This window comes from Caretta caretta, chromosome 2 (genome assembly GCF_965140235.1).
Source record: "Caretta caretta isolate rCarCar2 chromosome 2, rCarCar1.hap1, whole genome shotgun sequence".
Lineage (NCBI taxonomy): Eukaryota > Metazoa > Chordata > Testudines > Cheloniidae > Caretta > Caretta caretta.
Genome location: NC_134207.1, coordinates 54,967,433 through 55,111,611, shown reverse-complemented (window position 1 = coordinate 55,111,611; position 144,179 = coordinate 54,967,433). Strand labels below are relative to the sequence as shown.

General features: G+C 41.2%; 2 protein-coding genes and 2 long non-coding RNA genes across 4 annotated transcripts; 3 read left to right on the top strand and 1 right to left on the bottom strand.

The window, feature by feature from the left end:
• Positions 1-26,924: 26,924 nt before the first annotated feature.
• Positions 26,925-46,654, bottom strand: PEX2 (peroxisomal biogenesis factor 2). The gene is made up of 2 exons (XM_048841012.2): positions 46,434-46,654; positions 26,925-27,943 (listed from the first exon to the last, which is right to left on the bottom strand). The coding sequence occupies exon 2, from the start codon at positions 27,924-27,926 to the stop codon at positions 27,009-27,011; it is 918 nt and encodes a 305-aa protein (XP_048696969.1). The 5' UTR covers positions 27,927-27,943; positions 46,434-46,654; the 3' UTR covers positions 26,925-27,008.
• On the top strand, positions 38,158-39,632 carry LOC142070707 (uncharacterized). Its single transcript, XM_075124652.1, has 2 exons — positions 38,158-38,710; positions 39,093-39,632. The coding sequence occupies exons 1-2, from the start codon at positions 38,158-38,160 to the stop codon at positions 39,629-39,631; spliced, it is 1,092 nt and encodes a 363-aa protein (XP_074980753.1). The 3' UTR covers position 39,632.
• A 12-nt stretch (positions 46,655-46,666) lies between the features above and the next one.
• LOC125632576 (uncharacterized) lies at positions 46,667-119,994 on the top strand. The gene is made up of 3 exons (XR_007355359.2): positions 46,667-46,861; positions 77,586-77,752; positions 119,046-119,994. It is a non-coding gene; the product is annotated as an uncharacterized LOC125632576 (long non-coding RNA).
• Positions 46,900-51,544, top strand: LOC142070992 (uncharacterized). The gene is made up of 2 exons (XR_012666948.1): positions 46,900-47,579; positions 48,298-51,544. It is a non-coding gene; the product is annotated as an uncharacterized LOC142070992 (long non-coding RNA).
• Positions 119,995-144,179: the final 24,185 nt, after the last annotated feature.

The window sequence follows — 144,179 nt, the reverse complement described above, 5'->3', positions numbered from 1 at the left end:
TATGCATATGACACCTCCACAGTGGATTAATGTAATTCACTGTATTTTGAACTGAAGATGTAAGCAATGCAGATGCTTCATCTTCAGCAGCATGTGAGGTCTACTGTCTAAAGAGAATAGTCTATTGTGAGCACATCAGCCCTATGCTTTTCATCCTCCACAAGTTCTCAATCTGCTTCTGTTGCTAACTCAAGGATCTGGTTCTAATATTCAAAACCATCAGAAGGTCAGGACTCATCTACATCAGTGATTGCATATCCAACCATGGTCTCCATACAGTTGCACTCTGCTAGGACAATGAAAGTCACAATACCTAAGATGACATGAGTGAAGACCAGAGACAAAGTGTTTTCTCTGGAAAGGGCTCTGCTATCAGGTGAGCTATCAGAGGAGATTAAACTAGCTCAAAATCTGATTACTTTCAGAACATACTGCAAAACCTATCTTTCTGATAAAGTTCTTTTATCATAACTGGAAGATGAAGAAAAATGGCAAAAAATGCAGCACAAAGAGTAAAGGAGTACTTGTGGCACCTGAGAGACTAGCCAATTTATTTAGTCTCTAAGGTGCCACAAGTACTCCTTTTCTTTTTGCGAATACAGACTAACACGGCTCCTACTCTGAGCACAAAAAGTGTTCTCCAGGAAAACCTTTTTAGAACATTGTGAGGAAAAGAAAAAGATACTCTTTGAAGTCCACTATGGGCCTTCCATTGCTGATCTAAATTACCCATGCAATGCTTACTCACTTGTTATAATATACTTATGACTTGTTATAATGTCCATATTTAATAATGAATACTTTCACAGGATTTCCTTTAACATAAAATTGTTGTACAAAAAAACTTAGGGCATGTCTACACTGGCAGAGTTACAGTGCCAGGAGTTACAACGCCACTCAGAGAGTGTTGAAGGGAAACTGCTGTTGTGTGTTCACACTGTCAGCTGCCTGCACAATAGTGTGTTCACACTTGCGGCACTTTTAGTGGTATTCGGAGTGGTGCATTCTGTACAGCTATCCCACAGAGCACCTCTTTCTCTTCTGCTGCTAAGAGTTGTGGGACGGCATTGGGTCCTGTCCCAACGCTCCGTGATGCATTGCTTCACATCTCAGCAATCCCTGTGCTTCCATCCACATTTGGCGCCATCTTTCAACCGTTTGTGTACTGCACACCCTGCCTCTTCAGGCTGCAGGAATGGATCCCGAACTGTTGATCAGTATGCTGCTCACTCTGACCAACACATCACGAGTGGCAGTGGAGTTATTCTTTAAACTACAAAGGCAAGAGGAGTGCGACATTGATCTTGCCACGCATAGTACTTACGACACGAGATTGCTTGTGGCATTCACTGAGGTCCTGACCACAGTGGAATGCTGCTTTTGGGCTTGGGAAACAAGCACTGAGTGCTGGGATCACATTGTGATGCACGTCTGGGATGACGAGCACTGGCTGCAGAACTTTCGCATGAGGAAAGCCAGATTCACAGGACTGTGTGATGAGCTTGTCCCAGCCCCACGGTGCAAGGACACGAGAATGAGAGCTGCCTTGTCTCTGGAGAAGCGCGTGGCAATTGCACTGTGGAAGCTGGCCCTTCCAGACTGCTCCCGATCGGGCGCTAACCAGTTCGGAGTGGGAAAGTCTACTGTTGGACTCATGTTGACGGAAGTCTGCAGGGCCATTAATCGCATCCTGCTCCAAAAGACCATGACTCTGGGAAACATGTATGACATTGTAGATGGCTTTGCACAAATGGGCTTCCCTAACTGCAGAGGGGCGATAAATGGCACGCATATTCCAATTCTGGCACCAGACCACCTAGCCCCCAAGTACATTAATTGCAAGGGGTATTTCTCTATGGTTTTCCAGGCACTTGTGGATCACTGTGAGCATTTCACAGACATGAACGCAGGCTGGTCTGGAAAGGTGCATGACACATGCATCTTTTGGAACACTGGCCTGTTCAGGAGGCTGCAAGCAGGCACTTTCTTCCTGGACCAGAAGATCACCGTAGGGGAAGTTGAAATGCCCATTGTGATCCTGGGAGACCCCACCTACCCCTTAATGCCATGGCTTATGAAGCCATACACAGGGCAACTTGACAGCGGCAAGGGGTGATTCAACAACAGGCTGAACAAGTGCAGAATGACTGTGGAGTGTGCTTTTGGCCGTTTAAAAGCCCGCTGGCACTGCCTCTATGGGAAGCTGTCCCTGGCCAACAACAATATTCCTATACTTATAGCCGCGTGCTGCACGCTCCATAATATTTGTGAAGGGAAGGGTGAAAGCTTCACTCAGGGCTGCACCGCAGAGGCTCAGTGCCTGGAGGATGAGTTTGAACAGCCGGAGACCAGGGCTATTAGAGGGGTGCAGCGCTGGGCCATAAGGATCAGGGATGCCTTGAGGCAGCAATTTGAAGGTGAAAGCCACTAATATTTGTTGCTATGTTTGGGAGTGCAGTGCTTGTAATGCTAGGAGGTGATTGTGATTGATGCAGACAATGGGTTTAACATAATTGTATGTTGCATTGCAGGGCTCTTTTTGCTTTCAATTTATAGAATAAAGATTGCTTTCAAACCAACACAATTTTTTTATTAAAAAACAACAACCGGAGGAGAGAGTCAAACCAAAAAAAAATAAAACCATCAGCAGGGAGGGAGATGGGAGAAGGGAAGGTCCCAGGAGGAGGAGGGGTCCTGGGACGGCTAAAGATTTGTGTATGTCCAGAGATCATATCCAACCTTCTCTTTTGGAGTACAATGCAGTGGGTACTGTACTTCAGCAGGGCCAAACTGCAGCGGGAGGGTACTGAATGCAGTGGGTGAGGGAATCCACAGTGCTGGACCGTGAGGGGGGAGGAGTGGAATGCCGCAGGTATAGACTGGAGGCAGAAAGTTGATAAGAGTGTGTTGGCAGTGTCTGGGGGGAGCTTGCGAAAGAGTTTTGCGACAGCGGCTGTAGGGGAGGGCGGGCGCAGAACTGCTCGGTTTGAAGAGCTAGTATCTCCTGGAGCATGTTTGCTTGGAGCTTTAAGAGCCGCTCTGTGGCTTCATTCTGGCATGCCGCATTCTCCTTTTGGTTCCTCTTCTCGCTGTCCCACCACTCCTTCAATTCCTGTTTCTCGGCGGCAGAGTGCATCATAACATCACACAGAAAGTCCTCCTTAGTTCTTGGCCACTTTCTAGTTCTGCGCAGCCATTCAGCTGCCGATAACAAAGAGGGAGGCTGGGCTCCCAAGGTCATCTCTGTGACATTTAAACACCACATTTTACAGAAGCAGTATTGTTTGCAACACAGAGAACACTGATTCACTGATTTAAAACACAGCCAGTACTCACACACCTGTCACTAACTGGCTGACCGCAGCCAAGCACACTTGAGCCACAAAACCCCCAAAATGGTGAGGAGCCGCAGGGGCAGGGTAAATCACTCTTCCCAGACCCTGCTGTACACTGGGCATGTGGATCTTGGGGAGAGCCAGCACTGTAGGGGAAGCCTGATAATTATTCCTGTCCCCACACTTTCCCCAGGATGTGATCATTATGGAAGATATCTCTCTGCTGAGGGTGAGCAGGGAATCAAGGGAGGCTTCCACCCTGGCCCCTATGTGGCTCACCTGTGTGCAGCAATCAGGGCCGGTGCAACCACTAGGTGAACTAGCCAGTCACCTAGGGTGCCAAGTGGTCGGGGGCGGCGGTGGAGCGGAGGTAAGCTGGGGCAGGAGGGCACAGGGAGGGCCGCCTGCAGCAAGTAACGGGGGGGAGGGTGGCACACAGGGGAACTGCTCCCCGCCCCAGCTCACCTCTGCTCTGCCTCCTCCCCTGAGCACCGCCCCACTCTGCTTCTCTCCCTCCCAGACTTACACGCCAAACAGCTGATTGGTGCCACAAGCCTGGGAGGCAGGAGAAGCGGTGGCGTGCTCGGGGAGGAGGCGGAGCAGAGGTGAGCTGGGGCAGGGAGCTGCTGCACACAGCTCCTGGGCTGAGGGGAGGGAAGAAGGGAGGGGGGGGAGGTGGGGAGCTGTCGCAGGGGGGGCTCCCCGGGCCGAGGGGGGGCGGCAGCAGGGAGCTGCTGCGGGGGGGGGGGGGGGGGGCTCAGGACGGGGAGTTGCCACGGGGGCGGGGGGCGGCGCAAGGTGGAAGTTTCGCCGAGGGCGTGAAACCTCCTTGCACCAGCCCTGGCAGCAATGGTCCGCTCCAGGCCCTCTCCCTCCTCCCCCTCCATGACGGCACAGTGGCGTGGGAAAGTTACCCTTAATGGGGCAAGAAACAAAGCAGCTCTGCTGAAGAACTCCACGAGAGTATCTCCACGAGAGTTTCCTGGAGTTCTCTGAGGGAGATTCCCGTGAAGTGAGGGAGTCAATCAACAGCCTGTTCTGCCACTCAGACTACACATGCAGTGGGAGACAAGCTTGCTTTCTGCAACCCTCCTGCCCACAACAACTCTCTTCAGCAAATTCCCCAAATCAAATCCACTTACCAGGGGCCTCCTCTCCTGTTTGCGCTTCGCCAACATCTGACAGCTGTGACTAGCTAGCCTCCTCCGGGGTAGAAAAGAGCTCCTGGCTGCATGCATCTCTGACCTCCGAGTCATCCTCTGCCTTTGGGTCCCCCTCCACATCCTCATCCAAGATTTCCTCCTCCTGGCTCGGTCCCCTTTTGGCTGGCACACGAGCCACCAAAGTATCCACAGTGGTTTTTGCAGTGGAGGTGGGGTTGCCGCCGAGTATCGCGTCCAGCTCTTTGTAGAACCAGCAGCTCGTGAGCGCAGCACCGGTGGTAGGCATTCCACAGCTCCTTCACTTTGACCCTACATTGCAGTGTGTCCCGGTCATGGCTCCTTTCTGTCATGCATCATGAAATCTGTCTGTAGGTATCATAATTCCTGTGGTTGGAGAGCAGCTGGGACTGGACAGCCTCCTCTCTTCAAATGCGGATGAGGTCCAGCAGCTCGGCATTGCTCCAAGCAGGGGATCGCCTGGTGCGTGAAGCAGGCATGACCACCTGGAAAGATGCGCTGAGACCGCTGCATGCATCACCGAGCAAACAGAAAGGGGGCTTTCAAAATTCCAAAGGAATTTACGGGGTGGGGGTGACTGTTAGTCACCTGAGGGCAGGGCAGTAGAGTTCAAACCAGTGACCAGAGAGGCGAGAACAGGCATTGTGGGACACCTCCCGGAGGCCAATTGCAGCTCTGTAATCAACCAAGGTGTCTACACTGGCACCGCAGCGCTGTAGCCCTGGTGGAGAAAGCTCTAGGCCTCTCGTTGGGATGGGTATTTTTAAGTGCTACAACTGCGTAGTTTCTGAGCACTAAGTGTCTTGGCAGTGTATACACCTCAGGAGTTACAGTGCAGAAAGCTGCTTTACTGCACAGAAACTTGCCAGTGTAGACAGGGCCTTAGTTTCAAACAATGTAAATTTTCAAGTCAGTAGCTTAGCAGGGTTTACTAGATCCAAAAAAGCTCCTTAAACATCAATCTAATTTAGTTTCTCTTAGTCCTTGCTTTTGTTTTTTCTCCCTTTTTGCAGGTTTTTAAAAAGGGAAATAATTACCTAAATAACAGATCACGTGTCTCTAAAGGGCAACGAGAAAAATTGCAAGTAATAAATTAAGTGTATGGAAATCAGAAAACAAGATTTACAATATATGTGTGAGAAGTTATAGTTGATGTTTGTTAATTGCAATCTGAAAAGTTTTGATGCAAATTCTGGAAATAATACAAATCATAGCATATACGGTGTCATGAGGAGAAAAGGTTGAAAATTGAGATAGTATTTAAAAAGGTTTCAGAAACTTCTTAGCACTATCATAGTTATTTCTATAAAATTACTTCAAATATTTCTTCAAGGAGGAAACAATTTAGAGTTCAAATTGAACAGCAAAATAATAACTGAAAATGGATATCAGTGCTGTTCTTCCCATCACTAAACTGTAGATTAGGGTCTTTGTCAGTGTTGCCATTATAAATCCCTATTCCCAGGGGTTTGTAACAATCATAAAGATTTGCTTAGGGCAAAGCTTTGAGGTATGTTCTCCAAGTGATGCATAGGGGATTGGTTTACAACTCCCACTTGTGTTAATAGGAGAGATCTGGGTAAATCTCTTATGTACTGATAGGAGAATAAACCCCAGAGCATAAACGTCTCAGTCTGAGGCTGTTTTTTTTTTGTATTTAATATACATTTTCACAAAAAATATTTTTTTAAAAATAGAACATAGAAGAGAAACCTGGAAGCTAATGATCTCAGATATTTGTTGAATTAGCTAATGTTCAGAAGGCTTTATTGAAATTCCAGTGACCAAGTTCACAATATAAATGACTGTCTAAGCATTTATACTGCAGTATTTTCAAGTCATTAAATATTTCTAATTCACTATGTGGAAAATTCTCTAAAGTATCTGATACAGGCAACTGTCAAATTCAGAATACTGGTGTAAATGGACTACTGGTCTGACATTTTCTCTATTCCTGGGGGGGTAGAGACATTGGCAGCGTTTGTGGATCTGCAAGTAGGTGGCTCCACTGGTGCACTCCCCACTCTCCCCCGCCCACATACAGGTGTGCAGCATGCAGCAGTTGAGTAGTGGTGGCAAACCAGTTTACCTGCTCTTCATCATCCAGGGAGAATTTCATTCCCCTGACTCCAACATCTCAAATTTCATTTACTCATTCAGTGGATCAGCTTGAGAATTTTAACCTTAGTGCATGTGCTGAATTACCACCTTGACAAACTAGACAATAAAGAATCCAGCTCATTTACACAAGTATGTCATGGCAATCAGGACCACCAACTTGACTCCTGCCTTCCCTGGGTGGAAAGACAATAAAGCATGGCTGAGACCACCACTGCAAAGCAAGTGCTCCTCTGATGATAGGAAACTACCACCCAATCTTTACTATACAACAGTCTGATCTGTTCTAAAGAAACCATTGCTCAGTGGTATCAAGCTCACAAAAAAGCATTTTACTTCTATTTCCTAAACAAACTAATCCAAAAGCTGGGTATGTACTCCACAGGGAGCTTGGCTGAAGATACCTGAGGAAGGCCTGAACTGAGACGGATATTGCAGGAAGTAGCCATGTGGAGCAGGGTATTCTTGGGTTGGTTGCAGATCACTTCCTCATGATCTATGACCCCAGGCTTCCCATAGTAGAGCCAGGTAACAACCTCCTCCTCTCCTCACTTGACACTTTCTGGAGAGATACCTCTGCACTAAGGGATAAAGGACTGTAAGTCCAGGGAGGATAAAGGACAAGTGAGCATTACAATTGGGACTGCAGGAAAAGAGGAACCCATGTGTCAAGGTCTGAAGAAACTGTTTGAGGAAATAAAGCCACAAACTCTGAACAAAACAACCCATACTGGTTTAGCAATGTAGATTACTGTGAATACATCACCTCAGTACTCCATTCTCTACATATTTAAGGCTTCTACAGAACTTTCTTACAAGTTAGATTGTGGAACTGACTCCCACAAGACACAAGAAAGACCACAGACCTCACAAAACTTACTTATTTAACTTAACTCTTGTTCAGTAAGTTCTTCTTATACAACACACACACAAGCAAACAAAAACCCTATCTATTTCTCAATCAAGCTATTGCTCCTGCTGGCTGGATAAGAAGATAGAGATTTATTTCTAGTTTTAAATACCTGGGAGACACTCAGATAGTCTAATCATGGAGGCTTTAATACTTTTAACTTTATAAAATTTACAAAAAAATTAGTAGCTTTAAAAATTAACACTTACACATTTTAAATATTTACACAGCCTAATTGAACCGTATAAACAAAATAAAGTGCAGTAGATAATATCTGGGAAAATTACAATGCCTAGCAATTAAATTGTTAAAGATATGACACAAATCAATAACGTTCAGAATGGAATTTGACAGTGCACGTAAGTTCAATGAGCCTGTTCATGTGCAAAATGTCTGCAGGACTGAGGCCTAGGTGTGTTAAAAAAGTTAGAAATAGAACGTAAGTTTTAACTTTGCATTACCTTGCTTTGCTGGTTTTTACAATGAGTTTTAGGTTTGGGGGTTTTTTACAAATGATACTAAATTTCGATGAGAAAAAGAGTTCTGATATTACATGAAATTAAGACAAAGTTTAAGATTAAATGTTAGTAGTAGTCAGGGGGAAAACTTTTCAATAATCAGGAGAAAATTATAATGTTGCTAGCCTCTGGTTTGCAGTGGATAGCATTTAACAAAATAAATAAATAAAGGAATTGTGAACATTTGTCGGACATATGCTTTGAATATAGTCTATCAAATTTTAATGAGACCATGGATTAAAACTACAATTTAAAAGCTTAAAACTGGAGGGGCTTATTTTTAACCCTAGGACAGCCCACCATTTAAACACGACCAACTGCAAGAGAGAATGAACATGAACGCTTAATTTTATTAATCTCCTGATATTGCTGCCCATTGTTCTGAGTCACCAAAATATGCAGTTTTTGAAGAGCCTGACACTCTGCTTTTCTTTCTCTGCTATATTTTAAGAAATACATATCATGTATTGCTTGCTAATGCTTTCTGTGGGTGGAGATGAGTAATTAAAGGCTTGTGAAATCAGAGCAGCATACATTTTAATAACTGATAACATAAATCAGTGGATTACTGCAGTTCAGCAAAGGAATTTGCTTGTGCTATTTTGTAAATAAGCACAAGAAACACCCTTAAAATTAAATTGTCAAGGTTTTCAAAAATTATTAGTGATTTTGGACGCCCAGGTTTGAAGGGTTCAGATTTTCACAGCACAGGTGCTTGGCACTTTCTGAAAATCAGGTCCTTGAAAGTGTCACAACTAGGGCATCCAAAAATCACTAATCACTTTTGAAAATCTTGGCCAGTTGTTTTGAATTTGATATATTATATCTTGGAAAGGGAGGGACTTAACTTCTATGTTTTTTAAAAAAGTGGGCTGTAATATTTATTGAAGTAACTTAGTAGTTTTCTTTTTAGTGTTAAAGTGTGTATCTGTAATAGCGTGTACATTTGAAGCTAAAGATGAGAGCCCTCCTTTTTTGTTACTACTCAGTTCCAGCTTCGCTTTGAGCATGTGTTTAAGTATGATTGACTTTCCCAAATGCTTGTGGGACATGAGACAATGACTACTCAGGCTGTAGTTTGGGCTCTGGGAACCTGTGAGGTGGGAGAGCCCCAGGTTCATCTACACTGCAATTAAACAGCTCATTACCTGAGCCACAAGAGCCTGAGTGAGCTGACATGGGCAGCTTACATGGGAACGGGTGTTAAATTGCAGTGTAGACATTCCCTTACTGAAACTTAGTAGGTTTTTAGTTGGAGCTGTGAAGGCAGAACCCAGGAAAGCAGCAGCTCAGAGCAGGGGAGCTGGAGCTGCATGACCAGAGGCAAGCTACAGTGCAGAGCTGCATGACCAGATCTGGGATAGCAGAAAGTCGGCCCAGCGGCAAGTAAACTGGAGTTGTGGGCAGCTGGGGAGAACGAGGTGAGGATCCTGGGCAGAGAGGGTGAAGCAGAGAAAGACATCACCCGACAAGAGGGCCTTGAAGGCTGGTTTTGGAAGGGGGACACAAACCCGATGGGAGGCCCGATTCCAGGGAGAAAGATCTCACCACCAGAACCTGGGGATGTGTAGACCCCACCAGAGCAGGTGCCTTACCTGCGATATAACCTAGGCTGTGAATGTTCTTGCATTCCAGAGACTATTGTTTATGGTGTTCCCTGTCCTCATAGTGTGGTATTCCTTGTTCCTTTAACCTTTTCAATTTTTCCCTTATTCTTTTTACAGTTGCTGTTTAATAAATTGTATGTGGCTTAAACTCAATGTACTGATCACTGGGGAAGTGAGCACCCTGGAGTGGGGACACTCTAGCTCCTGTGTGACCCATGACGACTGGGGATTAAGTCCCCCCACCCAGGATCCGGGGCCCAGCCTTATCATGGGTAGGTACGAGGACTCTGCCACATAGGAGAGAGGAAGAGGAGACCTCAAGGTCAGGCAGGCATCCAGGTAAAGGGAGTTGGTGCTGAATCAGATCCTTTTGCCATCCAGTTCCACTGGGGTAGTATAGAAGGCAGGAAAATTCCCCATGGTAGCGGGACCATTCCCCTGCTTCCATGTGGAATACTACTACTACTACTAACACTACTCCTTTCCATTTATTGAGAGAGCAAGAACGATCCAATCTGTGCGTATCGTCTAATCTGAAAGATTCATTCACACTTTTAAATTTTTGGTTTAGTTGAAATCATTTTGCTGCATAATGAGTTTGAGGCAGACATCTCTAAAGAATGTCTGTGAGCCTGTGGATATATTTTGCTAGGTATTTTTTGAAGTAAAGACCCAAGGCACTTTTCCCTTTTTCCAAATTCTGAAGTGCCATTTTTGTTTTTTATGTTTTTTGTTTAACACTATAAAAAGATGTAGGTTTTTTTATTCGTTTCAAAGATAGAAAAATTTTATAATTGGCAATACCTATGTAGATACCTAGTAAATACCTTGATAAAACTGTAGGAGGCTGTGAAAAGATCAAGCAAATAGAGTTGAAGTAGAACCCATGCCTCCTCCTCTTGAAGTTAATTGGATTTTTGCCAATGACTTCAGTTGAGAGCAGAAGCAAGCCCTTAAGTAACTTTTGTGCAGTATTCAGAAACATGTAATAAAATGATGTTTGACTGAAGTTACATGTTTTCAGGGTTAAGTATGATGTTACTGGAAAAATGAAGGCACGGTTAAATCATGAAAATGAATGGGAAATTTTAAACATCACAATTTTAAACCAAGAGTGCTAACAGCAAATCAAATAGGAGATTAGTTGAGACTAAGCCAAATGCTGCTCTTTTTGATCCCTGCTTCACTTCATTGAAAATACCCATCTGAGAGGATTTGGACCACTGAGTGCAAAAACTTTAACAAATATTTTAGCTGACATCAGAAACAGTATGGATAGTCCATTCACTGTTGTGAAGCTGCAGGGAAGTTAGAGGGAGCAGACAAAGACATTTTTATAGATAAGACAAATCGGTAAGATGTCCATAACTTTGATTATATTGAGATCTTGAATTACTTAGATGTTACTTATAGGTCACCGGTTCAAATCTTGTCCCAGGAGACTGGTAGTGGGAAGTTATTAGCAATTGACAGCTGTTCATTTGCCAGTATGAAACCAGTTGAGGCCTGATCTAGCAATCCTTGCTAGATTCCTTAGTTTTTGCACTCCAGTCAGTGCTTAGGAGTCCACATTACAAAGACCATCACCAAAATTTACAGTATTTAAGCATCAGAGAGGCAAAGAATTAAATGGGCATGAAGACTCAACCACCTCTTTCTGCTTTAGTGGCAGTCTCTCGAGAACAGAGGTGTGGTGTGGTGTGCTGAGGAAACTTACAAGGGCTACTGCTTCTGCAATTCCTTTTCTGTGGAGGAAAGAACAAAAAGGACCTCAGACTTCAGGATTATTGCTTATGCACCTTCCAAGAGGACTAATAACTCACTTATGGTGAAATTCATCCATGGTATAGAGAATCAGTCCTCAGGCTCCATCCCAGTTAAACACCATCTGGGGGTGGAGTGGGAAGAGGAGCATGGCAGTTGAAGTAGCCACACACCAGTGCTCCCAGATCCATATTTACTTAGATTCACTAGCCTCACTGCTCATGGGAAATGAAAGAGCTGCAACTACTATTCCAGCCATAAGATTAATAGTAGCCAAGTGGGGAGAAGGGGTTGCACAACAATGGATCGAGGCCTCACCAGCTCCTTCACACCGCAGCCACATAGAAGTGTATATGTTGGTATATAGTATATGTCAACATTAAACAGATTGTAAGCTCTTCAAGCCGGGACCATCTTTTTGTTATGTGTTTGTACAGTGCCTAGCACAGTGGGTCCCTGATACTGGATTGGAATAGAAATGATTAAAAAGCATTTGTTATTTTTAATCATTTCAACAAGTTACTAAAATGTTGGTTGTGATAGTTACGCAAACTATGTTTCTAAAGGGTAGCCTAGGACTGTTTTCTTCCACAGGTTGTTTGTCTACATAGTCAAATTAATTTCTGGGCCTGAGTCCAGAATACAGTCAAGTATTGTATGATAAGGTTGAAATTGAAGAGTATTTTGGCATTTAGTGTCCTTAACTCTGAAATGCATATGAACATATGTAGTAAAGGAAGTGAAACAACAGCTTTTATTTAACAAAGTGTCTAATGGAATTTTACTGTGAATGAGAAATCCATGAGAGGAAGAAAAAAATTAAGAACAGTTGGAGACACTACAATTAAAATTCAAGTTAGGACCAGGTTGGTAAAAAGACAGAGGTCGATATCCTGATACCATGATGTATTGAATGCCCTTAACTCCTATAGCTGAGAGCCATCAGTATCATTGATTTAAATGGGAGGTGAGGGTCCTTAGCACCTCAAGTGCAGGACCCAATATAGGGATATAAGTAACTCTTGACAGAAATGAAAAGAAAATACAGTAAAATTGACAAAATATTTCTGTTTGTGTTCAGTTTTCAATAAATTGAAGATAAATGAGAAGTTTGGTCCACTAAAAAGGAAAGTGAGGAACCTGACACAGGAGATAAAGAAATGGGGAACTTGTTAAAAAGACAGGTACACTGCAAAAGTTTACTCACATGAATATTCTTATTGATGTGTAAGCAGTGAGTATATATCAATAAACATCTCTTCTGATGGAGGATTCGCATGATCATATTTAACTATTTATTTTTAGATGAGAGCGATTCAGTGCAAGAACCATATTTCCTGGTATGGTAGAGAAATTAAACATATATACTCAACATTAAAAGCTAGAAATGAGTCCTATGCAGGTAACAATGAGACCAGTGAAATCAAGGTTTATTCTTTTTGAAAAATAGATGAAGTACCATGCACATTTCATATATATCACAGATTTCCTTTATGGAAAAGTCTTATAAAATCTAATAGGCATAAGCATCCAGCACCAGCTACAGTTGAGGGTGCAGGGTACTCCCTGGTATACCCAGGGCATTCCTGCACTGGGCCCAGATCTACCTGTTTTTGGAAATAAGCCCAGTACATCTCCTACACATGAAGAACACCAGTAGCAGCTGGAACCTTTCATCATCTCTTGACATCATTCAACTAACTCTGAAAGTAGTTTGTTTGCACTAAGGTGTTAGCAGGATTGGGGACTTGGACTCTGGATTTTAACCTTGTTTTGCCATTCACTATTGATCCTTCCTCAACTACAACACCCCACTCTCCTTGCCTGTTCTTCTCACAATTCCCCTCTCCTCTTTCACACCGTTTCCCTCTCCTCTTTCTCATTTAAACAATTGTTAACTCTTACTGTCTCCAGCTCTGAATGCCTGCTCTCCAAACCACTCCTCCCGCAATGTAATTAAAACAAATATCTAAAGAAAGAAGAGAGAATGATGGAACTCAGATGCATGCCTGCCATCACCCTGATCACTTTGCTGGCATATTTGATCCTGTTTCCCACCCTTCACGTTTGTTTTTGTAAATCAGCATTTAAATACCAATAGATCTTTAAAAATTGTCTTGTTCTCTAATGTATTTAGGTGTCTAACTCCCATGAATCAATGGGAATTAGGCATCTAAATACTTTCTGAGAATCTGGGCCAGTGTGTGTTACATGGTGTGTATCATAATGTTTTCCCAGCAACTATGACTGTCAGTCAATGAGACTATTCATAGAATAAGTTAGTATACATTTAAAGGGGGCAGAATGAGGCCCAATTCATGCATAATATTTTTTTCTATTAGGTGTGGTGAGACTAGTAGGGTACATAAAATGTACCTCACATGTTTTATACTGCAGCATATTTATTTAGGCACAAAGAAAGGGGAAGAAGAAATGGGGAGCAGACATAGATTTTGCTTTGAATACTTTGTGTCTTTGCAGGCATGCATTGTGCAAGACGGCGCAACTCATCGAGAAGGGCCAAAAATTATCCAAAAGTGGGGTATGGCCAGAGGTGGATTAGGGGCCCTGGGCCACAACAAGTGGAGGGCCCCTCCCCACCCCTTCTTAGTGGCCAGTCATTGCATGAGTATCTCATTTCCTGTCTTGTCCAGGTGTCTTTCAGCTTATAAGTAGCAACTTGCTAGAGGCACTAAGCTTCTTGTATTCAATTTTGATGGACAGTCTGTTCACTGGTCCTCTTTTCAAAATGCTGATGTGGACCAATGAGACAATTCCTACTTCACACATAGAGCTGAGATGGTCACCAGGATCTGAGTTGTATTTTATGCATCATCTCTTCATAGCACATGAGAAAATAGGGCAAATGTCTTGTAGTTTCATATTTAGAACTGCACAAAATTTCTGTGTGTTTACGTCCCAAAACTCAAGATCCATAGACTTTCAAATGCAAATCATCTCACTTGTGCTTTCAGGGCTATATCTTCAATTTGGGTTAATTGTTGTAGCTCAGCTGAAGTCAATAGAGCTATAACAATTTATGCCAGGAGAGCACCTCAAAAATTCTGTAATTTAAGAAACCAGATGACACCTATCTGTAACATTCTATTCTCTTCAGTCTTTGCAAAGCTTCTCTTCAGGGTCATGTGACTGTGTGTGACTACTAAACTGGGAGGAGTGGTAGATACGCTGGAGGGGAGGAATAGGATACAGAAGGACCTAGACAAATTGGAGGATTGGGCCAAAAGAAATCTGATGAGGTTCAATAAAGATAAGTGCAGGGTCCTGCACTTAGGACGGAAGAATCCAATGCACCGCTACAGACTAGGGGCCGAATGGCTAGGCAGCAGTTCTGCGGAAAAGGACCTAGGGGTGACAGTGGACGAGAAGCTGAATATGAGTCAGCAGTGTGCCCTTGTTGCCAAGAAGGCCAATGGCATTTTGGGATGTATAAGTAGGGGCATAGCGAGCAGATCGAGGGACGTGATCGTTCCCCTCTATTCGACATTGGTGAGGCCTCATCTGGAGTACTGTGTCCAGTTTTGGGCCCCACACAACAAGAAGGATGTGGATAAACTGGAGAGAGTCCAGCGAAGGGCAACAAAAATGAGTAGGGGTCTAGAACACATGACTTATGAGGAGAGGCTGAGGGAGCTGGGACTGTTTAGTCTGCAGAAGAGAAGAATGAGGGGGGATTTGATAGCTGCTTTCAACTACCTGAAAGGGGGTTCCAAAGAGGATGGCTCTAGACTGTTCTCAATGGTAGCAGATGACAGAATGAGGAGTAATGGTCTCAAGTTGCAGTGGGGGAGGTTTAGATTGGATATTAGGAAAAACTTTTTCACTAAGAGGGTGGTGAAACACTGGAATGCGTTACCTAGGGAGGTGGTAGAATCTCCTTCCTTAGAGGTTTTTAAGGTCAGGCTTGACAAAGCCCTGGCTGGGATGATTTAACTGGGAATTGGTCCTGCTTCGAGCAGGGGGTTGGACTAGATGACCTTCTGGGGTCCCTTCCAACCCTGATATTCTATGATTCTATGTTGCCTATCTTTGCAGTTTTGAGTTTCTTCTCAGATTCTAGTTTCTCTCTCTATTATTTTACAAAAATGCCTTTCTTGCAATGAGCTGGGGTTTAAGAATTGCTCTTGATTACTTCATGCTTTTTAATCACTCCACTGCAAAACAATAACAAAGTTACTTGATCCATCTGTTCATCAACAGTCATAGCTTAGTTAAGAATGAAGAACAAAATATCTGAATGAGTCTTCGGTATCTGAATCACTACTTTTTTATTCTTTCTTTTTAGTCTTATTTGACCTATGTTCTAGAATTACTTCATTTCTTCGTCTCATCTGTGTGTCTGTGAACTTCTACTCACACAGTTAACAAATATGTTTAGAGCTTTACCTTGGTTGGCTTTACCTTGAAGATTTTCAATTTGCATTGGCTTTTCAACATATGAATTATATTTTTCACATAGACTTCGATAGAACATAGATGCTTTAGATACCTTTATTCATTAATCAACATTTCCTATTTAAAATAAAAATGCATTATTCTGTCATTTGTGATTATGCTCTCCTAGCAACTTTCTTGAACTGGAACTTGTCATTTCAATGGGTCTATGTCCAGAAAGCTTTAGATAGCTAAAACTGGATAGATGATTCTCTGAATAGTTTAATCCTTTCCTCTGTATGGTATAACTTAAATTTCTTACTTAAGGGATTGATGTCTTTCATTTCAATACCCTAATGATAGAATATAACGTTAAGCGTTCATTTCATATGTAAACATAAACTACATCACAAAAAGTAAAAAGGGAAGTTCTTTTCCCACAAATTCAGGAACTTGTAATTAACAGTCTGGTTGTTTTTCAGTCCGAAAACTCTGGTGAGGCATAGAAAATGCTTTTGTTTGCTGTATCAGGGCTCAGACCTATAATCCACTGACATGTATAACATTGTTTTTATTAATTTTAAAATCCATATTTTGTGGGTGTTGTCATCAGTGTCAGCTACGCATTTTCTACATCTGGGCCTCATTCTCCTTCCACGTTCAATGGTGTGAATCAGAGTAACTTCAGTGAAGTAAATTGAGTAACACCAGTGTAAAACAAATGGACAAAGAGAATCCGACCTACAAATTGTATAAAGTTCAATATTGACCCTGGTCATATATTTTATTGCCTGTATTATTTCTGGGATTGCGTTAGGGGCAGGAAGTATGTCATGGTAATCCTCAGTGAGCATATTGAGGTTTATAAGTTTGCAATACGGCTAAATTTCCTTTCCATTTTTTTCCAGCTCAAAGGAAGGTAATGTTTGATAAAAACTGGAGAATTCATCTCCAGTTCCTTTTAACTTTCCCCTTATGTCTCTGAACACGCATCGTTACGATTCTCTTATTCCTTTGCTGCTTTAATTTTATGTTATTATACTAGCTTTGTTATACTACTAATATTAACATTGCTTAGCATAATATATATGTTTTTTCTGTTTGTCCATTAGTCAAAATTTACAGGGTTAGACATTCTCTGAAAGATCTGACCATATATTTCATTAAACAGACATTATCCATTTGTGTTTCTGCACTAGTTTCTTTGATTTCTTCTCTAGATTTTTTCCTGGCTTGAATCCTGAGTTTCCTTTTCACGATTTATATTCAGTTCCTCAGGCTCATCTTCAAGGCATTCAATAAAATTCATTTTCAGCCCACGGAATTTTCATGTACGTAAATTATTCTAACTTACTTTCTAAGTGTAAATTAAATGCATGATATTTTATTACTTGAGTATTAATGAGACTTCACGCCTTCTATCATGCTAACCTCCCTTATCCCATCATGCTATACCTGGAAGATTCTCCCTGTCCTCATTTGCCATGTGCCCTTTTTTTCTTCAAATCCCTCCTTAAAACTTCTCTCTTCAATTATTCCCTCCTTCCTTTCATTCCTCTTTAATAATCCACAGAATCTCCTTCTCCTGGACCATAATCTTGTATTTTGTCTTGTATATATTTGGCTCATTTTATCAAAATTATGTAAGTTCTTTTGGTCCAGCAGTATTGTTTATGGCTCGTGTGGTATTGGGAACTATATCTTTAAGTGGGTTATGTTCCAAGACAGGGCGTCTAGATGAGGGGTGCTGAAGAAGCCCCAGTTCTGTTATGCAGAGGCAGTTGAATCTGCATCACTGAACAAAGAGGATCCTTTCAAGCAGCTTGTGCCCAGAGTGATTACTCAACACTACTGCTCTGATCCTGCAATCTGGTGCACATTGACAGAGTATGACACCTGCGCAAAGCCATGTTGATTATAGCTGAGCAACATCCATGTTTATGGTGCTATACCAATGTATTTAAAAATAATAATTCATAACCTTCTCTATGTATATTGTTAGAGAGTAATGAAATCTCCAGCATAATTGGTCCATCATCCAATAGATGTATACAACCCCTTTGCTTCACTTGTATGTTTAATGATTTAGGCTTAGATCCGCAAAGGTACTTGTGTGCCTAGGTCCCAATTTTAGGCACTATTGTGAGCCATAAAACCCCTGTTCAGCATTTACCTAACCCTGTAGGTGCCTAAACTCACTTGGCACCTAAATTTGGCCCTAGTCACCTAAGTTTCTGCATGTTGGCATGCATACTGTTGCCTCACTCTAGATACTTGTCTCCTATCTAAGCCCCAGTGCAATCCATGAACTGAGGTGCTCCTCCACCTATTTTCCCAATCTCACCCACAGGGCCCGATCTGATAGGCATGCTCAGAGGCTGCCTATCAGATCGGGTCCCATTCAAAATAATAGTGATGCCAGTATCTATGTTATAACTTTAAGCCTGGTGGGGAGAGCACTCATTTGGGACGTGGGAAACCCAAATGCAGTTTCCTCCTCTACCTCCTCGGAGGCCTGTCTTGGTTGATGTAGAAGAAAAGGCCACCCGCATTAGACATGCACAGCATTGTCCCCCCTCTCTGCAATCCGGTGGAAGCCCCTTTGCCTAAGCTCCATAAAGCTTTGGAATGTAACCATGACAGGAGGGGCCAGCTGTTCTCTGCAGATTTATACCTGCTGAAAATGTAGATTTTTGTGTGAAAATCTGATCAAGAGTCAGTACTGCTTGAAGCAGTATTAACTTCCACTGAACTTTCTCTTTTGCTGCTGCTAATGACTACAGGGGGAATCTATCCAGGAAAGAGAGGAGTCAGAGAAGCAGCAATGAAAGCATGCAGTTCTCTTCATACAGAATCTAAAGATGATGGAGATGGGGCTTCACCTATGGGCTAACTACTTCTACTGAAGAGAAGATCTGACAGAAATATTAGATCAATTGAAGTCAATGGCAAACTCCCATTGACTGCAGTAGAGCTGGGATTTAACACCTCATGGCGTTTCCTAGGCCTATTGTTACCTTCTGCAGGTATTTCCATGGTGGGGTACAACGTAGCCCTTAGAAATTATGGAGTGATCAACACAGGAATGAGTATGGTGAGATTTTAGAAATAACAAAAAAAGGAGTCCCATAGATGCAAGTATTGTTACATGTCATCTAATTTGCTACGCCACCCTGTTGAATCAAACCATTTTACACTCTGTTTAGTTACTCTGTCCATTTCTATTTATTGTTGAGACCACAATTGCATTGAAAATCCTGTGGTTATAAATACAATATATGGGAAGATCGGTACCATATTAAATATATCAAAACTGAGGACATAGAAATGAGGACATATATGTTAATAAAATGGATCTGAGATGAGATCTTGGCCCTACTGAAGATCACAAAACTCCTGTTCACTTCAGTGGGGTCAGGTTTTCCCCCATTACCTGTGTTGTAATAGTTACGGATCTCCTTCAGAATCTGTATCTGTATTTTCATGAACAAATTGTATATAACTTTTATATTAAATGTTGTTTTACATATGCACCTAACTTTAGCATTATTAAATGAACTCTTCCTTAGATGCAAGGTGAATCTTGCGTAGAAATTTTATTCCATAATTTTTCCCCTCCCCCCAGATACTATACATCTTGCCTTTCAGTGGGGGAATTGAGAATTTGTATATTCCAGGATACTGTTTGCAGAACTTGGGGCCACTGTGATGATGTATGTGAGTTAAGAATACTCAAGATGCAGGACTGGATCCTAGATTTTGTTCCACTACTTTGTGCAAGTTTAGGGAGTTGTTCTTCCATGACAATGTATTCAGAGTGGCAGCCATAGTGAAGGCAGAGAGAAAAATAATCAAACAGCTATATATACTTACTTAATTTTGCAGCTTTTTTTTTCAAATTCTTGGAAGTGAGAATTGGACTTACCGGCAGAACCCAATAATAAGGGTTGATCATTTACAATACGTCTATGCTACCCGCCGCATTGGCGGGTAGTGATCAATCTATCGGGGATTGATTTATTGCGTCTAGTGTAGAGGCGATAAATTGATCCCCGATCGCTCTGCCGTCGACTCCTGTACTCCACCGCGGCAAGAGGTGGAAGCGGAGTCGACGGGGGAGCAGTGGCAGTCGACCCCGCACTGTGAGGATGTGAGGTAAGTCGACCTAAGATATGTCAACTTCAGCTATGCTATTCTCATAGCTGAAGTTGCGTATCTTAGGTCGATCCCACCCCCTAGTGTAAACCAGGCCTAAGTTGAACCTAGTAGACATAATGGATGATGAAACAATGACTTGTATTCTTTTCTTTTGCAAGCCTCTGAAAAAGTCCTGATTTATACAGAACAGAAGAGTATGAATCTATGTAAATCATCCTATGTAAAAAGAAAAGGAGTACTTGTGGCACCTTAGAGACTAACCAATTTATTTGAGCATAAGCTTTCGTGAGCTACAGCTCACTTCATCGGATTCACGAAAGCTTATGCTCAAATAAATTTGTTAGTCTCTAAGGTGCCACAAGTACTCCTTTTTGCAGACACAGACTAACACGGCTGCTACTCTGAAGCCCATCCTATGTAAGTTGTTGGGCATTCTGTAACACTCCATAATAGTATCCCTATATCTTAAGCTCATAAGGCACAATATGATTACACATGGCTTGTGACTGAGGCTATATTTAGGCCTGCCATTGCCGTGTTCACTTTGTCAAATAACTTTGAATTTAGACCTGGTATAGCTTTCAAAATTGAATGCGCTAGCTATCTAGTTCCATCTGTCCTCTGAAATCCCTGAGATTCTTAAACATTGGTGTCTAAACTTGTTCTCTAGGCCTTCACATATGTTGCAACCTTAACATTTTTAATATAGCATTTTGTATAGAACTTCAAAAATATTGAACAATTTAGTTAAAGAACAAGAAGGTAGGAGCTGAAACAAATGACTCCACTTTCATTACTGGATCCAGTTATTATTATTTATTATTGTAGCACCTAGGAGTTCTAGTCAAGTCATGAACTAGAACCTCATTGTGCGAGATGCTGGATAGCCACAGAATAAGAAGACAGTCCCTACCCCAAAGAGCAAACCAGTTAAAAATTACCTACTTGTCTCTCACAATAATAAATAAATAAATAAAATAAAAACAACCTCTGTAGAATTTCTTTTGCTGACTTTATCCATGTATTCCACTACTATTAGCTTCTTCTCTGAGGGAAAAATTTAGCTCTGATGTTTGCAGACCCAAGCCTTGGAGTCATGCCTCCTGCCATCTTGAACAGTTTTCTCATATCTGCCCCAACTCCCCACACCAATCGCACCTGAAATTATCCTTTCCCTTGCCTATCGCCATTAATTTTTCTCTTTGTGTGCTATCAGACTTAACTATGTGACTGCATCACTTGATATAGTGAAGTAGTTTTACGATACATTCTATATAAAAGATACTCCACAAAATACAGTTATGTTGTATAGCTTTTGGGCACTTGACTTTGTCTTTTAGTTCTTTCTTTCGCACTGGGTGAATGTGAAATTTTGTCAGTAGTATTTGTTGTTTAGTATTTGTTTATTAAAATTAATTAGAGAATATCAATCTCTTAAAGAATGACAATGAGTAGGTGATAATTGGAAATTTCTTTATTTTGATACCTTTGTAATACTTTACTAGTGGCATTACAAACTCCCTAACTGTAGGACTGAAGAAGAACTATACAAACATGTTACTTTTTGGGTAACCAGTGGATAATAGAGGACTTTTTCTTTCCAACTAGTTATTCACTTGCATACTTGCAAGTAAGTTGATAGCCTGCATAAGAAAGTAAAGAATGGCAGACTGATTACTTTATGGTTATTTTGCAAAACTGATGAGACAGCAAATGATATGCAATCCTATTACAAAGACTAAGCACAGCTTCCCCACCGCCTTAAAAAAAATCCTTACATTCCTTGCATTGGGATTGGGTGATATGATTCTATAGTTCAGGGAGACTGGAAATTACAGAACATCTGCAATGAAATTGGTTTTTTGTGGAAAACTGATGAATCACTTACTGCCAATGACTGGAAGGAAAAGTACTTGTTTATGCCCTTATGTAATGAATTTTTATGAGGTGAAGTTTGCTGTTTATAAAAAATACACTTTAAGCTGCCGCTGATGTACAATAATAGAATTCAGAATAATGCATCACTGCAAATACAGTCACTAGTAGAATAATGTCTGCTTACAAAACACCAAAACAGTGCTATTACTTCTGCAATGGAATTAAAAATTTTCATCCAGCCTCTCATATTCTTATAAGAGAAAAAGTATTAATAGGGACATAGTCCACATTTGTCAGAACCACTTACATACCTTCAAATATGACAAATTCTTTCATATTGTCTTTTGAACCCCAAAATGTTTTCTTCTGCTCCAAGAAGTAGGGCTGATATATACTGGCGGAGAAAAATTACTCCTAAGCAGTTATTCAAAAACAAACTAAAGGCAATGGCTCCCTGTAATCTCAGGCATCTAAGTACAAGTAACTATTTATATACCACTCACCACTACATATCAGTTGGCTATGTTTGTGTGTAACGTGTATTGAAATTTAAAAGACTCTTGCTTTCTTAGATTAATGTAGCTACATAAAAATTGTTCTATGGATGGTTAAAGAAAATAATTTCATTTCTTTTGAAGGCTATACAATTTCTTTGAATGAGAGCTGACATCAGTTAATGTTTTTGCTTAGTTTAGGGGGCAACGGAAAGAGACATTCCATTAAGTGATCAAATTAACCTTCTAAAACTAACAGTTGGGACTAATTAGTAACCTCAAATATGCTCAAAAGCAGCATTCTTTGCCTTACAAGGTAGGTTGTGAACGTTTTAATATGAACCCTCATTTGGTAACAGTCAGTAGTAGCTGTATTGTGAAAACTCCTACGGGTAATTTTTGGGGGGAATTAAGATTGTGAGAATGTTTTGCTAATTTTGAGAAGCTAGGTGAAAATTTTTTTTCACAGAATAATTTTTGAGTTTTGGTTATGGTTGATACCAATTTTAAAAATGTTTTGTAGTAGAACAGCACGCAGCTGGAATGCTTCAATAAAAGATTGCATCTTTTGGAATTACAAATTGCATTTGCCCACAGGACCCCACCAAATATTTCCTGGAGAACTTATAGGCAGTAATCAGGAAAAACACTAAGGGTGAGATCCACAAAGGGGGACTTAGGTGCTGTGATAGCATTGAAATGTCTAACTTTTAAGTGCCTAGAAAATCCTGGGAAATTCGTGATCCACAATGCCAAGTTAGGCACCAAGGCTACTTATATAATGAATGGGGAGAGATAAGTACCTTAGAATCTGATCAATAAAATCAGCACACTAGGCACAAAGCCATCTAAGCTAGACTCTGGGAGATACCAATGAGAGAGGTATGCACTAAGCCTTGCCCCTATCGTGGAGATAGCCCCCTAAACCCAGGCTGCAGGGAGGCACCTACTTCTCCTTGTGATCCACAAATGGGAACCTGGTGCCTGGACTGAGGCAGCTTATGCATGTAAACCACTTCTTGCAGGAATTGCTTATGCCCCTGTCTCTTAAACCAAAACAGCCAGAGGAGGAGCTGTTGCTGCCACGACTGCCCTTATAACTTTTAGCTCCATGGTTAGAGAACTTGCCTGGAATGTGAGAGACCCAGTTTCAACTCCTGCCACTTTCTGCCAGAGGGGGAGCAAGGATTTGAAATGGGGTCACCTACTTCTCAGGACAGTGCTCTAACTGCTGAGCTATGGCATATTCTGACTGGGGGGAGCCCTCAATCTTTCCTGTTGAAGCTGTTCTGCTGTGCTCTACCCACTATCCTACAGGATCGTTCTCTTTCTTTCTCTCGCTGGTCTAATAACTGTTTAAATATTCATTCCCAGTGGAACAGTAGGAGGTAGGTAAGGGGAGATAGACCCTGGATTTGCGCCCTGCCCCTGCTCCAATCACTCTTTCACTATTTATCTACAATGGAACAACTTCAACAGGAGAGACTGAGGGACCCTCACATCAGAATAAGGCATAGTTCAGTGGCTCCTCGCTTGAGAGACAGAAGATGGGAGATTCCTGTTCAAATCTTTTTCTACTCCTCTGGGAGAAAAGAGGAATTTGAAACAGTGTCTCCTACATACCAGACAAGTGCTCTAACCACTGCTTCCTCTTCCAGCTGGATTTTAGATGGAACCCAATCTGGTAGACATGCTCGGTAGACATCTACTGGATCAGGCCCTGCATGCAACATAGGTGACCGAATAGCTATCTTGCCCTGGTTCAAGAGTTGTTTTAGGGATTGAAGCAGGAAATAGGCATCTGGACACCTAGACTGGGGAGTAGTGTGCTTGCCGCAGGGTCTAAAACCTAGCTGTCTAGACAGCAGAATGTTATTTGCTGAGTGAGTTTAGGTGCCTACAGGGTTAGGTGGTAGCCAAGCAGGAGTTTCATGGATGACAGTGGTATGATGCAAAGGGACTTAGGTGCCTAACTCCAGAGTTTAGCTGCCTAAATTTCATCATGCATCATACCTTAACAACTAATACATTTTGCATTTTTTAAAAAGGAAGCCCTGCAACAACTTACTTATACTCCAAACATTGCTGCCTAGGTTGAAACCTTCAAGTACTGTGTTCTTTATAGCTCTTCCCTCTCTGGCCTGGCATCTCTACTAGTTTGACATTTATTGCTAGTATGTCAGAGTTTCTTAAAAAGGTATTTATAAATAGTTCTATGAATATGTCATAATGCTGTCAAAATATGTGGCTTAAAACTTGAATTATGATTAAGGTTTGTAGGGTGGTTTAACAGTTAGCATGGCAGTTCCACAAGGAATCAAAATTCTTTTTTCCCCAGGTTAGCAGGGAACAGGAGATGAAGTTATTTCAAAGGAGCAAGGTAAACTGACTGCAAAGGCAGCAGTATCCAGCCCTGTTGTGAGAAAAGAGTGATGCACAAGTGGTTGGGTGGGTGAAGAGACATGGGTGTCACAGAATCTCAGTCTCTCTCAGAAGTATGGGTAGGAAGAAAGCACCACATATACAGTGTTCTGTAATTGTGGAATGTTTGTTTCTCTGTACGTTGGATAGTAATTGCTAGAGAGAATCTTTAGCAATCTGAATATGGGAATTTACAATAACCCAGCAAGCTAAAGGGAAGGTCAGCAGAAGTTAGTGCTACTTGAACGCTTGAGATAAATGTTAAGTTACAATTTCAGATTATTGGCTTGATAGTGTTCCTTTAAAGGAAAACATCCTTTTGGCTTTGTGATGGGGTGTATCTACCTGCACTGGCCCCACAAGGGTTAACTGTGTATTGCAGGCTGAGGAAACCACACCCCTCCATCTCTGCTGGGCATTCTCAGTCTGGAGAAAGGGTATAAAGGGAAGCAGCCGACCTGAGGACAGATGCATATTGTGAGCTCCCTCCACAGACCTGCTGGAGCCTCAGTTCACAGAGGACAGTCATGCCAAATCCCAGGTGGATACCAGCCAGCCAGTGTGACCTGGGAAGGGAGTCGCTGCAGACTTAACAACCAGACTACCCCCGAGGACCCATGGACTGCTGTACTAGGAGACCAGGTAGGAAGTATCCCAGAGGAAAAAATATACCAGTCTGGTCATAGGACCGGGAGACTCGTCAGCAGGTTTTGGTACATTCAGGCATGCTGACGTGCGATAAGGAGTAGAAACTAGCTAAATGGTATATAGTAATAAAGGCTGATCTCTTCTGAGTTTTGATAGAAGTTTTCTGGTACAGGGTACTTGTAACTGGTATAAGTTCTAGGCATTGGTTCACTCCACAGCTGCACTGGTTACTCTGGCACTATAACTGTTCTAACTGCAGATGAACAACAGAACTCTACCCAAAGGTTTAGTTTAAAAAAGTTGACTGAAAAAAAATAAAAGTTAAAAATAAGGGATTCAGACTATGTTGTAATACAAAATATCAGCAGACCTTTTGTTTTAATTATATACACCTTTTAGATGGCAGTTTAATTAGTGATATTTTATCCATACAGTAAGTGAACAAACATAACAAAAGGTAGTTATTCTTTGGATAGATCACAAATTAGCTGAATTTTTCTTCTGATATCTTTAGGCAAGACATACATTTTAGGAATTTTCTTTTGTCACCTAATACAGCAACAGTTAAGATCCTATTTGAAAACATAACATATATGAAATTTAAGTGTTAAAGGGAAGCTGCCAAATACTGAAGTTTTAGCTCCAGAATTTCCTCCCTTAAAAATATTAACCCAGTGGCAACTGTCTTCTCAACAGGGGGAGGATGTGGAAATCTTGGCTCCTCAATGGTTGTTTTGATTTCACCTAACTACAAAGTAAAAAAATAAAATAAAAATAAAATCTAGTATTGCTAAGGAAAAAAACCCACACAAAACATGTTATTTATGAGACCTTCAGAGTTTGGTGCTCTGCTATTGCAGAGCTGCACTGATAATATCCAGTGAAATTGTGGTACAACAATTGAAATAACGAAACAAAGAGACCCATGTTCATCACTGTGGTATATGAAGGCTATACTAAAATGTTCATAAAGGCAACAAAAGTACCCTATGATTTATATAATAGATTAGGGTGGTATCCACTTAGTATCCTGAAAGAATAGATGCATTTGGCTGGGACAATCAGGAAACAGATTCACTGCAATGAATTTAAACTGACAATGCTGGATTAATGGTGCACAGTGGCAAAAACTGTTTAAAAAAAAAAGTTACTTTTAAGCCTATTCTCAGTAATGAGTGAACATGAATTGTTTTTTGCTGATATATCCTGCTGTGCAGCTCTCCATTTTCTTTAGGTGGTCTCACCACTTTATTATAGATGCTAATGAGTTACTTACCTCAAAAGTAGTTCACAGGGAATGTCTTCTATGGTGATTACATAAAGCAGTTGATGAAATATGCGGATAGCTACCAACAATATAATCGCATGAATCTTTGATTATAATTGGAATAATTGCTAAATTACAATTTTATATTAGTATATGGAAACTAATGTCAATACGGACTTTATTATATCACAGACATAAGACCGAGAAAGATCAAACTGCTGTAAACAAAATGACAATATGATCAATTTAATAGTGGTTCTGAATATTATACAGTTTACTCTAAAGTATGTGCTTCAAGTGCACCACAAAAAACTCTAGAGTGTGTGAACTTCTGTCATTTCAATCTTGTATTTCAATGGCTGAAGATTGTATACCTCTGTACCACACTTGGGACAGGTAAAATACATGTCAAATAAGCAGTTGCTTTTAATACAATAGTAGCAGAAAACATGTGAGCAGCCTATGGTATGAGGCATAGTTGGCCACTCCCCACATACAGAACATTCCTTGCAATGTGCTGCTAAAGTGTTTTCGCTACTGGAAAAAACTGCAATAGGCAAAGACCAAGATGAAATTTTGAGTTTGAGCTTTTGCATGTTAATGAGTGGTAGAAGATAGATTAGAAATTCAGCAAAGCCATGCCATAAAAGTTCCCTGTTCATGTATTCAAATCCTATTTGACGAACATTCTGAGGCCTACAAAAGACAGATCTAATTCCTAAAATACGTTCGGTAAGTGTTGCAAATTTTCCCTTCTGAAGGAAAATCAGAAAGTTCAGTAGTCCACAAAGTTTTAAAAGTCCAGCTACAAAATTAATGAAATGCTTGATTCTGCAGAATGACTCTAGTTGGCGACTGCTGAATAAATCATAGCATCTTTCTTCCAACCACCTTCCACCAACAGTGCAGATAAGATACCATAACTTCTGGTGTTTGCTCAATGGCTGATATTTCTGTGTTTGAGATAAGTCATTCTTGTATTGAATATTCAGAATAGTCTGTCCCACAGTTGCATTCTTAGAATAGATGGTGAATCTCCACAAGAAAAGACATAAAAATGCTTTTACTTCTGGTTCAATGTGAGCCAACAGCCCCGGTTTAAATCCATGAAAACAGCTGGAAAACTGGGACCAAACTAGCTGCTCCAAGGCTTTGTTTAGTTCAAGAGCATCCATCTGACTTATTCTGAGCACAGGGTTCACTCTTTCTGAATTATTGCCATTGGAAGCCATGTCTTCACCACAGCTTTCTAGGAATAAACACAGATAAGCTTATAGTATAAATTTAACATTTTGTATTGTTTATACTTGTCTTTCAATACAGTTCATATAAAATTGTGAACAAAATTGAACAAGCAACAAAGCCATCGCTTTAGGAATTATTAACAATATTACACACTGCAACCAGCACCATTCAAGAAGTGTCATATTAATAACATAACTTTAGTCTTAAAATTACTTAAACTGCACTATTATTCCACACAGTAACACAGCTGTATCCTCTGAGCTATTCACAATACTAATCACACATTTAGTGCTTCACTGTAAGATTTAATGCATTGCCTGATGCTAGCAGAGTGATCAAATACTAAAATGAAGCAACAGTAATTGTAAAACAGTACAGTGGTTTATGGAATTTAATGTGGCAAATAGGTATAGTAAGTAAACTCTTGGGGGAAAGTAGTGAAGACAAACCTTGCCATATCAACACATCATAAGCTGCTGATAAACTATATAATATAGAAGATATTAGGAGATCTGAGAAATATGCATAGAAGAAATATGAAATTTAAACAAGTTGGGGATGATAAAGCCTTGAAAACAAAGACAGTGATATTTAAAAAATGCTAAAAGGATCAAATAAATATTCAGCACTCACACAGAAATTATCTTACAATATATCTGTGATGCCTGCATGTATTTTCTAATCTCTTTTGACAGGTGCAGGGTTTTGCTACCAGTTGTATAACAATTTTTCTGGCAAGATGATTAATGTATGCTGGTAACATCAACTAATGTGTACTCTTTTCCTGCCTGAGTATTAGAATGAAAAATAAAGTTATCCAAAAAAAATAGCTTGGTGCATATGTGATCATATTAACAATTCTGTACAATGGGAAAACAGTAGTATACAGTGCAAAGGCAAAGTAATCTTGTATAAAAGTCATGGCATAACGTGTCTCAGATATGCAGGATTTCGCTGTGGGGTGCCTGATGTAGTGGTCCTTTACACTGAGCTACAACAAATAAAAATGAGTTGCTAGGAGGCCTAGTGATCTAATAAGTGCACAGGTTGCTCCCACAGATTTGGGGTTTTAAACTGGGTTCCTCGCAAAGCAGACCAATAGGACTTATTGCACTGTGGAGGTAGCATGTTCAGTTGCTTTAGAAAAGTGGGATAGGAACAGAATGAGTCTCTCCAGAGAGCAAAAGCCTGAAATGGAATTTACCAATTTCAGAAGGAGCTGCTTCCAGTCCTTATTTGTTAGACAGAAAGTTGCCATAAGAAGTTTTTTTTTTTTTTTTTTAAGAGGTGAATGAATTCTCCTTGAGCTCAAACACCCCCCCCCCCCCCACCCCCGGGGGGGGGGGGGCAGGGGAGAGGAGGAGGAATGGGCGCAGGTAGGGAGAAAAATACTGGCAAAACCGTAACAACTTCAAAAGTTTTTTAAAAAAAAAGTGATCTGCAATTCAAAGCCCAAATTACAAAAACTTTAGAGCAGTATTCCTTTCTGTACCTATTGGGAGACTTAGTAATATCGCAAGTAACACACTGTTGAAACAAATCTTGCAGTAGATGTGATTAGTTTTTCCATGTGTGCGCGATTAAAATAAAGGAGGAGATGGGGGGGAGGGACAAACAACAACAAAAAAAACCCACATCAAGATGTTGGCATGCAAAGCTTTTCTTGTTGCCTATGGGTATATCTAATCCTCAAGCTTGGGGTGTAATTCCTAGCTCAAGGAGACATACTTTGTATTAGCTCTGATGAAACTAGCACACTAAAAATAGAGTAGTTGTGGTGGCATGAGCAACAGGAGAGGCTAGTCAGCCTGAGTATGTACTTGTCTGAGATGATGGGCACATATTTGAGGAGACTAGCCATTCCCGCTGCTTGCGCTGCCATGAAGTGTAGTCAGACTCTATGGCAGTAGCTAAGAATTCTTCCGTTAAGTCCTGGAAAAAATATATATATGGTACTTCTAGATAATGTAAGCCATGACAGACCACATCTATTAACATGGGCTCTTATCCAGCAAACCACTTAAGCACATGCATAACTTTGACTTTAATGGGACTATTCACATGCTTAAAGTTATGCACACACTTAAGTGCTTTGTTGGATTGGGGCCATATCTCGCACTCATTACCATCCATCACTACAACTGTGTTGAAGAAGCCTGCACTTAACCAGGGTTATTTGGACATTTAGAATGTATATAAAAGGCAAGATTCTGAAGTTGCTGCCATTGATTTCAATGTTATCTATACGTGAACATCAAAAGGGTAGAATTTGAAATGCCTACTCCCATGTGAATGCTAAATATATATGAGAATCACAATGGTCTTGTGGCTAACTTTTGTTGAAATAATAAGCCTCCACTCCGCATATTTCCTGTTTTGCAGGAATGGTGGTTTCTTATTTTACTGTTTTTATCCACTTATTTTTAAACAGTGCTAACATAAAAGGTCTCCTTTGATTACTTTCCCTTGCCCAACAACGAAGTTATTTCAATGCTTTGTTACACTTGTACTTCATATTGTTTTCACAGATACTGGCCTTACCACTGGAACAAATATGCAGCCTGGTGTCTGTACCAATCAATCAGTAAATAAATAAATAAAATTACACAGCCCACAGGTACCATCTTTCAGCTTGTATTTTTTTTCCCCATTGCAATTCTTCACTTCATATTCTTCTGTTTTATACAGATCTCACCAAGAAACTTGTTTTCCTCCATGCCACCTAATTAACTTCCATTTCTCCTTGTCCCTACTGCTTGTTATTCTCTTCTCATCATCTTGCTTTAGAACATTTTAAACTAGTGAAGGGACCAGAATTGTATGCCCAATAATAATAAATAAAGACAAACACCAGTGTTTCATTTAAGTATATCACTAGGCTAGGAGTATGTGAAGGGAACACTTAAGGCAATAAAAAAATAAAAAAAAAAATAAAAATCAAGAACAGTATAGTGCATTCTACTAAAATCAGTGTGATTAAGTTGTTACATAAATATGTTTAAGGCAAAAGGATTTAAAACTAAATATTAAGGTCTCCTGCTGACATTTTATCACCACAGCCAATTGCGTTTGTTTCACAGAAAAAAAACCACCCTTGAAAAATCAGTTTTCCAATAATATAAAGTCTTTTCTTTCCTTAAATAAGCCCATGCTTTGCTTTCTTTAGTTTATATATATATATATATATAAATGAATCTCTTGTACAGTGCATTCCAAATACAAATTGTATATCACAAAGAAAATAGGAATTTCTCCAAGTAGATTTTAATGCTGTTATTGAGTATTGTACAAATTATGAATGAATATATTTTATTTAGAAACATGTTATTGACAGAAATCTATCAATAGTAATGTGAGTATTGTCAAGGGCCTGTCAATATTAATGTAATTATGATTAAGGGGATAACATGGATTTTAGCTATAATACCAAGTAACATCTCCTACATTGCTGCTATCAATATAAGCATTATTATTGACCTGTTCTGAGACACTCAGTACTAGATGTATTACCATTAGGCATATTTGTCAATGCATGCTGCCTACAAAAATTCTACGTTAAATTTACAGGCCTATAAAAACTTTGTCAGCAGAAACTCACGAATCCAAGTCATCTCTAGGGCGTCATTCCCCCTCCCGGCTATTCCATTGTAATAAACTAATTTCCACTGTTCCAATGTCACTGCCATCTTGCTCCTACTTTTCTAGTATAATTAACAGAAATATTGCATTTACATATTATTTCTATGCAAAAGCTTCAAGATTTTAAGATATTTAACAGTTTTTAAAAATGTTCAAATGAAAACATTTTTGAAATGGTTCTGTTCACAACTATTAAACTAGTTCACAACTATTAAAAACCTCATTTAGAATGTGATCTGGCATGCTTTAAATTAGTAGGATCATTCCTGTTGACATATATGGGTTCAGGATTGAGCAGTTTAAAGTGATCTCTCTTCTGCAGCAAATAGAGTTACAGTCTTCATATCATAAAAAAAATTAGAGGAGACAAAACAATGGCATCCTGATGGAATTGAGGAGGATACCTGTTCCAGAAAAAAATTGCAAATACTGGCACTGGAAAACAAGTTCATAAAACTTTCTGTACTCATTAGCACAACCCTTCATTAGTATACACTGGTATACAGGAGTTCAAGATAAGAAAATATAAAAAGTAGCCAGTGTCCAAACATTTACATTTTAATATCTTAATCATTAAATCGCAAAGGAATGCAGTCCACACCATGGTCTGTCAACTAGAACTATCAGCCCCAGATAGTACCCAATAAAACCAAAAGTGAATCACACCCCTTGCATGGAAGAAGGACCTCAAACTCACTTCAAACACTACCCATCCTGAGATTGGTGCTGGTGGGGAGGGTTGGCAGGGCTAGCAGACTCACGACTGGGCTCCAAGCAGCTTCCAGAAAGCAGCTGGTATGTCCCTGCTGCTCCAAGGCCCACAGCATTTGTGCAGGCAGTGGGCCAGATTCTGCTATAAATCCAAAATATGTTCACTGTTCATCTTCAGGTCTAGCCAATGAAGCACATTGCTTTTAAAAGTACAGTACTTTCTTTTAATGTAAGTAATGCATGTCTGTCCATTTCATCTTTTTTTGTTATTGAATGTATCATTTATTTGGATAAGATATCAAAACTGCATGTGTGCCTAATTTGTGCCTGGCATCACTAGTCAGACTTAGCTGGCTACTTGTTGATATACGGAATTTGCTCATCTCACTCAATGCACACACTTTTTTTTTTTTTAAAAAGTTTAGTCTGTTGTAGTCATTGCCAAGAGATCCTGAAATGGTCTCTGATTGAATAGTCATAAGATGATATACTTATTTTGACCCAAAACTGTCTACTGGTGATCTTTTGTTTCATGTTAATTTCAAGTGGAAGCTTAAATTATCATCAATTTTTTTCTCTTAAGAGGCAGAAAGAAGGTAGAATTTAATAAAGGTAAGATCTATTTCCTCCCCTATTTTGAATATATTTTGTTGCAATACAGCATGGGTGAAAATGAGGTCCAGGCCTTGTATTTTTTCCTTGGTAAACTCATTTTAAAATAGGTAGGTACTTTGTTCATGTTTCCTTAGGTTTCTTGGCATTGATGGAGTATAGTACATAACCTTCTTGAACTTCTTCTTCCCCCCAGAATTCTCTTTCAAGATGCCAGTGGCAAAAAACAGTAGCATTTGCTAAATTTTCTGAACCCCTATTTTAATCTTATAGACACACTTGACCTTCTCCTGTCTTTAAAAGGCCATCTCTTGACTTGCCACTGCCATAGTTAGTGTTACTGTACAGAAGGAGGTCCAGGGATTAAAAATGGTAGTATCAACATCAGAATGCAGGAAAGTACGTCTCCCATCCTATGCTAAGAAGTCTCTGGAGGAGGCAGAATGGTGTATAGTATAAGTTTTAATTTAGGTTATCCATAGGTCCACATTTGTTTCATATGAATCTTGAATTGCAATAAATGTCATTGACCCAGTTCTCTGCATGTGACTCACTGACTCCTTTATGAAATAAAGTTACATCTGAAAAGATTATGTCCAAAGAACATTAACAGTCTCAAGAACATTCTGATTCAAGGTGAAAGCTTCCTCTTTAAACACCTTGTTGATTTTAAGCTGCATTATCAAACTGATTGTTGACCTTATAACACTTAGCTTTTGTTCACATTAAATTCCGCCTCTTCCCTTGTCAAATAGTTTTTTCTAAATGCACCAGAAGAGAGGTTTATTTTACTTTTAGGGTGTGACCATACAGAATTTAGAGAGTCTATTAAACAGTCAGTTCTGAATTAGAATTATCTGTACATGAAAGTGAAAATATCTGTATTTAACCCTAAATTTTAAGCCCTTTGTTTTTGTGGGTTAATCATGCATAATATTAAAAGTATTTTTTCTAGTTTATATCTAAAAAGTGTCACCTGAAAAATAACTCTTAAGGAATGAATATGATAATTTTATGATAAAAAAGTACCAAATTAATTTAAGTTTTTGAACTCCAAAATCATGTAGGGCAGACCCATTTCTAATGCTCAATGATCCGCCACTGTGAACCGTTCTGTGACATCACATCTACCAGAAACCCCATTAATCCTTGCATAGTTTTAAAATGCATCCCAAGGTCCAGTACTTGAGAAGTGAAGCATAGCCTCTATGATCTTTAGTTTGAGCAATCTGGACATACTTTGCCATATCAAAAAAGAGTATAAAGCTTCTCAAAGTGATCTTTATTAACTACATTGTGTTGTTCAGCTGTCTGATGCCATTTTACCATCATTAATGTAGGTGTTTGCATCCCCTGAAAAGAATAAAGGCAGCAAGTCTAAGTCCTGATTCATCCAGATGCTTACGCATATGCTTGACTTTAAGCAGGTGTGTACTCACACCAACTTTAATTTTCCTGGATAGTCATGGTGTCCACCTTATATTGGAGAATACATATTTTTTATTTGTAGTTGCTGCTCTTACACATGATCATGTGGAATTTTTTTTTTTTTTTAAAACACTACCAGTGACAGTTTTGGGTCTTTTAAATGCCTATTTTTTTTTCCAAATCCCGACTAACTGGTGGACTTTATGTAGAATAAGGATTTCAATGAACAAACCACATGCCAGAATCAGGAACTTAGGAGCTCATGCAACTCTCATGAATCTGTGAAGTGACTCATATTGACTTTAATGCAAGTTAGACTGGAAAATTTAAACAAAGTAAGGGCTGAGAGACAAAATACATATTAAACTGATAATAGATATCGAATAGTGCTGTCGATTAAGTGCAGTTAACTCACGCCATTAATTTTTTTGAGTTAATCACAGTTTTAATTGCATTGTTAAACAGAATACCAATTGAAATTAGAATATTTTATAATATAATTTCAATTACAACACAGAATACAAAGTGTGCACTGTACACTTTGTATTATTATAACCATATTTGCACTGTAAAAATTAACAGAATAGTATCTCTCAATTCACCTCATAAAAGTACTATAATGCAATCTCTATTGTAAAAGTGCAACTTACAAATGTAGATTTTTGTTACATAACTGCACTCCAAAAAAAAGTAAAATTTTAGTGCCGACAAGTCCACTCAGTCCTACTTCTTTTTCAGCCAATTGCTTAAGAAAAATAAGTTTGTTTATATTTACGGGAGATATGCTGCCTGCTTCTTATTTACAATGACCTGAAAGTGAGAACAGGTATTCGCATGGCGCTTCTGTAGCCAGCATTGCAAGGTATTTACATGCCAGATATACTAAACGTTTGCTTGCCCGTTTTTGCTTTGGCCACCACTTCAGAGGACATGGTTCCATGTTGATGACACTCATAAAAAACACATTAAATAATTTGTGACTGAACTCCTTGTGGGATAATTGTATGTCTCCTTCTCTGTTTTACCTGCATTCTGCCATATATTTCATGTTATAGAAGTCTTGGATGATGACCCAGCACATGTTCTTAAAATGAAGAACATTTTCCCTGCAGATTTCACAAAATGCAAAGAAGGTACCAATTTGAGATTTCTAAAGACAGCTATAGTACTCAACCCAAGGTTTAAGAATCTGAAGTGCCTTCCAAATTCTGAGAGACACAAGGGGTAGAACATGCTTTCAGAAGTCTTAAAAAGCAATACTCCGATGCGGCAGCTACAGAATCCAAACCACCGAAAAAGAAAAATCAGCTTTCTGCTGGTGGCATCTGACTCAGATGATGAAAATGAACATGTGGCAGGCTGCACTGCTTTGGATCATTATCAAGCAGAACTCGTCATGAGCATGGACACATGTCCTCTGGAAAGGTGGCTGAATCATGAAGGGACATATGAATCTTTAGTGCATCTGACACGTAAATACCTTGGCTACAAAAGTACCACGCAAACACATGTTCTCACTTTCAGGTGACACTGTAAACAAGAAGTGAGCAGCATTCTCCTGAAAATGTAAACAAACTTGTTTGTCTTAGCAATTGGCTGAAAAAGAAGCAGAACTAAGTGGACTTGTAGGCTCTAAAGTTTTACACTGTTTCATTTTTGAATGCAGTTATTTTTTGTACATAATTCTACATTTGTAATTCAACTTTCATTATATAGTACTTTTCAATTCATCTCTTTTTTTTTAGTGTAATCAAAAATAAATCTGAAGTGAGCACAGTATACTTCGTATTCTGTGTTGTAATTGACATCAATATATTTGGACATGTAGAAAACATCCAAAAACATTTAAATAATGTTATTCCATTGTTTAACAGCACGATTAATTGTGATTAATTTTTTTAAATTGCTTGACAGCCCTAATATAGAACCATCACACCTTTTAAACTTTTATTAGTATTCCTCTCCTCTTTGATTAGTCAAAAAGTTCTCCATTAATATTTGTTCCATTTACCTTATAGCTGTTTAACAGTCACATGGACAATAAATCATCATCTATTGGAATCATAAGCTAGACAAGCAATATAATGGCTGCTTCAGCAGATCTAAGTTGTGCACACAAATATAGTTAGCAAGAGCCAAACAGCGTGCACTGAGTGACATAAGCAGAATTGTTTCTAGCCAGTGCTGTTAACATTTCTGTTACCATTTTCTACACTAGCTTGAGGCAACAGAATTGTGTGGGTAAAAGAGTCTCAGTGTGCAGGATCAGAAACTATTCTAAAATTTTCCTCTTAACTGTAAAGGCCTTCCTTCCAAGTATTTTACCAATGCTTTTGGCACTACATCTTTTTACACGAGTAGTTCCAATTTAGTTTCATTTTAGTAATATTCAATTGATCGTTTTTACCGTTTCTTTTGTGGGGTACATAGAATGGCAGAAACGTCAGAATACTGCCTAAATTGGTAGGCAAAATGGAGGAAATAAATAAGATGTTTGCAAAATACACACATTTATACAGGCAGTCCTCGACTTTATGACGTTTGACTTATGATGAATGGCACTTACGTTTCTGAATTGACCCCCTGATTTGACTTCGACGATTAGTTTAGACTTTGACGCTCGGTCCCACAATGGAGTGTACTGCGGTTCCGAGTTACGACTTACGACGCAATGTTCAGGAACCAACTGTGTCGTAAGTCCAAGCACTGCCTGTATAGCTAAGAAAACACTTTAAGGGAGGTGCCATGGGCTTAGTAGAGGAAGAACATTCCTGTACACCTAGCCCTAACTCATTTTCTTATAAAAATTCCACTTGGATTAAGATGGAATATTGTGCGCTGGACAACACGCTTCAAATAGGTTCGTTCAAACTGATGTACATGAAAGGAAATGTCACTACATTTAAGTGGTCTGAAAACAAGGCTATTGTGGAGAAACTAAATGAATTCTTTGCTTTGGTCTTCATGGTTGAGGATGTGAGGGAGATTCCCAAACTTGAACCATTCTTTTTAGGTAACAAATCCGAGGAACTGTCCCAGATTGTGTTGTCAATAGAGGAGGTTTTGGAACAAAGTGATGTATTTAATAGTAATAAATCACCAGGAGGTCAAATATGAAACTGAAGAAAAATTAACTGTGGTACATAACTTATTGCTTAAAATCAGCTTCTGTACTAGATAACTGCAGGATAGCTGTTGTAACAAAATTTTTTTTTTAAAAGGCTGCAGAGGCTATCCTGGCAATTATAGAGCAGAAAACCTAACTTGAATACCAGGAAAATTGCTTGAAACTATAGAAAAGAGTTCGCAAAAAGAAAAGGAGTACTAGTGGCACCTTAGAGACTAACCAATTTATTTGAGCATAAGCTTTCGTGAGCTACAGCTCACTTCGAAGTGAGCTGTAGCTCACGAAAGCTTATGCTCAAATAAATTGGTTAGTCTCTAAGCCCTGGTCTACACTAGGACTTTAGGTCGAATTTAGCAGCGTTAAATCGATTTAAACCTGCACCCGTCCACACAATGAAGCCCTTTATTTCGACTTAAAGGGCTCTTAAAATCGATTTCCTTACTCCACCCCTGACAAGTGGATTAGCGCTTAAATCGACGTTGCCGGCTCGAATTTGGGGTACTGTGGACACAATTCGATGGTATTGGCCTCCGGGAGCTATCCCAGAGTGCTCCATTCTGACCGCTCTGGACAGCGCTCTCAACTCAGATGCACTGGCCAGGTAGACAGGAAAAGAACCGCGAACTTTTGAATCTCATTTCCTGTTTGGCCAGCGTGGCAAGCTGCAGGTGACCATGCAGAGCTCATCAGCAGAGGTGACCATGATGGAGTCCCAGAATCGCAAAAGAGCTCCAGCATGGACTGAACGGGAGGTACGGGATCTGATCGCTGTTTGGGGAGAGGAATCCGTGCTATCAGAACTCCGTTCCAGTTTTCGAAATGCCAAAACCTTTCTGAAAATCTCCCAGGGCATGAAGGACAGAGGCCATAACAGGGACCCGAAGCAGTGCCGCGTGAAACTGAAGGAGCTGAGGCAAGCCTACCAGAAAACCAGAGAGGCGAACAGCCGCTCTGGGTCAGAGCCCCAAACATGCCGCTTCTATGATGAGCTGCATGCCATTTTAGGGGGTTCAGCCACCACTACCCCAGCCGTGTTGTTTGACTCCTTCAATGGAGATGGAGGCAATACAGAAGTAGGTTTTGGGGACGAAGAAGATGATGAGGAGGAGGTTGTAGATAGCTCACAGCAAGCAAGCGGAGAAACCGGTTTTCCCGACAGCCAGGAACTGTTTCTCACCCTAGACCTGGAGCCAGTACCCCCCGAACCCACCCAAGGCTGCCTCCTGGACTCAGCAGGCGGAGAAGGGACCTCTGGTGAGTGTACCTTTTAAAATGCTATACATGGTTTAAAAGCAAGCATGTGAAAGGATTACTTTGCCCTGGCATTTGCGGTTCTGCCTTTGCAAAAGGTTTCTGGGGAGGGCAGCCTTATTTCGTCCTTCATGGTAGGACACTTTACCACTCCAGGCCAGCAACACGTACTGGGGAATCACTGTAGAACAAAGCATTGCAGTGTATGTTTGCTGGCATTCAACCAAAATCACGCGGTGGGAGGAGGCAAAATGCGACCTTGTAACGAAAGCACATGTGCTATGTATGTAATGTTAACAGCAAGGTTTACCCTGAAAGAGTGTAGCCACTGTTTTATAAAATGTGTCTTTTTAAATACCGCTGTCCCTTTTTTTTTCTCCACCAGCTGCATGTGTTTCAATGATCACAGGATCTTCTCCTTCCCAGAGGCTAGTGAAGCTTAGAAAGAAAAAAAAACACACTCGCGATGAAATGTTCTCCGAGCTCATGCTGTCCTCCCACACTGACAGAGCACAGACGAATGCGTGGAGGCAAATAATGTCAGAGTGCAGGAAAGCACAAAATGACCGGGAGGAGAGGTGGAGGGCTGAAGAGAGTAAGTGGCGGGCTGAAGAGAGGGCTGAAGCTCAAAGGTGGCGGCAGCGTGATGAGAGGAGGCAGGATTCAATGCTGAGGCTGCTGCAGGACCAAACCAGTATGCTCCAGTGTATGGTTGAGCTGCAGCAAAGGCAGCTGGAGCACAGACTGCCACTGCAGCCCCTCTGTAACCAACCGCCCTCCTCCCCAAGTTCCATAGCCTCCACACCCAGACGCCCAAGAACGCGGTGGGGAGGCCTCCGGCCAACCAGCCACTCCCCCACAGAGGATTGCCCCAAAAAAAAAGAAGGCTGTCATTCAATAAATTTTAAAGTTGTAAACTTTTAAAGTGCTGTGCTTAAAGTGCTGTGTGGCATTTTCCTTCCCTCCTCCACCACCCCTCCTGGGATACCTTGGTAGTCATCCCCCTATTTGTGTGATGAATGAATAACGAATGCATGACTGTGAAGCAGCAATGACTTTATTGGCTCTGCAAGCAATGATTAAAGGGAGGAGGGGAGGGTGGTTAGCTTACAGGGAAGTAGAGTGAACCAAGGGGTGGGGGGGGTTCATCAAGGAGAAACAAACAGAACTTTCACACCGTAGCCTGGCCAGTCATGAAACTGTTTTTCAAAGCTTCTCTGATGCGTACCGCGCCCTCCTGTGCTCTTCTAACCGCCCTGGTGTCTGGCTGCGCGTAACCAGCAGCCAGGTGATTTGCCTCAACCTCCCACCCCGCCATAAACGTCTCCCCCTTACTCTCACAGATATTGTGGAGCACACAGCAAGCAGTAATAACAGTGGGAATATTGGTTTCGCTGAGGTCTAAGCGAGTCAATAAACTGCGCCAGCGCGCCTTTAAACGTCCAAATGCACATTCTACCACCATTCTGCACTTGCTCAGCCTGTAGTTGAACAGCTCCTGACCACTGTCCAGGCTGCCTGTGTACGGCTTCATGAGCCATGGCATTAAGGGGTAGGCTGGGTCCCCAAGGATACATATAGGCATTTCAACATCCCCAACAGTTATTTTCTGGTCTGGGAATAAAGTCCCTTCCTGCAGCTTTTGAAACAGACCAGAGTTCCTGAAGATGCGAGCATCATGCACCTTTCCCGGCCATCCCACGTTGATGTTGGTGAAACGTCCCTTGTGATCCACCAGAGCTTGCAGCACTATCGAAAAGTACCCCTTGCGGTTTATGTACTCGGCGGCTTGGTGCTCCGGTGCCAAGATAGGGATATGGGTTCCATCTATAGCCCCACCACAGTTAGGGAATCCCATTGCAGCAAAGCCATCCACTATGACCTGCACATTTCCCAGGGTCACTACCCTTGATATCAGCAGATCTTTGATTGCGTGGGCTACTTGCATCACAGCAGCCCCCACAGTAGATTTGCCCACTCCAAATTGATTCCCAACTGACCGGTAGCTGTCTGGCGTTGCAAGCTTCCACAGGGCTATCGCCACTCGCTTCTCAACTGTGAGGGCTGCTCTCATCTTGGTATTCATGCGCTTCAGGACAGGGGAAAGCAAGTCACAAAGTTCCATGAAAGTGCCCTTACGCATGCGAAAGTTTCGTAGCCACTGGGAATCGTCCCAGACCTGCAACACTATGCGGTCCCACCAGTCTGTGCTTGTTTCCCGAGCCCAGAATCGGCGTTCCACAGCATGAACCTGCCCCATTAGCACCATGATGTATGCATTGTCAGGGCCCATGCTTTCAGAGAAATCTGTGTCCATGTCCTGATCACTCACGGGACCGCGCTGACGTCGCCTCCTCGCCCGGTATCGCGTTGCCATGTTCTGGTGCTGCATATACTGCTGAATAATGCGTGTGGTGGTTAATGTGCTCCTAATTGCCAAAGTGAGCTGAGCGGGCTCCATGCTTGCCGTGGTATGGCGTCCGCACAGAAAAAAGGCGCGGAACGATTGTCTGCCGTTGCTCTGACGGAGGGAGGGGCGACTGACGACACGGCTTACAGGGTTGGCTTCAGGGAGCTAAAATCAACAAAGGGGGTGCCTGTACATCAAGGAGTATTTCAGGCAGGACTGCACGGAGGGTTCCAATAAGAAATGGTGCACCTAAGTTATCGTTGTTATTGGAACAAGGTTAGCCTGGCCTCTGATTGATACATGGCTAGATTTACCTCGCTGCACCTTCTCTGTGAGTGACTGCAGTGTGACCTAGAGGAATGAGTCCCCTAGACAGGGGAGGAGGCAAATGAGTACAAAACAAATCTGGTCTATTTCTTGTTTTGACCCACTCCATCTATCTTTTACATCTTTGGCTGGCAGCAGACGGTGCAGAAGGACTGCATGCCATCCACATCTCATGGCTGCTCGGCAGAAGATGGTACAGTACGCCTGCTAGCCATCCCCATCTCTTGCCTGCCTGGCAGAAGATGGTGCAATACGACTGCTAGCAATCCTCATCTCTTGCCTGCCTGGCAGAAGATGGTACAGTACGACTGCTAGCAGTCCGTATCGCCTGCCTGCTCACCATAAGACGGTTCAATAGGACTGACTGCAGGACTAAAGAGAATGACCTGGTCAAGTCACTCCAAATGTAGTCCCTGCGCCCATGTCTGCCCAGGCGCTCCCAGCCGACGTGGCCAGGAGCACCTCGGACACGATGAGGACGACTACCAGTCGTATTGCACCGTCTGCTGCCAGAAGGCAAGGGGTTGCTGCTACTGTGCAGCAAAGCCGTACCGCGTCTGCCAGCACCCAGGAGACATAGGGTGACGGTTACCTGAGCGGGCTCCATGCTTGCTGTGGTATGGCGTCTGCACAGGTAACTCAGGAAAAAAGGCGCGAAATGATTGTCTGCCCTTGCTTTCACGGAGGGAGGGAGGGAACGGGGGCCTGACGACACGTACCCAGAACCACCCGCGACAATGTTTTAGCCCCATCAGAGCGCTCCATTGTGACTGCTCTGGACAGCACTCTCAGATGCCCGATTGTTTGCCATTGCTCTGACGCTGGGAGGGGCGCTTACAGGGTTGGCTTCAGGGAGCTAAAATCAACAAAGGGGGTGGCTTTACATCAAGGAGTATTTCAGGCAGGACTTCACGGAGGGTTCCAATAAGAAATGGTGCACCTAAGTTATTGTCCTTATTGGAGCAAGAAGGTTAGCCTGGCCTCTGATTGATACATGGCTAGATTTACCTCGCTGCACCTTCTCTGTAAGTGACTGCAGTGTGATCTAGAAGAATGAGTCCCCTAAGACAGGGGAGGGGGGGAAGCAAATGAGTACAAAACAAATCTGGTCTATTTCTTGTTTTGACCCACTCCATCTATCTTTTACATCTTTGGCTGGCAGCAGACGGTGCAGAAGGACTGCATGCCATCCACATCTCATGACTGCTCGGCAGAAGATGGTACAGTACGACTGCTAGCAGTCCGTATCGCCTGCCCGCTCACCATAAGACGGTTCAATAGGACTGACTGCAGGACTAAAGAGAATGACCTGGTCAAGTCACTCCAAATTTAGTCCCTGTGCCCATGTCTGCCCAGGCGCTCCTGATCGACCTCACAGAGGCGACCAGGAGCACCTCAGACATGACGATGACGGCTACCAGTCGTACTGTACCGTCTGCTGCCACAAGGCAAGGGGTTGCTGCTACTGTGTAGCAATGCCGTACCGCGTCTGCCAGCACCCAGGAGACATAGGGTGACGGTTACCTGAGCGGGCTCCATGCTTGCCATGGTATGGCGTCTGCACAGGTAACTCAGGAAAAAAGGCGCGAAATGATTGTCTGCCCTTGCTTTCACGGGGGGAGGGAGGGAACGGGAGGCTGACGATATGTACCCAGAACCACCCGCGACAATGTTTTAGCCCCATCAGGCATTGGGATCTCAACCCAGAATTCCAATGGGCAGCGGAGACTGCGGGAACTGTGGGATAGCTACCCACAGTGCAACGCTCCGGAAGTCGACGCTTGCCTCGGTACTGTGGAAGCGCTCCGCCGAGTTAATGCACCGAATGCACTTAGAGCATTTTCTGTGGGGACACACACACTCGAATTTATAAAACCGATTTCTAAAAAACCGACTTCTATAAATTCGACCTTATTCCGTAGTGTAGACATACCCTAAGGTGCCACTAGTACGCCTTTTCTTTTTGCGAACACAGACTAACAAAACTGCTACTCTGAAACCTGTCATAGAAAAGAGTTATTAGACACACAGATGAACACAATATGTTGGGGAACACTTAACACTGCTTTTGTAAAGGGAGATTGGTGAGGCATAATCTATTGGAATTCTTTAAGGGAGTCAATAAGCATGTGAACAAGGATGATCCAATAGAAATAGAGTGTTTGGACTTTCAGAAAGCCTTTGTCAAGGTCCTTCACCAAAGCTCTTAAGTAAAGTTGGCAGTCATGGAATATAAGTGGGAAGGTCCTCATGGATCAGTAACTGGTTAAAAGATAGGAAACAAAGGGTAGGAATAAATGGTCAGTTTTCACAGCAGAGAGAAGTAAACAGCAGGGCCCCCAAAGGACCTGTTCAAGGGCCAGTGCTGTTCAACATATTCATAAATGATGTGGAAAAAAAGATAAACAGTGAGGTGGCAAAGATTGCAGACAATACAAAATTACTCAAAGCTAAGTCCAAAACTGATTGTGAAGAGTAACAAAGGGATCTCACAAAATCGGGTTACTGGGCAACAAAATGGCAGATGAAATTCAGTGATGATAAAGGCTTATTGAAAAACAATCCCAACCCCATATACAAAGTGATGGGGTCTAAATTAGCTCTTATGGCTCAAGAAGGTCATCTTGGAGTTATTGTGGATAGCTCTCTGAAAACATCCACTCAACATGCAGTGGTGGTCAAAAAAAACTAATAATGTTAGGAACCATTATGAAATGGATAGATAAGACGACAGAAATTTCATAATGCCACTATATAAATCCATGGTTCACCCACATCTTGAATATTGCATGCAGTTCTGGTCACCCCATCTCAAAAAAACAAAACAAAAACAAAAAAAAACCTGGAAAAAGTACAGAGAAGGATAACAAAAATGATTAGGAGTATGGAACAGCTTCAGTAGGAGAAGAGATTAAATGACTGGGATTATTTCAGCTTGGACAATAGACAACTAAGTGGGGATATGATAGAGGTCTATAAAATCATGAACGGCGCAGAAAAAGTGAATATGGAAGGGTTATTTACTCCTTCATGTAACACAAGAACCAGGGGTCACCCAATCACATTAACAGGCAGCAGGTTTAAAACAAACAAAAGGAAGTACTTCTTCATACAATGCACAGTCAATCTGTGAAACTCATTGCCAGGGAATTTTGTTAAGGCCAAAAGTATAACAAGGCTCAAAAAATAATTAGACAAGTTCACAGAGGGTAGGTCCATCAATGGCTGTTCACGAAGATGATCAGGGATACAACCCCATTCTCTGGGTGTCCCTCAGCCTCCGACTGCCAGTAGGTGGATGAAAGGGGATGATCCTTCGATAAATTTCCCTGTTCTGTTCATTCCCTCTGAAACATCAGCACCAACCACTGTCGGAAGACAGCATACTGTGCTAGATGGACTATTGGTCTGATCCAATATGGCTATTCTCATGTTCTTATTCTTTCTGAAGAAATAAGAGAAATTTAATTTTTTTGTTCCAAGATGATGCCTTTAAGATGCATATTAATAACTGTAGCGGATATTCCAATACGGATACTATTGCCTATTTCCATAAGGAGTGCTGGTGGTGGAGTTAAGTCATAGGTGTCGAACACTTGGTCTGCATATTGGATCTAGTGCTCCTGAAGGATCTATGTGGCCTGCATGATCTATTTAGAGTCTCCTGAAACATAATTAAAAAAAAAAAATTCTAGACATCATAGTTATAAAGTTAACCCTCTAACTGCAAAGAGAGAGTCTGTGGACAGCCTGAAACAATAGACTTCATGTATGAATTCCTTCACCCCAATTAATCTAATTGGAATATTAATTCCAGAGACCGATGTGACACTTAAATATAAATATTTAACAATTTTATTGATGATCACTTAATCAGATGAGCTGGTGAGGATGAATACTCGAATGGAAATTGGGAGCTACTGCACAGGAAGGAAAATAGAAGGTAGGAAGAGGGATATAAATAGAGAAAATAGGATGGGGAAAGAAGAAAAAAATATAGAAATTGACCTTATAAAGGGTAGAAATAATGGTGGTCCTAAATGTGAACATTTACCTACTGTGAGATGTGAGTTAATAACTAAAAGTTTAATTTACTACAGTCAGGCCATTTTCCCTGCACAAACAGTGCACCTCAATCTTTGTGCAAGTTTACCACTGATATAAAGGGCAGAAGTGGATGGAAAGAGCAATAGGATGGCGATTGCTACGGATTGAAGGGAATGTACAGTCCTAAATTTTTTAACCCTAGACTATAAATTTAAAACAGAATTCAGCTGACTCCAAAAATAAGTTTAACACTAGCAGGTTAAGGGATACCCAATGAATATGGTTTTAACACTCATACCCTACTCAACTGGTCATCAAGAGCCCAAGTGCTGTCTCAAGCATCAAGTGAAACCAGAAGGCAGCCATCCTCAGCAGAGAACAGCCCCAAAGTGTAAGGAGCATAGCAAAGACTACAACCCCAGCATGTAACAACACCCCACCTTAATCCTAAAGGCCTAGTGGTCAAAGACTACAGGACCTGGCTTGCAGGGTTCCCAGAGCTGCCACTTTGGACATGGCACATTCCTGGCTGGGCCCTGTAGTATCTCCATAGGCCTCCATCAAAGAGCAGTGGGCAGGAGACCAAAGGCTGCAGGGAAGAGCTAGACTAAGCTCTCCTGTCACCACTAGATTGTGACCTTTGCTGCCAGCCAGTCCCCAACTGGCATAGTGGGAAGCCTATAAAAACTGATGCCAGGCCCAAGTCTTTGACTAGGCCAGGGGCAGTTCTGGGGCCATTGGGGTGAACTTTTAGGGAAGTGGGGTTTCCTTCCTAGGTCTGAGAAAGAGAAACTTAAAATTCACTAATCAGCCCCCCCGCAAGACACTCCCGCTCCGGTCGCCCCTTGTCCCGCCACAGCTTCCCCTCCCCCACTGCCCCGCCGCGTCCTCCGTCTCCCCCGAACTCCTCAAACGGCTGCCCCCGCTGTGCCCCAGACTGACCTCCGCTGCCGTCCTGCCGGCTGCTGCCTGGCGCTGGGGAGAGGAGAACCTGAGCGTCCCTCTCGCCGCCTGCTGCTCCCACTCACCCGGCCGTGAGGTGCCAGGGCTGGGGCACGGGGGCCCGCCTCGCGACCAGGCCAGGCGCAGCTATTAACAGCAAGTTGCGACCCGGATCATGGAGCCCGCGCCCACTGCCTAGAACGGCCGTCACACAACGCAACAGGTACCATAGATGTAGCGTCAGCCGCCTAGAGTGCCGCCCACTAAACGGGAAATGCCGTCGAGTTAGAGCAAAGCTTCTCCTCGCCTAACTTAAGGGACCCGGGATAGAAGCCGGGCTCGCGCTTCCGGGGTTGACAACGCTCGCGGCTATATAACTGACAAGCCATTCAACCAATCAGAGGAAGGGGAGCGACTGGCCAATGGGGGTGAGTCTGATAGTCAGTGACTCGAGGAGGGGGTGTGTGTGTGTGTGTGTTGCTTTAACGTGGGGTCTGTGTTACGTTCCTTCTCCTGCCGTCTTTTTAAAACTTTGTGTTTTGTAGCAACGGCCCGCCGCCCCCCATCACCCCCAACCCGCCCCCGCCAAATCTCCCCCGGCATCAACCCCCCCTTCCACCCCCTCGCCCCGTCCCAACTCTGTCTCCGCCCCGGCAAAGTCCCCCTCTGGCCTGGCCCGGCCCCTTCCAACCCAAACCACCATCCTCCCATTTGGGGTCTCTTACCCCTCGCTCCCCCGGTCCATCCCACATCCTGTTACTGGCAGGATAAGCAAACACGTGCGTTTCGTTGCAGAAACTCTCTGTGAAGCCTAATCTGCCCCCGCCCTACCTGAGGTTAACCTGCAGCAAGAGCTGCTCTCCCACCATAAAACTCACCCCTGTCTCTGGATTGTATAGGTGGAAAAACCTTGGTGCGTGTGTGTGAAATGGCTAATCAAGGTGATGAGAATCTGTGTGGACTAAATGATCTGGGAGGGGATGGAGATAAAGTAACTTGGGGAAGATATAGCACAGCAGGGGATGCAGCAGCAGATTCTTGTCCAGGACTCATCACGTGAGCCGTTTACTGAAAAAGTGCATGCAGACTAGAAGCTGAGCAGACTAGAGAGGAGACGTGGCAACAACCACTAAAGAGGTGCTGAAGGCAAGTATTTCAACACCAGCACCACCCCACCTACCTAAACTGTTGATAGGTTTGTTAATGGTATTACTTTACTGTACCATTCCATGACGCAAGGCACTTGATGTGCCACTGGAATGCAGCCATTATTGGGGTGAATTTTTAGTTATGGCATACAATGAATCTTATTATTATTTATATATGGTAGCACCTTTGAATTGCACTAGAATTTTGCTAGGCACTGTACAGACATGTTGCAAAGAAGGCAGTTGCCATATAAGATACTTACAAAGAGCCCACTTCTTCCTCATCAACAAACAAAACCCAAACCAGCTGTTGTGTGACAAATCAGATTTAGAATCATAGAACTGGAAGGGACCTCAAGAGGTCAACTAGTCCAGTCCCCTGCATTCATGGCAGAACTAAGTATTATCTAGACCATTCCTGACAGGTGTTTGTCTAAACTGCTCTTAAAAATTTCCAGTGATGGAGATTCTACAACCTCCCTAGTGCTTAACCACCCTAACAGTTACTAAATTTTTCCTAATCTCCAACCTAAACCTCCCTTGCTGCAATTTAAGCCCATTGCTTCTTGTTCTATCCTCAGAGGTTAAGAAAAACAATTTTTCTTCCTCCTCCTTATAACCGTCTTTTAATATTTGAAAACATGTTATCATGTCCCTTCTGTCTTCTCTTTTTTCCAGACTAAACAAACCCAATTTTTTTCAATCTTCCCTCATAGGTCATGTTTTCAAGACCTAGAATCCTCTTTGTTACTCTTCTCTGGAATCTCTACAATTTGTACACATCCTTCCTGAAATGTGGCGCCCAGAATTGGACACAATACTCCAGCTGAGGCCTAATCAGTGGAAGAATTACTTCTTGCTGACAACACTCCTGCTAATACATCCCAGAAGGATGTTTGCTTTTTTTGCAACAGTGTTACACTGTTGACTCCTATTTAGCTTGTGGGCCAGATTCCTTTCTGCAGTAATCCTTCCTAGGAAGTCATTTCCCATTTTGTATGTGTGCAACTGATTGTTCCTTCCTAAATGGAGAACTTTGCATTTGTCCTTATTGAATTTTATAGCATATTTCCGAGATCAGTAGTGCAGTAGTAACTTTGCTGTTAATACTCTACAAAGAAGCACAACTAAGGAACTGGAATTTGAGGGGGGATGGAGGAAAAAATTAAAGTAAGATGCATACCTTTCATGCATGCCTAGTATTCCTTGTCACATTTCCCCTTCCCACCCCCTAACGCTTGAAGGACATAATAGAAAAATGCCCCCACTCCCCATAAAAAACACCCTACAATTTTTCTACTGCTTTGAGTGCTTGGTGTTGGTTTAAAAAGCAAAGATTTTCTATAGATTTAATAGCCTGTAGATCTGTCCCAATGCTGAAGAGGCCTCTGTGCTTGCCTAGGAAGTACTCTTCATAAACACTTGTAGAATATTTGACCTTAAGCATGACCTGAAGATTAATAGGTATATATTGTATTACTTTAAGTGGGCCCATTTCCCCCCTCAGTGCACATGTGACTTCCATTAAGGCTAATGGGAGTAAGGTGTGCCTAGAGGTTAGCAGAAACTTCAAAAGGTGCTGTTAGGCTCTGTTTTATTAATGATCTCATAATTGCTGAGGTGCTGCTTCTTCATATGGAAGCAAACTAATTAAATCATCCTTTTGTATTTTGGGATAGCAACATACCTGGAATATATTATGTGTCTGTTTTTTTTGAGTTCTTTAATACTTAGATGCAGTGGGCCAAATTAAAGGTGGAGTTTGAGCCCTCACTCTGAACTTCCTTGCTTTTAAGTGTCTTTTGCAACTTTAAAGTTATGTTAAGTTTTACTTTTTCAGTGTTTATCAATTGCCTCTAGTCAAGGGGTTAGAGTTTGTTCTTTTAAAATATAAAATATATATATTGTAAAGAACATGAGATGTAAAATAAATCAAATTCAGTTTACACAAAATCAAGAGGACTTAGTGGATTTGAGCCCCAAGGAAGAGCAGTTGTTGTTGTTTGTACATTTATACAAAACTTGAGAGAAGAAGCAGTAAATTGCATGCAGTGAACGTGATTTCTCCTTTCTTTTTAATGAGTTTATATAGAATACAAACTGAATACCGGTAGTAAACACATTTGGCCCTCTCAGTAGGACATTTGAGCCTTATGCGTGGCATATGACAAAACTCATGTACTTTGAAAAAAAGCAATGACATGACCCTTGGGGTAAATTTTTTGTTTGTAGTGTGTGTGTTTGTGTTTGTGGAGTGCTTGCTGCTTGACCGAAATATATCGTGTGGTCTGTTTGGGGGACTGTGTGCTGAGCCTAGTGGCCTGCTAGGCAAGCCTGAGAGCTTCTTAATGAGGCTTTGATCCCTAAGCCCTTTAGCACCCATCAACCCTTAACCGGGGGCAGGGCTACTGAGGAAGACCAGGGCTTTTGGAAGGGAGTTTAGTGGGAGAGTGGGGACTAGATACACTTAACATTCTTTAACTTAAGGCCAAATACACTCCCTAATAAAAACAAAACAACAACAACAATGGAAGGATCTGCAGGAGTAAAAAGAGAATGCAGGCAGAAGTCCAGCAACAGAGTGGGGGCTATCCAGTTTATTGTACTCAATGAAGCATGTATGATTACTTGTTGTATGGGCAGGTTGCGTATGTGTGCATTAGGAGCAAGAAGCTCCTGGCTCTCAGAGACCATGTACGGGCTTTGGAGATCAGAGTGTCTGAACTGGAGAAGCTAAAGGAGACAGGTACATACATGAGACTTTCTGGGACATAGTAGAATGGTCCCAGCCCCGATCTGACAGGCTAGGTGCTGTTGAGGAGGATGAAAGTCTCGGGGAAGGAGAACATCCAACTGGAGTAGAAGGAAACGATCCCATAATTGGGATCCTCCTTCTAGATGATGATGTGGTATCCTCTCACACTGGGGATACCTCTCCAGGGGAGGGAACTCCAGTTATTGGGAAGAGACAGGTAATAGTTATGAGGGATTTGATCATTAGAAACAGATAACTGGGTTTGGGATGACCGGGAGAATTGCATGGTGAGTTGCCTGCCTGGTACGAAGGTTGCGGATCTCTCGAGATATCTAGGTAGACTTATGTGTAGTGCTGGGGAGGAGCCGGTGGTCGTGGAACACGGAGGTATCAATTGTGAGCCTACACCCCATGTTCTTCATAGAGATATGCTTCTGATATGACATAACTAAGATATGTGTTATGCAAGATGGGTCACGTAAGGTACAATTGGAAAGGTTCTGATTTACTGAATATGATTATCCTATTTGTATGCATGTATCATTTCTGTATCCAAAGTTAAGAATATCGACTATGTAACAATTACAACTGTGTTTACATTTCGGGTACACCCCCCAGACAGTATGCAATCAGCCTGGATGGGCTATTTGGGAGAACAATAGGACTCTGAAGATGCTAATCTCCCACCTTCCTGAGAAGTTTCCTGGGATGCTGTGATCATGTCACCTGGTACTAGATTACATCTTGGATTTCTGGTATTTTTCCACTGTGTGTGTGTGTGAGGGAACCACACTGAGAGACAAAAGATTCCCACCATATGTAAATTCTGTTTAAGGCGGGGAAGTGAGGTAATCCGGGTTCTTCTCCACTGCCCTCCCACCCAAGAAGGAAGACTGCTGAAAACACATGAAGAAACAAAGGAACTAAGCTTGAAGAGGAGGCAGGGGCTGAGCCCAGGTGAGAAAAATTTAGCCTGTGAAAGGAATATCTGGAGATCTAAGCTGCAACCAGTTACCTTCAAGAAACTCTACAACCTGTATGAACACTTAGGGTGAGAATTTGCTATTAACCAGTTACTTTAGTATATTACATTTAGTTTGCGTGTTTTGTTTTATTTACTCAGTAATGTGCTTTGATCTGTTTGCTGTCCCTTATAATCACTTACAATTTATCCTTTGTAGTTAATAAACTTGTTTTGTTTTCTAAAACCCAGTTTGTGCAACTTTTAACAGGGGTGTGGGGTAGGGGGAAAGCTGTGCATATCTTCCTTCACATTGAGGGAGGGAGCAAATTTCATGAGCTTACGCTATTCAGTTTTCTGTGCAGTGCAAGACAATACAACTTTGGCTTTACGCTCCAGAGCGGATGTGCACTTGAGTGCTGGTGAATTTGAGTGCTAGCAGTGGTGATTGTAGTGTCTGTATGATTATACAGCTGGGTGTGTTCCTGCCTGTGTGTGTACTGGAGGAGGCCGGAGAGCCTAGTTCAGCAAAACAGTGTAAGGGATCCCAGGCTGGTGGAAGAGGTGGGTTCTGAAACACCAGTACATCAGGTGGCATCCTGGAAGGGGGGGGGGGTCCAACCCATCACACCAGTGACATAGGGAAGGGTAGGAGAGAGGTCTTGGAAGCCAGATTTATGCTTTTAGGCAAGATATTGAAGTCCCGGACCTCCATGGTAGCTTTCTCTGAAATGGTTTCAGTTCCACCTGCAGGGCCAGTTAGACAAGCAGAACTGCAGGGTCTCAATGCATGGATGAGATGATGGTGTAGGGAGGAGGGATTTAGATTTATTAGGAACTGGGGAAACTTTTGGGAAAGGGGGAGCCTATACAGGAAAGATGGCTCTACCTAAACCAAAATGGAACCAGATTACTGGCACTTAAAAGTTTAAAAACTGCTCTATAAAGTTTTTAATAAGGGCTGGGGGAAAGTTGACAGGTGCGAAGGAGCATATGATTCAGAGAGACATCCCTTAGGGGAGGATCTACTAATGGAGATTCCCTCCTATTTAGGAAGAGAGGATATAAGATAATAAAATATGGGTAGGATCTGATGAGAAAGTCAAATGAAAAAAAGTCCCATTCAATTACATCGTGCAATGGCAGACAGGTAAAAAGTGACAAGTTCTTAATGTGCTTATATACAATGCTAGATGCCTAAATAATAAGGTGGGTGAACTAAAGTGCCTGGTATTAAATGAGGATATTGATATAATAGGTATCACAGAAGCTTGGTGGAATGAGGATAATCAAAGGGACACAGTAATACCAGGGTAAAAAATTATATCAGTAGGCCAGAACAGGTCATGCTGGTGCGGGAGTGGCAGTATATGTGAAAGAAAGCATAGAATCAAATGAAGTAAAAAAATCTTCAATGAACCAAACTGTGACAGAGAATCTCTATGGATAGTGTTTCCATGCTCGAATAATAAGAATACAGCAATCTGTATACAGCAATACTGACCATCTGTCAAGGATGGTGATAGTGACTGTGAAATGCTTGGGGAGATTAGAGAGGCTATACAAATAAAAAGCTCAATAATAATGAGGGATTTCAACTGTCCACATATTGACTGGGTACATGACACCTCAGGATGGGATGCAAAGATAAAATTTCTTGACACCTTAACTGACTACTTCTTGGAGCAGCTAGTCCTGGAATCCACAAGAATAGAGGTAATTCTTGATTTAGTCCTAAATGGAGCACAGGATCTGTTCCAAGAGGTGAATATACCTGGAGTGCTTGGTAATAGTGACCATAATATACTTAAATGTAACATCACTGTGGCGGGGAAAACACCACAGCAGCCCAACACGGTACCATTTAATTTCAGAAAGGGGAACTACACAAAAATGAGGAAGTTAGTTAAACAGAAATTAAAAGGTACAGTGACAAAAGTAAAATCTCTGCAAGCGGCATGGAAACTTTTAAAAGACCCCATAATAGAGGCTCAACTTAAATGTGTACTCCAAATTAAAAAAAACAGAACCCCAAAAGTGTTATTGTGGCTAAACAACAAAGTAAAAGAAGTAGTGAGGCAAAAAGGCATCCTTTAAAAAGTGGAAGTTAAATCCTACTGAGGAAAATAGAAAGGAGCATAAACTCTGGCAAGCAAAGTATAAAAATATAATTAGGGAGGCCAAAAAAGAATTTGAAGAACAGTTAGCCAAAGACTCAACAAGTAATAGATTTTTTTAAAATACATCAGAAGTAGGAAGCCTGCTAAACAACCAGTGGGGCCGTTGGATGATCAAGATGCTAATGGAGCACGCAAGGACGATAAGGCCATTGTGGAGAAATTAAATGAATTATTTGCTTTGATCTTCATGGCTGAGGGTGTGAGAGAGATTCCCAAACTTGAGCCATTCTTTTTAGGTGACAAATCTGAGGAACTGTCCCAGATTGAGGTGTCATTATCAATTTGTTCCAAAACCTCCTCTAAACAGCAATAAGTCACCAAGACCAGATGGTATTCACCCAAGAGTGCTGAAGGAACTCAAATGTGAAATTGTAGAACTATTAACTGTGGTTTGTAACCTATCATTTAAATCAGGTTCTGTACCAAATGGCATCACATTAGCTATCCTCGAATCAATTTTTAAAAAGGGTTCCCAGTGGTGATCCTGGCAAGTACAGGCCAATAAGCCTGACTTCAGTACCAGGGAAATTGATTGAAACTATAGTAAAGGACAGAATTGTCAGACACCTAGTTGAACATAATTTGTTGGGGAAGAGTCAACATGGTTTTTGTAAAGGAAAATCATGCCTCACCAGTCTACTAGAATTCGTTGGGGGAGTTAACAAGCATATGAACCAGAGTGATCCAGTTGATACAGTGTATTTTCAGAAAGCCTTTGACAAGGTCCCTCACTACAGGCTCTTAAGCAAAGTAAGGTGTCTTGGGACAAGAAGAAAAGTCCTCTTATGGATTGACAACTGGTTAAAAGATAGGAAACAAAGGGTAGGTATAAATGGTCAGTTTTCAGAATGGAGAGATGTAAATAGTGGTGTCCCCCAGGGGTCTGTAATGGGACCAGGAGTATTCAACATATTCATAAATGATCTGGAAAAGGGGGTAAACAGTGAGGTGGCAAAATTTGCAGATGATACAAAACTACTCAAGATAGTTAAGTCCAAAGCACACTGTGAGATACAAAGGTTTGTCACAAAACTGGATGACTGGACAACAAAATGGCTGATGAAATTCAATATTGATAAATGCAAAGTAATGCACATTGGAAAACATAATCCCAACTATACATATAAAAATGATGGGTTCTAAATTAGCTGTTACCACTCAAGAGAGAGATTCTGGCATCCTTGTGGATAGTTGTCTGAAAACATCCACTCAATGTGCAGTGGCAGTCAAAAAAGCTAGCAGAATGTTGGGAATCATTAAGAAAGGGATAGTTAATAAGAGAGAAAATATCATATTGCCTCTATATAAATCCATGGTATGCCCACATCTTGAATACTGCATGCAGATGTGGTCGTCCCATCTCAAAAAAGATTCAGAAAAGGGCAACAAAAATGATTATGGGTATGGATAGCTTCCATATGAGGAGAGATTAATAAGATTGGGATTTTTCATCTTGGAAAAGAGATGATTAAAGGAGGATATGATAGAATTTTATAAAATCATGACTGGTGTAGAAAAAGTAAATAAGGAAGTCACTTTTCTTATTTACACAAAAACTAGGGGTCATCAAATGAGACTACTAGGCAGCAGGTTTAAAACAAACAAAAAAGTATTTCTTCACACCACACACAGTCAACTGGTGGATTCCTTTGCCAGAGGATGTTGTGAAGGCCAAGACTGTAACAGGGTTCAAAAAAAGAACTAGATAAATTAATGGATGACAGGTCCATCAATGGCTATTAGCTAGGATGGGCAGGGGTGTTGTCCCTAGCCTCTGTTTGCCAGAAGCTGGGAATGGGTGACAGGGGATGGATAACCTGATGATTACCTGTTCTGTTCATCCACTCTGGGGCACCTGCCATTGGTCACTGTCGGAAGACAGGCTATTGGGATTGATGGACCTTTGTTCTGACCCAGTATGGCCGTTCTTATGTTATCTTCTTATGTTGTCCAAAATGAAAAGCTTACATTCTTGTGATACGCTCACAAAACTGCAACAACTGAATCCCTATGCTGTTAAAAACTGTGTCATTTGTAGCTGACCTAAGATACCAATATGTTTTTTAACAACTCACTTGCTTTTTATCATTTAGCCTATCACAACATTTTGACTAGACCAAACCAAGCCAGTCTGAAAGTACTAAACACACTTGACTGATGATGAGTTGTCTGGACAGACGTTTAGATCTTCTAAGAATGACAACAGTCTGAACAATATTTTGGATAAAAATTTCAAAAGCTCCTAAGTGACTTAACCTAAAAGCTTTTCTTCACTGACCAAAAAAAAAAAGTGTTTTTTTTTTTTACTGTGGGATAATTGATGTGCTGTAAAAACATAGTGGAGACAAGGCTCTCTAGTTTTACTGGGAGGTCAACTAAGTGAAGTCAATCCTAGGTGGTGGCATAGTGCTGACCTTATCTAGCCACTTCTGGTAAATACTACAAGTGCCCTGGTTCCACTTAGTTATCTCACTGTAAAATCCTCTCACATGTTTGCTATCTTGCTATAGAAGAGCACCTTTTTAAAACATGAAGAGAAATCCACAGTTCATTTTTAAAAATGATTTAGGTAGCTAGGAGCCTTCATTTCATTGACTTTTAGTGTGACCTAGGTAGCTCCTAAGTCTCTTAGGCACATTCTGAAAATTTTACTGCATAGTTTTACTTCCACAGTTTTCCACCATTTGGAAATAAACTCAGATGTAACCTTCTTCACAGAAATAGATTTGGAGTAGAAATCAAATTCTTAAAATTTAAATTCTAGAAGTAAAGGAATAAATTCAGGACTAGATTGTGTTCCCCATATTTCAAATTTTCTTCCTGCCTGGTTTCAGCCTCAGTATTTAGGATAAGCCATATTGACTAAGTAATGGAAAGAATCCATAGTATCTCCAAATTGTCTTTTTTATTTTGTCTTCGTGTGGTTCTAGTTCTTTGTTAACTAGATCAAACCAGATTTCCATTGAGACTGTAACAATAGTGTCATCAGCCTATAATCTGTCAAATCCCTAGGAAATCTCCTTCAATTGTTTATGTAAATGTATTCAGGGTTGGCAGTTTCCCAGGAAAAACTACATTAGGACAGGATGTTGGTAAATACTGATTTGAACTGTGCAAGTTGGAAAATATTTTTTTATTAAAATATACTAATGAAAATCACTGACAAATATTTAGCAATTTGATAATAATTTTGCAGTAAGATGGTCTGTTAATTTTAATGAAAGGAAATAAAATCAAACACTCCCCGCCCCCCAACCCCTGTATGCTGTTGCCTTGGCTATCTCAAACAGAAAGGGAAACTTCTGAATCCAGGAACTCCCCTTTCCCAGATGGGGAATTCCCGGATTCAGAAGTTTCAGTTTCTGTTTGAGGTAAACTGCCAAACTAACTGTCCAGTCCAGTAGTCTGTCTCTTCATCTGGCTGGCTGCAGTGCAACTGCTGTGATTGAACTCAGTGAGTACAGTGATTCAAGACAAAATATTTCATCATTAGCTAAGATGGAAGACCACTTGACCCAATTCATGGCTATTTTGACAAGTTTCAAGAAGATGGCAGAGAGCCTTAGATGCAGAAATTGTAAAGAAAAAGTAAGTGGGAAGGCAGATTGTATGAGCGAATATTTTGCAAAGTACAGTGGAAAAAACAGAGAGACTCTGGAACGGCTGACTTTGGCTAAACATACATGAGTATTAGAATCAGACTCTGAGGATGAAGGTACTGATAATACTGCATTGTCATTGCCAAGTACATCAAAAGGAAGCCATATACAGCTCAGCCAAAGACAAGGAGGAGGAAGTATCACAGTTTTTCAACCACAAATGGCTATGTTTACAACAAAAACATCTCCAGTATTGAAACAAAATGTAGACTTGAAAATTGCAGATTTTTTATGAGTGTAATATTCCCTCTTCTGTTATTTAGCATCCAATTTTTCAATCAATTATCAGCTGCCTAAGGCCAAGCTACGAAGCTCCCTGTCAAAAGAAGGTACTAGATGAACTGTTACATACAGTTACTAATGGCTTAAAGGTGGAAGCACACACATTACGTGGAAAAGCAGTTACATTAATACAAGATGGCTGGAGAAATGTGCACAATGACTCAGTGATAGCTAACTTTGGCTTCTGTGTTGGTGGTTGATACTGGAAGCAATAAGAAGACTGGAAAGTACTCTGCTACATTGGCAAGAGAAGCCAAGGCATTAGCAAATGAACTGTACCATTGTGTAAAGAGCTACCTGAGAGACGATGAGAAAAAGATGTAAAATATGAGAAGTGATTTGGAACAAGAGGATGACACGTTGGTTATGTATGGATTCACATCACATTGGCTAAATCTACTTGGACAAGACCTTTGATGAAACATGTTGTAGATTTACAAAAGCATTTTCGTAATTGTCATCAGCCTGAAGTCTGGTTAAAAGAATGCCAAGTTCTGTAAAACCCCAAATCCCTGGTGTTACACAATGGAACAGTCAAATAACATGCCTGGAAACATATGTTTAAAAATTGGCCTCATTATCTCAGGATTCTGACTAACCATGAGGCAGAACTGAAGATAGAGTTATCAGTATAATTAATAATTAGGGCCATGCCAAATTCCTCCTCCATTTTGGTCAATTTCATGGTCATAGGATTTTAAAAATAGTAAGTTTCATGATTTCAGATATTTTAATATGAAATTTCACAGTGTTGTGACTGTAGGGGTCCTGACCCAAACAGAGGCTTGGGGGGAGGGGGAGGGATCACAAGACTATTGTAGGGGGATTGTGGGATTGTCTCTTGCACTCCTGTGCTACTGCTGGTGGCAGCACTGCCTTCAGAGATGGGCAGCTGGAGAGCGGCAGCTGCTGGCCCTGAGCCCAGCACTGAAGGCAGAGCCACCGCCAGCAGCAGCGCAGAAGTAAAGATGGCCTGGTGTGGTATTGCCACCCTCACTTCTGTGCTGCCGCCTTCAGAGCTGGGCGCCCAGTGAGAAGCTGCTTCTCTCCAGAGACCCAGCTCTGAAGGCAGCACAGAAGTAAGGATAGCAATACCACGACCCCACCTACAATAACCTTGCGAACCCCCCACTGCCTCTTTTTGAGTCAGGACCCCAGTTTGAGAAATGCTGGTCTCCCCCGTGAAATCTGTGTAGTATAGGGTAAAAGTACACAAAAGACCAGATTTCGCAGGGGGGGATCAGATTTCAGTCTGTGATGCATTTTTCACAGCCATGGATTTGGTTGGGCCCTATTAATAATCAAGGGATTTCCCAAGAAGCAAATAACTTGATCAGACAATTAAAATTAGTTGCTGTGAAATGGCATGCACACCAAAGGGACACATTAACAATTGTTGTAGAATGAAAACAATGGTTGCATTTGCTGATAAATAAAGATCTTGCACCACACAAAGGAAAAGTACACAAGAGATTTTATGAGGCAATTACTCCTGTACAAATGTTGGCCAACCTTCTTCATCCAAAATACCCAGGAAAGAAATTTGTCATCTGAACAAAAAGAAATTGCAAGACCGTGGTTGCTGAGTAAAATCCTGACTTTCTCTCATATTTAGCTTGATTTAAAGTAGAAGAATTGCTGTATCCAAAATCATTGTTTTCATCTGCTATCAAGGAAAAATTTCCCCTTTAACATGGTGGAAACATTTGTAGAATGATGATATTCTGTCTGACTTGAGGTACAATTGCATCAGTGTCCAGCAAGTTCAGCAAGCACAGAACTAATCTTTTCAAACTTTGGATAATCCACCCAGAACTGATGAATAGGCTTGGTCTATCCATTACATCAAAGTTGATCTTCTGTTACACAATTTTGAATGGCCAAGTGGACCTAGACTGGTAGTGTGCAATTCTGCATGCTTCTGATTGCTTACTGCTTCAAGCCTCAAAGTCTGGATTGTTGTTGTTTACATATAACCAAATGTTTTGACTCTTATTTGTAAAATATTGAAAACTGAAATAAGTCCTGACATATATAACTTCCTTGAAAAAATACTGAACCAAAATGTATACAGATATTTAGACAGTCAGTATTATTATAACATATATCATTGTTATGCTCACTGCAGTTTTACTTTTTATTTGTAAATTAATCTCCTAGTGCTTTATGTAATCACAATTTAAATATGTAACTAAAACTATGTGTAATGTGGTAGCAATATAGTGCATCAATGACACAATTTTTAAAATAGAAAATGTCTTAAACTGGGACTAACTAGTTTTTCCTGAGTTAGTGAAAACCATGATCTAACCTGCTAAAAAACATCTCTGGTAAATACCTTGCTGTCCCTGCGTTTAGTGCCTCTCTGTACAATCCCTTGTGTAAAATGTGTGCTATGTTTTGATCAAAGTTTTCCTTGTATAAATCTTACCCATTAATTTGATTTAATTTCTGCTGTTTCCATTTTAGCAATCTAGGTCTGTCCCCTCTCAATTTAAGGAAAAAAAGTTATTCCTATTCTGTATTATGCCATAGTGGTAAGTAATTCTATTATAACCCCCTTTTTTTCTTTTTAAAATGAAAAGTGAAGGTAGCCTACTTGAGTCTAGTTAATTCCCTAATTTTATAGTTTATTTCAGTGACACTTGCTTACGTAGTCTTTTGTATAGATAATGTGTCACCATATTCATAACAGCCTTCCAAAATGGTCATGAAAGTTGGACATAATCAGGCACAAAATTTGCTTTTTGTGGGAAATGGTCTTATGGTCAAAGTACTGGACTTGGACTCAGAAGATCTGAGTTCAAATTTCACTTTTGCCACAGATTTCCAGTGTAATCTTGGGCAGCTTACTTTATCTGTCTGTGGTTTAGTTCGCCCTCTATAAAATGGGAATAACAGTATTTCCTTTGTCTTGTTGATAGATATTATAAACTGTTTGGGGCAGGGACTATCTCTTACTATGTGTTTATACAGGGCCAGGTGCTACTGTAATACAAGTAATAACAATCCCACACCCTTAAAATGATAAATGAAAAGGCTATATTTTAATGCCTGTCTTAAAAACAAAACAAAGAATTCCAACAAATAAAATCTGTTAACCCAAGGTGATTGGGTAAGTAGAATTTTAATGAGCTAAATTACAGAATATATATACAGTGTTCTAAATCTCAAATTAGAGTGCTTTTTTGGAAATAGAAAAATAATATATTAATACTTGTACATAAGCCTCTGTGCATAACCTATTTGTATTTTAGCCTCACATGACAGATTACTTTGCTAAATTCCATAAGATTAAAGTTGTTCAATATCATATATATTTCATCATTATGAATTGGATCCTAAATGCTCATAGCTTTTTAACATGTAGTTAATAATGCCTGATAAGGGTTCTGTGGAGTACAGCAGGTCCATTTTACAGAGGGCTTAACTGAGTCAGAGAAGGCATAACCTAAAGGGAAATTGGTGGAGCAGGGAGTAAATCCCAGACATTGTGACTCCCATGTCTCTAATTAATAGCCTGATTTTGCAACCCTTATTTTAGTAGTGCTCTGCATGAGTTAAGGTTATAGAATCATGCGCTTAACTCAGAGATCGTCAAACTACGGCCCACAGGCCACATCCAGCCAGTCAGACCATTTAATCTGGTCCTCAGCTCCCGCCATAGAGCGGGGTTGGGGGGTTGCCCCACTCCGGCGCTCCAGCCGGGGAGTGGGGTCAGGGGCTTACCTCACTCCACATGGCTCCCAGGGAGCAGCTGGCATGACCCTTCTCTGGCTCCTATGTAGTACACGGAGGCATGGACAGGCAGCTCTGCACACTGCCCTGTCCCCAGGCACTCAGCCAATAGGAGCTGCAGGGGTGGCGCCTGAAGACAGGGCAGCGCGTAGAGCCACCTGGCTGTGCCTCGGAGCTGGAGGGCGGACATGCTTCCGGGAGCTGCTTGCAGTAAGCACCGCCTGAGCCCCCCCACACACACACACCGTGCCCCAACCCCCTGCCACAGCCCTGATCCCCCCCCCCCGCCCTCCAAACCCCTCGATCCCAGCCCAGAGCCCCCTCTTATACTCCAAGCCCCTCATCCCCAGCCCCACCCCAGAGTCTGCACTCTCCCAATTCCCCAACAGCTTGCCCCATCCCTGATCCTTCTCATGCCCTCTGAACCCATTGGTTTGAGCCCAGAGCATCCTTCTGCACTCTAAACCCCTCATCCCTGGGTCCACCCCAGAGCCTGCACCCCCAGCCGGAGCCCTCTCACCCCTCCCCCATACCCCAACCTCCTGACCCAGCCCTGATTCCGCTCCTGCCCTCCGAACCCCTCGGTCCCAGCCTGGAGCCCCCCTCCACAACCCAAACCCCTCATCCCCAGCCCCACCCCAGAGCCCTCACTTCTCCCCCCCCCCCCGCACCCCAACCCGGAGCCCCCCTCCACACCCCAAACCCCTCACCCCCCAGCAGGAGTCCTCACCCCTTCCCGCACCCCATCCCCAATTTCGTGAGCATTCATGGCCCAGCATAAAATTTCCATACCCTGATGTGGTCCTCAGGCCAAAAAGTTTGCCCACCCCTGCCTTAACTATTATTAAGTCACCCATGTGTGTAAGTATATGTAGGGTGATTTATGCACCATAGATTAATGGTTTCTTTATACATTTTAAATTTTTTTTGCAAAAAAACAAATTAATTGATAGAAAAATATGTGTTATGCTCAGGATTCTAATCTGTTTTGTTTTGGTTTTTTTGGTAATACCTTATTTCATGATTCTTTACTGTACTTCATTTCTTGACACCTCACAGGGGAAACAAAATTACAAGTAATGTGTTAAGTTGAATGGGCTAGAAAATAATTAATTTTGGTAGTGCTTTTCTATGTGTTAGTGATCCAAAAATCCTCAGAACTAAAAGCAGAAATATCAAAATATCTATGGGGGAGAGGAGAAGAACATTGTTTGGCACTACTCTTGCTCCTTTCTTTCTTGGTCAGTTTTGAAGCTGGCGGAGAAGTTGAGTGCAACTTTGTACTCCTGTGGGTGGATTACTTTTCCCACTCTGCTGCTAATGCCATTGGAAAGTGTTCTTGTATAGGAAAATAGTACTTTTGAACTTGTTTTTATAAACCAGTGTTGATCTCAACAAAGATAAAAGGACTAATCTCATTTTAAATCAACATTTGTGATGGATAAACAAGAATAAAGGTTGCTCCGAGCTGCTAATGTATTCATAATGAAGTTACCCATTGGATGAATTAGTATATTAAAAATATACTAAACTGGGAGGAGTGGTAGATACGCTGGAGGGGAGGGATAGGATACAGAAGGACCTAGACAAATTGGAGGATTGGGCCAAAAGAAATCTGATGAGGTTCAATAAGGATAAGTGCAGGGTCCTGCACTTAGGACGGAAGAACCCAATGCACAGCTACAGACTAGGGACCGAATGGCTAGGCAGCAGTTCTGCGGAAAAGGACCTAGGGGTGACAGTGGACGAGAAGCTGGATATGAGTCAGCAGTGTGCCCTTGTTGCCAAGAAGGCCAATGGCATTTTGGGATGTATAAGTAGGGGCATAGCGAGCAGATCGAGGGACGTGATCGTTCCCCTCTATTCGACATTGGTGAGGCCTCATCTGGAGTACTGTGTCCAGTTTTGGGCCCCACACTTCAAGAAGGATGTGGATAAATTGGAGAGAGTCCAGCAAAGGGCAACAAAAATGATTAGGGGTCTGGAACACATGACTTATGAGGAGAGGCTGAGGGAGCTGGGATTGTTTAGCCTGCAGAAGAGAAGAATGAGGGGGGATTTGATAGCTGCTTTCAACTACCTGAAAGGGGGTTCCAAAGAGGATGGCTCTAGACTGTTCTCAATGGTAGCAGATGACAGAACGAGGAGTAATGGTCTCAAGTTGCAGTGGGGGAGGTTTAGATTGGATATTAGGAAAAACTTTTTCACTAAGAGGGTGGTGAAACACTGGAATGCGTTGCCTAGGGAGGTGGTGGAATCTCCTTCCTTAGAGGTTTTTAAGGTCAGGCTTGACAAAGCCCTGGCTGGGATGATTTAACTGGGAATTGGTCCTGCTTCGAGCAGGGGGTTGGACTAGATGACCTTCTGGGGTCCCTTCCAACCCTGATATTCTATGATTCTATGATTCTATGAATACCCAAATTATCATGATTTTAGTATCATAGGATGAACGTGGCATGTTAGTTAAGGAAACTAGTTAAGGAAATCTTTGCATTTGACTGTTTGTGGGTGGGGAATGACATTCTGTTGTATTCTGACACACAGTAACTTAGATCACATTGACATCACATCAGAACAATGTTTTATAGCCTCTGCCAATTTAAAAATCAAATTGATGTTAGATCTGTATAGAACAACATATTTGACTGACAGGAAAGGTAGTTATATATGGATGTGATGTTCAATCCATGTATAATAAGGTTTTTGACTGACAGTTTAACAGTGGGACAATTTCTATCCCTTAGATTCCAAATGATTATTATTGTCATACAAAAAACACTTTCCCACTAACTCTGTATAGAGAACATGTATACTTTTTTGTGCAATAACATTGAGTCTTTTGAAGTCTCAGGTGGTGACAATTAATGAAGGCACTATCAGATAATTGTAATCAATGTCAAGGATTGCTATTGTGGTGTGTCGTGATGTGGAAGCCATTGGGTGCGTAACTCCCAGTGGCCGATCGGCACAAGTCTTTGACATATTCTGCACGCTGGATGAAATGTCTTTGGAGAAGTGACGGAAATATTGCTTAACTTGAAGGCTTTTTATAATCTCTTTTCAGTTTTGCAGTTCTCTACATCACTATCAAATGCAGTTTTAATCTGAAAAATAACTATCTACAAATGACAGGTTTCAGAGTAACCGCCGTGTTAGTCTGTATTCGCAAAAAGAAAAGGAGTACTTGTGGCACCTTAGAGACTAACCAATTTATTTAAGCATAAGCTTTCGTGAGCTACAGCTCACTTCATCGGATGCATACTGTGGAAAGTGTAGAAGATCTTTTTATATACACACAAAGCATGAAAAAATACCTCCTCCCACCTCACTCTCCTGCTGGTAATAGCTTAGCTAAAGTGATCACTCTCCTTACAATGTGTATGATAATCAAGGTGGGCCATTTGCAGCACAAATCCAGGGTCTGACAAGAACATCTTGGGGGAGGGGGGTAGGAAAAAACAAGGGGAAATAGGTTACCTTGCATAATGACTTAGCCACTCCCAGTCTCTATTCAAGCCTAAGTTAACTGTATCAAATTTGCAAATGAATTCCAATTCAACAGTTTCTCGCTGGAGTCTGGATTTGAAGATTTTTTGTTGTAATATCACAACTTTCCATGACTGTAATCGCGTGACCAGAGAGATTGAAGTGTTCTCCGACTGGTTTATGAATGTTATAATTCTTGACATCTGATTTGTGTCCATTTATTCTTTTACGTAGAGACTGTCCAGTTTGACCAATGTACATGGCAGAGGGGCATTGCTGGCACATGATGGCATATATCACATTTGGTAGATGTGCAGGTGAATGAGCCTCTGATAGTGTGGCTGATGTTATTAGGCCCTGTGATGGTGTCCCCTGAATAGATATGTGGGCACAGTTGGCAACGGGCTTTTTTGCAAGGATAGGTTCCTGGGTTAGTGGTTCTGTTGTGTGGTATGTGGTTGCTGGTGAGAATTTGCTTCAGGTTGGGTGGCTTTCTGTAGGCAAGGACTGGCCTGTCTCCCAAGATTTGTGAGAGTGTTGGGTCATCCTTCAGGATAGGTTGTAGATCCTTAACAATGCGTTGGAGGGGTTTTAGTTGGGGGCTGCAGGTGACGGCTAGTGGCATTCTGTTATTTTCTTTGTTAGGCCTGTCCCGTAGTAGGAGACTTCTAGGAACTCTTCTGGCTCTATCAATCTGTTTCTTCACTTCCGCAGGGGGGTATTGTAGTTGTAAGAATGCTTGATAGAGATCTTGTAGGTGTTTGTCTCTGTCTGAGGGCTTGGAGCATCAGCCACACTATCAGAGGCTCGTTCACCTGCACATCCACCAATGTGATATATGCCATCATGTGCCAGCAATGCCCCTCTGCCATGTACATTGGTCAAACTGGAAAGTCTCTACGTAAAAGAATAAATGGCCACAAATCAGATGTCAAGAATTATAACATTCATAAACCAGTCGGAGAACACTTCAATCTCTCTGGTCACGCGATTACAGACATGAAAGTTGTGATATTAAAAAAACTTCAAATCCAGACTCCAGCGAGAAACTGTTGAATTGGAATTCATTTGCAAATTTGATACAGTTAATTTAGGCTTGAATAGAGACTGGGAGTGGCTAAGTCATTATGCAAGGTAACCTATTTTCCCTTGTTTTTTCCTACCCCCCCCCCCCCCAGACGTTCTTGTTAAACCCTGGATTTGTGCTGCAAATGGCCCACCTTGATTATCATACACATTGTAAGGAGAGTGATCACTTTAGCTAAGCTATTACCAGCAGGAGAGTGAGGTGGGAGGAGGTATTTTTTCATGCTTTGTGTGTATATAAAAAGATCTACACTTTCCACAGTATGCATCCGATGAAGTGAGCTGTAGCTCATGAAAGCTTATGCTCAAATAAATTGGTTAGTCTCTAAGGTGCCACAAGTACTCCTTTTCTATCTACAAATGGTACCTCTTAATCCAACAGATGCACTCTCTGTATGTTAGGTCCAACAATTCTGATTTCCACATTCTGAAGCCTAAGGTTGTTCAAGGAAAGGATAGTTGGGGATGTGAAAGGTATTTAGTTCTTTGGTTTACCTTTCTCTTTTTTTTCCTTTCCTTAGTAAACTTCTCATCCCTAGGCCTTTCATTCTTAAGTTCTTACTGCTTGTATCCTGACTGGTTCCTTACAGGATGGGGACTTTATCCTGTGAAGCGCTGACTGAAAAAAACTTGGTAGTAATGGTGGATAATCAGATGAACATGAGTTCCCAGTGTAATGTTGTGGTCAAAAGGGTGAATGCGATCCTGGATGTGTAAACAGGTGACTCTTGGGTAGGAGTAGGTAGGTTATATGACCTCTGTATTTGGCCCTGGTGCAACTGCTACTGGAATATTGTTTTAACTTCTGGTGTGCACAGTTCAAGAAGGGTATGAATAAATTGGAGAGGGTTCAAAGAAGAGCCAGGAGAATAATTAAAGGATTGGAAACGATGCTTTATAGCGGTAGACTGCAAGAGCACAATTTGTATAGCTTAACCTGGGGGTTAAGGGGTGACTTATTCATAGTCCATAAGTACTTATATGGAGAACAAAACTTTGATAATAAAAGGCTCCTCAGTCTAGCGGGCAAAGGTAAAACAAGACCCAATGGCTGGAAGTTGAAGCTAGACAAATTCCTACTAGAAATAAGGAGCAAATTTTTAACAATGAGGGGAATCATTGGTACAATTTACCAAGAACTGTGATAGATTCTATATCACAGAGAACTTTTAAATCAAGCTTGGATCTTTTTCTAAAAGATATGCTCTTGCTGAAACAGGAGTTAATTCATGGCAGTTTTCTATAGCCTGCATTATACAGGAGGTCAGACTAGCTGATCACAATTTTTCTGTTTATTCTTAGTAAATAAGAGCTCTGTGTTTGACTGAAGAGGTTGTTGGAGGAGTTGGAACTGTCATTTTTCCTCAGTAGAATCATTGTGATGTAGAATCCCAGAGAGAAAAGGGTCTAATCATGATATTGTTGATTGTTTAGTAGTGAAGAAGGTGTAGAAAGAAGATCAATTTTCCCAGGTAGGGGAGAAGCTGTTAGTCACTAATTGTCTTTAGATTTTTGTGTGTAGCTGTACAAACTGGGAGACGATTAGGACTAGAGCCTGTTTTAATACTATTGTTTTGAAAGAATACATTTTTACTGGCTTTTATGAAAAATACAGTTCCTTGTTGAATTACAGGTTGATAAGGAAATTCACTCAACTAATCTGTCTGTTTGTGAGCCTCACACTTCTAGGTAGGTGATGTTTTAGAAGCATCTGAAAGCATGAAGTGAAGTGAACTACTCAGAAAATATTTTAGTTCAACAGAAAATAATAATTCAAACCCATATTATATAGATTTTTATTTAATTTCTTAGCTTTTAAAAAAAGCAAACTGAAAAAAACAAATTCCGTCATGTAGAACAATATTAACTCCCACGTGATTCATCAGCAAGGTTTGAAACTTTAGATTCACAGCACAAACCTCTGCCACTTCAGTTACTCCTATTAACACCTGTCCTTTCTGCAGCGATTGGGACACATCTACATAGAATGTACCAGGTTGCAACCCCTTTTTTGACTCCTTCAGAACCTCTTACTGGCTGCACTTCTCCTCACACCTCCTGATTTCCGCACACACCCCATCCTTGGCCCTACAAAGTTGTGAGACCTCCTCATCAGCCTTCTCCTGGCATTGGCCAAGATGGCCAACCATCACACAAAGAGGAAGAAGCTGGATAGGGAGGTGGTACTCTGGGGCTGTGGGACCTATTTCAATTGCCTTGTTCAATCAAGTCTCCTTGCAGAGTTCGCCTTGGCAGTGTCCACTGACTCCTTAGATGCCTTTAAGGAGCAGTGGGTGCTGTGGGGGGTTCTGTGCACGGTTTCTGCTTCCAGTTCCCTAATTTTCACTCTCTGACCTTCGTTCCTATCCCAGTTTTTTATTTTTGTCTTCAGTATCCACTTGGGAAAACCACATACTGGGTCCACCTCTCCCCTGCAGTTAAGGGGGAGGGCTTTTAGCTATGGGCAGGCTTAGGCCTGCCATATCCCGGCAACCACAATACGTTCTCTATTAACGTATAGAAGCACTAGATTGTCATCTTGTATGTGAGCCAGCCACTAGACACTCCGGTCTATCTTGCCATCCAGACAAGCTGGTTTATGTGATAAATGGTCACTTACACCAAAAACAACAAAATAATCAGTGCCAGGAGACCAGTCACTCCCCCAGGTCAATTTGCATCCTAGATCTCACACCAAAGACAATGCTGGTAGCCAACAGTATAGTAAACTAATTAAAGGTTTATTAGCTAAGAAAAAGAAATGAGAGCTATTGAGAGGTTAAAGCAGGTAAAAATATATGTACAAGTGAATCACACTATGTAATTTCAAAAGGTACCAGAGATGTAGTAATCTGCCAGTTTCCCAAAAGTCTTTTAGGGCTACCCAGTGTAACTCTGGGGATCTCTGTCTTCTCATGCAGTTATTCTGCCCTGTTAGAATCCAAACAGTCCAAACAGGATTTTTCCTTGTGTCCATATGTATAGCTTTTTCTCACAGAAACCAAGCTGACAGGATGGCCCCCAAGTGGGTACCTTCTCTCCTGATGAGGAGAGAGGAATGCATTTAGAGAATTTGATCTTTGCTCTCACACACAATGACCATTTGGCTTTCCATGCACAGGAATTAGCACTTTCCTGTTATAAGCCTTGTGTAACGCAAATTAAGAACTTTCTCATTTGACGGTTTACTTAGTTACAGGGGTAAATACAATGCTAATGTTTGCTATTTCATTATAACAGGGTACAGATAAGAGAAAACAGTGAATGCAACATCCCATCAGTTTTTCCTGAAATTTAAACACTAAACACATTTTAATGTATTTTTAACATCTACTTTGAATTATACTAACACAAAAGTGAGCTGGGTCTGGCGTCCAGCTGTGAGTTAGCCAGTTCTTAGTTGATGCCTGCAACCTTTGCCAGAGATGGCACTTGGCTTACCTGCTTCTCACCTAGTAACACAGTAGTCCCTCAGCTGCCAGGAGGAGCAATAGCAGGAAAAGTCATGTTCAGCCCCTGCAGCCCTGGGCTGGAGCATGCCCAGTAGAGATGGAATTTTCAGAGAATTTTGCTGCCTAACTCTAACAAGTGTGTACTGAACATATGCAAACTGAGATTTGCAGAGGTTCATAACTTGGCAAAAGGTACACTTCTGACTCCAGGAGTGAAATGCCATACCCCTGCTCCAAAGCATGGGGGCTATAGAGCTTCTCTACGGTGAAATGATTGTACAATTTTTTTAACCTGGGCAAAACAACACATTTTTCTTTACCATCTCTCTCAAAAACAGCTGAATCATTTTTGCTGAAATTAAAAATTACTAAATAACCTGAAGCAGACACATGGCATGGAAAATTTTAGCTCAAATAGTTAAAGCTTGGCAAAGTTTTATAAGCAACTGAAAATAGGGTCTTATAATGGGAAATACTGGGCAACCTCAACTATAAGTGATGGTACCTCCATCACTTATAAAGGTTTGTGAGGAAAATACGAACATATATACTTTATGTTGTATATGCTCCCTGACTTTTTTCCTTCCCTTTCTGGAGAGGAGAGGTCTTTAGGGGAGAGGTTTCCTATGTCAGAATAAAAAGGGAGCTGATTCCAGTGTTTCTTAGAAAATAAGATTTAATTTTGCAGGGAGGAGTAATGAAAATAGGTTAACAGGTTTCAGTATTTATATTAATTAATTTCTTTAACTGTTTCTGTTGGTAAAACTGTAAGGCTTACCTCTTAACTCTGTACTCTGATTATCAGTGAAACCTCTCTTCCATCACCACTTGAGAGACAGAAAAGGAAAATCACTTTACAGTGACACTTGGGGAGGAATGGAGATGTGTCGGTCTTAATGTGTAAAGCATTAGACTCCAATTTGGCCATAAAATAAGCAAAAAAAAGTTAATTTAAAACAAAACTACATGCCTACCAAATCTTGGCTCTTATCTAAGACAGTCAAAATTAGACTGATTTTTTTTTCCTTTGAACTAAAAGGGAAAGAATTTTTTTCCATCACAGTTTTTATTCTCAGGCAAGACAAGTGTCTGTAGGAAGTAAGTTGACAAACATCCATTGCCATGGAAATATTAGAAAATAGTATATTTAGTCAAATATTTGTAAGGTATAATTTGTTTTAATTTAATAATTATTTTCACAATCTTTTCATAGTTAGGCACAGATTCTCAACCTAGAGGCTTACAAACAGGTTTTAGGAGGTTGAATCACCCTCCTTTCTTTATGGCTGGATGGAAGGAGTGTCCTAAACCTTTTTTCTGTTCTTACTTGAGGTCTTGTTACATAGAAGGTAGAGAACCATTGCACTAGAGAAGTGGCTCCAAAATGGAACATTGAGCTAATCTACCCAGTTGACCTCCTGCAGTAGAGTTTTCTTCGAAGGAAATTGAGGTTGAAGAAACTATTAATGGTGTATTCTAGAATCTTAAGTAAAGACCAGCTGAATGTTACTCATCTGTGCTGCATTTGTTGCTGTTATTTATTTAGGTATTATTTGTTACCATAGTGCTTGGGAAGGAACGGACAAGGACTCCATTGTGCTAGCTGCTGTACATACATAGAATAAAAAGAATAAAAAATATGGTCCCTTCCCTGAAGAGCTTACAATCTAAATTTAAGACAAGAGACAACAGATGGCTACAGACCAAAAAAAGTGGAATATAAGGAAACAGTGAGACAACATACATTAGCATGATAGGTCGTGGTGTCAGCACACCAGTAGTCTAACCATTGTTAATACCATACATTTTTTTTGTATGTATCATGGCAAAGGAGAGATTTGAAGGAGGATAATGAGGTAGTTTTGCAGATGTTTACAGAGAGCTCCTCCCATGACAGGGAGCATGGGAGAAAGCATCAAGGTGTTAGGTTGAAAATTTAATAAGTGGGCGATGGAGGCTATATTGGCTAGTCAGAGGCAAAGGTTGACATTTTGATAGTGAATGATAGCAGATAGGCTGTGAAAGGCCTTGAAGGTGAAGACAGATGGCTTATGTTTGATGTGATAGAGAAGAGGGGAGTCAGTGAAGGAATTCAAAGAGAGCAGTGATGTGGTCAAAGAGACAAGCTAGAGAGTGATCTTTGCATTCCAAATAGATATGATCTGGGCACAGTTGTAGTTGTCAAGACTAGTGAAAAGGACAATGAGATGTGAGATGATGAGAGCCTGGATGAGAGTTTGAACTGTGTGGATGGATAGGAAAGGCTGTATTTTAGAGATTTTATGCTGAAAAAGTTGGCAAGATTTAGACATAGCCTGCATGTGAGCACTAAGAGAAAGGTGCAAGTCAAAGATGACCTCCAGGTAACTGGCCTAAGTGACAGGTAGGATCGTGGTGTTGTCCACAGTGATTGAGAAAGGAGGTGAGGGGAGAGCTGGGTGTGGGAGGAAAATTAACATATGTAAAGCAGAGCTCTTAAGCTTTAGCTGATGGTTAGACATCAATGAGAAGATGTTGGGGGGGGAGGGGCAAGATTTTAGTTTGGACAGAAGGAAATAGGTCTGTGAGTCACCAGTACAGAGGTGGTAGTTGAATTTGTGTTTGTGGATGAGATTGTCTGAAGATAAGGTGTTAGAGAGAGGAGAGAAGGGACCAAGGACAGAGTCCTCTGAACTGATCACAGAATTAAAAATTAATGATAGCTTAGGTACAAGTGATTATGATTTGATTACATTTATATGTGCAAACAGAGTAAAGTAATACTCCTACTAGGAGCTTTAAAAGGGCCAGCTTCACAAAAATCAAAAGAATTATAAGCCAAATCAACTAGGAGGACGAATTTAATCAGAAAAATGTGAATGATAATTGGGAATTGTTTAAGAACATTTTACCCAAAAAGCCACCATCGAGGAAGAAGGCAATATTGGTTAAAAAACAGGCCAAGTTTAGAGGGGAAGTGAAGGCACTTCATTTGGATGAAGTGAGCTGTAGCTCACGAAAGCTTATGCTCAAATAAATTGGTTAGTCTCTAAAGTGCCACAAGTACTCCTTTTCTTTTTACTAATGTTAGATATTTTTAAATCAGCAGGTCTGGATAACATACATCCAAGTGCTGGCTGAGTAGCCTATTGAAACATTAATGTTTACTTTTAAGAAGTCTTGGAACACTAGGAAAGTTCCAGAATATTGGAAGAAAGCTAATGTTGTGCCAATATTTAAAAAGGGTAAATGGGAAGCCCTGGGTAATTATAGGCCTTTCAGTCTGAGATCAATCTGGGCAAGATTACAGTGCGGCTGATATGGTACTTGATTTATAAAAAATTAAAGGAGGGTAGTATAATTAATACCAATCAACATGGGTTTATGAAAAATAGATTCAATCATACTAACTAACATACATACATAATACCTTTTTTTGATGAGACTACAAGTTTGGTTGATAAAGGCAATAATGTTGATGTAATAAGCTTAGACTAAGGCATTTGATTTGGTACCACACAACATTTTGATTAAAAAACTAGAACAATATAAAACGAACATAGCATCTATTAAATGTCTTAAAAGATGTCTAACTTATAGGTCTCAAAATGTAATTGTAAATGGGGAATTATCATTGAGCAGGTGTGTTTCCAGTGGGGTCCCTCCACGATCGGTTCTTGGTCCTATGCTATTTAGCATTTTTGTCAATGACTTAGGAGATAACATAAAATCATCACTGATAAAGTATTCAGATGACACAGTAATTGGGGGTGAGTAATAAATAATGAAGAAGATTACTGATTCAGAATGATCTGGTTCACTTGGAAAACTGCGTGCAAACAAACAATATATGTTAAGATGGTTCAGTGTAAATGCATACATCTAGGAACAAAGAATACACCATACTTACAGGATGGGGGACTTTATCCTGGGAAACAGTGACTGAAAAAGATTTGGTGGTTGTGGTGGATAGTCAGCTGAACCAGAACTTCTAGAGCGACACTGTGGCCAGAAGGGCTAATGCAATCTTTGAATGCATAAATGGGAGTGTCAAGCAGGAGTAGAGAGGTTATTTTACCTCTGTATTTGGCACTGGTTTGACCGCTGCTGGAATTCTGTGTCCTGTCTTGGTGTGCCCAGTTCAAGAAGGATATTCCTAAATTGGAGAGGGTTCAAAGAAGAGCCAGGAGAATGTATAAAGGATTAGAAAACATGCCTTAAAGTGATAGACTCATAGAGCTCCAACTATTTAGCTTAATAAAGAGCAGTTTAAGGGGTGACTTGATTACAGTCTATAAGTATCAGAGGAACAGCCGTGTTAGTCTGTATTCGCAAAAAGAAAAGGAGTACTTGTGGCACCTTAGAGACTAACCAATTTATTTGAGCATGAGCTTTCGTGAGCTACAGCTCACTTCATCAGATGTATACCGTGGAAACTGCAGCAGACTTTATATACACACAGAGAATATGAAACAATACCTCCTCCCACCCCACTGTCCTGCTGGTAATAGCTTATCTAAAGTGATCAACAGGTGGGCCATTTCCAGCACAAAGCCAGGTTTTCTCACCCTCCACCCCCCCCACACAAATTCACTCTCCTGCTGGTGCTAGCCCATCCAAAGTGACAACTCTTTACATAATCAAGTCGGGCTATTTCCTGCATAGATCCAGGTTTTCTCACATCCCCCCCACCCCCATACACACACAAACTCACTCTCCTGCTGGTAATAGCTCATCTATAAGTCTATAAGTACCTTCCCAAAGAACAAATATTTAATAATGGACTCTGTAGTCTTGTCTAGCAGAGAAAGTTATAACATGATCCAAAGGCTGGAAGTTGAAGCTAGACAAATGTAAACTAGTAAGAGAGTATTAATTTTTATCTGTGAGGGTAATTAACCATTGGAACAGTTTACCAAGGGTCATGTTTTAGGAATTATTTTGAGGAAGATCTGTTTTAGGAATTATTTTGGGGAAGTTCGATGGCTTGTGTTATTCAGGAGGTCAGAGGAGGTGATCAAAATGGTCATTTCTGGCCCTGGCATCCATGAATCTATAGAAGCAGCAGAAACAGGAGAAAAGAAGCCTAACACCCCCACCATAGTCTGATCCAGTGCAGGGAGCATGAGAGAAGAACAGGTTTCTGTAATAGAGGGCAACTGAAGAGGCAAAGTCAGACAAAGGTATCCAGGTCTCCCTGAGAAACAGGACCTGTTAGGAATGAGATGAATAGGTTATAAATGGCTGTGATCTTTTTTTTGAAATAGAGACAGCAAGAGAAGGGGAGCAGGGAGGAATAAAGAAGGGGAATGAGCATAAGGTTAGGAATGATGGCTTGAGAGTAGCAGTAGTGATGGCAGGGTTGGGTGTAGGAGGTGAGACCTGAAGGAGAGCCAGGATTGGGGCAAATGTTATCAGAGGTGAGGATGAGCCTGCGGATGTGGGACCTTGATTTGTGCTGGTTGGAGGAGGGAGGAGATCAGGGTGGACAGGGGATAAGGAGCAAGTAGAGGCAGTGTGAACTGTAGAGGAGTATGTGTAACCATTAATGGGAGATGAATCCAATGGGGAAAGAGAGGCAGTAGGAGAAGGACAGATGTTATGGTGCAGAAGAGTGGTATCATGAGAGCCGTGCATGAGTGGCAGGTGCATAAGATTATAAAAAAAACCCCTTACAAACTAAACACAGTCAAGGTCTGATGCATGGTTTCAGCCTGATGCTGAGTCCCTGCTTTCTGAGACTGGTCCCCTGCTATTGGCAGGACTCCCGGGTTATAGACACCGCTGGTGGTGAGGTCTCTGGGCCAGGCTGTGATGCAGTTGCCACGATGGCTTGTGGCCCGGTGCTGAGTCTCTGTTATCTGGGAAGGATCCTCTGGCTATATGCACTACTCCCCAATTAGAAACAACGAGGAGTCCTTGTGGCACCTTAGAGACTAACAAATTTGTTTGGGTATAAGCTTTCGTGGGCTAGAACCCACCTCATCAGATGCATGGAGTGGAAAATACAGTAGCAGGTATAAATACACAGCACATGAAAAGATGGGAGTTGCCTTACCAAGTAGGAGGTCAGTCTAATGAGACAATTCAATTAACAGTAGGATACCAAGGGAGGAAAAATCACTTTTGTAGTGGTAATGAGAGTGGCCCATTTCAAACAGTTGACAAGAAGGTGTGAGTAATAGTAGGGGAAAATTAGTATGGGGAAATTAGGTTTTGTAATGACCCAACCACTCCCAGTCTTTATTCAGGCCTAATTTGATGATGTCCAGTTTGCAAATTAATTCCAGTTCTGCAGTTTCAAGTTGGAGTCTGTTTTTGAAGTTTTTTTGTTGAAGAATTGCCACTTTTAGGTCTGTTATTGAGTGACCAGGGAGATTGAAGTGTTCTCCTACTGGTTTTTGAATGTTATAATTCCTGATGTCAGATTGGTGTCCATTTATTCTTTTGCGTAGAGACTGTCCGGTTTGGCCAATGTACATGGCAGAGGGTCATTGCTGGCACATGATGGCATATATCACATTGGTAGATGTGCAGGTGAACGAGCCCCTGATGGTGTGGCTGATGTGGTTAGGTCCAATGATGGCGTCCCTTGAATAGATATGTGGACAGAGTTGGCGCTGGGGTTTGTTGCAGGGTTTGGTTCCTGGGTTGGTGTTTTTGTTGTGTGGTGTGTCGTTGCTGGTGGTTATTTGCTTCAGGTTGGGGAGCTGTCTGTAAGTGAGGACTGGCCTGTTTCCCAAGGTCTGTGAGAGTGAGGGATCGTCCTTCAGGATAGGTTGTACAGTCACCATTATTAATTATTCTGCAACCTAAAGATCAAATGAATGTTACTCATCTATGCTGCAGTCTGTTATACGCTGGGACACTAATCCAGTCATTAATCACACACTTATTGGAGGGCATGCAATTTTTTTTATGGCTTTCCATGCAATTACCAGCCAGATCCAAATACGATGATTTCTTGGCATATGCCTTGGTCTGGGTATGTTTATGCTGCAGCTGAGACTGAGCCTCTCAGCTTGGGTAGACAGAGTTATGCTAGAGGAACTCAAGTAAGTGAGCTAAAAATAGCAGTGTGAATGTTGCGGCACTGGTAGAGGCTCAGAACAGCCACCCAAGCTCAAGCCTACCCTAGCTACTTGAACTTGGATCAATGGGCTAGCCTGAGCCTCTGTAGGTGCCACAATGTCAACAGAGCTATATTTAGTGTGCTGACATCAGCCTCCACTAGCGTGTATGTCTACCTGAGCTGAGAGGTTTGCTCTGAGCTGCAGTGTAGACATACCCTCTGAGGTTGTGGCAAGAGAGAAACATTGCAAATGGTTGCTTTGGGTGGTGGGCAGTGGTGAAGTTCTCCATTAACAAAATGGAAGGTGAGAAAACCTGATTTATCTTTATAAAATTATCTTTATTATTAATAAAATTATATTTGGATGGATGGTCATTTACTTTACGTGGAGCACAACGAGCAGAGAAAAGCAGAACCTTGCTCTCTCTGAGGGAAGTCTCCTTTGGTGAATCTACACAAAGGAGCATAGTTAGAATTTGTGTTATGTATGAGGTACTAAGCTTGACTTCAATCCCTATTTTAAAGAAACAGTTTACACCCTAATTTATGATTTGACAATATATATATTTTGGATCACGTAGTGATGTACCAAAAAGTATATGTTATTACAACATAAAACAAATTATTGCTAAAGCAAAGGCTGTGTGACTAAAGATTGATGCATGAACCTTTTTTAGAAGTCTCTTGTACAGAAGTTCTTGATATTGCTTAAGAGTCCCATGAATAGTTTTTGTAATCTACATTAATTGATCACATGAACCAATACACTTTTTTAAATCAGACATGGATTAGTTTTGAGAATGAGTGGATGTTGGTCCCAAATTGTTCATGAGAAAGGGAATTAAAAAGACACTTGAGGTCTAGTTTATTTTCTTACACAAGATTTTTTTGTATTTAGCAACTTATTAAAGGTGTGTTAATATATCATTCTTCTTAAAATAGATCTGTATTTGTTGCTTACTATTGTTACCTCAAGGGCAATAAAGCAACGCTTCAGAAAGGAAAACTTAGAAATGGTAGAGGGGAGATAAAAGGAAAGACTCTTTTCTCAGAAGGACAGACTCGACTCCCTTCCATATCTGTCGCCTGTGGATTTAGCTTACAATAAGGGTGTCCCTCCCTCCCTGTATGATGTAATAAAAATGAAGAAAAGACAAGGTAATATGGTGCAAACAAAGGTAAGTGATTAAGAGTAAAGGTAACTGGGAAAACGGCGGCGGGGGATGAAACACAAACTTAACTGTACAGTGGCGACTGGCTCTAGGAGCTTGAAGCTCAGACCAACAAAACCTCCCTTGGCATTCAGAAAAACAATAAATGAAACCTCAATACAGAAACCTTTCTTACGATTTAGACGCAGTGGACACTATGCACAGACGCGAGGCCCAGGACCTTCTACTCTCCAGCTAATTGGAAGCCTTTGAGGAGGACCGCTGTGGAGTCCCGATGACTGCTGGATTTCGTCGCAGGCAGGGAGACCCTCTGGGATTATGGACACCGGGAAAGCAGGACCCTCCACAGGTAAAATGGATTCGGTTTGCTGTGGCGGGGATAGTGATGACAGGCCGTTCCTTTCTCAACCTTGCTGCGGGATAAATGGTACTCTTCTCTCTAGCTTTGGAGAGTTGGGCAGACTTGACCGTGCATGCGCTGCCCCTGGAATATATATTCTCTAAGGCGGGAAAAATTTTGAGGGAATAAAATGTTGGGGGTTGGCTCTGGCGGGAAAAGCTGGTTCAGTCCGGTTTGAGCCAGAGAACTCCATTGTTTAAGTTGTAAAGAAGTTTGCTTACAAAGATGGAGTCCAGGGGTCATAGTTCATATACTCCATAGTAAATTCTATTGAAGCTAGTGATTTACTTACAGTTACTTCAGAAATACATTATTAAAATACCTAATTAAACATATTAAACAACACCAACATTTTTTTACTTTTTATACCTAACACTATGTGTTGGTAGTAATTAAATTTTTAAGGTTACATTCAGGTTTTTAGTTAAAAAGGACTTAAAGCTCCACTTTGTTAGGCATAAAAACAACCAATGATCATAGCCAAGTTACCCCACTGTTAGGGAGAAATTTAATATTTTGGAAATTTGCAAGGAAATATATTCAGCAATTTAAGAACACCAGAAAGCTAAAATAGTTACTTTTAAAACATTTATGGCTGGTGTCTAACATTTTTTCACAACCCTCTAATGCCTTCTTTTTAAATGTTGAAATTTATGAGAGAAGATTTAGTTTGACAAACTTTTTAAATTAATTTTTATTACCATTTTTCTTCAAAACTGATATTAATAGCATCATAAAAGCCAAAGAATACTAACTTGTTTTTCAGATACCTTCATCTAACATTTTAGATGTTAAAACTCTGGCATCTAAAATTTCAAATGTCTTTTCTTCTGAGAGAGGAATAAAAAGTGGAGCTGCTAACTACACTGCTAATTATCTCATTAGGTTGGAAACATAAGCTCATGTGTACACTTCTAAAGGAATGAAGTAGGGAACTTTCACACTCTTGCAAACCTGAGTAAGAGCCAGGAGGAGAGCCATATTCCTCCTTAAGGCTGGAAGGAGAGGAGCTCTATTGTGCACACTAGGAGGTGAGTAACAGTGGAATGCTCTTCCTGCACACTTAGCTTGACACTGGGGAAAACATAGGTATATTATAATGTATATACCAGGTACACAAGGTGAACTTCTAGGCCTGGCAATGTAGATGATGTGTAATGTGCTTACAAACTCTCTATACCCTTCTAATTATATAATTCAGACTTATTTGTGTTGAAGTATTCTTAAATATGACTTGTGAGTCAAAGTCAAGACACCTTCTTTGTGAATGTCTAAGGTGATTTTTCACATCAACACTGAAGTTAACTGAATATATGCACTGTAAGGATGACAGAAATTAGGTAACAGTGTAAACAGGTCATTCTGGTCTTTTTAATGTTAGTTATACATTTTGCATTAGGGCTGTGTGAATTACTTTAGTAACCTTAACTCTAATTTGGTGAGAGTTTTTGTTTAGGATCTATAAGTGTTATGTATTAAAGGAAAAAATAATTAAAGAACATTTTCCTCAGTTATGGATTATGAACTCTGTCCTTGTTAGAGCACAGAGAGCTTTTTAAATCATGAGGGCCATCACAACTTCTGTTTAAAAAATTGTCCTAACACAAACTTATCTAGTAGGAATAGTTAGTGATCTACCCTTCATTAGGTCTGATAAAGATCAGATGGTATGTGTACTTAGAGGTTGGCTTTTTTTTAAGGTTGTGTCTGAGTGTCGCATCAGTTAATCATTTCACCAGTGGACTTTCCTATCTTTCCTTCTAGTATTGGAGAGGCCGTGCTTCACAAAGTGGATTTAACAAAATGTCTTGATTTCTACTTTGAATAGATATAAACCTTGAAAAGGCCCTAATTTTTTTTTTCCTTTTGATACCAACATATTAGGTCTGTTAGAGTTCTGAAGAATTATTTTAAAATACTCTAGTTATCTTTGTGTGTTTCTTGGGATTGTCACTTGAGGATTAAATTAAAGCTCATTTTACCAGAATTGTGGCAGCAATGATAACCAGTCTCAGGTCAGTTTCACCCCTTGAGGGGAGCAACTTGGAGTCATTACATGCTTTTACAAAGCACTAATGCCTGGGCTGATCACATGGGACTCTCACATCAACTTGGCTGTAGTATAAAAGATTGTTTCCTGTTCGCTGTCCATATCTTTACTCTCTTCTCTTTGTCTTTGAGTCTGTGTTTCATATATCTAACTATCTTGTTGTGTTACCATATTGCCACTTGTGCTTTTCTGCTTTAGACAGGATTTTCTATAGCAATGCCCACATTTCAGCACTGTCATTAATAAGTTTATAGCTTGACCATTAAAAATTCAACTTGGATTGAAACCAGTATTTTAAAAAAAGAAATAATTATGTAAAAAGAATGTTGTTTGATTTTTGTTTTTACAACTGACATTCTTGGGAACCACTTTCAATTTGTTGAAATGGAGAAAACAGAAGTGAAAATGAAAATAATAAATGATGGGCTTTATTTCTCTTTCCAGTCTAGTTCTTTAATATAGTACTGTTTTAAAAGGAATAAACTTAATAGAAAAAATGCTTCAAAATAACATTTAAGGTTGTGACAAAATAACAATGGAAATTCCACATTTCTCCTGCCTTCCTCTGTTCACTTTTCTTAGTTGAGGCTTCTGAGAAGTGCATCATTTTAATCAGTGTCCGTATACTAGAGACTTTACAGCGATGCTTCAGATGAGGAAAAGGCACTGAGACTATTCTGTTACATAGATGCCCTCCTTGTGGCAATGGAGAGAGGGAAAATTTCAGTCCTGATAGTATGTTGGGTATATCAGCAGTTTATTATATAATCAAATAATGAGTGCCATAGACTTGCATTCAATTCCCGAGCTACTAAAGATAAACTACATTATCTGTTTTTCTTATATAGATGTCAGAGAGTTGTGATGGGCAACTCCTCCTCCTCCCAAGAGTCTTCACTTTTAGAATTGCACAAGAATCAATCCTGACTTCATCCCTTTTCAATATTTATATGAGACTTCTTGGACAATTAGTTAGGTGCTACAGGCTCCAGGGCCATCAATACACTGCCAACACCTAGCTTTAAGTCTTAGTTCCAATGGATCTAGTCACAGATGAAGATATGATTCTTGTCTTGACCCAGCATACTCTAAAACTGAATGAGCAAGGTAGAAAGGTTTTGTTTTTGTTTCGCTTTAAGTTTAATTGAAAAATTGTTCGATGCAAAAAATCCCAACCAACCAACCAACCAACCAAAGAAAACAACTCACCACCCAAAGTCCAGACAAACACATAAAACCCTACAACATTTTGAGTATTTTGTACTCACATACCCTTTCCATTTTTACTGGATCCTAGGTTGTCTGGTGGGGCTGCTCAGATATAGGTTCTTCACCACAAACCTCCCCAAATAATTTCCTTCCTCTGAAAGTTGTCTTTGATTATTTGTTGCATCCTATCTAGCCATTTTAGCTGCCATGGTGCTAGACTTCAATAGTAACTGATTTTACTTAAATATATGTGGAATCTTTACAATAGGATAAATTAATCTTTTCATTTTAATCTTTATAGTTCTTCTTTGAGTGATTGCACATGTGCATTCCACTCTGTGTGTGCAGACCCTGAGCACAGTTATCAGAAAATTTTCCCTCAGTGGTATCCACCACGGCAGCTCAAATGCCTTCTGGTGCCGCGCGCTTATAGCGCTGGCATAAAGGACCTAGCTGATCCTGCACCCCATCAGTGCCTTCTTATCGCCTCTGACAGTTGCTAGAACTGTTATCCTTGCTTTGGCAAGCTCTCTGTGGTCTTGTCTTTTGTGTATTTGTACACAGTCACTTATTTCTAAATAGTTTTAGTATAAGTTTGTAACTTACTGAGTTAATGGAGTTTTTGTTCATTAGCCGGTGCCCAGGCATGCCTTGGTCATCAGGCTTCAAGCCCGCTCTTTCTGCAACAAGGCTGAGTGATCTGCACTCAATCTGCCTGAAGTGCCAGAGAGAATCTCACAAGGAGGGCTGCTGCCAGATCTGCAGAGACTTTAAGCCTTGCACAAAGAAGGACCGGGAGACCAGGCTGAGTTTTTTGCTCATGGAGGTGGCACTGAGACCTCCATCTGAGCCAGGCCACTCTGACTGCCCAGAATGCCTCGGCATTGGTAAGGAATGCTGTTCCTACTGTATTAGAGTCCCAGCACCATTCACCCTCCACAGTGCCGAGGAAAAGGTACAAAAAATAGCTAGTCAAGAGGGGACGATCTCCAGCACTGAAGACGGCCAGGCATGAGGATCAGAGTAGAGTGCAACCTAAGTCAGGGCACTCCTCTGTCTCAGTATTGTAGAAGTCCGCATCGTTGACTCAGGCATCCATGCAAGCACCATCGAGTCTGGTACCAGATGAGTCTACATTTGTGATATAGTGTGGTACCTACATTATCTCAGTGCCAACCATGCCAGAGGCATTCACTGCTTCCAGAGACCTTCTATCACTATTGGTTCTGGTTTGACTGGCAGTACAAAAGTCAGCTGTATCAGTGCTGGTGAAAAGGAAGGAACCCATTGGTTCTGGTCATTGTTCAGTACCAGGCCCTTCAGTACCGTCTTCACCATGGCACCCAGTCTCTGGCACTGGTGGAATCTGTACCTCCATGGTCACTGGATAGAGGCGTTGTCTTCTGAGTCGGAGGTCTAGTCTTACTCCTCTTGTTCGAGGAGTCATCCCCGCTGCTCCCCCAGACACTCCTACCCTGCCATGTACCTGGCACAGGGATACCATTGAGTGCATGGTCAGGTCATCATTGGGGACCTATGCTAGTCCAGTGGCTGTTTTTGAACCCATGGGGTTTTGCCCCAGTTTCCGGAGCTTACTCTAGGTGCTCCTATTCGGTGGCCTCAGAACGAAGGGCATCACCATCCCATCCAACTGCAACTGGGCCGGACTCATGTCCTGAGCCTGGCACAAAATTACAGGAGACAGCTCAATGGGATCCTGCCAGGTTGAAAGAAAGGAAGTGTGTCCACAAGCGGTGCTGTCCACTTCCTCCTCCCATGATGAGGCTGTTTCAGAAGCAGCTGTCACACACCCCCAGATGACTATAAGGCTCACCAAGAATTGTTGAAAAGGGTGGCCTTAAATCTGGGCATACAGGTGGAGGTAATGAAAGGATCCTCCCAGAGCTTAGTTGACATTTTAGCTGTTGCGGGCACTTCAAGGGTGACCCTGCCTCTCAATGAGGCCATTATGGACCCTGTTAAAGCCTTGGGGCAGACTCCTGCATCCCTCCCATTTCAAAAAGGGGTGAGCAAAAGTACTTTGTTGCTGCCTAGAGTTATGAGTTCTTGTACACCCAGGAGCCCTGGTAGTATCCGCTGCCAGTGAAAGAGAACTACAGGTCATCAGAGTGAAACCCCAAAAGCAAAGGACTCCAAAAAATTGGATTTATTTAGTAGAAAAGTTTATTCTACTAGGGGGTTACAACTCAGGATTAGAAACCAGCAGGCGCTGCTGGGCAGATATGATTTCAACATGTGGGACTCCATGCAGAAGTTCAAGGACTTGCTCCCACAAGAGGCCAGGCAAGAGTTCTCTTCATTGGTGGATGAGGGAAAATCAGTAGCGAGGGCATTCTTGCAAGCTGCTTTGGATGCATCTGACTTGGTGGCCAGGTCCATGGCTTTGGCAGTGGCTATGTGCAGGCTTCATGGCTTCAGTCCACAGGTCTCCCGCAGGAGGTCCAGCAAACCTTTCAGCACCTACCTTTTGAGGGAGTTTTTCAGACCAGACTGATGTAAAACTTCATGGGTTAAAAGACTCCAGGGAGACCCTTAAGTCTCCTTGGTTAGTACACTTGGTTTGTACACACCAGCAACTTCAAGGAAGCACAACAGGCCCCAACAGCTTGTTTGATATTCTATCCAGCAGGATCTATAGAGAAAAGAAGCAGGGATTTTAAATATAGGCCAGCACCCCTTCTACCTCTACGTCAAAGCCTGCCCCACCCAGACATCCAGGGGGTTCTAAACAGACGTTTTGATGGGACACGCGAGGCCAGGCTCTGTTTCTCCTTTGTTTACAAACCCTTAGTGCAGGGCCTTGTATCACCACGGACCTTTGGGTAATGAGCATGGTGGAAGTGGGATATACCCTCCAGTTTATTTCCACTCCTCCTTCCTCCCCTCTGTCCCCGTCCTTCTCCAGGGACCCCTCTCGTGAAGAACTTCTGGTCCAAGAGGTTCAATCTCTCCTTTGGGTGGGAGTTGTGGAAGAGGTTCCTTAGAATGCCATAAGGCTCTACTCCCATTATTTCCAATCCCAAAAGCCAAGGGAGGTCTCACTAATTCTAGACCTGCGCAAACTTAACAGCTATCTCAAGAAAATAAAGTTCCACATGGTCACCCTGGCATCCATTATTCCCTCCCTGGATCCCGAGGACTGGTACACTACCCTCGATTTAAGACTCATTTTTTCATATTTAGATGTACCAAGATCACAGAAGTTTCCTCAGATCTGTAGTGAACCACTCGCATTACCAATTCATCATCATCCTGTTCGGCCCGTCTGCAGCTCCACTGGTGTTTACAAAATGTGTGGCGGTAGCGGCAGTCTTCCTGAGGATGTTAGGGGTACAGGTCTACCCTTATCTAGATGACTGGGTAATCAAGGGCTGGTCCAGGGCTCAGATAGCATCCAGCATTCAACTCATCCAGTCGTCGTTCGAGGCCCTAGTCCTTCTTATAAATGGGGAGAAATCTACCCTCACTCTGGTGCAGAGGATAGAGTTTATTGGAGTTATGTTCGACTCTACTCAGGCCAGGACCTACCTCCCAGAGGGACATTTCCAGTCAATCACATTCCTGATAACACACCTCAAAAGTCATCCCATCACAACAGCCCAAAATTGAATGAGGCTTTTAGGGCACATGGCTTCATGCACTTACGTGGTACAACATACCAGGTTACACCTCAGGCCCCTCCAGACATGGCTGGCCTCAGTGTACTCCCCAAACCGCCACCATCTGGACACTACGCTCACAGTATCTCCGTAGGGTCCTTGTCTCCCTCAAGGTGGTTGAATCCTTTCACTGTGCAGGCGCTCCTTTTATATGCCCTCACTTGACAATGGCTATAGTCGCAGGCGCAAAATGAGCTGGTAGATCACCTCAGCAGGACTTCCTCCAGTCACCATGTGTGGTCCCTTTGCCCAGATGTGGTGAGGGGTGTTTTCGAGCAGTGGCGGATTCCCCAGATAGACCAATTTGCAATTCAGTACAATGGAAAGTGTCATCAATTCTGCTCCCTACATGGCCACAGTCTGGTGTCTATCATGGATGCCTTTGTGCTACCATGGACAAAACACCTTTACTACGCTTTCCCTCCCATCCCGCTCTTGCATGGAGTACTGTTAAACATCAAGCGGGACCGAGACTGGGTCATTCTGATAGCCCTAGCATGGCCCTGTCAACACTGGTTCGCCACTCTGTTAGGCTTCTCAGTAGTGATCCCAATCCCACTTCCATTACACCCAGACCTGATGTCTAAGGGTCACGGTTGGCTGCTCCATGTGAACCTGAGCTCCCTTCCCTAACAGTGTGGAAGCTCCATGACTAAATCCCAGAGAGCAGGCTTGCTTGGAGCAGGTTCATCAGGTCCTACTCAGTAATAGGAAGCCTCCACCAGGGCTACTTACTTTTCAAAATGGAAGTGGTGTTCTGTTTGGGCATCCCAACGTGGGGTCTCGCCCATGCGGTCATCCTTACAAGAAATTCTCAAGTATCTATTACACCTGAAGCTGCAAGGCTCAGCTATCTCTTCTATCAATGTTCGCCTTGCAGCAATGTCAGCCTTCTGAACCTGGTTGGATAACCAGTCCTTGTTTCCACATAACATGTCTGTCCGATTCCTGAACGGCCTAGAAAGGCTTTACCCTCAAGTAAGAGAGCCTGTTCCTCCCTGGCACCTGAACTTGGTCTTATTAAGGCTCATGGGTCCTCCATTTAAACCATCGGCAATGTGCTTCTTAATGTACCTCTCCTGAAAAGCTGTTTTCTTAGGCCATGTCTACACTACACCGTTTTGTTGGCAAAAGGCAGCTTTTCTCAACAAAACAGTAGACTGTACACACTATGATGCTCCTTCCATCGACAAAACTCTCCTGATTTGCTGACTTGATGAGAGGCATAGAGCTTTTTATGGCAAAGTTAGATTGACAAAGCATCAGTGTAAACGCTGCATTTGTTACGTCACCGTAACTGGCCTGCAGGAGGTATCCCACAATGCCCACCATGACCGCTCTGCTCACTGTTTTGAACTCTGCTGCTTTGCATCCATGCACCCCTCTCCTCTCAAAGCTCCCCTTTCAAATTTTGAAACTGCTCAGTGTGGAGAACTCACATAGCTACTAACCAGCTGAGTATGCTGGCTCTTGGCAGCAAACGCACTCCTGCCTGGACTACAGGGGAGGGTGGATCTCTTGGTCTGTGGGGAAAAAGAGGCTGTGGGAGAACTCAGAGGGAATCACGGAATCAAAACATTAATGTGGAATCCTGCTCTCCCGAGCACTAGGACTGCAGCAGCAGGCAGGCAGGACGAAGTGCTGCCTGGGCGGAGAGTGACTGCTTTTCTGTGCAGAGCCAGGGAGTGAGGCAGGGGCTGATGTTGGGGTGTCCCCATTCCTCTGCTGGTATACTGGTCTCCACTGAGCTGGGGTGGGGAAACAGGGGGACACCAGCTGTCTGTACACCAGCTTCTGCCTCAGGATTGGCTGCTTCCAGCTGCTGTCTGAACTTAAAGAGACAGCGTGCCAACACACTCACTCTCCCCCAACACACACACTTCCCCAACACTCTCTCTTCTCACTCACACACACACATGCTCCCTCTCACGAACTCGTCCCTCCCCCCCCTCAGACACACGTACACAGTTCTGTGGGCTTCTTGTGTTAGTGTTCAGCCATGTCAGTTTGGGCATATTACTGAGTGCTACTTTTAAAAGTGGCTTCAAATTTGTTACTTTTTGGCGCACACAGCAATCATTACAAGGTTCATAGCAAAGTGCAAACAAACAATTCCAGGCTCAGCACACTACAGCAGCACACGTTATTGTGGCTCATTGTTAATATGCTCCATCAAGGCATCCCCCAGCTGAATAACCCCCCATTGGGTTCCTTTTATAGCCTTGTGTTCATAATGCACAGCACAATACTGAACAGCAGTGCAGGAACCATGCTTTCTGATGGGGATGGCTGGTTTGCAGGTTACCAGGGCACTTGAAAAGCAGCTGGCAATCTAGTAGGATGCCCATGGAATGATGGGATTGAGAAACCCTCATCATGTGATGCTGTACCTGCCCCATGAGGCATTGCAAACCCTTCCAAAATCACCCTGCGTCCAGTTGCACAGTAAGATAGTTATCCACAGTGCACTGCTCTCTGTCAATGCAAGAGCTGCTGTTGTGGATGCACTCCACCGACACGAGGAGCATAGTGTGGACATGCAACAGCTGTTTAATTATCGTGGTGGCTGTATGTCAACATAACTTGTGTTGACAAAACTCTGTAGTGTAGCCATAGCCAAGGCCTGTGTGGCCATCACTTTGGCCAGAAGAGTCTCAGAGCCCCATGCCATCACATCTAGAACCTCTCTACAGACCTTTAAAAATAATGTGCAGTTACATCCTCACCCCAGTTTTCTCCCGAAAGTGGTTTTGCAATTTCATAGCAATCAAGCAATCTATCTTCCTGTCTTTTACCCGAAGCCGCATGCGAATAGGAAGAAACAGTGCCTTCACTCACTGGGCATTAGATGAGCCCTAGCTTTCTACACAGAAAGGACTAAACCATTCAGAAAGTCCATCCAACTTGTTCATAGTGGTAGCAGGCAGGATGAATAGTCTCCCAGTCTCTTCACAGACAATTCTGTTCTGGATCACTGCATGCATTTGTACTTGTTGCAGTCAAGTGGGTGTTCTGCCTCCGACTACCCTGACTGCTCATTCCACAAACTTGAAAAATTCTTCAGCAGCATAACTAGCACAAATCCTAGCGCAGATTCAGGATATTTGTAAAGCAGTGACCTGCCCATCGGTGCACACATTCTCCTCCCACTATGCCATCACTCAGCAGTCCAGAGATGATTGGAAATTTGGTTGAGCTGTCCTGCAATCAGTGTGACCATGAACTCCAATCCCTCCACCTATTCAACTGCTTGGGAGTTACTTTGAGTGGAATGCATATGTGCAATCACTCGAAGAAGAAAATGGTGACTAAGATTCCATAACTGTTTTTCTTCATGATGTGTTGCATCATGACCCACCCTCCTGCCCTTGACATTGGAGTTTCCGGAAAGGAGGTGTGAGGTCAGCTGGGAGCTTTATATCGGTGCTATGAGCGTGACGTACCAGAGAGCACTTGAGCTGCCCCAGCTGGTACCACTGAGGGAAAAATTTTCAGCAACTGTATTCAGGGCACACCCACACCCACCCACACACACACACCCACACCTAGAGTGGAATGGACATGTGCAACACATCTTGAAGAACAACACTTATGGAAGGTTAGTAACCATTTTTTAGATTTTTGACCAAATGCTAGGCAGCATGGACAGCTTAATATAAGAGACACTAACTGCTACCCAGGGCCTTCTGTTATAATTTAATATTAATGTTATAATATAAGCTTTTATACCCTAGAGACTGTTTTTATAGACCGAGTTGGCTTGACACATATTTTATTTGCATACCTTGGGGATCACTTGCCACTCTCCGGACAATTACAAATGGGATTTGAGATCACAGAAACCATTAATTTACAAAGCAGTGTGGGTAGTCAGGGAGGATGTATGAGTTTGTAGCGTTGAACATTGACCAGTTGGCAAACAAAAGATAGGGCTGAGCTGTCCACAGATGTATCATGAGGGACAGGATTAGCAAATATGGATTCTGAAGAGAAAGGACATGGACTGAGAAAGCTGTGTGTTTCAGAAGATGATAGAATGGGTCTGATTTAGGGAGACTAGAGTCAATTTTTTATTAATAGCTAGTGGCAAGGTCAAAAGATGAGGAGAAACATAAAATAGTATAAGATATTTATGTTGAGAGTTCCCAGAGATTAAATGAGATTATAAATGGGTAGGTCAGCAGCTGCTATAATTTATCCGTTCTTTATTTTCTGCAAGCAACATTATCCTCCTGTCCTGGACCCTACCTGATCACATTCAACCCTGGACTAAGCAGATGTAATTCCTATTAAAGTAAATAGTAACTGCAAGCTTATTCCATGGTTGAATTTAATCTATGGTTTTTAGAGACTTTAACCCCAACATACTGACCAAAGTGTTCCTATTTTAGGTGAGTAATAAAATGTACTTACAATAGATCCTGAGAGTTATGAACAATTCAGGAATGGAAATGATTGCAACTCTGAACAAAACGTTATGGCTGTTCTTTCAAAAGTTTACAGCTGAACATTGATTTATACAGCTTTGAAACTTTATTCTGCACAAGGAAAATGCTGCCTTTAACTATCGTAATTTAAATGAAAGAAGCACAGAAACAGTTTCCTTACCTTGTCAAATCTTTTTTAAACTTTCTTTTCATTTTTTTTAGTAGTTTACATTTAACACAGTACTGTACTGTATTTCCTTTTGATTGGGGTTTTTTTTGGTCTCTGCTGCAGCTTGGTTGCATACTTCCAGTTCCAGATGAGGTGTGTGGTTGACCAGTCAGTTTGTAACTCTTGGGCTCATAACTCTGAGGATCTACTGTACTGTGAATATGAAAATTTGACTAAGTTTGACAATTATTGTCCCGCTTGCTACTAGTAAGTAAATACGAAGCCAGCATTAGCTAAGTAGAAATGATGTGACCTTTGTTTAATTTTTCTGCCCCTTCTGTGGAAGGGAAGCACCAGAGTTAAATTTACCTGTATAATGACAGTTCACTGCAGTTGCTGCTGAGGATCTGCTGTGAAGCAACAGAAGAAATCAGTTCTGTCTTTGTCTGTTCTAGGGTGGGAGGAACAAATAGAAGAATGATTTTTTGTTTGTTTGTTTTTTAGTTGGGGCATAGTCTTGGGTATCAGAGTGTGTGTTTTAGTTTTGACACAACCACCTTCCTCTTAATGACTTTGATTTTTAGATATCAGAATCTCTACACAAAAAAAGTTGTATAGCTGAGTCAGTTCACAATAACATAAATGGAGCTATTATATACTTTCTTTTCTCAAGTTTTCTATTCAAATTATCACACTGCATTAATTTGAATGTTGTAATCAATCAGACTTCATATTTCTTGGAATCCATGTCTTTGTATTTTCTGATGTGCGTTTAAGTAAATGCAACATTATGGTTGAGAATATATCTTTTTTTTTTCTTTTCATATAGCATTACATTATTACATTTAGCTGTTTCTATATGAAATTGGCTAAAGAAAAACATTCTCTCTTTACACTGTGTTCTCACTGAATTTGTATTGAAACAAACAAAACATTGCTAATTCTAGTTGTTATTATGCAGTTTTATTACATATAATTGATATAATACGTGCTAACATATTATTTTTTCATTTCTGACTGCCAGACGGGCTCTCAAAATAAAACTTATTGACTAAACCCTGATTTTGACCTGACTTCAGCAACTAATCTCATTCCTTGTTTTTCTATCCTTATGGTACCCCCCCCCCCCCAAAAAAAAATTATTAACATTTGAATTCAATGATTAGTCAGGTTCCTGGAGGGAAGTTTGTTTTTTATCTAGTTAATTAATTTGGGTAACATTCAGAACCTAGAACTTGCCTTTACTATTCTCTTTATTATACAAGCTTTTGTTGATTATTACAGTACTTGGGAAATAACATTAGCTTCTGTACTATAGGAATAGTTCTTCACTTGGGAAAAAAGAGAGATGTTCCAACTGATCCTGCAAAAACCAAGTACCAAACGATGCCTTTATATGAGTTGGATTTCCTTGCACCTTTTCTCTGTAGAGGATGACTTAACTGTACAAATATTAAACATCTCTTTCATTTCCATTATGGTAGCCATTAGGGGCCTAATTAGTTATGTAGTCCTTTATATCTGTACTCGGTGAATACAAAACTCTACCAAATCAGAATGATTGCTTTTTATGAGGTGTAAATGAATAAGCAAATGCAAATTAGTGGTAGGCTCCAAGTTTGTTGCAAACTGCTTATCTTCTTTAGAAATTTAACTGGTTGTTGGTAAACTTTAAGGCTTCAGTATCTTTGATATCCTTCAGTTTCTTTCTATACTGAGGGTGTATATCAGGAATAGACAATAGGCAGACTGCAGGCCAAATCTGGACCGCTAGATGCTTTTGAACGAATGATATAATAAAATTATATGACAGCTAATCAAAGGGGTGTGGGAACCTTGCAAAAGGGACAAGGATCCTACACTAAAGTACTTGGGGCGGGGGAGGGATAGCTCAGAGGTTTGAGCATTGGCCTGCTAAACCCAGGGTTGTGAGTTCAATCCTTGAGGGGGCCATTTAAGGATCTGGGGCAAAAATTGGGGATTGGTCCTGCTTTGAGCAGGGGGTTGGACTAGATGACCTCCTGAGGTCTTTTCCAACCCTGATAGTCTATGATTCTAAAGAGTTTTCAATCCAGAGTTTGAATGAAAGATAGTGAGAGCAAACTAAAGGGGGAAATAGGATAGATTTGGACTGGGTAATATAAATTATATGATGTGGTGACACAATGAGTTATGATTCATTAGTAAACAAATGTATTAATTTTATTCACTTCTTCTAGGCTTTGAGGCAGAAATTAGTTTAAGAAAGGATTTTGTATGGGGAAAAGATGGTTGCTTGGCAAACTGTCTTTGAATTGAATAGGAGTTAAAATTTGTCTTGATCAGTTTCCAAAAGCTATATCCTGAAGGAAACTGCATTACTAATACACTGTAGAACCTTCAGCCTCTAGTTCAGTCTAAAATTCTAATAAAAGTAAGAAATCTTCTTTCTGTTTTTTAGTAGTTGCTTGGGGCTACTCTTTCAAAAGTTTGATTTCTGTTTTATTTTGATAAATATTGTGTTGAGTGCTTAGAAAAATTAGAAGTGTAAAAATACATAGAAAACTGGCTCATAAAGCTTGATGGAGTAAGGAAAACGAGGATTATGACCTGTGGTAAAATTGATATTTTGGAATGGATCTCAAGATAACTTTTAAAGCCCTGATTTTATATGTATTATTCTCATTGCAAGTAAAACTAAGGATTCTACAATCCTGCGTAAATGGTCTAAGTGATCAGAAGCTAATGAAAAAATTGCTTATTTGGAAGCTAAACTGCGAAAGCTGACCAGATAATTAATGTAAGAGCCTTGGTAGTGAGTTGCTATATATTAACTTTTTTGTCATTTTTTAAATTATAGCTAAGCTTATTGAGTCTTTAGTTGCTTACTAAATTATTTTAATACTTTTGTGTCAAATTTATATATATATATAGCTTATTTAGTTATGTTTTTATTTTAAAATATACTAATGTTGTTGACTCTCAAAACAGTCCCTAAATTAGATTAATCACCATTCTTATTTCCTTCCCCCTAAACTATTTTCAGAAGAGTGGTTGCACTACATTTGAAAATTCAAATACAGTAAGAGCTACAAGAATGACTGAAGGTTTGAAAACCTACCTTATACTGAGACACTAACGAAACTCAATATATTTAGCTTGACAACGAGGAGGTTAAGAGGTGACTTGATCATAGTCTGTAGGTACCTACATTTGGGAGAAGATATGATCAAGTTCTTTAATCTAGCAAAAGCATAACAAGATCAAATGACTTGAAGTGAAGCTAGACAAATTCAAACTTGAAATAAGGTGCTAATATTTTACAGAGCGTATATAAGCATTGGAACAAATTAGGTAGCGATCGGGGGTGGAAGGGGTTCTCTATCACTTGAATTCTCTAAAAGGTGTGCACTAGCTCAGCCAGGAGTTATGGATTTGATGCCGGTCTCATGTAGGAAGTCAGACTAAATTATCACAATACTCCCTTAAGTCTTAAAATCTATGAATCACTATATGATTTAAGTGGACCACAAAATGGCAGATCTGGAGAGAAGAAAGGTGAGTAATAAGGGGAAAAGTATCCCCAATATCAGATAGTCTACAAAGCCATTTTGCAGACTTCAATGCACGCTGCACTGAAGAATGAGGGAATGGCTGTAGCACCAGAGACTTTCTCTCTCTATATTAAGAATCCCCTCCTCAAAGGCAGGGCCTTTTCCAAGAAGACCTCATCCTCCCTTCAGAGTTGTCCTGCTAAGGAGTTTATAAAGCACATCTCCTTTCGAATATCACTGAAAATGCTTGGAATCTATAGGTTCACAAAAGCCTCCTCACTAAAATCTAGGTTAATATATAACTGAAATGGTTGTTGGGTGGAAGAGTTTTCAGGAAAGAACTGCATTAAAATATTTCCTCTTACAGACCAGGAGGGTAAACACAAAATTCCACACACAGGAACATCTTCCTCTTTCTCTGATGATTCTTCCCAAAGATATTAAAAAAAAAAAAAAAAACCCCAAAAAACAAAAACCTACAGTGAAATCTTTAGAAGAGGGAGAGTTAAAGCTCAGATTTATGTTATGAGGACTGATTCTAATTTATTATCATCTAAGAGATTTCTTCCTCTTTTCCTGAAGACTGATTTGTGTTCTCTACACTGCAGATTGTACAATGGGGCTGATTGAGATGACCGTATGATAGTTTGTTGACACAATCTTCGACATACTCATCTTCTGCTAAATGAGATTTCTCTATGTTAGTCACCACAGATAATGATTCTTGTGTCCCTTGAAAACATAATGGTCTTGGAATGGCTACCTTGGAGAACAACGGGTCAGTTAATTGAGCTTCAGTAAATTATATTAGGTTTCAACTACAAGTTAGAAAATTTATCCTCAGCACTCATTTATACCAACTTCCTGACATTCTGTCACAGCCATCATCTTAAAAACCAGCAACAATAACAAACCCGAACCATCACCACCATCTAGATATAGAGCTGGACCTCTTTAGACCTTGTGACAAAAGTAGAAAATTCCTTTTGAAAGGTAGGCTTAAATCAGCAGCCATTGGCATGAGGGCCATATCCTGTACCGTATAGTTACTGCAGGTACCTCCTTAACTGGACCTTATGGTAGTGTCATTCTCAAAATGAAGCTAGAAAAGGAGACTATAAAGTAATTGAAATCTCTCAAATCTGCTTGTTCTCCTTCATGTGAAGAAACTCTCACGATGTTCCCAAAGTGTTTTGGGATTCTTGTATAGAGATTCTTGTATAGGGATTCTTGTATGCTAGGTAAGTGCTAACATATAATTATAATAATTGTTGCTTTCTTTGCCTCCGAGTATCTCTGTTATGTAAAGCCAGGCCCAGTGAATGTGTAGTTTAGAGCTCTAGATACTGATCAAGTTCTTAAGAAAATTCCTGGAAAAAGTGTGGAAAGATTTTTCTTTTTGTGATTCCTTCAGAGATTCAAGTTACATTTGAAAATTCCAAACTATCACCCGCTGACAATCATTAGGCCATTTTCTGCTACAGACTTCAGGAAATACTTCTCTAACTATTCCAGCTACAGGTCTTTCTTGGCTGTTCACGGGAAATAGTCAATAATAATGCTTAACCCACTGTACAGCATATTCTAACTTCGAAGTGATTTACAAATATTAATCTTCACTTAAAAGTAAATTGTTCTATTCCTTTTTTACAGATGAAAGTACTAAAGCAGAAGGATTAAGGTGTACATATTAAAAAGTGCATACACAAAAGTATGCTTGCATTTCTGTATGTGTAAAACCTTACTCCTGGAGGAATTCTGTGCCAGCGTGCAATGCAGAATTTGCACAAAATCAATGTTCGGGGCAGAATTTCATTTTCCCCCTACAGAATTGGTGTGAACGAACTTCTGGTCTCTATTAGGATGCGGGCGGGCTGCAGTTCCCAGGTTTGTTGGTCCTGCTCGGTGACACGGTGCAGCTGGGATCCCGTGGGGAGAGGCAAGAGCAAGGCACTGCTGCTTTTTGGGAAGAGAAAGACTGAGAGTAAGGGGTCTGCAGAGTTGGGGACGTGACTTGAGATGTACCAGGGGCAGCAGAACCCTTAATTTGTGCCCCCCTCCCCCACTATCCGCAGATACAGGTCTTTGTTGCCTGGCAGGACAGTAATGAAGTTGTGCAGAGCAAAGCCCGCGGCTGGGTTTTGGTGGGGAGAGGCGATGCAAGTCCCATGGCTGCGCTGTCGGGGGGGTGGGGGGGGCGGTGCGGGAGTGTCTGGCCCTGCAGCTGGACTCTGGGGGGAAGTTGGTGTGGGTGATTGGGCTGGGGGGGCATGCAGTCCCCTCCAGCACTCCCCAAATGCCCCCTCCCAATACATACACACTCCTCCAGCATCCCCCAATATCCTCTCCTAGTACTAGATCACTAAAAACTTGTGAATATTTCATTGTTGCATAAGTTTTTACTTAGTTCCATGTTATGCAGACTGGAGGCAGCATGCATGTGACCCTAAGAGGCCCTACTAGAAGTGCCTCCTGGAAAAGGGTTCACTGTCATATAACAGTGTGACCCAGAGCACCCAAGCATTCACACCCTACATGGTAGTGTTGTAATCTTTGTATAAAATATGCCTTGTGATTTAAACCAGGCATGTCAGGGGGAGTTTGTGAACAGGTCTTTCCTAAAGAAAGGAATGTGGGTTTACCTCAATTTACATATAAGCAGGAAACAGGACCATCAAGACAGCAGGGAAAGGAACAATTTGCCTTTTAGCAAACATCAGCGGAGGGGTGGGAAAGAGCATGGAGCTTACTTTACCATGAGACTCCATGTCACCTTCCTCACAGCTTGTATAAACTTTACTTTGAGGTGTAACCTTCAGAAGAATGAATTTCAAAGGGTCATGAGAGTTTAAAAAGAAATGCTGAAACCCCCAAGTTATCTCTTCCACCTAAGAAGACAAATGGTACAGCATTTCTGGGCATCTGAAAGAGAACCTCACCAAGGTGGGGATCAGCCACCATCTTGCTGGAAGACTGTGCGTGAGAAAAGCCATCTTGAACAAAGCCTGTACCTTAGAAAATTAAGATTTAGACTTTTAGGTGTGTGTTTTCACTTTTATTTGCTTGTAACCATTTCTAACTTCATCTCTCATACCTGAACTCACTTAAAAGCCTATCTTCTTTTTGTTAATAAACTTGATTTACTATTAAACTAAGCCAGTTAAAATATATTTGAATGAAAGTGAATGTTAACCCCAGCTAATAAGGCAAGCTGGTGGGTTTGTCCCTTTAAAGGAGAAAACGGATCTTATTACTTCTCTGAATGTTGCAGAAGTGGGCTGAACACTACTGAGCACAGTGGTTTGGAAATATTGGGACTGGGGGCGCGTTGGGGTCATCTGCTTACGTTAACAGGTCTGGTAAAGATAATAGCATGTCTCTAATAACTGCTGGCAGGTTGTTGGATTCAAAGTGGTTGAATCAGAACAGGGAGCCACAAGTAGCAGAAGTATCTTGGAGAACTCAGGGTTATAAAACAGTGACACAATGTCTCACTGGTCTGAATTGCACCTCAGAATATGACAAACAGTGGCTTCTATCTGGCCTGAGAAACTGACTACACCTAATCCGTTGCTCTCATGGTATGTATCTGTAAAGAATATTGTGTAAGGTATCAGTTGAAAGCTTATATCATACTGGTCATCATAATCATTGTGTGATGTATGTATGGGTAACAATTGAAAAGTCATATGGGTATACTGAAAATACGTTTAAACCAAACATACCAGGCAGGGTCGATAGACAAGGTTTTCCTAGACAAAGGAATGTTGATTTACCTGTCTGTCTATGTCTCTGGTGTAAATTGAGCATGATAAAAGCCAACACCAAGTAAGCTTTGTTTGCATGCTAAGTCAACAGGAAAAGTCAGCAGGGGAGAAGAACTTTGGCTAGGGATAAACTTCAAAAGAATACACATTAAAGGTTTTCTGGATTATAAGAAGAAGGGGACCGAACTTCTGGGTTATATATCACTGAGTGAACAAAGTAGTCAGAGCCTTCCATATCAATGATTGGTGGATCCCCAGCCATGTGGGCTAGTGACTCTGAGATGTGGATTTAGGTGGGAAACCGCCTAAGAAAAGACTGTAGCTGCTTAAGTTTTAGTCACTAGAAAGCAAGTTATACTTTTGTTTTATCTGTAGCAATTTGCTGTTTCTGTTTGATTTGGTTAGTATCACTTAAATCTTTATTCACTTTTAATAAACGTATTCTTGGTTTTACTATATATTTATCTCAGTTCTGTAATATTAAAGTGTGAATCCTCAGCTAAGCTAACAGGCTGCTGTGTATATTGTCTCTTTGGAGACAGCAGATTTGGTAATTTCTGAGAGTGTCCAGTGACAGGGGCTGAATACTGCAGTGGAAGGCACTTTCACAAGGTTCAGGAACTGTGGTGCACCAAGTGTTACCTGTAAGGCAAAGTAAAGGCTGTTAATGTCCCAAAGAGTTTTTTTGGCAAGCTAACCAACTGGGATATCAGGGAGTTATTACTCAGTTTAGTACCAGCAAATCTCTCTTTTGCTAAGACAGAGGGATAACAAGGTCACAGTTCTGGATGCCCTGAAAAAAGTCACATTGGTCTTGTAGTTAAGGCAGATATGAGGTCAAATTTCTCTTCCTGACTCTGCAAGTGACTTGCTGCTATGATCTTGACAAATCACTTAACCCCTCCATGCCTAAATTCTCCAATATGAAAATAGGAATAATATATTTAATATTCTTTTTATAATGGTTTGAGATCTTTGGATGAAAGTTGCTATGTAAGAGCAGGATAGAAGTAATAGTAATTATGTCTGTACAGTCATCCTCTTGGAAATACATTTTTGTGGCTTTGCTACTTTCACTTCCTATCTTTAAGGGAAGTATTGGTGTCAACATCATCATCAGCCTATACCCTAGCAGATTGTTCCTGATTTTAAGAATATATTTAAAGCTTTCTCATAATGGAGAAAAAATTACATATAAATAACATTTCTATTTTTATGTATGAAATTAATATTTCACTCACAAACATGAATCACTTGATGTAATTGGCCTTGTTATTTACAGTTGAAAATACATCATTCTGTATTGTAATTTAGTGGCTGTTTTTGTAAACAGTACTTCTATGTATGACATCACTGGCATTTAACTGGCTACTAATAAAAACATAAACATTCCTTTTTGTAAGCCTATATTACAGGTTTCTGTGCATTATATTTCATCATATGGCCTATCACAACTTTTTATAGTTTAGTACGTTGCAAAAACATTGCATTGCATTACCTTGAAAAAAACAGTGTGTTAGCAGTACTTTAGGAACACTGTAACATAATACATTTTAAGAATACCCTTGTGAAAAACACAAAATGGGGAGGACCCTGCTATTTCTACCATATCCTCTGGCTATTACGTATCTTACAAATGTGAAGCTCTCTACTCCTTCTAACTGCTGAGAAGGAGAAGCTTTTTGTATCTCACCTTCCCCACCTTTCAGAGCCTCCTGGCTGCTGAGGGAAATAAGTCTCTGCTACTCTACCTGTCCCTTAGTATCTGCTTATTGTGTTCTTCTCCTCACTGAGTAACTCAAGTATTTGCCTCTGCTGCTGCTCATATGTTTGCCAAGCTGTGGCTACATTAATTTTTTTTTAATATGTTGCTGCTTGGTAAAGCTGTGAATTATAGTAGAAGCACTGGACCTGTCTGACTGCAGTCCAGAAGTTAAAACAGTATATCAGTTTACACTTGGTTCACTGCAACCATAAAGCCTAGGTTTTTTTTTTTTTTTTTTTGGCATATAAAAGTGATATTGTAGGTCTCCTCACTCATCAGGCCAAGTGAATGAGTGAATTTTTTCAAGCCCAAAATAAATTTTCTGTTTAGCTTTTTTGGTTTTTAAATTTGTCATAGTTTAAATTGTTTGTTTGTTTGTTTTTAAATACTGTTACCTGTGGCAACCTGGATTGATGTAGTCAAACATGAAGGGATGAAGATTTTGAAGCGAAGTCCATTCCTATGGAATAAAACCAAAGATGGAAAATGTAGTTGTAGCCGTATACTCTGGCTCTTTAGTACTAATTACAAATATGACTAATATATCTGTCATAGTTTCCATGTTTAAGTTGCTCATTTTGGTAAACTGGTTTAGCTACACTTTGAGAATAAGGTAAATAAGTACTTGTAGCTTAGTATTTATTGTTACATGGCTAAAGTATGTAGAATCCCTGCTGTACAGCAGTCTCTTGTCAATCAGTTATATTTAAATATTTATTCTTGTTCAGACTCATCTTTCCTAAGCCATCATTGCTCCTTTGCAGGGTACTTACTGATTTTCAGAATAACTCCTTGAGCACATATAGCAATGTGCAGTCATTTGGAATAAGTAATTTTAAAAAGCAATATAAAATCCCAGTTCTTTTGTTCTTCTACTCTTCACAAGTGGTAATATAGAAAAGATATATTAAGTTAAATCTTTTGGGATTTATGTTGTATTCAATGGATAGTTTATTTGATGTTTGAATAAATGTTTGCCTCTGCGTGCCTTGGTTGATTATGATTTTCTTGCATATTTATGAAAGCTTTTCTATAACTGCTGTTTTGCATTTTGTTTTAGGTAGGCACAAGATTAATTTGTTAGCAGATCAGTATTTCTGTGTTGTTGCTTTTTTCATTTTGCATTTAAAAAGAAATAGTAGTGATCATCTAGAGAGATGTGATCTCTTACTTACCTTTTTGGCTGCCAGTCTGTTAATATTAACTAGCTTAAATGTTGGCATGTTTTCTCTAAAATTACTTCTTAGTGCATAATTCTCTTCCCCTCTTCTCCACATTTTTGAGGAGGAAAATCAGTTTTTTCATATAATTGTTTAAGGTTCAAATGAAAATATAAGAAATCTTTTAATCCCTCTGATTTCTCAAATAAAGAATTACTATAGACGGAAAAAAGTTAATGTTTTTCAATACAGATGTGATAAATCCACATTTTTGATATTTTCTGAAACACCAAATACCAAGCTTATATCTTGTTAGAAAACAGAATATTTAATAAATTTATTCAGAGGCTTCCCCTCCCCCACACTCTTCACTGTTGTATCTGAGTATGACACAGAGGTCCTCTGGGGCCAACTGCCTAAAGGATCACGGTTCTTCACAAGCAACTGCTGTCTCAGACCTGACAAACTCACTACATCTAATACACTTCCATAGTATTTATCCGAAAAGGTAGTATGTGAGGTCTCTACTGAAAGCTTGTGACTTATCAATACTCATAATCAGTGTGAGATGTATGTATGGGTAATATGTAAGGAATAATGTAAGTATATTGAAAATTATGCCCTGATGATCTTGTAATGAAAGCAAGTCACCAGGGAATAATATGTGTTGGTGATGGCCCATTCAAGCAGGAGAAGTCACCCTTCCCTGGCTAGCTGATTATGTAATGTATTGCTCAATTGTCTTTGCACCAACCCATAAAAGCCAATGGAAAACCATCAAAGACAAAGTAAATACTTTGAAACCACTTGGAAGTGAAAAGGAACAATGTGACAGTGAGGGGATTGCCCTATCTATGAATAAAGACAAAATACGGGATTGAGTATATCAAAGGCTGGAGAGAGAGACTCTGGATCCATTCATTGAGGAGTTACTGTGCTGAGTGGTAATGCTTCTTGAAAGACTGGAACCTAGCTCCTTGGTGCTAGCAAGTGCTGCAAAAGGCTGAACTTTGGGGTGAGAATCTACTTTATTAAATAGTAAAGATAACTATTAATAAATTTAGACCCCCTGTTTGCATTTTAATGTTTTGGATCATTTGTAATAATTTATTTCCATCAATCATATTTATTTCTATTTGAATCTCCATCTTGCTCCCCGTGTCTGTTTATATAATACATTGCAGTGGAAAGGTCCATCAACAAACTATGAAAAGGAATCCGTTGACACACGTTGTGCAGGTTAAGCCACCACTGGAAGAACTGTAAAGTTCATTGAGGGATCTGAACTTTTTTTTCCACAGAGTGAACACATGGTCTGTACACCAATTTGATCCAAGACTAACGAGGTCTCATTCTGAGCCTGTAGAAGGGGGTTACATAAGCACAAGAGGCCATCTGACCTAGCAATTTTAGGAAGCTTCTTATCAAATTTGAAGGATGAACCTTCAAGTTGGAAATTAATTTGGTAAATGTTGAGAAACTGTTCTTTAGAAAGAAAGGCTCTTGCAGCTTTGGGGTCCAGAAGCTCACCAGTGAATTCAATAGTCTGGGTCGGAACCAGATTTACTTTATTTAAATTGATAATTAGTCCAAAAATTTTTTTCTGCTAAAGTTCCCCTTATTAACCAGTCATCTAGATAAGGATTACGTGTATTTCTTGATGATAAAGGTGGGCATCAAAAACTGATAGACACTTTGTGAAGACTTAAGGTGCCATCAAGAGTCTGAACAGGAGAACCAGTAATGTTTGCCTACCACTGCAAAACAGAGAATCTGTACATGAAAGTAAGCGTCTTGCAAGTTCAGGGTACTGAACCAATCCAAATGATCTAGAGAGGGGTATGACAGAAATGAGTGTTATGAAAAATCTAATGTAATTGACAAATGTACACATTTAGTTACCTTAGGTTGAGAATCTGTCTCCAATCCTCCTCCTTTTTTGGAATCAGTATGTATGGAGAACAAAATACCCTCTTCACAAAGTGGGGAGGAACTATCTCTATCATACTCCATTGTAAGATTGAGTCTTTCTCCTTTGCATGACAACCTTGTAAGAGTGGTCCCTGAAGAGGGGTGGTGAGGAGGAATGGACTGGAATGGACTATATGGCGTAACCATCTTGAATGACTTGAAGAACCCATTGGTTTGTAGTTATTCCAGACCAAGCCTTTTTTGAAGAAGGAGAGTCAGAAACTAAAAAGGTGTGTGTATGTGTGTGTGCGGGGGGGGGGGGGGGGCAGTATAGATGTATGTAGACTGGTTCTACAAACTCAACTGTATCCTCAAAATGATTTCTTTTGAGAGTGACCAAAAGAAAGGAGGAATTTAATAGATTTTCTATTCTAGAATCTTTGTCTACTGTGTTTAAAGGAAGATTTCTGGTGGAAGAAGTAGCCAGCAGTGAAGGATTGAGGTTTCTGTTTATTAGAAAATTGGGATTGTGATGCTGAGCCAGAAAGGGTTAAGCAATTTGCAGGCTTAAATGACCCAAATTCAACCTTTAAAGACATATTAGGAAAGTATGTAAATTAGGGCTATTCTTTATAAATAGCTAACAAAGCTATGTTAGATAGTCTGGAGCTTTGAAATGTACACTTGTATTGTTAAAGAAATGGAAGATGAACGTGTCTCTGTTTACCTATATATTGTTAGAGGCTAACAATGTAACCAGATGGTTCCTGTCTGTCTGTTACTGTATTCTATAGATTCAGAGATCAAAAGGGGATATTAACATTAAGATGTAAGATGGGTGTAGTAATATAATTGTGTACATATCTCTTTGAAGTTTGTAGTAAACTGTCTATGAAGTGCCTAATGAATAATTACCTTATGATGATGAATGCAACTGTGTATACATAGGAGATAAGAGGTTTTACTTCAAAGCCATAATTCTTCATCCAAGGAATACTTGCTTTCAAGAGGCTATCGATAGCTTGCTAGAGATCTATAAAAGAACTCTAGGACCCTGATCCTATATCTCAGATTGCTTAAGCTTCATCAGGGGAAGTTCGAGTTGCAAGACTGAGGTCTCCAGCTCCAGTCTGGATTACCCTGATATTAGACATAAACTGCCTATTTTGGACTATAATCTGATGAACTGATTCTGGAAAGAACTTTTTGCAACTCTAAAGCTCACCATTTCTCCCATGAAACTGACCTATGAACTTTTATTCATGTCTGTATGTACAATGATCTTTTAACCAGTACTGTCTCTTTTCTTTTTTTAATAAACCTTAGTTTAGTTAATAAGAATTGGCTGTAAGCATGTATTTGGGTAAGATCTGAAATATTCATTGACCTGGTGGGTAATGTGTCTGATCTTCGGGATTGGTAGAACTTTATATATGATGAACAAGATTTTCAGTAATCCTCATCATATTTGACGTGGCTGTCTGGGTGGGAGCCCAAGGCTGGATTGTTTTAAGGGAGCTGTGTTTTTGGCTTCTGGGTAACCAGTAAGGTATTATAGAAGCTGTTTGGTTGCAGGATTGGTGAATCTAATTAGTAGAAATAACCACCAGTTTTGGGGATAGTTTTCCCTGATTGAGCAATCTCCGTGTGACCCCCCCTAGAACCTCAGTCACATGGGGTCTATATTGTTCTTCTTAAAATATGGGGTGTAAAGGCCCAAAGATATTAACATAGCTCTTGACTCCTTTATTAATGTAATGTATCATCCATCTTGGAGCTAAACAGATCCTGACCCTCAAAGGGTATGTCCTGTAGTGTAACCTGAACCTCTTTAGGTAGACCTGAGCCTGAAACTCAAGAATCTCACCTCATAATAATACCCACTGCCATTGTTCATACTCCTGTCTCTCCTGGAACCAATGCAGTTTGTAATGAGCTTTTAGCAATTAACAATCCTTCAGAACATAAGGAAGTAAACTTTCTTCTCTCATTTCAGAAGGATCATTGTTTGATAGCTGGGAATTCTGACCTGAAGAGAGCCAAAGGAGTAAATCTTCCCATACAGATTTTTTAATTATCATTATTCCTTTTCTTTTGGTGCAAATCTGGAATTCTGTTTGGATTTCTCATTAACAGGAATAATTACTAATGATGAAGGATTCTGGTAAGTATAAAAAAGAAAATAACTTGATCCTTCCAATCCACTCATTTGGAAGTTGGCAGTTCAGAAAATGGTATTGCCCATAATTCTTTTGTCAGCTCAAGGATATCTTCATGAATAAGTAAGGCTACATTGTTTTGAGTAGAAGCATGTAGGATATCAAATAATTTATATAATTTATCTTACACAAATTCTAAAAGAATTTCTAATGTCTCCCTCATCCTCTTTAACAACTTTTGAAAAGCTTTGAAGTCATCTACTGTCGTCAGAGTAGAAGACACAATAGTCTCATCAGGACAAGGAGATGGCAACTGCACTACTGAAGAAGGATCATTTTGAATTTGCTCTTCATATTTGTAAGCTAGAGGCTGAATTGTGGAATTCTGAGGAGAATTTGTAGTCAATGAAACTTGTCTTCATGGGGATCTGTGACCTGAATTAGAGGGAGGAAGGAATTAATGATTTGGATTTTGCCAAGGAATGCATATGGCCAGGAATGATATCCATACAGATAAGGAATAGCATTCCAAGATACTTAGTGATCCTGAAAGGTGGGAGGGGCCTGGGACGGGGCAGGGGTTGAGCACCCTTAAGAAAAGGAAGAAACCAGTGCCTGTGCTCTGGCACCAGGATCCTCCAGCTCAGAATCCACCATCAGGCCCCAGGACTCCCCAAACAGAGGTATGAGGAAGGCAAGGATAAACACCCTCACAAGAAGGGGGATAAATCCTATAAGAGGAGGGCTATTTCTCTCTTCCCTTCAGCACTGACTGACTTTTCGTCCCCGAATGAGTGAGTCTGAAGTTCATGAGGAGAAGTGGGTGGGAACTACTAGCACTCCAAAACGGTCCACTGAAGGGGCAGGACCAGCCCTGGCTGGCACCACACAGACAAAACGGACTGTTCATGTGGCAGGGGTACTGGACCAGCAGAAGATGACTGCATTGAAGATGACACTGGTGGAACTAACCAAGCCAAGATGCCTGCCAAAGTTCCTCCTGTGAAAACTCAGTATGCTCTTCTCAAGGATCTAGCAATTTACACAGACCTTTGATCCTCTTGGACCCATTCCTGCTCAGCGCTATTCTGACACCATTGACATGATACTCACTGGTTCTGAGCTCCAGCCATGGGATGGAGGTTCTGATACTGTCGGCATGTTATTCACCAGTTCCTGTCCCCAGTTGGACAGTGACAGGGCACACAGTACCATTGGCTCTGCCAGAAGAGTCGAACAACTTCTATTCTTCATTTGAAGAAGAGCAGCTCTGTCATAAATAAAGGGAAGGGTAAACCCCTTTGAAATCCCTCCTGGCCAGGGGAAAGCTCCTCTCACCTGTAAAGGGTTAAGAAACTAAAGGTAACCTCGCTGGCACCTGACCAAAATGACCAATGAGGAGACAAGATACTTTCAAAAGCTGGGAGGAGGGAGAGAAACAAAGGGTCTGTGTCTGTCTATATGCTGGTCTTTGTCGGGAATAGACCAGGAATGGAGTCTTAGAACTTTTAGTAAGTAATCTAGCTAGGTATGTGTTAGATTATGATTTCTTGAAATGGCTGAGAAAAGAATTGTGCTGAATAGAATAACTATTTCTGTCTGTGTATCTTTTTTGTAACTTAAGGTTTTGCCTAGAGGGGTTCTCTATGTTTTTGAATCTGATTACCCTGTAAGATATCTACCATCCTGATTTTACAGGGGGGATTTCTTCATTTCTATTTACTTCTATTTTTATTAAAAGTCTTCTTGTAAGAAACTGAATGCTTTTTCATTGTTCTCAGATCCAAGGGTTTGGGTCTGTGGTCACCTATGCAAATTGGTGAGGCTTTTTATCCAACATTTCCCAGGAAAGGGGGGGTGCAAGTGTTGGGAGGATTGTTCATTGTTCTTAAGATCCAAGGGTCTGGGTCTGTAGTCACCTAGGCAAATTGGTGAGGCTTTTTACCAAACCTTGTCCAGGAAGTGGGGTGCAAGGTTTTGGGAAGTATTTTGGGGGGAAAGATGCGTCCAAATAGCTCTTCCCCAGTAACCAGTATTAGTTTGGTGGCGGTAGCGGCCAGTCCAAGGACAACGGGTGGAATATTTTGTACCTTGGGGAAGTTTTGACCTAAGCTGGTAAAGATAAGCTTAGGAGGTTTTTCATGCAGGTCCCCACATCTGTACCCTAGAGTTCAGAGTGGGGGAGGAACCTTGACAAGCTCCCAGCAGATTCGCTGATGGTTCAGCTAAGAGCTGTCAACCCTGCCAGGGCTTCCAGAGCCACCCGGATGCCTCTGCATCCCAGTGAACTGCATTGTTGGTCAAGAAAGCTATTGGGTACCCCCAATGGGGACCACATCCCTAATCTTATTATCCTGCTTGCGAGCCTTATTGGCACTCATGGGATCCATACTTTCAGGGGCCACAATTTGAGGACCCTAGACGTTCTAACAGTGATCCCCTTCCAAAGAGTGAAATTTCCCAGGAACACTTGGTCAAAGAAGAACAGTCAATACTACCAGATCTGTCTCACTGGTCAAGAGGTGGGCTTCATAGTTACAGTTCTTGGGGCTCCACAAGGAGGTTCAGGCAATGGTCAAGGACTTCCCTTTGAGGGTAACAGCCTTTTGAGCAAAAAGACTAAGAAGCTAAGTCACTTCACTCCCTCAAGGACTTTTGCACTACCTTCATTCTTCGGGGGTATATACCTTGAAACCCCATAGGAAATATTCCAGGCTATCTCCTCATACATCTGGCATCTTAGCCTTTCTTTAATGAAAAGGAGTATGAGGCTTCCAGGAAGTGACAGAAGGTCCAGTGTGGCAGGCACACATCTCATCACCTCCCTTCCCTTTCCAGTTCCATCTGCTTACTAAGAAGGCATTTTGATGGGACGCCCAAGAACATTTCAGTGAGATGCTCCATACCACCTGTTACTCCCACCCACATTGACAAGATGTTGGTACATTAATGTGAGGAGCCTTGGTAATAAAATGGAGGAACTAGAGCTACTGGTGCAGGAAGTGAAACCAGATATTATAGGGATAACAGAAACATGGTGGAATAGTAGTCATGACTGGAGTACCAGTACTGAAGGGTATGCGCTGTTTAGGAAAGACAGAAATAAAGGCAAAGGTGGTGGAGTAGCATTGTATAACAATGATGAGGTAGACTGTAAAGAAATAAGAGGTGATGGAATGGATAAGACAGAGTCTGTCTGGGCAAAAATCACATTGGGGAAGAAAGCTACTAGAGCCTGCCCTGGGATAGTGCTTGGGGTGTGTTATAGACCACCAGGATCTGATGTGGATATGCCTCTTTAATGTTTTTGAAGAAGTAAATACTAATGGGAATTGTGTGATCGTGGAAGACTTTAACTTCCCAGATATAGACTGGAGGACAAGTGCTAGTAATAATAATAGGGCTCAGATTTTCCTGGATACAATAGCTGATGGATTCCTTCACCAAGTAGTTGCTGAACCGACATGAGAGGATGCCATTTTAAATTTGGTTTTGGTGAGCAGTGAGGACCCCATAGAAGAAATGATTGTAGGGGACAACCTTGGTTCGAGCAGTAAAGAACTAATTCAGTTCAAACTAAATGGAAGGATAAACAAAAATAGATCTGTGACTGGAGTTTTTGATTTAAAAAAGGCTAACTTTAAAAAATTTAAGGAAATTAGTTAGGGAAGTGGATTGGATTGAAAAACTTATGGATCTAAAGGTGGAGCAGGCCTGGAATTACTTCAAGTCAAAGAAACTATCAGAAGCCTGCATCCCAAGAAAGAGGAAAAAATTCATAGGCAGGAGTTGTAGACCAAGCTGGATGAGCAAGCATCCCAGAGAGGTGATTAAGAAAAAGCAGAAAGCCAACAAGGAGTGGAAGATAGGAGGGATTAGCAAGGAAAGCTACCTTACTGAGGTCAGAACATCTAGGGATAAAGTGAAAAAGGCCAAAAGCCATGTACAGTTGGACCTTGGAAAAGGAATTAAAAGCAATAGTAAAAGGTTCTATAGCCATATAAATAAGAAGAAAACAAAGAAAGAAGTGGAACCGCTTAACACTGAGGATGGAGTGGAGGTTAAGGATAATCTAGGCATGGCCCAATATCTAAACAAATACTTTGCCTCAGTCTTTAACGAGGCTAATGGGGAGCTTAGGGATAATGGTAGGACGACAAATGGGAATGAGGATATGGAGGTAGATATTACCACGTCTGAGGTAGAAGCCAAACTCGAACAGCTTAATGGGACTAAATCGGGGACCCTGGATAATCTTCATCCAAGAATATTAAAGGAACTGGCACATGAAATTGCAAGTCCATTAGCAAGAATTTCTAATGAATCTGTAAACTCTGGGGTTGTACCATATGACTGGAGAATTGCTAACATAGTTCCTATTTTTAAGAAAGGAAAAAAAAGCAATCTGGGTAACTACAGGCCTGTGAGTTTGACATCTGTAGTATGCAAGGTCTTGGAAAAATTTTGAAGGAGAAAGTAGGTAAGGACATTGAGGTCAATGGTAATTGGGACAAAATACAACATGGCTTTACAAAAGGTAGATCATGTCAAACTAACCTGATCTCCTTCTTTGAGAAGGTAACAGATATTTTAGACAGAGGTAACGCAGTAGCTCTAATTTACCTCGATTTCAGTAAGGCATTTGACAAGGTTCCACATGGAGAATTATTAGTCAAATTGGAAAAGATGGGGGTCAATATGAAAACTGAAAGGTGGATAAGGAACTAGTTAAAGGGGAGACTACAGTGGGTCACACTGAAAGGTGAACTGTCAGACTGGAAGGAGGTTAATAGAGGAGTTCCTCAGGGATTAGTTTTGGGACCAATCTTATATAATCTTTTTATTACTGACCTTGGCACAAAAAGCAGGAATGTGCTAATAAAGTTTGTGGATGACACGAAGCTGGGAGGTTTCAGAGTAACAGCCGTGTTAGTCTGTATTAGCAAAAAGAAAAGGAGTACTTGTGGCACCTTAGAGACTAACCAATTTATTTGAGCATAAGTTTTCATGAGCTACAGCTCACTCTAAGGCGCTACAAAGCTGGGAGGTATTGCCAATACAGAGAAGGACTGGAATATCATACAGGAAGATCTGGATGACCTTGTAAACTGGAGTAATAAGAATAGGATGAAATTTAATAGTGAAAAGTGCAAGGTCTTGCATTTAGGGATTAATAACAAGACTTTCTGTTATAAACTGGGGATGCATTACTTGGAAGTAACAGAGGAGGAGAAGGACCTCAGAGTATTGGTTGATCACAGGATGACTATGAGCCACCAATGTGATATCGCCGTGAAAAAAGCTAATGCGGTCTTGGGATGCATCAGGAGAGGTATTTCCAGTCGAGCTAAGGAGGTGTTAGTACCATTATGCAAGGCACTAGTGAGACCTCATCTGGACTATTGTGTGCAGTTCCGGTCTCCCATGTTTAAGGAGGATGAATTCAAACTGGAACAGGTAAGGAGAAGGGCTACTAGGATGATCCGAGGAATGGAAAACCTGTCTTATGAAAGGAGACTCAATGAGCTTGGCTTGTTTAGCCTAACTAAAAGAAGACTGAGAAGAGATATGATTGCTATCTATAAATATATCAGAGGGATAAATACCATGGAGGGAGAAGAATTATTTAAACTCAGTACCAATGTGGATGCAAGAACAAATGGATATAAACTGGCCATCAGGAAGTTTAGACTTGAAATTAGACAAAGGTTTCTAACCATCAGAGGAATGAAGTTCTGGAACACCCTTTCAAGGGAAGCAGTGGGGGCAAAAGACATATCTGGCTTCAAGACAAAGCTTGATAAGTTTATGGAGCAGATGATATGATGGGATAGCCTAATTTTGGCAATTAATTGGTCTTCAACTACTAGCGGTAGATATGCCCAGTGGCCTGTGATGGATGTTAGATGGGGTGCGATCTGAGTTACGATAATTCTTTCCTGGGTGTCTGGCTGGTGAGTCTTGCCCACATGCTCAGGGTTTAGCTGATCTCCATATTTGGGGTTGGGAAGGAATTTTCCCCCAGGGCAGATTGGCAGAGGCCGTCAGGTTTTTTTGCCTTCCTCTGCAGCGTGGGGCATGGGTCACTTGCTGGAGGATTCTCTGCACCTTGAAGTCTTTAAACCAAGATTTGAGGACTTCAGTAGCTCAGACATAAGTTAGGGGTTTGTTACAGGAGTTTGTGGGTAAGATTCCGTGACCTGCGTTGTGCAGGAGGTCAGACTAGATGATCATAATGGTCTCTTCTGACCTTAAAGTCTATGATTCTGCGGTTGCTGCCTGGCCCGTTTCCTTCCGATGTGCCAGCTCACCACTTTGGACAAAGGATCTTAGGCATCATATTGCCTGGCTACATGATAGAGTTCCTGTCAGCCCCTTCTCCAACTCCCATGCCCTGTCCTTCTTCAGGGACCACTGTCATGAGAGGATTCTGAAACAGGAGGTGGACTCCCTACTCTAGCTAGGGACTATAGAGCCTTTGTGCCCTCTGCACAGGGAGAAGGGATTTTACTTCAGATACTTCTTCATCCCTAATAAGAAGGTATCCAGAGACTCTTCCTGGACCTCAGACCACTAAACATCTTTATATGTTGCTCAAGGTTCAGGATGACCACCCTAGCCGCAGTAATTTCCTTCCTGAATGAAGGCAACTGGTTTGCGTACCTCAATTTGAAGGATGCTTATTTTCATTTAGTTATTCACCAAGCTCATAGGAGATTTCTGCGCTTCACAGCACTTTCAATACAGACTGCTCTCCTTCAGCCTCTTGATGACCCTGAGGGTTTTACAAAGGTACTGTTGGTGGTTCACTGCATAACTGCAGACAGGGCAGCCCCATTTTTCTGTACCTGGACAACTGGCTTCACACAGGATGGCTATCTCAGGAAGTACAAGCTTCAGTCACCTCTTCACTCAACCACTTTCAAGTGTTGTGACTTCAGGTAAATTCAGAAAAATCTACTTTAACCCCCCCACCAATTATAGAATTTACTGGCATGGAGCTGAACTTGATCAGGGCTTACTTACCTCAAGAGAGGTCTCTCATGATGAGTGACTTCATTGCTCTGCTTTGGCTCAAACCTCAGATGACAATCCAGTCCTGCCTGGACCTGCTTAGCCATATGGCTGCATACACCTCTTCACAAGGCTGCACATACAGTACCTTCAAATCTGGTTGTGGATGGTCTATGCTCCAAGCAGGACTCCCTAGATAAACAGGTTTCACTTCCCCACAATGTCCTGATGTTGCTCACCTGGTGGGAGACCAGAGAGTCGGCATCAGGGTTCCTTTCATTCCCACTCCTCCTACAAAGACTCTTATTACAGATACTGCCTTACTGGTATGGGGAGTGCATGTAAACAGCCAGGCAGCTCGGGGTTCTGAGACTCACAGGAATCCAAGCTACATATTAGTCTTCTCAAGCTTCATGCAGTACGTGAAGTGTGCAAGATATTCCTACTGCTTATTTGGTCCACATGACCACTTTCTATTATATAAACAAATGGGGGAGCCAGATCTATGCCACTCTTCAGCGAGGTGATCCAGCTCTGGAATGGTGCATCTAGCATCAGATTACCCTCTTGTATGTATTTCATTGGAGCGAACTCCCTGGTGAACAGCCTCAGAAAGCATTTCCCCTGGGAACATGTGTGGGAGCTCCACCCTTTGGTAGTGCAATACATCTTCTGTCAATGGAACATCCCAGCCTCTTTGCAACCTAGTAAAAAAAAGAAGTGCTCTTGAGCCACCAACAGCCTTAACTCCGGAGGGGAAGCCTTACAGGTGCAGTGGTTGGACCTGCTGATGTATGCCTTCCCTTCCATCCCCCTGCTACCTTATGTCCTCGGGAGAATCAAACTGGATAGGGCAACAGTGATTCTGCTAGCTCCCTGGTGACTGAGACAATTCTGGTTCACCACAATCCTGCAGTTGTCCTCTCACCCATGCATTTATCTTCAACTGTTCCCAGGCCTGCTGTGTCAAAATGAAGTCAGGACCAGCCACCCCAACCAGGCTTCCCTCCATCTGGGGTGTGGTTTGTGGATGGACAGTGAACTTAGAGAAATCATGCTCAGATGATGTCCAAACCATCCTTAACAACAGCAGGAAACCCTCTACAAAAAAGTGCTATACGCTGTCAAGTGGAAGCGATACTCTAGTGTTAGCAGCACCACTTACCTCCTGAGGAGTTGGCAGTCCCTTTTGTCCTGGAATATTTTCTCTCCTTGAGGTTGGGCTTTTCCATCAGTTCTTTACAAGTATATTTGGCAGCTATCAATGCCTTTCCTTCCCTGGTGAAGAACTGTTCATTGTTCACCTACCCTGCCACTGTGAAGTTCCCAAAAAGCATTATATGGATAGTCCCTCTGGTATCTGCTCCTACCTGGGACCTGAACCTCATCCTTATGAACCTGTCATTTGAACTGTTGGCCTGCTCCCTCCTACACCTGTGTATAAAGATTGCCTTCCCTCTACCAGAGCCCTTTCCTGCTGTGGGGGAAAGGTCCAGCAGTGGGGAGCTGGCAGAGCCTTTCCCTGTGGTGGAGAAGGGCACTGCAATTGGAGCTGCAGGGGGGTGCCTGTAGACGGGGCAGTGTGCAGAGCCACCTGGCCACACCTCCATGTAGGAACCAGAGAAGGGACATACCACTGCTTCCAGGAACTGCTTAAGGTAAGTGCCGCCTGGAGCCTGCCCCCCTGAGCCTCTCCCCATGCCCCAACCTCCTACCCTAGCTCTGATCCCCCTCCCACCTTCCAAAGCCCTCGATCCCATCACCCTTCCTACACCCCAACCCCCTGCCCCAGCCCTGATCCCAATCCTGCCCTCCGAACCCCTTGGTCCCAGCCCAGAGCACGCTCTGACACCCGAAACTCCTCATTCCCAGAGCCCACAGCCCCAGCCGGAGCCCTCACCCCCCACCCCTGCCCCAGCCCGGAGCCCCCTCCCGCACCCTGAACTCCTCATTTTTGGCCTCAACCCGGAGCCAGCACCCCCAAACAGAGCCCTCACTCCTTCCTGCACCCCAACCCCAATTTCTATTCCTAGATGTGGCCCTCAGGCCAAAAAGTTTGCCCTATCCTGTGTTAGACAAACACTTTTTGGTGAAAAACTTTGTATCTATAGATCTCTTCCATACTTGTGCTTAATTATTGATTATTAAAACTACTTCTTTGCATTTTCTGGTAAATATCTGCAACAAAGTTATAGAATCATAAAAATATAGGACTGGAAGGGGCCTTAAGAAGTCATCAAGTCCAGCCCCCTGACAGGAGCAGGAAGAGGTAAACTGAGACCATCCCATACCATTTAAAAACTTCCAATGATGGGGATTCCACAACCTCCCTTGGAAGCCTATTCCAGAACTTAAATACCCATTATAGTTAGAAAATTTAACCTAGTAGTTAACATAAATTTCCCTTCTTGCAAATTAAACCCATTATATCTTAGTTCTGCTTTGATATCTCCAGAATCAGCCACTTTGTTTCATAAAACAATGTTTTGGTTGCTGAAAGATTTAGCAGCCTGATTGTTTTCTGCTTCCACCATTTGTACAGTGCTATCTTGAACAAGTGCAGCACTTTTGTAGATGCAGTGGCATCTCTGTATCTAATGTTCTGAGGAAACTCTGGGCTGAGATCCCATTATAGAGTTTTCTAGTAATTCCAGAGATTTGCACGGTCTAGGAGTGTGTGCTCAGGTCGGGCCTCCAAAGCTTTTATTTTTCTTTGGTTTTTATTTTGCCATGAAAGGCATTTTCATTCTTTAGCAAAATTTGTTGTGTTTGTTTTAAATGAGGAGCAAAAAAGAGTGGATGCTTTGGATCCAAACAATTTGACACTGGAGATGAAGTGAGGACTGTTTATGTGTGGATTGAGGACACAAGACAGTTATAGAAATTTCAGATGGAAAAGACATTAGGTCATCCAGTCCACCTCCTTGCAAATTCAGAACTGTTCCTTGCAATACATTTTCTAATGTTTTGTTCTGTCTAGTTTTAAATATCCAAGCAATAGAGATTCCACTTCTTCCCTTGAGAGGCTTTTATATTACTTCATTTATCTTATTGTCCAGGACTTTTCCATGATACTAAACCTAAATTTTATTTTTCTTAATGTTCATCTTATTACCCTATGTTACTCATCTTTCCACTCTGCTGAACAATTCTCTTTTATTCCTTGGTTAGTAAATATGTCTATCTATGAATTTAATTCAGTGGTTTTCAAAGTGTGGGTTGGGACCCCAAAGTGGGTTACAACCCCATTTTAATGGGGTTGCCAGGGCTGGTGTTAGACTTGTTGGGGACCAGGGATTCAGCTTTTCCTGCCCCCACTGCCTGGGGCGGCAAGGCTCAGAGTTCAGCTTTGGACCCCCATCTGGGGCAGTGGGTCTTGGCCTGGCTCAGGCTTCTGTCCCTCCGTCCTGGGGTCGTGTAGTAATTTTTGTTCTCAGAAGGTGGTCACGATGCAATGAAGTTTTAGAACCCCTGAAAAGCTATCTACTATTGCAATATCTTTGCCACCTCTCATTCATCACCTTAGCCAAATTACATTTTTCAGTTCCATAAATTGTTACTAACTCTACAAGTTACTGTCTCCAGCTCTCTGATGGTTTTCATTCCTCTTCTCTGAGCTCCATAATATGTAACCTTATTACCATGAACCGTGAAGAACAGCATTCAGTGCTTTGTATGTCATGGCTTTATTACTTTGACTGGGAGTTCCATGCTAATTTCAAAGTGCACAATGCTGGTAGAACAATAAAAATGCAGGATTGTTCAGTTTCATTCTTCAAAGGGCTCAAGAATGTGTACATGTTTAGCGGTATCTCATTGTGAGGGACACAGCAAGGTGTGTATTTAACTCCTCCATAAAAAAAAAAAAAAAAAACCAATAGGAGCCCAGATATGTGCTTGTAAGGACCTGTACATGGGCAGTCTGATCTAATGATTGAAGCCCAGAATAGCATCATGATCATGATCTGGAGCCATGCCAAGGGTCACAGCCAGAGTTGGAAGCAAACCTGGGGTCAAAATCAGAGTCAATAACTGAGGTCAGGACGAGGGTGCAGGAACAAGGAGTGAGAAACAAGGCAAGGTAACAGGAACAAGAAGTAGGAACCGGGCAAGGAGGCGGAACTTGGTTTAAAGGGGTCTAGTCAGCAGCAGACCAAGTGACTAGTTGCTCAGACAAAGGGTATGACAGGAAATAAGAAACTTTGAACTAGGACAGGGCTTCTCAAACTTCATTGCATTGCGACCCCCTTTTGAGAATAAAAATTACGAAATGACCCCAGGATGGGGGACCGAAGCCTGAGCCAGCCCAAGACTCAATGCCCAAGGTGGGGGTCCAAAGCTGAAGCCCGAGCATCGCTGCCCCAGGCAGGGTGTCTGTGTGGCAAAGCTAAAGCCCAGGGGAAGTGGGGCTTCGGCTTGGGCTTCATCGCTGGCAACCCCATTAAAACAGGGTCATGACCCACTTTGCGGTCCAAACCCACAGTTTGAGAACCACTGAGCTAGGAGGTGATCAGTCAGCAACTGTCTGTTAGTCAGCTGATCCTACTTAGTCAACAGCTGTAGCCTCTGTTTCTGGGGTATCACCTGCAGTTTCCACATCTGGCCTTCCAACGTGGTGACAAAAAGACAAAGTCTCCTTCTTGGAAACCACCTGGGCCTGGGTTTGAGACCCACGGTGCTCGACACTATCCTCCTCTGAGGGCAGTCCCCAGGTGCCTTGGGGCCAGGTTTTTCAGGCTGATCCTTGTGGAAACCCAGTAGTTTTTCAAGGGCATGACCATGATGAGCTGGCTCCCAAGAACATTCTTCTGGCCCATAATTTTCCCAATAAATCAAACAATACAATGCTCTTCTCAGTATTTGGGAATCCATGATGTTCTGAGTTACATACTCCTCATGGTCCTGTACTTGATCTAGGGGTGGGGGTGATGGATGCTGGCCAAGAAGTGGACCATTGAAAAATGGCTTCAGGAGAAGTACATGAAACACTGGATGGATCTTCCAGGATCAACGGAGCTGCAATTCAAATGTTATCAGATTGATTTGTCAAAGAATGGTGTAAGGTCCTGCATATTGATGGTCCAATTTGTGCGTAGGTTGGCCAGCCTGTAGATATTTAGTGTACAGCCATACTTTTTTACTAACATTCAGAAATGGGGCCTTTTGGCAATATTTGTTGGTGTGACATTTATAGGCTATTTTGGTGGCCACTAGGTGCTCCTTTAGGTTCAATGGCTAGCATCTGATTCACCAGGTTCTGGCCTTTTTGGGTTTTGTAACGATTCTGTTCTCGAGAGCTGCATGTTACTCTGTTTACTGGAATGTTTTAACTGATATTGTAAATGGAGCATGTCCCTTGTTAACCCTTTCACTGCCTTTTCAGTGCCCCTTGGCATGTTTGACTCATATATTTCTTCATGGTTGTTCTATTTTAGCCTTTCCATAAGATATGGTTTACAGTTTGCACTTGGCTTTAGTCAGATTTGAATGTCATACGGTGAAGAATTCCAAGACAAATCTCCTTTTCCTTCATATATTTTTTCTAGGGAATGGAAGCCTGCCACAAAATACCACATAATTTGTTTATTAGTATGTTGAGAATCAAATACCTACACATGCTGATAATCTCAAGTTATGTACCAAATTAACAATATGATGCTATAGTGCTCACTAGTGATCTGTGCAAACACCGTGTCACTGATGTCTATTTGAATTTCTTTCATTTACATAGTTTGTTTTTGGTTTGCATTCAAATATCTTTCAAAAGCTTTGTTTCTAAACATAGAATATGAACTGAAGATTTGTTGTATTCTTTTAACAAAATATTTTTCCTAGCTAAAGAGTCTCTTTGCTATTGGTATTATGTCATCTTTGTTTCCGTTCATTCCATCTGGGAGACCTTTCCTCAAGCCAAGCTCATACCTGTACTTTATCAGATGATTCATGGGTGACTCCTTTAACAGCACTAAACTGTGCAGTTGGTATCTTTTTTGTAGATTAAGTGTGGTAGGCCTGGTTTTCAGTGAGCGAGGGAATGAGAATCCTTTCTTGGCTACAGAATCCACTGACATTTCACTGTTGGGATGGCTTATGTAGTTGAATGACTTTCATAAAAAATATGCAATGTTTTCACTAGGTTTTTTTTTTAACCGTTACTAAGTGGTTAATGGAATGTAGCTGCTGAAAAGGTTAAAAAATAGCCATTTAAATATTGTCTGGTTTAGTAGTCTATAAATAGTAAAACTATACAAGTTTCAGTTCCTATAATAAAGGTTTTTTTTTTTTTATAAAGAACCATTTAAAAAACATGTGCTTAATATTAAAGGTGAAAAGCAAAAATAATAGTTTACCCTCTCACTATTGAAATGATAAATATTTATAATCTTTCTCCCATACAGAGTGTCAGGTGCCACCCACACAGGAGCTGCTGCTGCAGTTGTGGGGAGCCTACCGTCATTCCTTCTTGTGCAGGTTGGGGCTCCCCTTGTCCCTAGAGAGATGGGGCAGCATCAAGGGCTTCCCTCCCAGAGAGAAGGAGGTAGAGGTGGTGGACTCCACCTCTTTTCATAGCATCATAGAATCATAAAATTATAGGATTAGAAGGGACTGTAAGGGTCATCTAGTCTAACCCCCTGCCAAGATGCAGGATTTCTCATGAGTGTCAGGAAGGGACCCCTCTTCCTTCAAGAATGGAAGGGCAAAATCCAGTAAAGTTTTATTATTTATTATTTAAATTACAGTAGCCTTAGGCACCTCATTCATAAATTGGGGCACTACTGCACTAGGCACTGTATAAACATATTACTAAAAGACAGTCCCTGGGCCAAAGATCTTACAATGTAGGTATAAGTCAAGAGACAAAAGATGGAAGGGGACAGAGAGAGAGAGAAAGAGAGGACCAAATGGGGACAAAGAGGTGATAATGGCCAGTAGATAGGCAGTGATCTCAGCATTTCAGGTGTTTAACTGTTCAAGAACCCAGCAGTAGTCTGGACTGGCTTCATGAAACAGGAAGTGTAAATGACCATCAACAAACATTGCCACTTACTGTAAAGGACATGTGAAATGCACAAAGTGAATAAAATATGAAAAAGAGAAAAGAATGTGTTCCAGTCACTTCTTTAAATTATAGTAATCTTAGGTGTTTCAATAGTGGGTATAAACCAGAAGCTGTCCTTAGAAAAAAAATGTTTCAAATCTGTATAGCCAGCTTTACTGCTTGTAAAATGGGTCTACTCATGGTTATCCAACTTTATCAAGTATTTTTATACCTACAGGTAAAAAAGCACTAGTTAAGTGCAAAACAGTAGTATTCAGAGTATTTTACAGGTGGAAATACTGAGACATAAAAAAGCTGAGTAACTTGCTTGGGCTAGGCTTTGAACACTAAATCAAGCTACTTTAGTTCTTGTCTTGGTTTCTTACCCTTTTCCCCTTCATCAGGTGACAGGGATATTAATACTTATCTACCTCACCACAGTGCTGTGAGGATTAATTATAAATGTTTGCATAGCTTTTTAAAAACATGCAACTTTTGTATAAGTAATTGTTTGCCAAGGAAGCATGAAGGAGAAAAGAGCACTGCAGAGGGAAAGAACAAAAATTCTTCCTTTTGTGCTAGGTCTGCTACCTACCAAACAGTCTAGAGTAGGTATGAGAATTTTATTATATGTAAGAAGAGAAGAAATTGGTCTGGGGAAATGCTTTTCTGAAGACATTTTCTTCAGAGAGAAAAGATGACTCAAAAGAAATAAGAGCAGAGGTATTTTAGTAGCAATAGAAATTACAAGCTCCACTGCATAGGTTGGCTTAGTGGTCTGTATATTATGTTTGAAATATTTTCATGCACTCTCTTTTTCTGGAAAAAGAAAAGGACTCTGAAACCTGTCTTTTTCTGGAGCCAGTGTTTGAAATCTATGCAAGATTGATTCTCATCTTCATCTTTATGGCAAGAACACTGAGTTCCATGCAGTTTACTATGAGGATTTTTCAGACCAAGCCTTGAAAACTGAAGCTTTTTTGACTGCGTGGCTGTTAAATGTTACCCCTTTTAACCAGAGGTATTAGCCAATATTCAGGTTCTTGCAGGTTGTTTCTTTTAGAATGAGAAATTGATGAGTGAGTCAGGTATTTCTTTGATGCTTCCTTTTATATTTACAAAGAATGTACCTAAAGTCCTGTTTCTCTGATCACTGTAGCAATCAAACAACAGGAGACAGTTTATTTTCTCACAGATCCAAGCCTCTTTCCAGACAGCACTCTACCCAAAAGCACACACTCTTAATTTTTTCTCAGGATCATGCTACAAGTGCTTCCCTGTCTGTCTCTGGTGTTTCCTTGCTGCCCTCTCTGTCTGCTTGTATGGTGTTTCTTCTGCTTCTCTCTCTCTCACACGCAGTTCCATCAAACAGCCCCTAAGGGAGACCCTTCTGTCAACATATATGAAGATTCCTAACCATCAGAGGAGTGAAGTTCTGGAACTGTCTTCGAAGGGAAGCAGTGGGAGCAAAAATCCTAACTGGCTTCAAGACTGAGCCTGATGAGTTTATGGAGGAGATGGTATGACGAAACTGCCTACAATGGCACATAGCTGATCTGTGACTGCTAGTTGCAAATATCTCCCATGACTGCTGGTGAGACACTAGATGGGGAAGGCTCTGAGTCACTACAGTGAATTCTTTTCCAGGTGTCTGGCTGGTGGGTCTTGGCAAAATGCTCAGGGACCAACTGACTGCCATATTTGGGGTTCGTAAGGAATTTTCCCCCCAGATAAAATTGGCAGGAATCCTGGATTTTTTTTTTTTTGCTGTTCTCTGCAGCGTGGGGCACAGGTCACTTGCAAGTTTAAACTCGTGTAAATGATTCCCTGTAACTTGAAGTCTTTAAATCATGATTTGAGGACTTCAGAAACTCAGCCAGAGGTTAAGGGTCTGTTACAAGAGTGGGTTGGTGAGGTTTTGTGGCCTGCAATGTGCAGGATGATCATGCTGGTCCCTTCTGGCCTTAATGTCTTTGAGATTCCCGACCGACGTATGGCCTGTGTTTTGGGTGCTGTCCCCTATTGTTTCAGTTATCCTATTACATAAAGTCTTCATGGCTTCTTGTATTTATCCTGAATGAATGGCAGCTATTGCCCACAGCTTCAATGAAATTTCACCCCACCTCAAGCATAACAATAACTTTTATAGAAGTTGATGGGTTTTCATTAGTGTCTCCACCCCTGAGTCTGCTGCAGTTTCATTGTGCTCTGTGTATATACATGTAGAACTTTAACTCTTCCAGTGCCTGTAGCTGTAATAGTGGTGTTTCATTAATACGTTTTACTATATATATTTTGTTGGTACAAAATAAATACTTTGCGTGTAGAAAAACAATTATATTTTTCTATTACTTTATGGACTAATGGGTTTTCCAATTTACTTATATTTGTCCAATTAGAAATATTTTAATGACTTCCAAACCAGTAGTACATATGTACACACATAAACACACACACACACTCACTCTATTACAGTTTTTACTTATCAGAATGAACAGTTGAACAAAATTTTAAGAACGTATTACTTGGAGAAAGGCAAATATGTGAGCTCTGTTTGTCACATGAAGCAAACAAAGTAATTATACTTACAGATTAGGTACGTAGTTAAAATATTAAAAATATGCACAGTTAATGTGATGCTGAATGGGTGTTTCTCTGACAAATTGAGATGTGAAGTGAGGGTCCAGTTCTGTAGTGCTTCCTAATGCCAAGTATCCTTTAGAAACTTCAGTTGGAAGCACAGAATAAGAATTGATTTAAAAATAGAATAGCATTTTTTTCCAGTAGTCCCTGTGACAGATTGGTTAATCGCTCCATAAATCCACGTGCATAAAAGCAGACAGTGATTGTCTGCTAGATCAGGGCACTCAACATTAGAAAGGGGATTTAATTAGTATTTCTAAAGACTTCTTTCCAATAACAGTCATGGAGGATGGCTTCCAAAGTTAGATATTTGCAGCTGGGCCCCATCTGCAAAAGAATATTTTGGAGTAATAAAAGATGTACCAAAGAAGGACTGAATGTGATCCTGAAGTAATATGTGACACCACACCTTTATGCGGGAATATCTGGTATGATGACACACTAGTACATTTGTATAAATATTTTTGTGAGAGATGCTAGTTATTATAGTGAGCAGGTTAATATTTGTAAAATTAATAGATTCCAAGGCCAGAAGGGACCACTGTGTTCATCTAGTCTGACCTTTTGTATAATATAGGCCACAGAACTTCCCTAAAATAATTCCTAGAGCAGATCTTTTAGAAAAACATCCACTCTTGATTTTAAAATATCAAAAGGCCATAGTCTATAACTGAAGAATGAACCTGAGATGCTGCAAGTGGGGACAGAGTGTAGTCTGTATGTATCTGAGATACTGCCTGACAGTGGTAAAGAGAGGGCTGATAAATTGGAAAGGGGTCAGAGAAGAGCCAGGAGAATACCTGAATAATTAAAAAGAAAAGGAGTACTTGTGGCACCTTAGAGACTAACCAATTTATTTGAGCATGAGCTTTTGAGCTGTAGCTCACGAAAGCTCATGCTCAAATAAATTGGTTAGTCTCTAAGGTGCCACAAGTACTCCTTTTCTTTTTGCGAATACAGACTAACACGGCTGTTCCTCTGAAACCTGAATAATTAAAGAATTAGCAAACATGTCTTATACTGATAGACTCAAAGAGCTCTATCTGTTTAGCTTAGCAAAGAGAAGGTTAAGAGAGAACTTGATTACAGTGTATGAAGTATCTTCATGGGGGCCAAATATTTAATAATGGGCTCTTCAACCTAGCAGAGAAGTGCATAACATGATCCAATGGCTGGAAATTGAAGTGAGACAAATTCAGACTGGAAATGAGGCATACATCTTTAACCATGAGGATAATTACCATTGGAATAATTTTCCAAAAGTCATGTGGGGGATTCTCCATCACTAACCATTATAAAATCAAGATTGTGTGTTTTTTCTAAATGCTCTGCTCGAGGAATTATTTTGGGGAAGTTCTATGGCCTGTGTTATACAGGAGCACAGTGGTCTTTTCTGGATGAGCACAGTGGTCTCTTCTGGCCTTGGAATCTATGAAAGAAGGGTGTGGCTGTTTGGCTGGGAGCTCTAAAGTTCCATATCTCGTCAGCTGGAAGATCCAGGGTGTCAAGGGTGAAATATTATCTTGTTTTAAAATGTTATTTGGTTCACTTTAGCTAAAGCTAAGCTGTGTTTATTTAGCTGGCTTTTTGCCAAGTATCAGACTAGTGATGCACATGTTTTTTTTTTAATTTGATTCTCTATTCCTAATACATTCTGCTTTTAGTTCATCTATTTGAGTCTTAGATTAGGAGTTTCATGCAGAGAGGGGAAACACAGTACTCTTCTATCTAGAAGAAGAGGTAGTGAAGTTACAGCATTGGATTTATACCCTGCTCTGTGTTCTCAGCTGAAAGGAGTCTCCCCTCCCCCACCCCCAGCATGTCTCTTCCAAGGTTGTGTTACAACTGACACATGTAAAATTACATAGGACCGTGGACAGAATTTGAGAAGGTGAAGATTATTCCCTTTATTATTTAGGACTACTTGCATGAAAAAATGCTAATAAAAATGAGTAAGAATTGCAGAATTGAGTCCATAACTTATTCTTCAGAGGTATAAGTGTTTGCAAAAAGAACACTTCCTCGAATGTATAGTAAATGATAGTGATAAATTTTCATTATGGTCTGTGTTTTAATAATATTATCATCTTAAAAGAATAAGAGCCAGATCCTGAGGATGGGAGTGGACAACAGAGGGTGGATCACTTAAAATTCTCCTGTTCTGTTCATTTCCTCTGAAGCATCTAGGACTGACCACTGTCAGAGACAGGATATTGGGCTAGATGGACCACTGGTCTGACCCAGGAAGACTGTTCTTATGCTCCAAACCTCTGGCTCTTGTTGAAGTCAGTAGAAATTGCAAGTATTCAGTCATTCTAAGAATTTGGCTTTAAGTCAATAAAGATATAGTGAACCATCATGGTAATAAAATTAGTGCAAATGTGCAAGATTTAATAAAATATTACAAAGTTCTGAAAAGATTATAAATGTGTTTTTAGAAAAACTGTATGAAAACATATTCAATTATTTGAAAAATCGTTTGTAATCATGTAATTAAAGATGGTAGTGTAATATATACGCCTCAGGGGCATAATTGAGGTTTGGGGTTGCAACTTTGACTTTGTCATTTCCTGATTTTTGCTCCTACATATTGAACTTTAATGTTCCTTTAATGCACTGTTTTGTATGGAATCAATTGTAAAATGTTACAGCATTATCAGCTGTTGCAATTTCTGTGCATTGTGAGATTTTTGCATGAATTGTGCATTTATAAAAAGCTGTTGTGTAATTGCACTCTCAGTACTTTACACCACGCTAGGATGGAAAGTTCTTTCTGCTTGTCAGTAATTGCCACTGCCAAATTCTGGCACACACCAACTGAAATAAAAAAAAGTTCTATCTATGAGAAATGGTAGTACTTGATAAAGTCGTCGGGAGCTGCAACAGACACGATTAATCCTTCCAGTCTTGGATCTGGAGAAGCAATGACTACAGAAATGATAAATGGCAGGTAGGCAGCCTCCCTTTCGTTATATTTCTTCCATTGTTCTGGTCTGGACAATTACCATGTCAAAGGACTTCACCAACTACTTTAAAATGTCATTAATTTTCTTAAATGAAATGTATCACAGAAAATAGCTCTAGTGCTTAATTTCAAATGCCGGGATAATATACTGTGGGCCTGTCTTGGGACAAGCAGTCCTCTCACTTTTATTTGCCCTTGAGATTTAGAAGAAATCATATCTATAGTATTCATAATAAGTAGCAATTTAACCAAGTTTAAATTAGATGTGAATAAATGGATTAACAAGCACCTCATTAAAATTTTAATTTCCATTTCATTTATCACATTTAATAGAATCAACTTTGTTTCAATCTGGGGGAGGATTAATTTTCAAGTGTAACATTAATTTCATTTGTTTCTGTTGATAGGTTGAAATTTTACTACAATAATGTATTTTGTATAGTTTAGAAATATCTCAGATACAATTTTTACATAGCACAAACTATTAAATAGCTAACAAATTAGGAGAAAGTTGTGTTTGCTGAAGAGTTCACTTGGAGATTTTTTTTAAAGTGCTTGATATCAAAGTACTGTAATCCTGAGGAACAGTCAGTATATTCATCTTACTGTAATATAGTATTTGTGTGATGTTTTGTTAAGAAAAATAAAGAATTCAAAATCAGTTGTATACCAGAGGAATGAAAAATATATTTCACTAAAAGAGGACTAGCAAGGATTTGACATCCAAAGTTGACTTCTACATTATAAATTGAGTCCTTCCCAAAGAGATGATGTAAAATATTTTGAATTCCTTGAATGGAAACTAAAATAGAAATGTGACAAACTTTAATACTTTATGTGATTTAAATAGTCTAATTTTTTTTTAAAATCCAGCTCTATAATTTAGAAATTAATATTCAGAAGTATACTCCTCAAACAAAAACATTGTAACTTAATTGTTGTATCTGTCCAGTTGTACACATACTTCAGTATTCTCTCTCCAATAGCGACTAGTACCAGGTGCATCAGAGCGTGGAAGAAGTCCTGCAGTAGGTAGTTGAGAGGTAGGAAGAAACTTTGGCCAAATTATTCCATAAATTCCTATTGCACCTTCTAAGACATCCAGTATCAGTCATTCGCAGAAACAGAATACTTGACTATATAGACCATTGGTTTATCTGATTTGGTAATTTCAGTATTTCTGCAAGATAGTTTAGATATTGAGGGCAGAGGGCAAATCATTTTATGGCTTTTCAGAAGTATTTTTATGAGCATGAGTATTTCTCATATTGTGATTTTTTTTTTTTTTTGGAACATCGTGCAAGCACTTATGAGACTTCTGTAACATACCTCTCTGGAGAAAAAAAACAAGAGAAAAGGGGTGAAAGAAAGGAGTTTATTTATTTTAATGTGGGGAAATTTGTGCATTAGACTTTTTGGAATCCAATTAACAGTTGTAATTAATTGGATTAGTAGCTAAAAGACATTCAGAAATAAAACTTCTTTTCAGTCAACTTGAAAACAAATTTAAAATATTGAAATCTAACTGCACCATAATGTTATACCAAATCTTAGAGCAATCTTTTTTGAAATTACAAACCGAAGTATTTTGCTTGAAGTGGAAGGGCTGCCAGTCCTTGCTGTTTTGCAATATCATTGTCTTTTATACAATTGAACATCAACTGCAGTTAGCCAATATTGAGACATTAAGTGCATCTTAGCACTTGTGAAAAATGTCAGATTGCCACCCCTGAAGTATACATACAGGTGTTCTGTATAACAGCAGCCGTGAGAGCTTTCTCCCTATTCTGTAGGGATTACCAGTAGGTGAAGAGAGAATAATTTGGTCTATGTTCCCATTCGGTAGCTGGCCTTTGTGCTGTGGCCACCAATTGCAATGTAAATAATTGCCTTTTAGAAGTAGTTCTAATTTCACAATCTCATTTTACATGTTTTTCTGAACAACCATCAGAAAATTACCATTTTCTGTCATTACCAGCCTGGGCCAGTGCAGATTTGATCAAGTGATTTAGAAGAGAGAGACTCCATATTGCCTCTTAAGCCACCCGGTTCCATAAATCCAGTGCCTTTTAATGATGTAAATGTTTAAATGAAAGAGGCTTTATTTTTTCATATTATATTATCCAAAATTGTAAAAATAAAATAGCGATAAATGGAGAAAAGGGTTCAAATTAGGGCTATTGTTAATATCAGGCACATAGGTAGATCTTATAAATACTAATTACAGAAAATTAATTTCTTCCTTAATAACTTTGTCTTCAGTAAAAGAACTAAAGCCAATAAGAGAGGGCACAAAAACATTTATTAGATTTTTTTTTTATTTTAAAGGAAATCAAATAGTTTTCAAAAGCTGTAATGAGAGTATAAACAGAATTATTAAAATATAACACCCATTTCAGGACTGGCCTTCCCACCCCAACAAAAAAACAGAGTATTTACAGTACTATACCACCCTTAAAACACGTCTATAGTAGCATGAAGAGAAAAAAAAAAAAAGGAAACTTGTTTAATGACTTGGACACAACACCAGCTGGAGCTGAAATATGTATGGTATACTGGGGACTATTAACTATTTAGGATTTGATTTGCAATCAGTAAAGACTGATGAGATACATTTACCAGGATTGGTTATTTAGGGAAATTAACTTAATGTCTGTGGAACATTTTCATATCAGGTGCACTTCTAATTATTGGAAAATCAGATCTCCACTGTTGTCTCTACCTGCCTCTCTTGTCATGCAGTTGCTTGAATGTAGATCTGCAACCTAAAATGGAATGTAAACATAAGTACGAGACAGTGCACAGAATATAAAAGTAAAAAGGGGCATAAAGGTCAATGTCTAGTGTAATTTTAAAGCCCTTTACTTAAACCTAATTTCCATGCAAAGTATGTGGATGGAGTGTCTTATGTGGACTAGCCCTTGTCTCCAGTATCCAGTCATGGACTGAAGTGTCGAGTTTTTTGCTTCTCTGGATACATTTTAAGTGAAACCCTCTCCAATAAAATGTAGGGTTTGAATGCCTTAGGATGAACAAAACACCTGAAGAGGATAGATTCATATAGTTTGTCTAGACCTGATTAATCTCTCAAATAGAATCTTCACTGAATTGTATAATAGCCATTGTAGGAAGCCTGAATTTTGCTGATGAGAGTTCTAAGCCTGCCTCAGAAAATAGAATTTATTCATTTTAGTCTTTATTTTGGACCCTCTTATTTGAGGTGGCATGGTGGCAGCAAATTTTTTTCTTCTTACTTTCTTTCAAGATGGCAATTCTCTTGTTGAAATAATCCTCCTTTGTGGAAGATGAATTACAGACCTTTCAATACTGCACTAAAGATAATTGCAATTATTATAAATACACATTTCCGAAGTGCTTATGCCCTCCAGTTAGGAGTTAGAATCTAGTTCAAAAGCCATTGTCTGTACTTTGGTGAAGGCTAAATTGGTCAAATTGACCCTTTCTGTTCATCTGTAAATATGGATGGATGTGTGCATTTTGGTATTCTTTGTATGTGCAACTTGCAGGGTTATGTTGACAACTATTGCCCTGCTCTAAGTAGTGGTGGGAAAGTGGTGACTATTTGAAAAAGTTTATTAAAGAGGCTGAAGGATGGAAAGATCTCAAGTGAAAACTTTTGAAGTAGGGAATAGTTGATTGATTTTTTTTTTTTTTTTTTTTTGGTCCTGTTTGGATCTCTGTGGTAAGCTAAGAAGGTCAGAGAGGCTCTGATGTTGAACAGACTGCTTGCAATGTTAATTTAAAAAGAGAGAGAGAGAACGATGTGTTGAAAGAGGAAAAGTATAATAGAAGCAATAATAAATGCCCTTGTTGTAAACACAATAAGCAACTTCTGTTCATACTTTCCAGTTACCAAACACTAAGCTTGATTTGATGGGGAAGATGCCAGTAAAAAAATCTGACTTTATTTTTTAAACTTTTTTGCTTACATTTTAGGTTTCAAGCCATCAAACAAATTGGAAGTTGTAATTTTCCTTTCAAACACACGTGAACAAAATATTTGTAACATTCCTAGTCCTAGCTAAGTTTTTCCTCAGGTGCCTGTATCCAAAGTTGATCTATGTATAGAACACAAGAAAATTACTTCAGCCGGTGATGACATCAGTAGGGAGCAAAACTTGATGGATCTAAATCTCCCAAAGGAAGCTGGTGATTATACATTGATGGTGTGAAACACCTGCAAAGACCATCTGGCCATTTCAGCTCATGGAGACCTCGAGGTGCAGGTTAAGGAGAACAAAATATTGTCTGGAGTAAAAGAGAAGTGGTAGGTCAGCCCTAACATGTTCATAGGCCTGTTCAGTCCAGCTCCTGCTGACCTTGTCCACTGTTGGCTTCCTCTATGCTGTTTGGGAGGTGACTTGGAAAAGAGAAGAAACAGGATTGTATCTTAATACTCTTTCACTTGGCCCTGTTGTTGAGTTCCAGGATTTGATGCATCCCTTCAGAAACCTCCGTACTCTCTAATTCTGCCTCTGATGTCAGAAGATCTATTTTCAGTGTGCATTTGGTTCTGTCAGCTGCCATGGTGTCCCCCAAGGTCCATAACTCCATTTATATTACATTTGTGGAACTGATATGATATATGCTATTTGGGAAGCATGACATGCTGTTCTAGTTTCCAAAGTAGTGCTTTGACAGCTTCTAATCAATCTTCTTTCTCTACTTTGGTGGAGTCAGTGGTATATGTCAAGACATTAAAAGATGCTTTTGAGTGTTAAGACAAATCCACTTTAGTAATTGACTTGCAGGTAGGAGGTGAAGAGTGGGATGAGTCCACTAAAAACAATTGAAATTTTTATTATGTATACCTCACTCGCCTTCTACATCTAGCAATGTAGGCCATACTTACAGTATGGGGGATTGTATCCTGAGAAGCAGTGACTGAAAAAGACCTACCAGTCAGGGTGGATAATGAGGTAAACTTGAGATCCCAGTGTGATGCTGTGGCCAAAAGGGTGACTACGATCCTTGGATGTCACTATTTAACATTTTTACCTGACCTGGAAGAAAACATTCTTCTTTGAGCAATTGCACATGTCCATTCCACTGTAGATGCGCATGAACCCCGTGCACTGATGTTGGAGATTTTTTCATCAGCGGTACCTGTCAGGGTGGCTCAAGCGCCCTCTGTCACCACGTGCCACTGCATGCTTGTGTAAGAGAGTATAGCCACCCCTGACCCACCTTGGTTCCTTCTTACTGCCAGTCAGAGCAGTTGTCAGAGCAATCCAGGCTTGTTAACTCACGGGCTTCCAGAGTAGCAGCCTTGTTTGTCTGTATCTGCAAAAAGAACAGGAGTACTTGTGGCATCTTAGAGACTAACAAATTTATTAGAGCATAAGCTTTCGTGGGCTACAGCCCACTTCATTGGATGCATAGAATGGCACATACAGTAAGAAGATATATACACACACATACAGAGAAGGTGGAAGTCGCCATACAAACTTTAAGAGGCTAATTAATTAAGATGAGCTATTATCAGCAGGAGAAAAAAACTTTTGCAGTGATAATCAAGATGGCCCATTTAGACAGTTGACAAGAAGGTGTGAGGATACTTAACATGGGGAAATAGATTCGATATGTGTAATGACCCAGCCACTCCCAGTCTCTATTCAAACCCAAGTTAATGGTATCTAGTTTGCATATTAAGTCAAGCTCAGCAGTTTCTTGTTGGAGTCTGTTTCTGAAGCTTTTCTGTTGCAGAATTGCCACCCTTAAGTCTTTTACTGAGTGGCCAGAGAGGTTGAAGTGTTCTCCTGCCAGTTTTTGAATGTTATGATTCCTGATGTCAGATTTGTGTCCATTTATTCTTTTGCGTAGAGACTGTCCAGTTTGGCCAATGTACATGGCAGAGGGGCATTGCTGGCACATGATGGCATATATTGCATTGGTAAATGTGCAGGTGAACGAGCCCCTGATGGCATGGCTAATGTGATTAGGTCCTATGGTGATGTCACTTGAATAAATATGTGGACAGAGTTGGCATTGGGCTTTGTTGCAAGGATAGGTTCCTGGATTAGTGTTTTTGTTGTGTGGTGTGTGGTTGCTGGAGAGTATTTGCTTCAGGTTGGGGGGCTGTCTGTAAGCGAGGACTGGTCTGTCTCCCAAGATCTGTGAGAGTGAGGGATCATTTTTCAGGATAGATTCTAGATCTTTGATGATGTGCTGGAGAGGTTTTAGTTGGGGGCTGAAGGTGACAGCTAGTGGTGTTCTGTTATTTTATTTGTTGAGCCTGTCCTATAGTAGATGACTTCTGGGTACTCTTCTGGCTCTGTCAATCTGTTTTTTCACTTCAGCAGGTGGGTACTGTAGTTTTAAGAATGCTAGATAGAGATTTTGTAGATGTTTGTCTCTGTCTGAGGGATTGGAGCAAATGCGGTTGTATCTTAGAGCTTGGCTGTAGACAATGGATTGTGTGGTGTGTCCTGGATGGAAGCTGGAGGCATGTAGGTAAGTATAGTGGTCAGTAGGTTTCCGGTATAGGGTGGTGTTTATGTGACCATCGCTTATTAGCACAGTGGTGTCCAGGAAATGAACTGCTTGTGTGGATTGTTCCAGGCTGAGGTTGATGGTGGGATGGAAATTGTTGAAATCATGGTGGAATTCCTCAAGGGCTCCTTTTCCATGGGTCCAGATGATGAAGATGTCATCAATGTAGCACAAGTAGAGTATGGGAATTAGGGGACGAGAGCTAAGGAAGCGTTGTTTTAAGTCAGCCAGAAAATGTTGACATACTGGGGGGCCATGCGGGTACCCAAGGCAGTGCCACTGACTTGAAGGTATATATTGTCCCCAAATGTGAAATAGTTGTGGGTGAGGACAAAGTCACAAAGGTCAGCCACAAGGTTTGCCGTGACGTTATCGGGGATACTGTTCCTGATAGCTTGTAGTCCATCTTTGTGTGGAATGTTGGTGTAGAGGGCTTCCACATCCATAGTGGCCAGGATGGTGTTTTCCGGAAGATCACCACTAGCTCTCACCTTCAGCCCCCAACTAAAACCCTCCGGCACATCATCAAGGATCTCCAATTTATCCTGAAAAATGATCCCTCACTCTCACAGCTCTTGGGAGACAAACCAGTCCTCGCTTACAGACAGCCCCCCAACCTGAAGCAAATACTCTCCAGCAACCACTAACACTAATCCAAGAACCTATCCTTGCAACAAAGCCCAATGCCAACTCAGTCCACATATTTATTCAAGTGACACCATCATAGGACCTAATCACATTAGCCACGACATCAGGGGCTCATTTACCTGCACATCTACCAATGTGATATATGCCATCGTGTGCCAGCAATGCCCCTCTGCCATGTACATTAGCCAAACTGGACAGTCTCTACGCAAAAGAATAAATGGACACAAATCTGACATCAGGAATCATAACATTCAAAAACTGGCAGGAGAACACTTCAACCTCTCTGGCCACTCAGTAAAAGACTTAAGGGTGGCAATTCTGCAACAGAAAAGCTTCAGAAACAGACTCCAACAAGAAACTGCTGAGCTTGACTTAATATGCAAACTAGATACCATTAACTTGGGTTTGAATAGAGACTGGGAGTGGCTGGGTCATTACACATATTGAATCCATTTCCCCACATTAAGTATCCTCACACCTTCTTGTCAACTGTCTAAACGGGCCATTTTGATTATCACTGCAAAAGTTTTTTTCTCCTGCTGATAATAGCTCATCTTAATTAATTAGCCTCTTACAGTTTCTATGGCAACTTCCATCTTCTTTCTATCTCTCTATCTCTCTATCTAGCTATCTAATGTTCCATTTTATGCATCCAATGAAGTGGGCTGTAGCCCATGAAAGCTTATGCTCTAATAAATTTGTTAGTCTCTAAGGTGCCACAAGTACTCCTGTTCTTTTTTCAAGAGCTTCCCTCACTCCTTTCTGTATATAGATCCTGTCTTTCTCTTTCTCTCTTCTTTTTTTTCTAGTTTTAGTTATAGTTAGTGTTAGACAACTTTTAGTGCTAGGTTTCTGATTTTGGTCTCTCTTGACCACTTTTTATCTCTCAGGACTGAGACTGGTGCTGGAATGATTGTCATATTTGCCAGAGTTTAAGTCTTCCCGTATGAGTGCAAAACGCATGTCAGCAACCGACATCTAGCCTGCTTGAAACGTTTGGAGAAATCCCATGTTAGTGAGGTGTCACATTTACAAAGGATTCGAGTCCCTGCTCCAAAAAAAAAAAAAAAAAGAAAAAAAAGAAAAAAAAAAGAAGAAAGGGTGGCAAGGCTTAAGTGCTTGCTTATGGAGGCAGCACTTTGACCCTCATCAGAGTCATCACGTGGGAAGTTCACCCCAAGTACACCAACTTCGGCATGGAGCGCTCCATCAGAGATTCTGCGGCTCCTCATGACCATTCCTGAGGTTCAGTTGCTCACTTGACTGCATCAGTACTGAAGCCAGGCAGAGGCAGAGACCCAAAGAAGCATTTGGGAGAGAGACCCCTCTCCTCTGTATGTTCATCCCATCCCAAGAGGGGATCGCTGCCTTCAGAGCCTGTGCCAGGTCTGTCGAGGCCATCCCCTTGAAAGACATTTGTGGAATTAACAGATGGTGCTGATCCCAACAACTCCAGACACATATGCTGCCACAAGAGACATCTTTAGCCTCTTGTACAAGTATTGTGGGAGGAGAAGGTCTGCAGTCAGTACTGCTGACCGTGGTTCAAACCTCGCTGCATTGAGATCCTATGGTGCTGCTATCCAAGCCTCAATAAAAGCCTATGCTGTCTAAAGGAAAGTTTCCCAAGATTTCCCCAGTATCCCCCCAGGCTTGGGCTACCTGTCACCAGTCCCACCTAGATTTGCACTTCCACTGTCAAAAGCATCTGACTCTTTGTTCTTGGACTTCAAGGTGAGGTCTTCTGTATCCCACCCAGATGACCCAAGGTGGGTAACATACCCCCCATCAGAATCATTGGGACCATGGCCATCCAGCTGCCCCAGCATTGAGGTCTATCTAAGGATCTATGACCCGGGCCATAGGATGGATCTCTGGCCCATATCAGAGGCCACTCTGGATATCATGAAGTGTCCCCCACATCTGGCTAGGACCTCTCCTCAGCCATCTCATTTGCTGTCATGGAGAGTGTACTGGAGACACTGATATTGAGAATATCATTACCCACTACCAAGACTGATACTGAGCAGCCAGAAGCCCCTCAGACACCCTCCCCACTTCAAGTCACAAGCCAGTCACCACCTCAGATGCCTGTCACATCCTTGCCCTTATCAGCAGATAAGGCTGTGAAGCCGTCAAGTGACTCACCACTATCAAGGGACCATAGAGCTCATCAAGATCTTTTAAAAAGAGTGGTCTCTGTACTTCACATTCAGGCAGAAGAGGTGCATGAAAACTCTCACAAGTTGATGGACATCCTGGAACCGCTGGCTCTATCAATTAATGGAGCCAGTTAAGGCCCTTTGGTAGATACTCTCCTCCTTGTCCACAATTTGTTGCATGTATCCATTCCATAACCTGCCCTCCTTCCCGATGTGAAGCTGTGGCCAAAATGGCTTGTTGACAGGTTATTTTACCTGTTTTTGGCATTGTTGTGACCACTGCTGGATACTGGATCCAGTTCTGTTGTCCACAATTCAAGAAGCATGTTGATAAATTGGAGAGAGTTCAGAGAAGAGCCAGGATGATGATTAAAAGATTAGAAAACATGCCTTTAGTGACAGGCTATGTCTGCACAACCCCTTATGTTGGCAAAACTTATGTTGCTCAGGGGTGTGAATATTCCAGCTCCCTTCCCACTCCGAGCGACACAAATTACGCTGACATAGGTGGTAGTGTGCACAGCAGTATGTTGGTGGGAGAGCTTCTTTTGCCGATATAGCTATTGCTGCTCATTGAGGGGTGGATTAATTATGTCAGCCAGTGAGCTCTTTCCCATCAGCATGGAGCAGCTACACAAGAGATCTTACAGTGGCGCAGTTGCATCGGTATAGCTGTGCTGCTGTAAGCTCTCTAGTGTAGACAGCCACATATTGAGCTCCTTGAGTCTATTTAATTTAACAAAGAGAAGGTTAAGGGGGGACTTGTTTGCTGTCTATAAATTCCTACATAGGTGTCATAAATATAAAGGGAAGGGTAAACCCCTTTGAAATCCCTCCTGGCCAGGGGAAAGCTCCTCTCACCTGTAAAGGGTTAAGAAGCTAAAGGTAACCTCGCTGGCACCTGACCAAAATGACCAATGAGGAGACAAGATACTTTCAAAAGCTGGGAGGAGGGAGAGAAACAAAGGGTCTGTGTGTCTGTCTATATGCTGGTTTCTGTCGGGGATAGACCAGAAATGGAGTCTTAGAACTTTTAGTAAGTAATCTAGCTAGGTACATGTTAGATTATGATTTCTTTAAATGGCTGAGAAAAGAATTGTGCTGAATAGAATAACTATTTCTGTCTGTGTATCTTTTTTGTAACTTAAGGTTTTGCCTAGAGGGGTTCTCTGTGTTTTTGAATCTAATTACCCTGTAAGATATCTACCATCCTGATTTTACAGGGGGAATTTCTTTATTTCTATTTACTTCTATTTTTATTAAAAGTCTTCTTGTAAGAAAACTGAATGCTTTTTCATTGTTCTCAGATCCAAGGGTTTGGGTCTGTGGTCACCTATGCAAATTGGTGAGGCTTTTTATCCAACATTTCCCAGGAAAGGGGGGGTGCAAGTGTTGGGAGGATTGTTCATTGTTCTTAAGATCCAAGGGTCTGGGTCTGTAGTCACCTAGGCAAATTGGTGAGGCTTTTTACCAAACCTTGTCCAGGAAGTGGGGTGCAAGGTTTTGGGAAGTATTTTGGGGGGAAAGATGCGTCCAAACAGCTCTTCCCCAGTAACCAGTATTAGTTTGGTGGTGGTAGCGGCCAATCCAAGGACAACGGGTGGAATATTTTGTACCTTGGGGAAGTTTTGACCTAAGCTGGTAAAGATAAGCTTAGGAGGTTTTTCATGCAGGTCCCCACATCTGTACCCTAGAGTTCAGAGTGGGGGAGGAACCTTGACAATAGGAAACAAATGTTTGATAATTGGCTCTTCTGTCTAGCAGAGAAAGGTATAACATGATCCAATGGCTGGAAGCTGAACCTAGACAAATTCAAATGGGCAATAAGTCATAAATTTTTTACACTGAGAGAAAATAACCACTGGAAAAATCTACCATAGGTCATGGGGGATTTTCCAAAACTAACAATTTTTAAATCAAGAATAGATATTTTTCTAAAAACTGTGCTCTCAGAATTATTTTGGGGACGTTCTATGGCCTGTGTTATATAGGAGGCCATGATCAAAATGATTGATTGCGGCCTTGGAATCTATGAATCCAGAGGTGTTTGTGATACGTCTTAAAAAGAAACCAATCCATTCTCTCTGCCTGGATAAAGAGATTCTCCTGAAGCAGGATTGTTTTCAGGCCTGCAAGCTTGTCTCTTCTGCAGTCAAAACACCGTTAAGAGTGAGCCCTTAAAAGAACCTAGCCTAGCCTCCCCCTGTTTGGATAGCTATCATTTCTGGTAGGTAGGGCTAGGGAAGAAAGGCATGAATTTAAGGTGTGTATTGATGTTGGATTTATATGTAGACAGTCAGGTAGAATTTTGGAGACACAGGTACTGGCAAAGGGTGGGGACATTGAAGAAACTGTGGGTGAAGTTTGTGGGAGCTGGGGGTATGTGAATGGAAATTGAAGATGGATAGAATTTGTATTAAATGACAGTGAAAAATTGCTTTCCTAGGGACTTCAATCTTGACTGTTCAGAATCCTGATACATTAGTCTAGACACACTGGCATGGGACTGCATTGTATGCAGAAATCTACTCAGCCCAAAGAGGTGAGAGTTCCTGGCACTTATAGGGTAGGAGGTTAATACCTTTTTTAAGTTTCAGGGGGTCTGTTTAAGAAGGCTGAGTGGAGTTTAGAATTGTTCTTCTTTTGCCATTTTTGGAAGAGAATTGGGATTTGTTGTCCATTGTGGAAGTATAACATTGTATAAGTATAGTGTTGTATAAGGGGACATGCTGGATACATTGTATATGAGAGGGCATGCCAAAACATGTTACAAAGTATCTGAGGGAGCACATGTAGGGACAGTTAGCTTTTGAATGGAGAAGCAATTAAGATAGAGCCAGCACGTCTAAGAAGCAGGCATCAGAATGGAAGGTGTGAAGGGCAATTAGTTAAGTTAACTGGAAGCTGTTAAAGGAGATTGTTAAGGGTGGCAGGTAATTGAAGATATGTGACTGGTCTCAGGGATCTCGAAGGGTGGTGACTAAAATCTTTTTTCTTCTTTTGTCTGTAACCTCTCTGTAACTTGTTCTCCAAAAACTGTATAAATTAAGAGATACAAGCCCCACTCGGTGGGCTCACTTCTAAATGTATTGGCAGAGCAGCTTTGCTAATAAAACAGAGTGGTCTGATAAGTTGTGAGTCTGAGTCAAACTTTGACACCATATGTATGACTCTTTCCCATATCTGCAAAAGTTTTCCATCCTTTTCCAGTCCATTAATTGTTTCATACTCTCCCTTCCTTCGGTCCATTATTTTTTCTCTGCCTCTGCCAGTCCCTCAGTTCTCACATCCACAGTTCTCCTCTTATTTGTTTACTATCCTCTTGACTGGGAATGGGCTTGTTACTCAGCAGTTGCAGTAACTCTTGCTCCTAGTTAGATAGTGGCCTCTTTAGCAACTGTTCTTTCCCTGCTAGGCACTCTTCTCACCCTGTTCTGAGTTTTACCCAATGCATACTGGGTGTCTCATTGGAGGAGTAAAGTGTGGTGACAGAGCAGATGAAATGGTTGGGAAAGGAGCATCTAGAATGTTTTAGCCACTGGCCTCACCTATCATGATTGCCAGGCAAAAACTGTAGATGCCACAGGAGAGATGGAGGAGACAGAAAACAGACTGAAAAGCTGGGGGTTGACATATCTGTGTAAAACTTTCTTTTCAGTGTGGGACCACAGTAGATTTGGGAATAGAACTCAGACGTTCTGAGTCCCAGAACGCTGTTTGTTTTATGCACTGTATGTTGATCAGCAGCCTAGTTACTATTCTGTGTGTGTTTTATGCTGAATTAAAAAGTTAGCATGCACTATTCCCTTTTGCATTAATGTTAGGGTTCCCCTGAGACCTCTTCAACTTGGTTTCCCAAGAACTCAGTTTGACTCCAGGGTTCCTTTATTTGTCATACAGCAGAGCTATGCTGGGTTGATCAGACTCAAGCCTAGGGGTGGATGTGGGGCATATCACTCATCTAAAGTTACAAAGCAAACCTCTTCCTTTATATACATTTACTGTACATTGCATAACATTTGGGGTTTGGGTTGGTCACTTTGTAGGAACCAGTCCTTTGACAGCATGGTCTATCCATGCACTGTCCCTGCTTGACTTACTCTTTACTTCATTTTACATTCCAGGCTTTTGTTATCCGTTGTTTTATTGTCCATTGTAAATGGTTCCCTAGGTGTTTCTCCTTATTTTAAGGTAATACATACATTCTGTTTCCAGTCTGCTGATCCATTTACCTCCCCAATCTTGTCTCCCAAAAAATGAGGACTCACCCATGTCCAATTATTCATCTCAAGCCAGGCCTACAATTAACAGTTTTAATAATGGTGCATTTGAAAAGTCAGTAAAACAAACTGCATGATATTGCTGGCATTTGTATACTTTTATTATAGTTTTATAAATAATATAATCAATCACTTAATCATATGTATGTTAGATGTAGATAACATGAGAAATATTATTTATCACCTATTCTGTAATTTATCTTTGCATAATTTATAATCCAAAACATACAGTATGACATTATCTAGTGTAAAATCAGAATATTTTTCCTGTGGATTTGGTTTTTTACCTGTTAATTTTAAAAATTATGGGGTATTCATAATGATGATTAATTAGAAATAAAGAAGTTAAATCACAGAATCTGCTGAGCCATTTATTTTCAATAAGTTCCTTTTTAATAAAATTAAATAAGGGTAATATATTACATTATGTAATTATTTGGATCCATATAAAAAAGTTTGGCCTTGTAAGAGAGGTCTAAAACTGCTCACTTGCTATTACAGATATTTCAGTTTAACTGAAGAGTTCATTATAATTAAAATTAGTATTTGAAATTTTATATTTTATCTTTTGCCATTATCATTTGTTATAAAATATCAGTAATTTGCTCATCCTCATATTTTACAGGTACAGAGCTAGATATATCCAAACTGATCTGTTTCTCCTGAGATTAATCTTAATATGTTGTTTTTTTAATTTCCTGTAAGACGTACTCTTCTAGTGTCTAGTCTAGCAGCCCATGACTTAATCATTAGATTTATACTTCCTGTCCACGGAGCATTTGAGAGGTCAGAGGAATCAGAAACGATTGCCTTTGGCCATCCGTTATGAGTCATGGACCCTGACCTACTTTGTTGAAAGCAAGTATCAGACCATCTAAAAGGTATTTCTTTAAAAGCTGGAATTCTTACTTTGTTTCCTTCATAGGCAATAGAATAAAATCTCCCAAGAATTTGAAGCTTCTTAGCAATTTGCTGAAACAGCAAGTGATCGGACTGACCTTGGCCTTCTATTTTGCCAACACTTTGAAGAAAAGCTGTTTTTGTTCAGGCAGACAATGTCAGGATAACATACCGTGTCCTAGATTTTTTTTTTTTTTTTTACAATATCACTGTAAAGAAAGAACATTAGCATTTGAAATTCCATGTAATTTCAGGCAATAGACATATTAATTGGCAGTTCAGTCTACTAATAGAAATGTAGTTCACTGATTGGTTACTTTATATATTTGAAATTAGTGTCCCAAAGAAATTTGTCAGATGTTGGTATCGCTCTGGCCGAGTTCCTCCTGGAGAACAGTCACCAGTCTTCTCTGTTGGATCTGTTTTTTGGATCCTGCATGTTTCAAAGCCTTCTGGGTATGAGCAGAGTCTAGACACTGTCTCTAGAGACTTGTCTACATGATGCCGCAGGCTGGACTATGCGGGTATGACTTGCAGCATGCACTTTAGTATTGTGGTGCAACTGCCCTGTGTAGACAATGCTAGCGTGAACTAAAAGGTACTTAGTTTGTGTTAACATAGTCCTGTGGACTACATTAATGTGAACTAGGTACCTTTTAGTTTGCACTAACAGGGTCTACATGGGGCAATTACAGCGCAACACTTTAGTGCATGCTGCAACTCTCACCTCCATAGTCTCACTGCAGGGCCTATAGACAAACCCTAAGTCTGACCTTGCAGGCACATTGTGAGGATGCAGTTGCGCTGTCTGGTACCCTTTCTTGGGATGTGGACCCTCGTGGTCCAGCTGCCTTAGCCCCCAACCCAGTGCTGAACCCCCAAGTTTCCCAAGTGGCTTATGCATGCTGACTCCCTGAGCTCCACCCTCATGGGAACTCTGGCTTATAGTTTAACTCTTTGGGAGCCACTTGACAGTTAAGAAACACACAGGCTTTGCAATGGAACCTCTTCAACACAATCACTTTACTGATAAAAAGCACTTGAGAGTTAAAGAGAGCCACCAGTCCTGAGAGCCTTCTGGGCCTTGGGCAGTGTCCTTAAGGGGGTCCACGCCCCTTCCGCCACCTCTCTTCCTGCTCTTGTCAATCTGAGGATGGTGACTCTTCCTTGGTTATAAAGCATGTCCCTTTTAAAAACAGGTTTGGACACCTTTTCTTGTTTCCCTTAGGCCAGATTTATGATACAAGCGTACATTGATATAACTACCCCTGAACAGTACAATTATACTGACCTACCCTCTGGTGTAGACAGTGCTATGTCAAGGGGAGGACTTCTCCTGTCTCCATAGCTACCACCTCTCGCAGAGGTGGATTAACTACCCTGGAAGGAGAAGCTCTCTAATCAGCGTAGTAGTATGTCCACTGAAGGGCTGCAGCTGTGCTGCTGCAGCGTTTTAAGTGTTGACCTGCCCTTATACTGAGATTTCCCATGCTCTAGCCTAGGGGTGGAATTGTGCCCTCAAATGGGATTGATCAGAGAGGGTCTTTTAAAAGCTAATGACCCTGCTGGTAACTCTCATTATCTCAGCAGGGTAAGGCATTAGAATTGTTGCTAACCCCTTAATGTCCTTGTCATTCAGGGACCAACACCCAAGCACCAGGCTCTCCCGCTCCCCAACACAAGCGGGATGATGCAATCTACCATCACAGTTACAGTGTACAGTGAAGCACATAATCAAGGTCACTCTCAAAATGGAGGCAGAAATACAACATGAGTTTCACAAAGTTGGACTATGGACACAGACACCCACTCTCCCTCTAAACTGGCAAAGATGTAGATGGGACTTGTGAAAATAATCTGTCCACTATTCAACTGATTTGAAAATAAATGTAATGCTGTAATTAGGTAATCCTAGATTTCTTTTCTTAGAAAAAATGCATACCTAAGTAATGATTTATTCTTTTTTTAGTCATCTAATTCTCCTGGAAGATTCCCTACACCCATTTTGAGTAATCCCCTATAGTTTTCATTTAAGTGAACTTTAGTGCTCATGAAAGGTTGCAGGCTGACAATACTAGAAATGGAAACCTCTATTTAGCCACAGAACATATTCAGCTGGGTAATAGTGGAGCAAATTTTGTCTGCCCCTGACACTGTGACCATTAATTGACAAGAAGACACCATGTTTAGGGGTGAGAGTTGTCATTTTCCACATTGATTGAGTCCTTTGCCAACAAGGCAGCTAACTAGAGCCAAATCCAATGGTGTATTTTTAATGTGTTGACACTAGTTTGTTAATTGAATCAGCAATTTATAGTTCTTTATTCTTTTGGATTTTAAGAACATAAGTTTTACAAACATAAATCCTCTGCAGTTCTTGAGTTCTGTAGTTCATCCAAACTCTCATCTAAATATAGTTTGTTTCATATCACCATTTAAATAAAAGTCACTCATATTTCCTAAACTTTCCCCAGTTCCAGACTCTTTAGAGGCAGAGCTCTGAGTTTTAAAAGTGAGGGCAAAGCACTGGAAGTTGATGCAAGCAATGCAAATCTTATTAAGGTTTTAAACAGGGAGGGGATGGCCTGGTCAGAGCAGAGTGAGGAGGATGAATTTGACATCTCTTTATTAAAAAGATTCTTAGGGGCTGCTGTTCCTTGTCTAACCTCCTGTGTGGGAGACTTCTCCCTTCTGGTACTTGAATTTGATGCTGATAATAGTTTGTGGACAGTCCTTAGCATTGACAGAGTATTTGCTTTACCAGCTTTATCTAAAAATGGTATTCCTAGTGGTTGTTTTATCAACGATACAAATGACTGTAAGCAGTGTCAGGATGAGCTCCACCCTGACATCTGGTGGTGAGGTGTGGCAAGTTGTGGAAAAGAACTTCAGGGGCCGATCTCATTTGCATAGGCACACCCACCACGCCTAGAATGAGACCATAGTTGCCCAAATGGTCACTTTGGCTGCTGTGGGATCCCCAGTGTCTCTGTTATTGGGGCAGGAAGAATAAATTGTTATTACCCTGATTATGGGAACTGTGCTTGGAACTGTACGTGGCCTTTTGTTATGATGGAGGGATTCACCATCAACTAAGTAGCACTTGCTAGGCAAGGGTCATGGGTTCCAAAACTGTGTGAATGGAGAGAGGCTGGGGACAAGTATTAATACTTGGTGGCATGGGCCCCTTGGTGAGGGCCTTACATGCTAATTGCACTTCCTCCTCTCTCCACTGTGGAATATCAGAGCTAATTTTGATTTCATTAGAAGTCTAGTTATAGGCTGCTGAGCTCATTTTGGGCTGACAGTGCACCAGCACTGGGGCTCCCCTACTACAAGCTGAATTCACCTAAGAGCTGAAATCACTGAGTGTTGTGTTAAGTAGTGGGGGAGCCTGAAGCTATATTGTGGAGCGGTTGGCGGGCCGGCTGGAGTGCCTTGCGGACCGGCTGGTGGAGCAGTTTGTGGATGGCAGGAGCTGCTTGTGGGCCGTGGAGCTGAGCGAAGGAGCTCGTGGGGCGGCTGGCGGAGCGGAGCGCAGCTGAGCGAAGGAGTTCGTGGGGCGGCGAGCGGAGCGCAGCTAAACGAAGGAGTTCGTGGGGCGGCTGGCGGAGCGGAGCGCAGCTGAGCGAAGGAGTTCGTGGGGCGGCTGGCGGAGCGGAGCACAGCTGAGCGAAGGAGTTCGTGGGGCGGCTGGCGGAGCGGAGCGCAGCTATGGGGCAGTCAGCTTCAGATCATGTAAGGTGCCTCTTACCACCGTCCCATTTCCACCCAGGTTGGGAGGTAAAGCTCCGCAGATAAACTTTCGAACTCTGGGGCTGCCCTGACCAGGGACAGAGACTTTTGGGGCATTGGACTTTTGGGACTTTGGGTGATTCGGGGTTGCTGGATTCAAGAACCAAAGGGAAAAGGGCATGCCCCAATTTGCTTGGGGTGGGTTTTTTTTTGCTCATGGGTTGTGTTATGAATCCTGTTGGTGGTGTTTCCCAAACATAATGCCACATTGTTTCTCTCTGTTATTAAAAGGCTTTTGCTACACTCAGACTATGTGCTTGCGAGAGGGGAAGTATTGCCTCTTGGAGGCGCCCAGCGGGGGTGGTATATATTTGTCCCAGGTCACTGGGTGGGGGCTCGAGCCGGTTTGCATTGTGTTATTGGAATGGATCCCCTAGATATTGAACCCGGCCCTTGTTGCTGCCAACTCTGACGGGCAGAAGGGTTACATGACTAAGATAAAGGTACTTACCCTTTCACAGTATTTACAGTATTTTATGGGGGTAAAATAGTCACACCCTATATCCTTTCTGAAAACAGTATTTAAATTTTAACTGAATGAGTTAATCAATCTATTGGCCTTTTCCCAAGACCTCATAATTTACCAGAGGAGGCTAGGCTACATAAGTTTGGTGTTGACAGTGCACTGCATTAAAGCACAATAAGGTCCTGATCCATGCCTAGGGGTCCTAAGTGCTACAGTAATGCAAATAATAAATAATAGGTTAAAAAAAAAAAAAACCTTTATGCATGTCTCCAAGATGGTGTCAGTGTGTCTCTGTCCAGAGACTGTCCAAGTGGATCAGACAGTCTCAAATTCTATTAAGTTCCTGCAAGGAGCTAGTACCAGATGTCTAAGGGCCTGTTCTGGTTGGTCTAGGGGAACATTAATAGCATGGTTGAGAGAACGTCCCTATCAATGAGCTCACTAACAGTGCCATATGGATGGAGTTTCATTCATACTTTTCATAGATAAAGCTAGAAGGGACTACTATGATCACAGTTCAGTTCTCACATATCACTTTTACACTGCTCTCTTGATGTGGGAGTCAGTTTAGATGCCTGGTTTGTGAAAACAATGCTGAAATCTTTATTATGGAGGCACCCTAACAGCCCCATAGTTTTGGGCTGTATTAGCTTTTACACTTAAGGCAGGGTTTAAATCCATGGAATCTACATTAAATTTAGTACATCTCATAGGTCTTTAGGTCTAATTCTGAATAATTCAGTACGAGTATTTATTAACTTGATGCAGCATGTCCTTGGTAAACATGAATTTTCTCCTTGATTTGAGGAATTAAGAATGAAATCAGAAGCAGAAAAACTAGAAGAAAATAATTGCTGAAAAAGGGAGTTGACAATGAGACTTTACTGTAAGTTTACCCTTTTTTGGTATATAAATGGAATTTAAATATCAATGTTAATATTTACATTTTAAAATATAAATCTGTTTTAGGACCTCATATTAAAAGCAGAAACCGCAAACAGAGCTTTGCGATGTCTGGAAGAAGAGCATATACATTTTAAGCTACACATATCAAGACCCTTTTCAAGCAGAATATGGACAAGAAGTTGATTTAAGTGTGCAATTGTGTATTTGCAATATTCAATAATTTTGTTTAGAAGATAACCAGGGGCACTGAATGCTGCAGGGTATTGATAATGTAATACTAAGGTCACAGCTGAGGATGGCAGATTCAGGACAAATTGCTGGGAAATAGAATAACCAGGTTGGAGTGTGTCTGTCCTATCATTAGATATGCCAAATCAGTAACAAAAGTAAACTTCTGTCTCACCACACTGATTAACGCAGTCCCTTTAGGCATTCCCGAACTTATTTCACCGCCCAGACACTAGACTTTATGATAAGTGGTTACTGAAAATCGATTTCATCAAACAAAGGGTTCTTCTGATTCCAAGAGATCAGCCATATAGCCAGGTCAATATATAACGCAGATCTTACCCAATAATCACACTGCTCCCAATTCTTTAGTAACCAAAATCTAAAGGTTTCGTATAAGAGAAAAGAGTTAAAATGGTTAAGAAATCATATACATATAATGTGACTGCAAAGTCCTTATATCAGAAGCAGTGATGGAATAAACTGGTAGTTTGAAAATGTTTCTCTGGAAATTACCCAAGCAGCTCAGGTATCATTAGGGTTGCCAACTTCCTAATTGCAGAAAACCAAACACCGTTGCCCCGCCCCTTCCCCACCTCGTCCCTGAGGCCCTGCCCCTTCTCCAAGGCCCTGCTCCCTGCTCAATCCATCCCCCTTCCCTCCGTCACTTGCTCTCCCCCACCCTCGCTCACTTACTCATTTTCACTGGGCTGGGGCAGGAGGTTGGGGTGCAGGTGGAGGTGAGGGCTCCAGCTGGGGGTGCAGGCTGTGGGGTGGGGCCAGAGATGAAGGGTTTGGGGTGAAAGAGAGGGCTCCAGGCTGGGGAGTGGGGCAAAGGGGTTCAGAGTGTGGGACAGGGCTCTGGGGTGGGGCAGGGGGTTGGGGTGTAGGTATGGGCTCTGAGCTGGGGTGTGGGCTCTGGAGTGGGGTCAGAAATGAGGAGTTCAGGGTGTGGGACAGGGCTCCAGGCTGGGGCAGGGGATTGGG

What these genes read in the sequence shown, in the direction of transcription:
- PEX2 (XM_048841012.2), bottom strand. Translation starts at nt 27,926, where the DNA reads ATGGCTTCCAATGGCAATAATTCAGAAAGAGTGAACCCTGTGCTCAGA.
- LOC142070707 (XM_075124652.1), top strand. Translation starts at nt 38,158, where the DNA reads ATGATGGAGTCCCAGAATCGCAAAAGAGCTCCAGCATGGACTGAACGG. An exon ending in AGGCGGAGAAGGGACCTCTG is followed by an intron (nt 38,711 to 39,092) that starts GTGAGTGTACCT and finishes TTTCTCCACCAG; the next exon opens with CTGCATGTGTTTCAATGATC.